The 139504-nt window shown below is 38.2% G+C and overlaps 15 protein-coding genes, 1 long non-coding RNA gene, 1 other non-coding gene and 1 pseudogene across 33 annotated transcripts; 9 read left to right on the forward strand and 9 right to left on the reverse strand.

Annotated features, from left to right (window-relative positions):
- Positions 1 to 22098: 22098 nt before the first annotated feature.
- On the reverse strand, positions 22099 to 46356 carry LOC126632561 (peroxidase 18). Of its 2 annotated transcripts, XM_050302986.1 has the most exons (5): positions 45736 to 46356; positions 45288 to 45467; positions 44855 to 45020; positions 44104 to 44481; positions 22099 to 22161 (listed from the first exon to the last, which is right to left on the reverse strand). In XM_050302986.1, the coding sequence occupies exons 1-5, from the start codon at positions 45961 to 45963 to the stop codon at positions 22124 to 22126; spliced, it is 990 nt and encodes a 329-aa protein (XP_050158943.1). In that variant the 5' UTR covers positions 45964 to 46356; the 3' UTR covers positions 22099 to 22123. The 2 variants fall into 2 exon arrangements, with proteins under 2 accessions (XP_050158943.1, XP_050158942.1); XM_050302985.1 differs by lacking the exon at positions 22099 to 22161 and having other exon boundaries at positions 43762 to 44481; positions 45736 to 46351.
- Positions 25252 to 27855, reverse strand: LOC126632556 (aspartyl protease family protein At5g10770-like). The gene is made up of 2 exons (XM_050302980.1): positions 27636 to 27855; positions 25252 to 26888 (listed from the first exon to the last, which is right to left on the reverse strand). Exons 1-2 carry the CDS (start codon positions 27817 to 27819, stop codon positions 25579 to 25581), a joined length of 1494 nt encoding a protein of 497 aa, XP_050158937.1. The 5' UTR covers positions 27820 to 27855; the 3' UTR covers positions 25252 to 25578.
- A 365-nt stretch (positions 46357 to 46721) lies between the features above and the next one.
- LOC126632553 (lariat debranching enzyme-like) lies at positions 46722 to 51434 on the reverse strand (annotated as a pseudogene).
- A 1884-nt stretch (positions 51435 to 53318) lies between these two features.
- LOC126633557 (protein TIC 55, chloroplastic-like) lies at positions 53319 to 55572 on the forward strand. The gene is made up of 3 exons (XM_050304205.1): positions 53319 to 53852; positions 54079 to 54181; positions 54314 to 55572. Exons 1-3 carry the CDS (start codon positions 53410 to 53412, stop codon positions 55430 to 55432), a joined length of 1665 nt encoding a protein of 554 aa, XP_050160162.1. The 5' UTR covers positions 53319 to 53409; the 3' UTR covers positions 55433 to 55572.
- A 675-nt stretch (positions 55573 to 56247) lies between these two features.
- Positions 56248 to 56321, reverse strand: TRNAI-AAU (transfer RNA isoleucine (anticodon AAU)). Its single transcript has one exon. It is a non-coding gene; the product is annotated as a tRNA-Ile (tRNA).
- Positions 56322 to 57169: 848 nt separating this feature from the next.
- On the forward strand, positions 57170 to 60342 carry LOC126632006 (protein TIC 55, chloroplastic-like). The gene is made up of 3 exons (XM_050302221.1): positions 57170 to 57815; positions 58812 to 58914; positions 59080 to 60342. The coding sequence occupies exons 1-3, from the start codon at positions 57319 to 57321 to the stop codon at positions 60199 to 60201; spliced, it is 1722 nt and encodes a 573-aa protein (XP_050158178.1). The 5' UTR covers positions 57170 to 57318; the 3' UTR covers positions 60202 to 60342.
- Positions 60343 to 60346: 4 nt separating this feature from the next.
- Positions 60347 to 68281, reverse strand: LOC126632004 (dynamin-related protein 3A-like). 6 transcript variants are annotated; one of them, XM_050302216.1, is made up of 20 exons: positions 67659 to 68281; positions 67301 to 67583; positions 67198 to 67226; positions 67016 to 67117; positions 66752 to 66820; positions 66598 to 66657; positions 66338 to 66451; positions 65950 to 65998; positions 65091 to 65200; positions 64768 to 64860; positions 64562 to 64654; positions 64321 to 64458; positions 63144 to 63230; positions 62341 to 62574; positions 61817 to 61859; positions 61545 to 61669; positions 61287 to 61430; positions 61140 to 61192; positions 60877 to 60976; positions 60347 to 60771 (listed from the first exon to the last, which is right to left on the reverse strand). In XM_050302216.1, exons 1-20 carry the CDS (start codon positions 68034 to 68036, stop codon positions 60595 to 60597), a joined length of 2481 nt encoding a protein of 826 aa, XP_050158173.1. In that variant the 5' UTR covers positions 68037 to 68281; the 3' UTR covers positions 60347 to 60594. The 6 variants fall into 6 exon arrangements, with proteins under 6 accessions (XP_050158173.1, XP_050158172.1, XP_050158177.1 ...); XM_050302215.1 differs by having other exon boundaries at positions 61775 to 61859; XM_050302220.1 differs by having other exon boundaries at positions 62524 to 62574; positions 67659 to 68280.
- Positions 68282 to 69125: 844 nt separating this feature from the next.
- Positions 69126 to 71777, reverse strand: LOC126633162 (zinc finger CCCH domain-containing protein 22). Its single transcript, XM_050303715.1, has 4 exons — positions 71624 to 71777; positions 70884 to 71201; positions 70563 to 70623; positions 69126 to 70301 (listed from the first exon to the last, which is right to left on the reverse strand). The coding sequence occupies exons 1-4, from the start codon at positions 71747 to 71749 to the stop codon at positions 69292 to 69294; spliced, it is 1515 nt and encodes a 504-aa protein (XP_050159672.1). The 5' UTR covers positions 71750 to 71777; the 3' UTR covers positions 69126 to 69291.
- Positions 71778 to 72734: 957 nt separating this feature from the next.
- LOC126633401 (uncharacterized) lies at positions 72735 to 75099 on the forward strand. Of its 9 annotated transcripts, none has more exons than XR_007627048.1 (6): positions 72735 to 73048; positions 73119 to 73244; positions 73766 to 73805; positions 74134 to 74221; positions 74396 to 74495; positions 74599 to 75099. XR_007627048.1 is itself a non-coding variant. In XM_050303988.1 (5 exons), the coding sequence occupies exons 1-4, from the start codon at positions 72824 to 72826 to the stop codon at positions 74196 to 74198; spliced, it is 456 nt and encodes a 151-aa protein (XP_050159945.1). In that variant the 5' UTR covers positions 72735 to 72823; the 3' UTR covers positions 74199 to 74221; positions 74396 to 75099. The 9 variants fall into 9 exon arrangements, 4 of the variants coding, with proteins under 4 accessions (XP_050159945.1, XP_050159946.1, XP_050159944.1 ...); XR_007627051.1 differs by having other exon boundaries at positions 74631 to 75099; XR_007627052.1 differs by having other exon boundaries at positions 74404 to 74495; positions 74631 to 75099.
- LOC126633400 (uncharacterized) lies at positions 74517 to 76279 on the reverse strand. 2 transcript variants are annotated; one of them, XM_050303986.1, is made up of 3 exons: positions 75976 to 76277; positions 74855 to 75004; positions 74517 to 74730 (listed from the first exon to the last, which is right to left on the reverse strand). In XM_050303986.1, the coding sequence occupies exons 1-3, from the start codon at positions 76201 to 76203 to the stop codon at positions 74653 to 74655; spliced, it is 456 nt and encodes a 151-aa protein (XP_050159943.1). In that variant the 5' UTR covers positions 76204 to 76277; the 3' UTR covers positions 74517 to 74652. The 2 variants fall into 2 exon arrangements, with proteins under 2 accessions (XP_050159943.1, XP_050159942.1); XM_050303985.1 differs by having other exon boundaries at positions 74517 to 75004; positions 75976 to 76279.
- A 2493-nt stretch (positions 76280 to 78772) lies between these two features.
- LOC126631077 (VQ motif-containing protein 11-like) lies at positions 78773 to 79612 on the forward strand. Its single transcript, XM_050301239.1, has one exon. The coding sequence runs from the start codon at positions 78890 to 78892 to the stop codon at positions 79433 to 79435; it is 546 nt and encodes a 181-aa protein (XP_050157196.1). The 5' UTR covers positions 78773 to 78889; the 3' UTR covers positions 79436 to 79612.
- Positions 79613 to 92872: 13260 nt separating this feature from the next.
- Positions 92873 to 96530, forward strand: LOC126632819 (probable monogalactosyldiacylglycerol synthase, chloroplastic). The gene is made up of 8 exons (XM_050303315.1): positions 92873 to 93729; positions 94031 to 94203; positions 94607 to 94768; positions 94853 to 94994; positions 95265 to 95489; positions 95579 to 95641; positions 95723 to 95797; positions 95893 to 96530. Exons 1-8 carry the CDS (start codon positions 93178 to 93180, stop codon positions 96124 to 96126), a joined length of 1626 nt encoding a protein of 541 aa, XP_050159272.1. The 5' UTR covers positions 92873 to 93177; the 3' UTR covers positions 96127 to 96530.
- Positions 96531 to 98520: 1990 nt separating this feature from the next.
- LOC126632255 (thiamine-repressible mitochondrial transport protein THI74-like) lies at positions 98521 to 101904 on the forward strand. Its single transcript, XM_050302574.1, has 8 exons — positions 98521 to 98892; positions 99362 to 99754; positions 99962 to 100176; positions 100278 to 100348; positions 100465 to 100572; positions 100956 to 101073; positions 101358 to 101493; positions 101703 to 101904. The coding sequence occupies exons 1-8, from the start codon at positions 98812 to 98814 to the stop codon at positions 101766 to 101768; spliced, it is 1188 nt and encodes a 395-aa protein (XP_050158531.1). The 5' UTR covers positions 98521 to 98811; the 3' UTR covers positions 101769 to 101904.
- A 729-nt stretch (positions 101905 to 102633) lies between these two features.
- Positions 102634 to 105272, forward strand: LOC126632256 (uncharacterized). Its single transcript, XM_050302575.1, has 6 exons — positions 102634 to 103001; positions 103109 to 103165; positions 103451 to 103604; positions 104000 to 104097; positions 104188 to 104253; positions 104992 to 105272. The coding sequence occupies exons 1-6, from the start codon at positions 102873 to 102875 to the stop codon at positions 105028 to 105030; spliced, it is 543 nt and encodes a 180-aa protein (XP_050158532.1). The 5' UTR covers positions 102634 to 102872; the 3' UTR covers positions 105031 to 105272.
- A 166-nt stretch (positions 105273 to 105438) lies between these two features.
- Positions 105439 to 106764, reverse strand: LOC126632257 (uncharacterized). The gene is made up of 2 exons (XR_007626643.1): positions 106370 to 106764; positions 105439 to 106277 (listed from the first exon to the last, which is right to left on the reverse strand). It is a non-coding gene; the product is annotated as an uncharacterized LOC126632257 (long non-coding RNA).
- Positions 106765 to 115850: 9086 nt separating this feature from the next.
- LOC126632938 (ubiquitin C-terminal hydrolase 22-like) lies at positions 115851 to 118765 on the forward strand. The gene is made up of 3 exons (XM_050303476.1): positions 115851 to 116885; positions 117300 to 117418; positions 117546 to 118765. The coding sequence occupies exons 1-3, from the start codon at positions 116119 to 116121 to the stop codon at positions 118322 to 118324; spliced, it is 1665 nt and encodes a 554-aa protein (XP_050159433.1). The 5' UTR covers positions 115851 to 116118; the 3' UTR covers positions 118325 to 118765.
- Positions 118766 to 121120: 2355 nt separating this feature from the next.
- On the forward strand, positions 121121 to 127134 carry LOC126632571 (uncharacterized). The gene is made up of 11 exons (XM_050302993.1): positions 121121 to 122075; positions 122448 to 122707; positions 122806 to 122901; positions 122973 to 123143; positions 123226 to 123824; positions 124863 to 124909; positions 124958 to 125332; positions 125661 to 125920; positions 125995 to 126090; positions 126160 to 126330; positions 126415 to 127134. Exons 1-11 carry the CDS (start codon positions 121706 to 121708, stop codon positions 127012 to 127014), a joined length of 3045 nt encoding a protein of 1014 aa, XP_050158950.1. The 5' UTR covers positions 121121 to 121705; the 3' UTR covers positions 127015 to 127134.
- On the reverse strand, positions 127124 to 129554 carry LOC126632301 (L-type lectin-domain containing receptor kinase IX.1-like). Of its 2 annotated transcripts, XM_050302660.1 has the most exons (2): positions 129235 to 129553; positions 127124 to 129116 (listed from the first exon to the last, which is right to left on the reverse strand). In XM_050302660.1, exon 2 carries the CDS (start codon positions 128845 to 128847, stop codon positions 127300 to 127302), a length of 1548 nt encoding a protein of 515 aa, XP_050158617.1. In that variant the 5' UTR covers positions 128848 to 129116; positions 129235 to 129553; the 3' UTR covers positions 127124 to 127299. The 2 variants fall into 2 exon arrangements, with proteins under 2 accessions (XP_050158617.1, XP_050158616.1); XM_050302659.1 differs by having other exon boundaries at positions 127124 to 129554.
- Positions 129555 to 139504: the final 9950 nt, after the last annotated feature.

Raw genomic sequence — 139504 nt, forward strand, 5'->3', positions numbered from 1 at the left:
TTGTTTTACATATGTGAGCAATTGGTAGCCTCGAGTCTTTGGCCGTCACCACCAAGCAGCCTCCTTTGTACTCAGTCAGACTTTGTAACTTTTGCTCATCACCTGTCATATGGTTTGAGCAGCCTGAATCCACGATCTAATCATTCTGGTAGTCAATCGACTCCGGATTTGCTACTGTGAAAGCTGACTCTTGCTTCTCCATAGCAACGAATGCTTCAACGTCCCATTCTTCCTCCAGGGCTAGAGACGCAACGACGTCCTAATCATCTTCAATTTTCTCCTTTGAGCTGGCGACATTACTCTTTACGGACTTTTTGAACCAGCAATCCTTTGCCATGTGACCCTTCTTACCACAATTGTAACATTTTCCCTCAAACCTTTTATTATTCTGGGATTGACCACGATTGTCGTGATACTTTGGAGCTCCTCTTAGTCAAGAACTCCCTTCTCCTTGATAATCTTTTTCCTTGTCACAATTTCTTTTAAATCCACCATCAGCACGCTGCTTAAAGTTGCCTTTACTTTTGGTGTTGAGCGCTTCATCCTCACCTCTTAATGAGACCCCTCCCATTTGCTTTGCCAAAGCTTATTGATCGGCAAGAAAATTCTCAAACTCAACAAGTGATGGTTGGGTTGGCCATCCTTGTACAGCGGCAACGAAGCCTTGATAATTGGGTCTTAATCCATGGATAATTATTCTTTTTATCCTGGATTCTACAATGGCAGCACTAGGATCTAACTCAGAAATTTCACGACAAATAGACTTTACCTTATGGAAATATTCGGCAATCGTCATGTTTCGTTAGGTCACTGATAATAACTCATTCTCAAAAAGTTGCAGCCTTGTGTCATTCTTCTTTGAAAAGAGTGTGGTGAAGGTGTCCCAACTTCTTTTGGTGTCTTGGCCTTCCGTATGTGCTCCAACATGTCATCTTTAACTGTGGTTTTTAAGGCAAACATAGCCTTACCTGCCTTGATCTTCCACTTCCTCAAAGTGCAGCTGGTGTCTTTTTCCGGCTATGTAACTTCATTACCGCCAACAACATCTCAAAGATCTTGGCCTTGTAGGTAAGACTCCATACACGTCGCCCATGTGTTGTAATTTTTGTTGTTCAACTTCTTGGTTGCTCCAACAACTTGAAGATCTCCCATCATGTCGGCATAGCTTCGATAAGCCGAACAAGATTAACTAATAATCTTGCAAAGTCCTAAACTTCTCACGATTCTAAAAAACTTCACTAGAGACGGTCCCTGATCGTACTGTTCAGATACCAATTGTTGAGGAAAAACTTAGAGTACACAACTCTAACACATGTGTTGGAGAGGCAACACAAGTAAACAAATTACTTGTATTACACACACAAAATATTACAACACACAAACTCTTAAGGACACTCTTTAGAAGCTATGACACTCACTCACTTTCTAGAGACAAACTCTAGATCACTCACACTCCTCACAAGACTACTCTTACTTCTCACTCTCACTTGATTGCCTACCTCTTCTTGGTTGGTTCTTTCTTACTTGATTACATTACAACACACATACATACATATTTATGGCATGTTTGCCGACTTCACTAGCACTTTCTAGTGCATGTTACTGCACCCACATATGGCTTTGCATAATAGCCTTGCCGACTTAAATGAGGCTAGAATTTTCTAGCATATTATGCATGTCCACCGACTTAACATGCAAATTTGAACTAGAATGGTCTAGTTCATTTGCAACTGGACAAAGTCCTCTAGAAGCTTAAGCCTTCCAAGTTTGCTGCTTGTATTTGCTAGACTTTTCTAGAATCCAAATACCAATTGGGCTGGTGTTGATCTTCAACATATATACGGCGTATATGTATGTACATATTTAGACTGCGTGGCTTCTTCTTCACGTTCTTTGCTGAATTAAGTCCACCTATCCCGAATCACATACACAGATATTGACATACGTAGCACGCTTAAAAGTGAGTGGCAAATACTATAGCCTATACGTGAGGCAATCTTCTCACCGTTTTGTTCATATAGTATAGAGACAGCATCGGCCTTAGCTAAAAAGTGAGACCTTAGGCAACCACCTTATTTACCTCCCCCTTCGTCATTTTACCTAAAATTTCATCACGTGATTAGTAAGCTTGATGAGAGATAAACAATATTTATGAACAGAACTTCTCTGAATTACTACACTACCTACACACATACACAACTTGTGAATAATATTGACATGGTGTGTATTTAGGTCTAATATATTGCTCGACCTGTAATGACATATAACTGGATGATATATTGAATATCATGTCTATGCATTCGACTCGTTTGGGGTTAGCTTTGTTTGTAATTGTACATAGTTGTTGGTCATATAAAAGTAGTCTTCATTATATGACTGGTTAACGTAACGAAGGAGATAAATACATATGAGCTAGTGTATTTATGATTGTATGTGACTTGTGCTATAGAGGTATTTCTCCCTATTCTATAGCGTAGAAAACATCGACTAGCACAACATGTTAGTTGATTTATATCATTTCCGTGGATCTAATTACCTACTAGTAGCTAGGGAAGGCACCTAAATTATCATCCACTACTAGTTTGTACTATACCTTAGTATATTATTGCATGAACATGGTTTTCTTGTTAATTATAGGCAAATTAGCAACTTCATTAATTCTTGCATTCATTTCAGCCGTCCAGAAGAAATATATATATTTTCACCATTTGTACAAACCGAATTGACTTGGGTCAACGTTGTCAATTTCCAAGCCAATTGGAATATATTAGGGTTTTTCACTCGCACTTTGAAAACGATATATGGGAAGCCAATCAATTATTATCCACTTCATTTTTCAGTAGTGGAGACATGCTGGAATGGCAGCCCAATCATCACGTTTTCTATGATTTTACTCCTCCAAAACAAATATATATGATTAGCGGATCCTTATGAAGGTGATAAATCAATCTATTGATTTGTTAATGGATACTCGTTAAGACTCGTTTAATTTTGATATCACCATAATATAGAGGTGTGAATGGTAGCAGTGATGATGTTGTTAGGTGAAGTCAAACTACATAAGTCTTAATGGGTACTCATTAACAATCCAATGGTTGGTTTGCCACCTCTAGATCCATACACGATTGTTAGACAATTTTTTTAAGGCCCACTCCAACTACTTTTAGGTCTTCCTTGAAAAATCATGTTTATAAAAAAATTACCAAATATAAAACCATGTAATGGTTGGAATACGGTTGGAATAAGACTTGAGGGCCGTATTTGGTAATTTCTTTTTTCACTACAAATGAATATATATTAATAGTTTTAAATTTATTTAATATTTTATAAAAATGATCAATGAATGATGTTCTAAATTGATCATATACATTTATGGAATAGGCCCTATAAAAACTTTTGCAAAATGGTGAAGTAAAAAAAAATGATACGGATCCGTCCCATATAAATTAAATTATTAATTTACTACGTGGTAACCCACCCACCCCAAAATCCACACCATCCCACTATAACGTACTCCACAAGTTATATAGAAGTCCGCAATCTAATATTGATGCATTCATTTCCTTATCCCATGTAAATCTTTGGCATGCTATTGCTTATTATTGTTTCCAATTCTAACGTTGAAATAGCAAAATACGTCTCATCGATTGTTCATATTAAAAATTCGACAACATACTATGATTAAATACAAGACTATCAATATTAAAACGAAGACTTGTATGATAGGATATTATTTTTTTGGCGTAATCGTACAACATGAACAATAAATTTATGAGTTTATTTGGTGCATAATTTTGGCACACTTGCACCCAACAAATAATTGAGTCCACGAAGACCACACCCAGCACCAAATTAAAATGATTGGATGAAAATTAACACCCACCAAGGTTTATTCAATTCAATACTACATATAAATACTACTTCTTTATAAATCTATTATGTACTTGACTATCCTCACTAATAAAGCAATATTAGCACAATAATAAATAGAAATTTTCTTTTGCTTATGTTGATGCACAAAATCAGTGAGGACTTTGGTACAACAGAAAGTGTTAAGTTTGTGACATTCGCTAGATTGCTCCGGTCACTAGTGTGGATAAGTATGTAAATGGATAGAGACAGGGAAGCAAACACAAGATGTACGTGGTTCACTCAGATTGGCTACGTTCACAGAGTAGACGAGTTCTCATTAAAACAAGTACATATGTTCAAGCTCTCCTTTAGTGAGTACAAGTGAATGATTTAGTACAAATGAATGATTTAGTACAAATGAATGATTTAGTACAAATGACATTAGGAAATATTGTGAGAGAATGATCTCTATTTATAGAAGAGAGTTTCTAGTTTCATTCTGACATTGACACGTGTCGTGTTGTGATTGGCTTCTGATGTTGACACGTGTCGCACTATGATTGACTTCTGATGTCGACACGTGTCGCGCTGTGATTGGCCTCCTGATTGAAGGGAAACTCTTTTGGGTCATTGACGGTATAACGTTGACCGGTGCTCAGTAGTTTCGAAATTGGTCAAGTATGGTACAAACAGTGCTCCCTTAAGTTCTCGAGTGAGGGAAGCTCCTCGGTTGAGGATTTGCAAGATCCAAGCCATTGAGTAATCACGAAACTTCTAAGTACCGAAGTGTAATATCATTTTCACTTGCCTTATCTGTCTCATATGTAGATGTGAGATCTTCTTTGGAAGTACTTTTCCTCCATCTAGGGGTGGTATCTTTAACCGATGAAGATGCACAAGGTAATGTATCAATTTCACTTGAAGCTTACTTGTACTTTCGGGCTTGGTCAAGTGCGATACAAACCCTATAGTAGGAGTCCCCCAAGTCGCCGAGCTAGGAGATTTGCCAAAGGAGGTAACATACAAGGTAAGCAATCAGACTTCCAAGCAAGCAACCTGGATCGGAGGTTCAACTTTGGCTTCTGGTTGATTGTTCTCATTCTCCTTATGTTGTAAACGGCAACAAGGATAAGGAAAAGCAAATGGAGAAGAGATGATATGAGATACTTTTGCTTTTGAAGAAGTAACTTTCCACAGGCTTATTCTTGAACTGGGCTGGTGGGTTTTCTGGTTTCCTCCAGAGTATAAAGCCGACTCAAGAATTTGAGGGTCAAAACAAATCCATCAAATCTAGAGTACGTTCGACCCTGATGATATTTGATACTTTTGCTGTTGACAAAGTAGTGGATGTATCAGCACATGTTCTGTTACGCTTGTCTCCATATGCTTCATTGTATCCTTCTCACTTGCCCTATTTGTTCCTCAGACAGATGTGGTATCTTCTCTGGAAGCATAAGATGTTGAAGATGAGTACTCGAGAGCAATGCCAGGTAAGTAATCAGGCAAGGGGTTCCATGCAGTCAGTTCCTGACTGGAAACTTGATTCCAAGTGCTGACTGATTGCTCCCTTTCTCCTTGTCTTGCAGGTAAGAACAAGGCCAAAGGAAAAGACAGGGAAAAAGCATGATATGGGATACTCTTGCTTTTAACCCTGATGATATGAGATACTCTTTCTCTGGTGTGGCTTGTTTGCAGAGGTATTATCGGGAGGAAAAGAAGCTGAGTATTTCAAGAGACTCTGCTGAGAGTGCTCTCTCGGATGTGAAGAAAAGTTGAGCATTTTTTTTATTTGCAGGTCTGCCTGGTTGTGAAGGATGAAGGTCGACATATATAGGAGTCTCCCTAACAACAAGTAGTAGTGCTATTCCTTTACCCTTCTTGGTCATAGCAATGTAGTGGAAGCTACAAGCTTCACGTGTTTTAACTTTGTCAGAGAACTTTGAAAAAATGGTCTGTGGTATCTGGAAAACTGATGTTGCGTGTGAAGATTGCAGACAAGCTTTATCCAAGAAAATCTGGCTCTCGAAGTTCGGAGAGCGGTACCTCTTCGGTTTTCAAACAAGCAATCTTGTCGGGGATCTTGCTCTCGAGATTTAGAGAACGGTGCCTTTTCAATTTTTGAGAAAGCAATCTTGTTGGGAGTCGGACTCTTGAGATTCGGAGAGCAGTGTCTCTTTGATTTTTAAGAAAGTAATCATGTTGGGAGTCTGGCTCTCTAGATTCGGAGGGCAGTGCCTCTTCGATTTTTCAGCACATAATCCTGTTGTGAGTCTGGCTCTCGAGATTTGGAGAGCGGTGCTTCTTCGATTTTTGAGAAAGTAATCCTGTTGGGAGTCTAACTCTTGAGATTCAGAGAGCAGTGTCTCTTCGATTTTTGAAAAAGTAATCCTGTTGGGAGTCTGGCTCTCGAGATTCAGAGGGCGGTGCCTCTTCAATTTTTGAGCACATAATCCTGTTGGGAGTCTGGCTCTCGAGATTCGAAGAGCGGTGCCTCTTCGATTTTTGAGCAAGCAATCTTGTTGGGGGTGTTTTCTCGAATGTGAGTAAAGGTTGGGGATTTTTGCCAGTCTGTCTTGCCACGGAGCACGAACGTTGACACACATTGGGGCTTTCTAGTTAACAAGCAGTGGTGTTGTTCCTTTACCCTTGTGGGTAATAGTAGGGTAGCTGGACCTTCGAAATTTATGTGTCTAACCTTTGTCAGAGATCTTTGGCAAAGTTATCTATGGTAGCCAAGGAGCTGATGTTGCGTGTGGAAAGTTATGCCTCTTCGGAATCTAGAGAGTGGTGCCTCTTCAATTTTTGAACCAACGACCATGTTGCCCTTTCTTTTATAAGGGCACCAATTGTGTGCAAGAAGTACATTCAAAGAATTATTACTTGTAGGAATTTTCCCCTTACTTCAGAGATTTATTGCACCTCATTTCTCCTTCATCATTTCTGAGAATGTCTGGCCCATCCGACCGTTGTTTTGAATTGAACTTTGGTGAAGAGGCAGCCATGCCTTCTCAAGACAACATATGGCGCCCATCCTTCTTATCCCCTACTGGTCCTCTTACCGTTAGGGACTCTGTGATGAAGAATGATATGACCACTGCGGTGGTGGCCAATAACCTTCTCACTCCCAAAGATAACAGACTACTTTCCAAACGATCTGACGAGTTGGTTGTTAAGGATTCTCTGGCTCTCAGTGTTCAGTGTGCAGGTTATGTGTCTAATATGGCACAACGCCTATTTGCTCGAACCTGCCAAGTTGAATCATTGGCGGCTGAAGTGATAAGTCGCAAACAAGATATCAGATGGCTCAAGCATGAGAATAAACAGTTGCACAGGCTCGCACATGACTATGCTACAAACATGAAGAGGAAGCTCGACCAGCTGCAGGAATCTGATGGTCAAATTTTACATGATCATCAAAGGTTTGTGGGTTTGTTCCAAAGGCATTTATTGCCTTCATTTTCTAGGGCTATACCGTGTAATGAAACTCCAAATGATCAACCTTCGATGCCTCCTTCTTCTAGGGTTCTGCCTAGTACTAAAGCTCCAAATAATCACCCTCTGGTGCCTCCTCTTTCTGGGGCTCTGCTGACTGCTGAGACTTCTCCTGAGCAACCTTTGTGAATGATCCCTCTTGTTTGTTTATTTTGATTCATGTATATGTACATATTTGTAACTTATCGGAGATATCAATAAACAAGTTTTGCTTCATTTGAATGTATTGTGTTAAATACACCAAGGCATTCTTCACTAAGTTCTTTGAATTTTTCCTTTTGTTGAAGCTTGTATGTTGAAGTTTTGTGAGTGAAGCATGTAGGTTGAGGTAGTGCTCCCTTAATTTCCCGAGTGAGGAAAACTTCTCTTTTGGAGACTTGAAAAATCCAAGTCACTAAGTGGTCGTGAGACTTCCGAGTATCAAGGTGCAGTAGCATATGGTAGAAGTCCCCCAAGTCTCCGATCGAGGGAGTTGACGAATGAGGCATTTCCTTTCTAAGTGGTAGCCCAAAACTCCTTCTTCATATATATTTGTTATGAAAGTTGTTAGGCTCAAAGAAGAGGAGGCCTAGGCAATTTTTGTTTTTCAAATTTTCGAATTTTTTAATTTTCGAATTTCCGAAAAAAAAATTATATATCTATTTTAAAGCTTTGTAGGTAAAGCTTTGAGGTTGAAGCTTTATTGGGTACCATGAATTGATTTTGCTTCACACTATCTTGATCAAGATAGTGTGAAGCTTTTGTGTTGAAGCTTTGTAGGTGAAGCTTTTGTAGGTGAAGCTTTTGTGGTGGGTGAAGCCTTTGTTGGTGAAGCTTTTGTGGGTGAAGCTTTTGTGGTGGGTGAAGCCTTTGTTGGTGAAGCTTTTGTGGTGGGGGGGAAGCATTTGTGGGTGAAGCTTTTGTTGGTGAAGCTTTTATGGTGGGGGAAGCTTTTGTGGTGGGGAAGCTTTTGTGGGTGAAACTTTTGAGGTGGGGAAGCTTTTGTGGGTGAAACTTTTGTGGTGGGGGAAGCTTTTATGGGTGAAGCTTTTGTTGGTGAAGCTTTTATAGGTGAAGCTTTTGTGGTAGGTGAAGCTTTTATGGGTGAAGCTTTTGTTGGTGAAGCTTTTATGGGTGAAGCTTTTGTAGGTGAAGCTATTGTGGGTGAAGCTTTTGTAGGTGAAGCTTTGGAGTTGAAGTTTTGTAGGTGAAGCTTTGGAGTTGAAGCTTTTGTTGGGTACCATGAATTGATTTTGCTTCACACTATCTTGATCAAGATAGTGTGAAGCTTTTAAGAATTTGTAGTTATCCTCCATTGATGAAGCTTTTGTTGGTGAAGCTTTAGAGTTGAAGCTTTTGTTGGGTACCATGAATTGATTTTGCTTCACACTATCTTGATCAAGATAGTGTGAAGCTTTTGAGAATTTGTAGTTGTCTTCCATTGATAAAGCTTTTGTTGGTGAAGCTTTGGAGTTGAAGCTTTTGTTGGGTAAAATGAATTGATTTTGCTTCACACTATCTTGATCAAGATAGTGTGAAGCTTTTGAGAATTTGTAGTTGTCCTCTATTGACGAAGCTTTGTTGGTGAAGTTTTTGTGGTGAAGCTTTGTTGGTGAAGCTTTTGTGGTGAAGCTTTGTTGGTGAAGCTTTGTTGGTGAAGCTTTTGTGGTGAAGCTTTGTTGGGTACCACGAATTGATTTTGCTTCACACTGTCTTGATCAAGATAGTGTGAAGCTTTTGAGAATTTGTAGTTGTCCTCCATTGATGAAGCTTTGTTGAATTTCCCAATTTTTTTTTTGGGAAACTAGAAATTTGAAAATGTGGGAGAGTCAACATATACAAATTTTTCTTCCACACTGTTGAGCAAGAGATTGTGATGCAAGTCACATCTTGTAGTAGTCGAAGGTTTGGATGAACCATATAAATTGAATTTGCTTCGAACAATCTTGAATTTGTTTCGAAGGTTTGAGAATTGTAGTTACCCTCCATTGATGAGGCTTTTGTTGGCACCACAAATTGGTTTTGCTTCACACTATCTTGATGAAGAGTGTGTGAAGCTTTTGAGAATTGTGGTTGAACTCCTTTGATGAACCTTTTATTGGCACTATAAATTGGTTTTGCTTCACGCTGTCTTGATTAATAGTATGTGAAGCTTTTGAGAACTATGGTTGCCCTCTATTGATGAAGCTCTTGTTGGCACCATAAATTGGTTTTGCTTCACATTGTCTTGATCAAAAGTGTGTGAAGCTTTCGAGAATTGTGGTTAAACTCATTTGATGAAGCTCTTGTTGGCACCATAAATTGGTTTTGCTTCACATTGTCTTGATCAAGAGTGTGTGAAACTTTTGAGAATTGTGGTTGCCCTCCATTGATGAAGCTCTTGTTGGCACCATAAATTGGTTTTGCTTCGCACTGTCTTGATCAAGAGTGTGTGAAGCTTTTGAGAATTGTGGTTGCCCTCCATTGATGAAACTCTTGTTGGCACTATAAATTGGTTTTGCTTCACACTGTCTTGATCAAGAGTGTGTGAAGCTTTTGAGAATTGTGGTTGAACTCCTTTGATGAAGCTCTTGTTGGCACCATAAATTGGTTTTGCTTCACACTGTCTTGATCAAGAATGTGAAACTTTCTACGAGTTGTAGTGTTTGCATTGTTACAGAGGGGAAATGTCTGAAGCAGATGCAAGAGGGCTGAATAGCTTGATCTTTGTATGCCATGCACTGAAGTTGTTGTTGGCTTGTAATAAAACTTTGTTGGTGACTATAACTCTTGTTGGGCATAAGTGTTCCCCTAGTTGAGTTGTCAAGCTTAAGGGTTTTTGATTATTTGTGAATTCTAGGAGTTCACATGTACAAGTTGTACCATTCGTTTTTTGGTAGGTGGAATGAATGGTGAGTTGCTTTCATCACTTGGTTAGTGGTACGAATGTGAGTTCCTTCATCATCTTTCATCACATTTCATCACCTGGTTGGTGGCACGAGAATGAGTTCCTTCTTCACCTGGTTGGTGGCATGAATGGCAAGTTGCCAAATGATATTAAAGTACGGGTTGTACATTTCATCACCTGGTTGGTGGCATGAATGAGTGTACATGTTGTACATTTCATCACCTGGTTGGTGGCATGAAGATGAGTTTCTTCTTCACCTGGTTGGTGGCATGAGTGGCAAGTTGCCAAATGATATTAGAGTACTGGTTGTACATTTCATCACCTGGTTGGTGGCATGAAGGAGAGTACAAGTTGTACATTTCATCACCTAGTTTGTGGCATGAAGATGAGTTCCTTCTTCACCTGGTTGGTGGCATGAGTGGCAAGTTGCCAAATGATATTAGAGTACGGGTTGTACATTTCATCACCTGGTTGGTGGCATGAATGAGAGTACGGGTTGTACATTTCATCACTTGGTTGGTGGCATGAAGATGAGTTCTTTCTTCATCTTTCATCACCTGGTTGGTGAGAATAAGGGCAAGGTGTCAAGGTACATTGTAGCAAGTGTCAAAGACACAAAGTATGTTGAACCATTTCGAAGCACAGTTGGCTTATGTATGGATGTGTTGGAATGTATGATGTTTATGTATGAATGTGTTGGAATGTATAATCTTTATGTATAAATGTGTTGGAATGTATAATGTTTATGTTGATTGATATGAGTGATGCTTATGAATGTTTTGTTATGCATGAAAGGATCCATGCTTTTGATATGTGAACCATGTTGGTTGTAACACTTAGTATCACATACTTTGTGTCAAAGTATGCATGTTGAAGCTCTGAGTTGGAGTATAAAGGTAGGTCAGCGTAGACCAAGTGTTCCAGTGCTAGGAACGCAAAAAACTCAGAAGAAGTTGTCTGAATTCCCTCTTCTTTAAATATTTGCCGAATGGCTTATGTATGCCTTCTTATAATAGCATTTCCTTCAGTACCTAGTCCACCACTTTGAAAGAGTAAGGCTTGGCCCCATAATCATAATAGTCGATGGTACGTTCACCCCTGGTTGTCTTGATACGAACTTTTATCCCTCTTGTTGTAATGGGCTTCCTGAGAGTAAAAATCATTCATCTTACCAAGAGACAGATACGTTTGGTGACTTAGTGAGTAACTAAATGAGGTAGGAGATGATGCAATGGGTGTCTGAATGACCAATATCTCCTCACTTGGTAGAACTTGACTTCCACTTCCCATTTGTTGATAGAGGTTAACCATATGAGGGTTCTCTTGGTATGTCCTTGCTTCGGCGGATGCGTGGTTGTAAGCATGTGCCATCACCTCAGAGTAAGTCTTCCAAGTGTTGGCACTGATCATGTACTTGAAGAAACAATCACGTAGGCCTACCGTGAAGGCCTTGAGGGTGGTCTTGTCATCTGCCTCGGCGTAGTGAGAATACTCATGGCTGAAGCGACCGGCATACTCTCGTAGTGACTCATCCGACTTCTGGTGAATAGTGTACAAGTCATCAGTTTAGAGCTTCGCTCTTCGTCGGTGTGCATCCGATATGCCATGGTGGACTCAAAGAGGTTAAGGTGTTCTCCATTGATGAAGCTTTTGTTTTGTCTTCGCTTGAAGGGGCCATCGAGGATTCTTCTTGTGAGAAGGCTAGGCTTGGGTTGGTTCTAGTCAGGTATCTCGACCTGACGTTCGGCCTTCAACTTGTTTCCTTCCTCAATGAGTTATAGGACAAGGGGTCATAAATGGAGTTATGTACCACTGGAATTTTCTTTCATAAGTCTCCATCGTCTTTTGGAAGTTTGAAAGTTTAAGCATGGGCGTGTGGTTTTTTCTTGGACTCGCCGTACTGACTTCTAGGGTGAGTCTATCGGAATACATTAGAGTCTCAAAGAGCTTCTCATACTGCTCCTAGAGGACCTCATTCTTCATTGCTATCTTGTTGTTCTGAGCTTCTAGCTCATTGACTTTAGCTTGAAGAGCAACACTCTTTCCTTCCTTCTTTCGTTGCTTTGCACTAAGTGCAAGAGGGGTGTCATTCTGTGTAATGTGGCTTCCTTCGCTCCCCATGTTGGAAAGGAATGTCTAGTCAAAAGAGAGTGTACGAATGGTGGAAACCAGCTTGGCAAAGCTGAAGGGAGTGGGAATAAGTTTCGTTCCCATAGATGGCGCCAAATGTTGATGCACAAAATCAGTAAGGACTTTGGTACAACAGAAAGTGTTAAGTTTGTGACCTTCGCTAGATTGCTCCGGTCACTAGTGTGGATAAGTATGTAAATGGATAAAGACAGGGAAGCAAACACAAGATGTACGTGGTTCACCCAGATTGGCTACGTCCACGGAGTAGAGGAGTTCTCATTAAAACAAGTACATAGGTTCAAGCTCTCCTTTAGTGAGTACAAGTGAATGATTTAGTACAAATGACATTAGGAAATATTGTGAGAGAATGATCTCTATTTATAGAAGAGAGTTTCTAGTTTCATTCTAACATTGACACGTGCCGTGTTGTGATTGGCTTCTGATGTTGACACGTGTCGCACTATGATTGGCTTCCGATGTCGACACGTGTCGCGCTGTGATTGGCCTCCTGGTTGGAGGAAACTCTTCTGGGTCCTTGACGGTATAACGTTGACCGGTGCTCAGTAGTTTCGGGATTGGTCAAGTATGGTACAAACAGCTTATAAATTCAATCAAAAGAAAAACAAATTTCCAATTAATATGTGCCAACAATTAAGTTAATTTGTCAATTTTTTTTCTTTATATGTACAATGAAATACCTCAAAGAAGACAATGTTTTTGTAGTTAGTTGTGTTATTCCATCCCATGAAGACATATTCATGAATCCGTTTCAATCTAGACTTGAATTATCGTTCATGAATTTATGACTTTTGACATCAGAATATTGTTTTCATAACGATGTGATGGCCTTGGTTAACAAAATTAAGTAGAATGGGTGGCCAATATTCTAATGGATAAGGTGTTGGGTTTCCACTCATGCATCTCAGGTTCGAAACTCCTTCTTCTCCTAAATTATTGTAATAGTTTTGAATCCTTATCTCTTCCCTTAAAAATAATAATTAAAAAAATAATCCTTATTCCTGCATAGTTCTCTTCTTCTTGTTTGATTGTTAATTGCACACCAACAGTTCTGGTGATTAATCATGAAAGAAAAATAGTGGGAATCTTTAATCGGATAGGGAAAAATGATTGATATGTTGGAACTTGTTAGGGTGTGGGGTAGACAGAAGTTGTAGTGGATGGCGGAGAAAAGCTGGAATCTGTCCCAAAAATGAGAGAGTGAGAGATACGGATGGAGATTTTGATGGCTTGACTTCCGATCTTGTAGTTTTCAGCACCATGCAACATTTTATTTTATTTTATTTTTTTTGTATAAGAGTTCGTACTTTCTAATTGGCATGGCTTAATTATTATTATTTTAATTTTTCATCCATATGCCTAATTTCCCCACTTTGATAGTGCACCATTGAAAAAGATGAAAAGGGTGGTTAAAAGCATCAGTTCACATCATCATCTGAAGTTTCTAATCTGAATCTATGGCAAAAATCTTAGCGACCCATTACACCAATATTTTATCTCTAGGAATTCATGTGGATTATGCGCAACCGTCCTTTGTTAAATAACAAAATTTGCACTGATATAGTGTTGACTATTGATAATAACATGTTGACAATTTATATATTAATATTATATGTTATTTATCTACAACTTATCTTTTAATAAAGAACGAACATCTTGTCTAGAGAAAAACTGACTATATGCATGTCATTATATATATATATATATATATATATATATATATATATATATATATATATATATATATATAATAAAGTTACTTGTATAGTTTCTAAGATGATTCCAAACCCTAGAATATATGTGTGTGTATATATATACATATAATTCATGTGAATGTAATGTAGTTGGAACGGAGTCAATGTTTGGTTATATTTTCCTAATGTTATGTAATAAAGAACGAACATCTTGTCTAGTGCTTAGATGATTAATCATCGAGGAACTATCCAAACAACTACATAAGGATGAATTTTTCTTTGAATTCACACTCTTGGGTAGTCTTCATGTGCTTATTTTCTGGTTGCACATGGATGTCACCTTTGCAAATCACCACCCCTTTTTAATGCAACATGGTACACTAAGAAGGACACTACTCTAAAAACGCATTTTAGAACCATTTCGTGTTTAGAGTTAATTAACTTTATTTTTAGCATAGTTTAGTAGTTATCTCTTTGATTAAGATGGATTATTGCTCACTGTGTTTCATATATATAGATAACTATTTGAAAACATATTGAACTTACCTTTGAAATATGAGAAGAATTTTCATGCAACTAGGATGTTGTGGGAACATAAATGTCAACTAATAGGAACACATGCACCACGCATACAACTTATCAAATATGACTACTCTACCCTTGACGGAATACACAAACCATTAGTCAAATCCTAACGGGCTAATGGGCCACATACTCTAGGAAGGTCCTAGAAGCCCACAATCAACATGCCTCCAGACCCAATTCATTACAAACAGTCCAAGTCGATCGCCACTGAACCTACTCATATCACCTTGATATGTAATGGGCTTGCTTATCAGTCTCTTAGAATGGCAACACTCTCCAAAGAATATTTAGGGATCTTATAAAAATATTTCTCCATCAATGTGCATACTAAATAACTTTCTGCTAACAAGTTCAATGAACCTGGACGCTAGGGTTAACTTTCAATTTTCTATAAATACCTTAGATCAACCACTTGATTCCAATATAAAAAATCTCACCACACTCTTATTACTTTCTATAGTCTTTCTGATTTAGGAAACGGAGATCCTTTGGCTAACATCGGTGTTAGTCTAACTCTATTTATCCCTTTTCTTGTGTGTAGGTTTCGTCAATTAAATCTGAGGTGGAAATTTGCTCCCATATATACAACAATAGAAATATCCTTTAACTAATCATGCAATGGCATGTGAATTTTGTACAATGCGTGATTGCCTTATGGTAACTTCACAGTATCATCAGGATGTAGATAAGTTCCCTCCTATACCTTGATTTCCTCCATTGTGAGGAGTTCCTTTGAAGCCTCTCCACTTTTCCTAGTTCTCAATAAATCAGAAATTGTTTTCATATACACACAACTGCCTTTTTGCAACAAGTTCACATTAGTAGACAAGGCAAGTTGGTGATTCCTTGGAACAAAGCCTATGTTCATTCTGAATCAGAGTTTTGGTTTGATCAATTTACAAACTTCGAACATTCCAACTCTTTTATTAATTTCTAAACTTATTGAAACAAGAATTTGAATCGTTACAAGAAATAGTGCATACAATAGTATACAAATGTGAAACCAATTTGGTATTTTGAGCAAAGATGGTGAGCCAGCTTATGCAGCCAACAAAATCGTATCATGATTTTGGATAGGAGCATCATCACAGCAGTCGCCGATATAATCGAAATCATGCATCAAAACCATTAGATTAGCAATTGTGGAGCCAAAAATAATTACAAGGCGACACATGGATTTTTGGTAAAAAAGACAAAGTTACCCCTGAGACACACCGGTTGTCCTACGCACGAGCAGTATACAATCATTCTTTAATCAAACCAAGAGTGTCCAAAAAAGGTAACCAATTCTAAATTATCTCATCCATCCTCATCTTAGGTAATTACTTCATAACCTACAAATTATTTCATATAAATGGAGATTAATTGGCTAATTAATGGATTAATTCCTAATTAATCCATTAATCACCAATTAAATCACAAATTTTCACACAAAAAACCCTCTAAGGGCCGGCCACCTCCATTCCCTATATATATCACCCTATTTTTTCTAAAAAAAAGAGGTCCACACTCTTGCAAAACTCCAAAAAAATTCTCCAAATACTTTTCTCTCTAAATTCTAACTTTGGCATCGGAGGTTCTTCGGCCAAAGCCCCCCCATTCATCGTGGGCGCGTGAGGCTCTTGGCCTTGACCTAAGGTGTTAATTGTTTTATAGGTGCAATTTTGTCCAAGAAGAAGAAGGCGAAAATTTGCATCCACAAATTGGTGCTTTCATTGAGAGTTGAGTCTCACACTTGTAGAAGACTCTCGCATCCAAGGTTTTCTATTTTCTTGTCCATTGTAGATTTTTCGTACGTTCTTATTATTAGAATTTTTTTATTTGCAAAAATTCTTTGATAAAACGTAAAAGAGAAGTACAATGGTTAGAAATTTAGAAAATTCAACAAATGAAAATTTTAACATTCAAGATATGGGACCATGACGATCCACGAGACTAAATGCGATCTTTAGGGGGAACGGCACGACCACCACAAGGTTCCACCACGGGAACCACCGCGATGGCTACTACGATAGCCACATGTGGCGAGGTCCATGGTGTCACCACTACCACGACCTGAGCTGTGCCACCAAACCAAGTCCAACGCGAGCCCAATGCGTTGCCAAGCCGACCCCAAACCTCACACTCTCGTGCATCATGCACCGAGCAGCCCACTCTTGCGGCCCAGCCAGCTCCCACCGAGCAACCCACTCCCGTGGCCTAGCCTACTCCCGCAAACCAACCTGCTCCCACTAAGTAACCCACTCCCGTGGCCCAACTTACTCCCATGGACCAACCTGCTCCCATTGAATAGCCCACTCTCGTGGCCCAGCCTGGTCCCACAGCCCAGTCTGCTCCCGCAGCTCAGCCCACTCCCATGGCCGAACCTACTCTCGCGGCCCAGCCTGCTCCCGCTGAGTAGCCCACTCTTGTGGCCCAGTCTGCTCTCGCGGCTCAGCCTATTCCCGTGGCCCAGCCTGCTCCTGTGGCATTCCAAGCAACCCAAATCGGCTCAAGACTATCTCAACCATCCGAACCAACCATCAAGCCGGGGGTATTTTTACCATATTTCTCCACAGATTTGACATTTCTCAACTCAAATCTTATGCCTGGAGTCTACCATACTTCCACTGCTCAAGGAGGCACATTTTTTCCAAAGCTTTTCCAATCTAAATGGTGAACAACACTTGTCTCGACAAGTTATAGAGTTGGCGAGCGCCCTTGCACAACAGACGACCTTGGTGAATCAACTTTTGCAACGCACCGAGATCCAACATGCCTCATTCAGGGTTTTGGGTTCCTGCAGCCCAGTCTACTCCCGTAGCCCAGCCTGCTCCCGCTAAGTAGCTTACTCTTGTGGCCTAGCCTACTCTCGTGGCCCAGCTTGCTTCTGCGGCATTCCAAGCAGCCCAAACCGACCCAAAACTATCTCAACCATCCAAACCAACCATCGAGCTGGGGGCATTTTTACCATATTTCTCCACAGATTTGACATTTCTCAACTCAAATCTCATGCCTGGAGTCTACCATACTTCCACTGCTCAATGAGGCACATTCCTTCCAAAGCTCTTCCAATCTAAACGGCGAATAACACTTGTCTCGACAAGTCATAGAGTTGACGAGCGTCCTTGCACAACAGAAGACCTTGGTGAATCAACTTTTGCAACGCACCGAGATCCAACGTGCTTCGGACAAGGTATCCTGAAGTAAGACAAGGGCAGACGAAACTTTCCAGCAGTGTCCCGGTAAGCAGCCACTCGACTAGCCACTAGCCAAATGTTCGGGTAGTGTACATTCCCGATTAGGCCCCCGAGATAGCATATACTCCCGTCTTAGATCGCAAGGGAGTGTGCATTCTCGACTAGGGTCAAGGATAAGTATACGCTCACGGTTAGGGCCACATTCTGATAATTAACATAAGCAACCTTCCAGGCAAAAATGTTCATTCCCGATAAGGCCCGCAAGGAGTATCATCCACCTCACATCGGAGTAGGCAGCACAACAAACAAAGATAAGTAGTCATTCAATCCGGCTCAAGTTCAACCAGCAGCCTGCGAGTTACTCGCTCTCTTGCTAGCACCGATCTCAGTTGAGGCATAGACGAGCCGAACATATGGAATACCAGCCTAGACTAGTAGGTCACGACCAGAGGCAGCCGAAGGCTCTGCCACCCCCCAACAAAGGCAAATTCAGGAAGAAGTAGAAATACTCTTGAACAAGCGATTGCGCGATTTCCCGCACAACGAAGTTATTTACAAGGCCCTTCGATGAGACATGACCAACATAAGCGAGTCATCTTTCAATGACAAGATCGAGCAGACATGACTACCCCACATAAATTACCGGATATAAAGACTTCTTATGTTCTGACAAAACCCAGCAGCTCAGCCTAATGGCACGCCGGGGGCAAACGAGTACCAGAAGGACACGTCAACCCAACTACCAAGAACTGGGGGCAGGCCTTATTCTCAACACTCCAGACAATTCCTCTTAATGCGCACAACCTGGCCCAAGCCAGCCCCATCTCTGCTTTCACAACCATGCTTGCCTACTCCACGGCTCCCGGCAACCATTGATCTTGCACCATGGCTTACAGCCATGCCGACCTTGCCATGTGGCTCGTGCCAACCAAGCCTCAAAAAGGCACACGACGAAACACCTAATGATGGCACAATAATTATGGGAGCAGCTCACTACGCTTGCACCCTTATGCGAGGTCCACAAGCAGTTCGAATTCTCAAGCAGATCGCCAAACATGACCTCGCAGGCTAAGGATTATTTCGGTTGTCCCAACAGTCTAGCTTTCCTCAGCTGCACTCACGACAATGACTTCCGTGCTTTCCAGTGCGAGAAGATAAATTAATTGCTCTCCAGTGAAAGAGGGTAAACTAATTCCCCGACACCCAAAAGGGTCTGCTTTCCAGTGTAAGAGGATAAAACAATTGCTCTTTAGTGTGATAGGGTAAACCAATTCCTCAACACCCATATGAGTTTGCTCTCCAGTGCGAGAGGATAAACTAATTGTTTTCCAGTGCGAGAGGGGAAACCAATTCCTCGACACCCATATAGGTTTGCTCTCCAGTGCAAGAGGATAAACTAATTGCTCTCTAGTGCAAGATGGTAAACCAATTCCTTGACACCTATATGGGTTTGCTCTCCAGTGCGAGAGGATAAACTAATTCCCCGACACCCAAAAGGGTCTGTTCTTCAATGCGAGAGGATAAACTAATTGCTCTTCAGTGCAAGAGGGTAAACCAATTCCCTGACACCCATATGGGTTTGCTCTCTAGTGCGAGAGAATAAACTAATTGCTCTCCAGTGTAAGAGGGTAAACTAATTACTCTTCAGTGCGATATAGTAAACTAAATCCCTGACACCCATCTGGGTAAGCTCTCCAGTGCGAGAAGACCACATAGCTTAAAAGATCGAATGTTTGAAGATCAATTAGGCAGCAAATGGTCATGGGGCATCAGCCACTTTTGCACTTAACAATTCACTCATCCGACACTTCATCTTTAGCAGCTCCGATCTTGGCAACTTTATCATTGACTGCTCCATCTACGACAACTGAGAAATCAAACTCAAGCAGTTTTCTTATTTTCGGCAAGCAGCCCAGACATGGCAGCACAAACCGTTGCCCATACCATGCCACTTCCTCGGCCCATGTCGAGTTAATCCTTGGCTTCAATCAAGCCGAGCAGCACAAGCAATAGCCCCTGCCACACCACCTCATTAGCCCATGACAAGCCGACTCCTAGCCCCTGCCAACCGACGTGCCGTACCACCTCGATGGATGTCCCGTGGCAGCACCTCCCAAGAAGAAGACAAAGATAATTAAGTTTTTCTTACATCGGTGCGACGCAAAGAAGACAAAGAAATCAACGGAAGACGGTTCTTTGCACGGGCAAACAAAGAAGAGTGCTACAGGAGGGGGAACAAATATCTTCTAACTTTCTCTCTTTCTTGTAGGGATAAATAATTTCCCTCCGAAGTTGATTTAAACCCCTACTTAAGGCATGCTTAAATAGGCTTTGGAGGAGAATTATTTCCCTTTCCTAGAAGAATCTAATTCCAAGTTCAAGAGAGAATCTGCATCAAAGTTGGAAGTCTCTACATTTGCTGCCTTTTCCTGCGAGCAACCCAGCATGTGTGGGGGCATTTGTGGAGCCAAATATAATCACAAGGTGACACATGGATTTTTGGTGAAAAGGACAAAGTTATCTTTGAGACACACCGGTTGTCCTACGCTCGATCAGTAGACAATCATTCTTTAATCAAGCCAAGAGTGTCCAAAAAAGGTAATTAATTCCAAATTATTTCATCCATCCTCATCTTAGGTAATTACTTCATAACCTACAAATTATTCCATATAAATGGAGATTAATTGGCTAATTAATACATTAATTCCTAATTAATAAATCATCCATTTTCACACAAAAAACCTCTAAGGGCCGGCCACCTCCATTCCCTATATATATGACCCTATTTTTTCTAGAAAATGAGGTCCACATTCTTGCAAAACTCCCAAAAAACTCTCAAAATAGTTTTCTCTCTAAATTCTAACTTTAGCATCGAAGGTTCTTCGGCCAAAGCCCCTCCCCATTCATTGTGGGCGCGTGAGGCTCTTGGCCTTGACCTAACGTGTTAATTGTTTTGTAGGTGCAATTTTGTCCAAGAAGAAGAAGGCGGAAATTTGCATCCACAGCAACAACATCCATCTTTCTTATTTCCTCCATCAAAACTACCAATACGTAATATATCTCCGTGTAGTGGGGATGTGAGAGATCTTCGGCTTTGAAAGAAAACACCTCATTCTTTATTTATATCCAACCCCAACTGGGGACTCTTCTCACACCCTTTTTCCTCAAGCTTCTTTACGCTAGCTTTCTCACCCCAACTTTTGAGATGCCCATACATGTTAGAGAAAATAACGTAAGTGCAGTGCTCTTCCGGTTCTAGGTCTAGTATATGGCTTGCAATTTGAATAGCTAATTCAATATTCCCACAAGCCCTACAGGCACCAAGTAATGTCTTCAAAATCATTGTGTCGGGTTTAAATGGTATTGCCTTCAATCAGGTCTTTTGCCTCTTCTAGACGCCCAGCTCACCCGTATAGATTTACTGCACACGCATAATGCTCCATTCGCAGGGTTATTCCATAATCAGATTCCTTAGATTTTAGGAATTTGCTGCCTTGTTCTACCAAACCCATGTGGATACAAGCAGTTAGTACTGCAACAAAGGTTATATGATCTAGTTTCACCTTTTCCTTCTTCATTTGGAAGAAGAGGTCGAGTGGAACATATCCCTACCCATGCTGTGCATATCAGAAAATGATTGAGTTCCAAATGATTCAGATGTATCTCAATGATCCCACACTTTGTGTACATAAATATCAAAGAACTAGCGACAAATTCATTGGACTCGAGCCCTGATTTATCTGCCAATGCATGAACCTGTTGACCCAGTTGGAGGGTTGCCAAATCCTAACATGACCTGAGGACAGCTAAGAGAGCATAATGATCAATCTCTACCTCTGAATATCTCATATCCCCAAAGAGTTTCAAGGCATCTTCATTTAAACCAATTTGTGAGAATCCAGTCAAATTCCCTCTCTGTTCCACCAATGCAGGACAAACTCAGAACATATGATTGACTAATTGACCAAATATATTGTATTGATCGACCAGCTACTCACATCTCGTAACTATCCACCGATTCGTATCTAGCAACTATGATCTTATTTAAAAATGAAAGAGAATAACATAAACTCAAGATAACAGCCATTTCAATTTCCTCTCTGCACTCTGATCACTTAAAACAACATGTATTGGTCTTCTACGTTAATTGACAGCACAAACAATATAAGGTTTTACAAATGTATGTCAAAAACAAGTTTAGACATTGAGCAACGCTTCCAAAGTAGTACCATTTGGCTATAATTGCCATTCAATTTTTCTCCTCCAACCAACAAAACTGTCACCAGATTGCAAGTGTTCTCATTCCTTCATGCATTAGTCGTCGGACAAGAGGCTCGAATTTCGCCTTCATCACCTGTGTTCACGCCGATGCTAGTAAGTTTCAAGAACTACTCAGTCCAGATCCGATTGAAATAGCCCTTTGTGTGCTAAAAGATTATGGTAGTACTAATTATTGAAGGCAAACGATGTTTTAGGCTCGGGTGTTAACACAGCCACCTCCCATGAATTTGTCCTCGGTGGCTTTGTTATGTGACCTTCTTATTGGTGGGTCATCTTTCACTAGCTTTTTGTGATTTGTGGTTGTTGTTCCGATCTATGTAGTGCTTTGTGGAGGTTGTGGAGTTGTTACTTCCATCATTTTAGTGTATTTGGTTGATTGTTTGGATTTCTCGGCGAAGCTTTGCTTCTGCGGCATCAGTTCAAGTAGGATTGTAAGGTCTTTGTTTGGTTTTTCTATTTCTGGGCTCAAAACTTTTTTGGGCTTTTTAATCGAAAGACCAATAGTTATGGATTTTTTATCGAGAGATTATTGCTCTAATTAAATTAAAATTAAGAGACCATTACTATAATTTTCTCTGCAATTAATGTATGGTAGTCTTTTGCAAACAGAGACAGACTTGGAGAAGATATTCATGGGATTTGGATCCTCTCCGGATCCACTTGATCTGAGCCTACGGATCAAGTGATCCAGGCCATCGAAATTTTGATCCAACGACTACAAACAAGGAGCCCTTCTAAAGTTATAATAATTATAGCTGTTAAATCAAATTTGGACGGCCAAATCACTTGATTTGCAGGCTCAAATCCTTTGGATCTGGAGAGGACCCAAATCCATATTCATGGCCAAGGGAAAGCAATTCCTGACAAATATCATTGACCAAGTTTTTCAATCTAGAAACTACAGAGTACGCAGCTACGCAATGCTAAATTTCTTGGGGCTACGCTTATTTCCTGGTTGCACATATAGAAGTCAATACTAATTAAGTCTGCTGCTAGTACTACGGTCTAGTGATATTCATTTTCACTTGTAAATGAACGGTATTAGCTTCAATTTTAGCAAAAGGCGATTTAAACCACCTTATTGCTAACATATTGTGAAGCGTAGCCTATTCCCTCACTACCTTAGTGTAAATAATATCGTTCGTTTAAAAAAATGCAAATTAACTCATCACCTCAATTTCAAAATCAATAATATTTATGGCAACGACTTGTACTATAAACATCTTACTAGTAAACACTTGAACCCCATGATATACACCATATGTATTCTATGTCGCATAATTGGTATTAAAATGTTAAGATATAGTTGTCGCAAGTAGGCCAAAAGGAGAGACTGTTTAGTGTGTTTGGAACACGATATTAAACATCATATATCATAGATAATTGGAGAGACAATTGAAAAAAATAATAATAATCTTCATTTGTATAATAACATGTGGCGTATCACTTCATGTTCAAATACACTGAAAAATCTCTTGACGAAAACATTGCTTCGTGTCGAATGCTAAGACTTGTGCGTTTATTGCACCTGACTAGCTCAGACTAAACTAGACTAGCTTGGCTTGGACTAAGCAATACTAAAATTGTGAAGCGTTTAGTGCAGTATTAGATTAAGTCTAAATTTATTTTTAAATTAATTATAAAGACTAAATTTATTTTTAAATTAATTATAAAAACTAAATTTCACATTCTGATCTGAATAATTAAATTTAGACCTCCTCCAAATTCTTTTTTCTTTTATTTTTTTAATTGATGAAGTTCAATATAATCATGGTAATTCTAATATATTACAAATAATAATAATAATAATTAAGTTCATCAATTTCCCTTCTTCATGCCTCTCCATCTCTGTTCATCTGCCATAGCCTTGCTAATCCCATCATCATCCTAATTATGAAAACAAATAGTTGCAGACCTGTTTTCTCCCAACAGTCTGCAGATCTTAAGCAAAACACGACGCCTACCCAATTCCCATATCAATCCAAGAGGGAGGGAGGGAGAGAGAGAGAGAGAGAGAGAGAGAGAGAGAGAGAGAGAGAGAGAGAGAGAGGATACTTGTTAGTGAGAGAAGGCAGCATAGTTTCGCGTGGGACTAATTTAGACGATTTGGTGAGGCCCGAAGTCCACACGAGTTCGGGCTAATCTCATTTGACTTAGTCCATAGTCATACCAAATATGGTATATTAGTACTAGCTAATTCAATCCTAGCTAAGGATGTAAAACGAACAAGGTCGTAATGGACATGAATGTAGTGGATGAAAATTCTGATTCATTTGTGGTATTGAATTATCGATTTCAGTTATGTGCGGGGTTCTAACAGTTTAAAAATCGAAGACAAGTTTTTAATTTTCAATCCAAAAACTTCCGGAACCATACTTTCTTTTCAATTTTTTGATACTTTTAGAATACGTATTATCTCGAAATATCTTAGAAAATAATTTAGGTTCCTACATTTTACAAGTTTGACTCAGTCTATGTAGTATGTTTATAACAAGGAAGAAAATAGAATTTCTGCATTTAACAAATTTGACTCAGTCTAATAGGCAAATTTAAAGATACTTGAATTGGTTCGGCATCAACTGTCGCAAGCGTGAAGTTTGGTTTCTCGCTTATGTGCTATATGGATATGATCATGGGATTGCATGTCTTGTCACTGTTTCAATATAGATGGATCCAAAAATGGTTCACTGAATGAGAGCTTATTAATCAAGAACACATTAATAGAGTATTCATGTATTTTTCATTCCTAACTTGCACTACAAGAAACTGCTTTTTAATGACAAAATTTATGGCATTTAAAACAAAAATGTCATTAAAAGATCTTACCCATGATGGTTTTTTTTTTTTCAAATGATCTCACTCTCTCTCATGACATGTATTTTAAAAAGCGTCAAGGGTAAGATCCTTTAATGATGTTTTTTTTCCTAAACGACAGAAGTTTTACGTTATTAAAAGGCAATTTTCTTGTAGTGTAAGTGAGAGCACCTTTAAGAATTTAACCCCATTTTCATGAAAAATCAAGCTAATTTTGTCTTTTTCTCTATTTTTTTCTTTACTTGTTGCATTGATAATTTAATACTCATTCATGTTAACAATAATATGCAACTCAATATGATTTTAAACATGAGATCGGAAGTGAGTAAACAAAGAAGGGGGAGGAAAACTTAATAACTCAACTAGAATTTGTAAATATTTCACAAGATTAATATATACACTAAATTTTCAACTTGGAAAAGAGTGAGAGAGGGTATGTGCCCTCCCTCTCCTGACTTATACTTTCTCAAGCTCTAAACACTTGACCATATTCTGAGTACACCTCAAAATTATTCTTGACATACATACTCAATTACTTAATATCTTTTTTTGGTTGGGAAACCAATGTTTTATTTTTAATTTACTAGCTGTATTACTAACACATAACCTATCCACTTTGTTTAGTTGTATCAGTATTACATTTGTATCTATTGGTTCACCTAATGAATCATTGGCAACCAGCGGGGGCAAATCCAACCTTTCCACCAGCAACGTCATACACTACCTGCAACCTCTTCTGTTGAACGTTCCCAATAATCCCAACACTCCTATCATCTTTGTTTCCGGCAAACGCCAAGCAAAACTGCGAAGCACTCTGCTGAACTAATATTCCTGTTGCGTCCACGTCTACCGTAACCCCATTGCCAAACACAAACCCTATCTTTGGAAAGGTTATCGTTTTGAATCCATTGAAATCGTAACACGTGTCCAGCAGGGAAGAAATCGACCTAGCAGTTGGGTACCTCTTCATCGCTTCTCGAAATGCGTCCCGCAGCGCTGTGTACGCAGTGGCTGGGAGGCGCGTGATCACCGTCCCCGAGTCGATAATTGTTCCCGAAGTCGAAAATACCGAAGCCGAAATTGGCAGTTGACTCCCACCGATGTTGATACCGACCAGTCCGAGGCCGTAATACGACTCGCCTTGAGATAATGTGGTGAGCGGCACGAACTTGACGGCGTTATAACCTGAACGTCCGTTGTCGGAGTGGCCTAAGCTGAGGTAACCGGTGGAGCTTGAAGTGGAAGGGAGGCAGTAGGAGAAGAATCTCTTGTACTTCTGAGCGGTTTGTTCAACAAGGGAGATCTTGCTTCGACCGAGACCGAGCAAACCGGCGATGCCCCTAAATAAGCCTTGGTTATTCTGGCCGCAGCCGAAGACGAAACCAGTAAAAACATCTGTTGAAGTCAAAGTTAACTTCTCGCTGGCAAAGAAGCCGATTGTGAAGGAGCGGTCTCCATACTGTTGGCCGTAAACACAGGTGGAGGCGGAACAACCGCTAGCGACACCGGAGGCTGCAAGTTGAGAACACGCGGGGGAGTTGCAGGAGATGTTGGAGTAAGAGGTAGAGAGAGAAGGGTCGAAGATGGGATCTTTCTGTTGGTAACAAGATACAGAACATGGTCGGCACTGTGTCCAAGTGAGACTGCTGCCGGTGTCGAATACAAGCGAGAGTTGCTTCTGGGGAGAGCCCAAGCCGACACTGACGATGTAGTTTCCAGAACCAAGTACGCTGCCGGACTGGGCGGGAATCACTGTGGCGTCAGAATGTGCAAGTAGGTCGGGGATCCTGTACTTTTTGTTTGGGTAGTTGAAATGGGAGTGGATTGAGTTGACTCGGGCTTCGTCTTGGTTAAGGATTTGTGTGAGATATTCATCTTGATCGGCAGGGTTACTGTTTGATTTGGATTGGTGGACTTGGTTGCATGGGCCATGCTTGTGGACCACTTTCAGTACGGATGGCGCCTTATTGTCATGACCTGAATTGAAAAAATGTATAGGTGTGTCATTACATACATACTTAATAGTCACAATATATACATACATATATATACATACATACATATATATATATATATATATATATATATATATATATCTGTGTGTGTGTGTGTGTGGGAACAAAATGTTGGCACCGCTTTTTTTTACACTCATTTTTATATGAAGCTTACTTCGTAATGTATTTCAATGATCCAAGTCATCTATTTTTTAGATCTTCTTCAAAAGATTGTGTCTACCAAAAATCATCTAAATTTGAAATCATATGACCTTTGGATTAACGATTTAGGATTTTTTTTTTTTTTTTGTAGAACCATATACGTCTATTTTCTTCTTTAAAAGATGGACGGTTTTGATGGTTAAAATACACAACGGAGTGGGTACATTTTAGCCATAAATATAAACATGCCAAAGGTGACGTTTTTAACATTAAGTGGATTTATTAGGAAAATTAAATTAAAATATGTTGACATGTAAATAATTATTAAAATACTGGCGTAGATAAGAATCAAAGGACCATGATAAAAAATTTCAATCGATGGAATTGAAAATGAGGGATTTAATCCTAAATTTTCTATAAAATATTTCCATGTACTTGCACTCATTCAACACCATGCATGCAATAATCTGTATATAAAGCAAGTAGAGTACGCTCCATTGAGAGATTAAAAAGACAACATCTGCGTGCATGGATAGAGGAGCTAGCTAGAGAGAAATATGGGATTAACCTTTGGTGGAGGGGCTGCAGGTGTTTGCTGGTAGAAGATAGTTGACTTCAACAGTATGAGTACGTGAAAGGAGGTGGGTTTTTGTATCTCTTACTGCCAAAGAGCAGAGAATTAGGCATAGAAATGCTGATAAACCAATGGAAAATCTAAGGAATGAGGAGGAGCTAGAAATGGGAGTTGCCATGGATAGCAAATTAGCAAGTCTTCTTGCTATTTCCTCTAGATTATGTTGTTCCTGTAACCATACGCTCTCAACCTTATATGCTAATTGGAAATTTGGAAGACATGCAGGGATGGCAACTGTGTGTTGTCGGGTTTAATTATTTTTCCGTTGAAAAGTACATAGTTTGATCAATTGGTAGGAAAGGGATCCTCCTTCCAACAAATTCATCAAGTTCGGGGATCCGGACCATTGAAATTTGATCTAACGGCTACAAACAGAGACCCGCTTTAAAAGTTATAATAACTTTAGCCGTTCGATTAAATTTTAATGGTCCAGATCGTCGGATTTGGTGAATTTGGTGGAAGATATCTGGAGATGATCCCTTTCCAAATTGGTAATCATAGTTTAAATATGATGGAAAATTTAATATTATTATATTAAATTTATTAATTGAGTGGAAATTAGAAGTAATGTCTTAGTAGCGGCATCTCAAATTCTATAAATAGGGAAGCCTCCTATAGTTATTGAACAATTTTTCATCATCTATATATTCATACATATACTGCACTAAAAGTTAGAGAGTCTCTTTTAAGTCCATATGAGAGAGTTTTCTATACAATCGTGGTTCAGTCAAGCATTGTGATATGGAGTGCTACTATTACAAAGACTTGGTCGTTGTATCTTGGGAGACAAGCGTTGGTCAACCATGAGCACCATAGTAGGGCGTAAACTTGTCTTAAGGGCAGAGTGTCCTTGCCTCGACCATATTTTAAAGTTTTTCTAATCCATTATATCATGTTCATTTAACATTGGTTACTCATGTGCATGCATTACTTTGATATATAATTGCATGAATTATTTCTTGATTTTCTATGTGATTATATAGCAATTAGCCCATATTTTTCTAACAATCTTAAGACATTTATTGGTTTGATTACTATGTTTGTTTGAGAATTAAATTATCCGTGATATAATAATACTTGGTCTTATGGGCATGATCTTTCTTTCAGACTTATTTCTATCATGTTTTGTCTCTATAGATTAATTTTTGTGGTAGAATTAATGGTCTGGTAAGTAATTTTCATGAGGTTGTGGCTTTGATTCCAAACAGTCTCGTCAATTTAAAGAAAACCATTTATTTTCTTAATTACAATTTAAATACATATCATATCTGATTAAAACTATCACATAATATGTCTGATGTGTCATTTAGTCCTCTATAGGTACAGAATTAACAAATATTGTAAGAATCTTAGGGGGTTTATTAAGATTTATATGGACTCCTGTTGAGTTTTAAAAGTGATGAACTTCCACGGATTTGGTAGAATTTGATTAACTATTTAAAACTCCATAAAGTTTCTTTGACTTTTAATGTACTTTTGTGGAAAATAATAAAGAGTTAAGTGATGGACTTTTGCAAAATTTTAGAGAGTACTCAATGCTAGAATATTTTAGGATTACATGATTTATCATGAATTTTTTTAATGACCAATTAATGAGGAAAAGGATCCTTGCCGGATCCATTTATAAGGAATTCCGTGATCGTAACTGTTCATCGTATATCGTGCGGTCAATTTTCATTATGTACTATTTATATAATTAATTTTAAATTTTAAATTTTGAAATGGTTTCTGATCATACGATGTACGATGAACAATCACGATCACGAGATTCCTAGGAAAATGATCTGTTGTCAGATCCTTTTCCAATTAATAAAAAGCATTATTATGTTTTAGTTTTTATTATTAAAATGGTGATCATGCTTATGAGGTGGTAGTAACAACGATGGTGGTGGAAAGTGTCACGTAGTACTTGTCGACAAGATGATAGTAGTAAAGTTGGTGTTTTTGGTGACTATGATAATAGCAGGGGTGGTGATTGTGGTGGTAGGTGGTGTTCAGGTGGTGGAGAAGCAAGGATGGCCCGGTGGTGATGATGGTCGTAAAGGTGGCAATTACGACCATGGTGATGCTAGTATAGGTGGTCATCATGGGCGTGGCGATGATGCTCATGGCAATGAGGGTTGCGGCGATGATGGATATGGTAAGGTGGTGGTGCCGACATGGTGGTGAACGTGGTGATAATGATAGTCATTGCATTATAGTGGATGGTGAAGTATATCCTCAAAAAATTGAGAAAAATGAATTATCAAAGTCTTTGGGGGAGAGGTTAAATTTTTCATGACAAAAAAATTACCATAAAAGAGGAAAGTCCATTAAAATCCATAACTTTTACAAGTCCTTTAAAATAAATGAAATTGAATACACCTAAACTCTGGCAAACTCACAAAAAGTTATAATTGAATACCATAAGATTTTCATAGACTTTTTAAAAGTTATAAAGGCTTTATCCAATACATGGGGACTTTCGTTGACTTCTTTAAAGTCTATATATATTTCTATTCATCAAACCTTAATAGTATTTATTGAATACCCTTTGGATTTACGAGTCAAGCAAAGTTCATCAACCTTCATATACAATACATCCCTTTATTGTACAAAACCGTCAATTTGTTTGAAACATATAAATTATTAAAAGATATTCTAATTTAATATATATTTTACAGAGATAATTTTTATATTGTAATTTAATAAATAAAATGTTCTAAATACATGTATATATATGAATATGATAAGAGTTAGTCACAAGGGCAATGGACAAGCCAGTGTACGCAGTAGTAGTGCACTAATTATCTCAGTGCACTTGGAAGTATTGCATACAACCAAAGTCAATGTCAAATTTTCAAAAGTACATTGATCACATGTATGAATTTTCATTGGGATATCCTCACGCGTAGTTCCAACTTCCACATACATGGATGCCCTTTCTAAGTCACGAGTCGTCCACTTATCTCTACCAAGATTAAGATTTCTTACAATTGTTCAATGTAACAAGAAAAGTCTGAACTTAATTACGAAATATATTGCTCACTTTGGGACTATTTTCAGAAATCAAGTGTCATCCATATCTACACACAGAAGTATTTCACGTAAACAATTGACGTCATTCTTGTGTATGACCCAAAAATTTGTATGTTTAATTATTATTTTCCAGTGTTTGATTAATATGTGTTAATTTTGGATTGATATGCCATTAATGTGATCAACATTTCTTTTTAAATTCACTTAGTACTACGGTCTGATGGTATTCCTCTTCACTTGTAAATGAGAGGTCTTAGGTTCAATTCTCACCAAAGACGAATTTGAACCACATTATTGCTAGCTTATTGTGAGGCTAAGCCTACTCTCTTCCCTTAGTGTAGATAATATCATTTATTAAAAAAATATTTCTTTTTAAAAAATACGGAGACATAAATCTTATCCTAATAATAAAATATGAAAGAATATAGGGCAAGATATAAATCTCATCCTCATCAAAACAAAAATAAATATACAAGAAAAATAAAAAGAGAGACATAAACTTGAGCCCTCTTGAAAACAAAAGAAAAACGAAAAGAAAAGAGGGAGATGAGCTTTTACTCTCATCAATTTCCAAAATTAATAGAAGTTAACAAATGTTTTGGATTTGACTCGGGAGTGGATCGAGTTGCCTCGACCTCGGTCTTGATTCAGGATTTGAACATGAGAGTCTTGGTTTTTTGTTGGTTGAGTTGAGAACATGGCCCATGCTTGTGTACCACTATCTACGCTGATGCCCTGTCTTCAATTGAAAAATATATTCATACATCTAAAAAACATAAAAGTTTAGATCGTTGAAGTTCGATGTATAATAAGCTCCATAATTAGTCTTCTTTCCACCAAAAAGTGGGGACCCTTTTGGATAAAGGCTGTTGAAACATGTATTATTACATTTAAATTCACATTTATATCCATGTTGTGAGTATTTTGAGTAAGATTTTGGTGTATTTGGAACCCTATTATGTGGTGTTACCATACCACTTAAATTTCTCCATAAGTGAAAAATGCCAATTATGTCGTCCACCATAACACATAAAAAGTAACACCACATGGCACGTATTTCAATTACACAAAATCATGCCTTACTGCAAGCCCTAGAAAATGATGGACCCAAAAACAATTTCACCAAAAAAAATCTTTCTAGCATTTAAAAAGCAATTTAAAACGAGCTCTAAGTTAATTCGTCGCTATTTTTCTTCATATGTACAATGAAATACCTCGGAGAAGGTGTTTTAGTATTACTGTTACCAATGTGGTTTACTTCAATTTTCGTCAAATTATTTTTCATCAATCTTTATAACTTGGCCTCTACATGTATGTCACTTTCTATCATAGTTTTCTTGTTATGTTCAAATTTCACTTTTCTTTGTTTGGATGAAGAAAATAAATTTAAAATAAAAGTCAAAATTCATATATTAGCATGCACCAATTTTCTTGTTTGGATTCATAAACATAAAAAAAATTACCATGAAAGAGCAAAGTCCATTAAAATCCATAACTTTTAAAAATCTTGTAAAATAAATGAAATTGAATACACTTAAACTTTTGCAAACTCATAAAAAGTTATAATTGAATACAATAAGATTTTCATAGACTTTTTAAAAATTATAAAATGGCTTTATCCAATACATTGTGACTTTTATTGACTCTTTTAAAGTATATTTATATTTTTTTCGTCAAACCTTAAAAGTATATATTATTGAATACCCTTGGATTTAATAGTCAAGCAAAGTCCATCAACTTCCATATACAATACACCCCTTTATTGTACAAAACCGTCAATTTGTTTGAAACATATAAATTATTAAAAAATATTCTAATTTAATAGATATTATACAGAGATAATTTTTATATTGTAATTTAATAAATAAAATGTTCTAACCACATATATATATATATATATATATATATATATATATATGAATATGATGAGAGTTAGTCACAAGGGCAATGGACACGCCAAGTCAATGTACTTGGAAATATTGCATACAACCAAAGTCAATGTCAATTTCCAAAAGTGCATTGATCACATATGAATTTTCATTGGGATATCCTCATGCGTAGTTCCAACTTCCACGTATATGGATACCCTTTCTAAGTCATGAGCCGTCCACTTATCTCTACCATGATTAAGATTTCTTACAATTGTTCAATGGAACAAGAAAAGTCTGAACTTAATTACGAAATATATTGCTTACTTTGGAATTACTTTAAGAACGTGTCATCCACATAAACACACGTAATTACGAAATATATATATATATATATGAATATGATAAGAGTTAATCACAAGGGCAATGGATAAGCCAGTGTACACAGTAGTAGTGGACTAATTATCTCAGTGCACTTGGAAATTGCATATAACAAAAGCCAATGTCAAATTTCCAAAGTGCATTGATCACATATATGAATTTTCATTGGGATATCCTCAGGCGTAGTTCCAACTTCCACATATATGGATGCCCTTTCCAAGTCATGAGTCGTCCACTTATCTCTACCAAGATTAAGATTTCTTACAATTGTTTAATGCAACAAGAAAAGTCTGAACTTGCCCCTTAATACTACGGTCTAGTAGTATTCATCTTCACTTGTAAGTAAGAGGTCTTAGGTTTGATTCTCGTCGAATGTGAATTTGAACCTCATTATTGCTAGCTCATTATGAAGTTAAACCCACCCTCTCATCTTAGTGTAAATAATATCGCTTGTTCAAAGAAAAAAAAAGTCTAAACTTAATTATGAAATATATTGCTCACTTTGGGACTACTTTAAGAAAGTGTCATCCACATCAGCACACAGAAGTATTTACACGTAAACAATCTACGTTATTTTTGTATATGACACCAAAATTTCTATGTTTAATGATTATTTTTCAGTATTTAATTGATATGTTGTTAATTTTGGATCGATATGCTGTTAATGTGATCAATATTTCTTTTTAAAGAAATACGAGTACATAAACCTTACTCTAATAATAAAATATAAAGAATAGAGGGCGAGACTTAAATCTGACCCTCATGAAGGCAAAAACATAAATACAAGAAAAATAGGAGGGAAGTCATAAACTTGATCCCTCTTGAAAACAAAAGAAAACAAGAAAAAGAAAAGAGGGGTATGAGCTTTTTATCTAATCAATTTCCAAAATTAAATAGACGCTAACAAAGGTTTTGGATTTGACTTGAGAGTGGATCGAGTTGACTCGGTCTTGGTATTGATATAGGATTTGAACGTGAGAGTCTTGGCTTTTTGTTGGTTGAGTTGAGAACATGGCCCATGCCTATGTACTACTTTCTACGCTGATGCCCTGTTATCGAAACGACCTCATTGAAAAATATACTCATGCGTCTAAAAAAATATAAATATTGTGGATCGTTAAAGTTTGATGTATAATGAACTTCATAACTTGTCTTCTTTTTTACCAAAAGGTGGGGACCCTTTTTGGATAAAGGCTCTGTTGAAACATGTATTATTACATTTAGAGTAATGCTAGGGAGACTAAATTTGTAAATAAATTTTACAAACTATATGATATGTCACCGATAGCAATGAGAACATTTATTAACGCGTAAGTTATAATCCAATAATCAACTTCCATGTCATGTAGTTTATAAAAAAAATTCTACAAATTTAATCTCCTTAATATTACCCCCACATTTAACTTCACATTTATATTCATGTTGCGAGTATTTTGAGAAAGTTTTTGGTGTATTTGGAACCCTATTATGTGTTGCTACAATATCACTTAAATTTCTCTATAAGTGGAAAATATCAATTATGTTGTCCACCATAACACATGAAAAGTTACGCCACAGGACAAATATTTCAATTACACAAAAATCATGATTTTCTGCTGCCTTGAAAAATCATGGACCCAAAAACAATTTCACCAAAAAAACTTTCTATCATTTTAAAAGTACTTTCAACGGCTCGGATTATTTGATCTTTAGGCTCAATTTTTTTAGATTTGGAGAGGATCTATACTCTTTTCGCCAAACTGTTTTTCATCAATTTTTCTAACTTGGCCTCTACATGTAGGTCATGTGCTATCATAGCTTTCTTTTTATGTCCAAATTCTACTCTCTTTTTTTGTTTGGATGAGGAAAATAAATTTGAAATTGAAATTTAGACAAAAATCATAATTTATGTATTAACATGCATTAATTTTCTTGTTTAGATTCATAAACATAAAATTTTATAATTTCCAAGTGAAAAGAAAATCTCGAAATTTAGGACTTCAAATTCTCAAGTTTAAATTCTATGTAATAGTTGTCATTTCTAAATTTTCATTAGTGTAAGTTTTAAAAACTAAAAATAAAAATAAATAAAACTAAACTATTAGCGACCATCATTGTCAGTCCCATCACCATTGTCGTCGCCGCCACCACCATTAATTACCAGCATCATCATTGCCACAATCTCCACCTACCATCAACATCGTTGTTGGCACCACCACTTGCCATCACCACCATTCCCACCATTGCTACCCACCATCACCACCACCGATCATTGTCATCGCCGCCGCCACCACCATCATGACCAATTATCATCACCGTTGTTACAAACACTCACCCACCATCGTCATCGCCATCACCGTCGACGTTGCCACCATAACCCACCACCTCTGTTAGTACATTTCCTAACTATTATCTCTCGTATATACACATTAAATTTTGTACTTGAATTCTCATGTCCATTTAACGCCATAGAAGAAAATTCACAAATTCTAAAAAATAATTTTAAAATTTCTTGAAAATTAATTTCTCATCCAAACTTATTAGAATTGTGGTAATCTTTATTAATTAATAAAACACTCATTGTCAACCAAAACCCTATGAAATTACCAGTTTAACCTTCTAATTAAAACATAACATAAATAAGAAATATGATGCAAAAATGTAATTTCACACAACCAAATTTTACTGTTTTTTTTTCTTTTCAAAACCTCACCTACATGTAATCCTAACATATTTCTAATTATAAAAATAAAATAAAATAAAAAAACTTCTCACTCCCACATTCTCGATCACTCTCTTCCTCTCTCCTTCTATTTCAAAAACAAAAATAAAAAAATTTCTCACACACTTTGTGTGTGCCCATATGCTAGTATCAACTAAGTGAACCCAAATTTTTATTGATGAAAGTGTTGGAAATTTTGAGTAGAAATTTCTTGGTACCACACCCAAAAGATTTCCTCACTTTATAAGGTTTTGTCCCTTATAGAAAGTAATTGGAGTAATAAGCCTTGAAGAATAAAATTGGGCTCACCCTTGGGGTTGAGCTTTGGGGTGTACTAATTAATTGGTAATTAATATATATAATCAATTATCAAAAGATGGGCTTTGGGGTGTACTAATTAATTGAAAATTAATTGTTTTTAATTAATTTTGAATTTAATTAAATTATTTTTTATTTAAACATACTCATCTTTTCAGATGAAGTCTGAAGGTAATGAAAAAATGCAGAGAACATAGCACTCAATCTGAAGAGATGTCTCCTAACAGTCATATCTCATTCTCATACATGTTGCAAACAAGTATAATCCCACTATATATACATCCATCTGCATGGCATTTAAGACACAGAAAATCAACATTCTTCTTCAACAATCACATATATCCTTTCTGAGAGAACCACATAGAAATTCGTCAAAAGTCAAGTTTTCTGGTGCTGGAATTCTGACTTGATCGTTGAATTCTGGTGAAGCAGACATCCGTAGAACTACAAGCACTGAGTAGGGGCGAAATTTCTGTTTCAAGGACATTGCGGTATGCAAGCCTCGATCTTCAATATTTATGTTTAATATTATTTCATTGTTCATACACTGTTTATTTATTAGCATTTATAAATTTATCACAGATTGTTTACATATCTCTAACAGCAAGTCCCCTACTTTTCACACAAAAAATAATTATTATTGTCTAGCTTGATTTTGCATTATTCCGACTTATTGGGTGAGACTGAATACAGAAGAATTATAGTATCGCAACGACCGAAAGCACTTTTATTTCTTATTTTTGTACAAGTTGCTACTTGCATACTTGAATTCTTTTTTACCTATTATACACACAAACCAATTGTCACTATATATAGTTTGTGCCAATTCGTCTATGTGTAATTATGTATTACTGTTACATTTTTTGTTATAAAATTTGCCCTATGTTGCTGCTGCTGCTGGTGGTTTAGACCTAGTTTGGGAGTAAGGTGCTTAAAAAAAAAGCACCCATGAAAAAAAGTTGTGAGGGTTTTAGGTGTTTGGTAAACTGAAAAAAAATGGCTTATTTTAGAAGCTGCTGTGAGAATAAGCTGAAATCAAAGGAAAAAGCTGAAGCTGCTATTTGTAGCTTTGGAAAACTGGCTTTTTTTCAAAGCACACGAAGCTACAGTACTTCTTTAATGAAAAGACCCACTATCAGACTGCTTTTTTTTCCAAAAGCACTTTTACAAAAAAGTTTACCAAACACTTAGCTGATTTATTTCACAGCCGCTTATTCTCACAGCACAGCCGCTTATTCTCACAGCAGCTTTTTTTCAAAGCACATCAATACCAAACCAGCCTAAGCAACTAATCACATAAGCCCTCAGGCTCAGGGCATCCTGCAGGGGAAAATCCGATTTTTCGACCAAGATAACAGCCATTTTAATTTCCTCTCTTTACTCTGATCACTTGAAACAAAATGTATTGATCTTCTGCGTTAATTGACAGCACAAACAATATAAGGTTTTACAAATTTATGTTAAGAAAAAAAGGCTTTCATCCCTCATTTTCATATTGCATTGATTGAAATTTTATTGTTTTTCTATTTTTGATCAAGATCCTTTGAATTTGTCCACATCGTCATTTCATAATTTGAAAAATTACACGTCAACACTTTGCTAATTATTTATAATTTTTTTGTTAAAGTATTAGCCCTTTTTTTTTGTTGTAATTAATATTAATTGCTTTGTCCAGATTTTTAGTTGATAATTGAAATCGACAATACTTGTGTACTGACAAGTCAGTACCTAATTTTACTCATTAACTTACATGGCCCAATAAAAACTAGACAAGTGTTAAATGTTTAAGTTTTATAACCAAGTAACCAAACACCGTTTCTCTTATTAAACCCTTAGCCAAACATACCACTTGGTCTTTCTCCTCCAAGTTTGCGAATCTTACAAGCCATGGCCGGCATGGTTTCTCTTCTCCGGCGACCCTAACAGGCCACCCCACCACCAATCCTTCTTTTCTCCAGCGACCCACCTCCAATCCCTCTCTTCTGCAGTAACTATAACTAGTCGTCCTCCGTCGTGGACGACGGCCATTGTCAAGGACGGTCTCCCGCAGTGGATCGACGTCGTCGTTCGAAAAGAGTATTGCACCGCGATTGCTAAAGTTTACAGCTTGTATCTTGCAAACGATGGCGGCGGAGTCGACGATGTAGCCGTGGTCGCGGACTTGTTGTGGAGGACGGAAGATAGGTTGGACGAGGGGATGGAGGTGGGGTTGACGGAGGAGAGATGAATTGGTTGGTGAGATCTGCCATGGAAGAAGTGAGGGGAAGAAGATGCTGCTGTTTAGTTAGGGACATAAGGTGACAGTTGGGTGTTTGGGTATTACGATAGCAATTGTTGGGATAGGTTTCAAATGACAAATGTTTAAATTCAATTGATCCACGTAGTGATCGGTAATATTGGTGTGCTGACTGTTCAGCATCCAAGTATTGTCCAATTGAAGTCTCATCCCTTCCTACATTTAGAGCAAGTCCACCCCTAAGGACTTTGCGCCAGCACCCAGCGCATTTATCCACTCAAGTGAACAGTAATAGACTGGAGTGAACAGTAATAGGCCAAGGCATCTCCATCCCTAAAAAAATGCGCTGGCACCCAGCGCATTTATTTGGTGTGGTTTTTTTTTTTAAGTTTATTTCGGATAAGATTTTTAACCAATTTCGGATAAAATTTCAAATAAACTTAAAAAAAATACACACTAAAATAAAATTACATATTCATCAAATAAACTTAAAAAAAAACACACTAAAATAAAATTACATAAACTCATCAAATAAACTATAAAAAAAAACACACTAAAATGAAATTACATAAACTCATCAAATACACTTTATTCTTCAACCACAAACTTTATTATTTATAGAAAAAAAATAACATTTTTAAAAATTTTCTGTTTTTTTTTTTAATTTTCTGTATTTTTTAATAATTTTTCTGTATTTTTTTATAATTTTTAATAATTTTTAATATAGTTAATTAATCTGGACCGTTGGATTTGAAAAATATTCAAATCCAAGAGCCAGGGAGTTGCCACGTGGCCACTTGCCCAGCTTCTTGGTCAGTCAGTTTTGAGCTGGCCCAGAGACCAGCATGGGCTGGGCCCCAGGCTGTTGCACGGGTTGGAGGTAATGGACAGGGTGCTGGGCTGTTTTTTGGACTGTGTGCTGGGCAATGTCCACTCCGGTGGACTTGCTCTTAAGTCAAAGAAACAGCCTTTTAGCGGGCGTTTGTTTGTCCTTATTAAGTAGGACTAGACTAGACTGGATTAGGTATTAATATAGTCCCATTTTTGTTAGAGGAAGGGACTAGTTTAATGGGATTAAACCTCACTCGCCTCGACTACGGAGCTCGCTAGATAGTCTTAGCGAGACCCCCCAAATACCACCAGATTGCTAAGACCCTTCTTTTCTCTCGCATTGTCCCGCTTGACTCCTCGCTCTGCTCAACTCCTTATCTTGCTCAACAACCTCGCCGGACCATCCCAGGAACACCGCCACGTCCTTGTAAATCAATGCTTCCTCTGCCACTTTCTCTTCTTAGTTTTCTTCAATTTTGTTTTGAAGATTCGTGAAATTATTACTGGGTTTTGATAGATTTCTGGTTTTGATCGATTTGTGGGTTTGATTGATTTCTGGGATTTGATTGGTTTATTGGTTTTGATTACTACCCATTTGTTTTCAATTTATCTTCTATTTTTCCTTTTATGAATTGATTGATAAGTTTTTGTAAATTGAAGTGATTTTTTTCTTCATTCCCTGCTTTCGTTTTGCTAGAAATTTGATGTTATCATATTTTGGTTTAATCTTGATCCAAAACTCCCCGATTTTCTTACTTTAAAATACCCATTTTATGGCTTTTCAACAAGCTTCTGAGCATACAGAAAGCACACTTTTCTGATCCCATAACCCAGATAACCTTTTTTACATCGTACTGGGCTTCCTAATTCAACAAGTTCCTAACTCTTTCTAATTTCTGCTTGTTTTCTTAAAAGACCATTCAAGAGAAGTCCTTTTCTACGGCCGCATGATGCTAGAAAACTCTTTTGGCCAAGGCCATTGCAAATGAACATCAAGCTTAGTTCATCAGTGTCAAAGGCCCTAAATTGCTCACCATGTGGTTTGGTGAAGGTGAAACCAATGTTCAATAAATCTTATACAAGGCTCGTTCATCTTCTAAACTGTAAATTTGGCTTTTTTGTATAATATTGGTTTAATTCTTGTTAATCGTACAGTATTAGTTCGTGGTTGAAAGAAATTAAAATTGAACAATAATTTGCAAACACCAAACTGTGGATAGTACTATTTTCACTATCCTGTTTCTTAGTCTGACACTGCACCAAACGCTTCACTAAATCTGTAACAACCCGTCTCCGAATTTTACAGTTTTTATAATTTTAATACGCGGATTTACGAAAATGCCCTTCAAGGTAAAATGTTGATTTTTATTAACCACCTTGTCGTGTCACGTAAGATCCGTTTTCTTGGCATATCCTCGTAGTATTCGTCGCTACGAACACATGGGCGCAAACAGAACGTAATTTGGAGGTATAACAAATGAGTTATTAACGAACGAAGTTGAGGGTAAAATGGTCATTGACCATAAATCTTGGAAGGCTCCAGATTTTATTGGAGCAGTGAGATGATGCCACGTGTGTGGCTGGGATGGAAAGGAATGAGAGAAATGAGAGAGATGGATGGATGAGAGAGAAGAAAAATGAGAGAGATGAGAGGGTGTTGCCCAATCATGAAGGAGGAGAGGAGAAAGTGAAACAATCAGAAAATGGAGAAAGGAAAGCAAGGAGAGAGTTGGGAGAGTAGCCAACTAGACCCTTTCCCCTTGACCCGTTACATAGCGACCCGACCTGAGTTCTAGCAACTTTTCCCAATGGTTCTCCGTCTATTTTTTCGATGATTTACAGCCTTCCTTATTCCATTTCCACCCAAAACCTAGTTCCTTTAACCCCCAATTTGAGGAAAACGTAACTCGTGGGTTCCGAAGGGGTCACGGCGCGAATCGCCAATCCTGCGGGTTCCGACCACCACTACCACCACCAAACCACTCCTCCAAAGGCCAAGAACAAACCCTAAACAACCTTGGAGGCGGTGGAGCATCGGAGAAGTTAAATCGAAGCATACTCATTTTTAGGGTTTCTGACGGTCCAAGGGTGATTTCAGGCATTTCCCAGCCAATTGGACTTCGGCCCAGGTATGAAAATTACTCCCCTCATTAAGATCTACTTGCCTGTAAAATTTGGGAATTTTTAGAGTTGTTGTATTTTTCGGCGAGTCAAGACTGTCAGCCGTCGCGTGCGGTGGCTCATGGGGGGAAACCTAGGTCCCTCCTTAGATTTTTCGACGTGCCGGATCCGAATTCACAATCCGTTTTCCCAAATTCTATCGTTTGGATATAGTTTTACTAAATGGTCCCTAATTGTGTTTAGGCGCGTTGGTGGGAAGCGACGTCATCCTTGCTAGCTCGAGCAGTTCCAGGGCAACGAAATATCTGTAAGTGGACATCTTCTAAACTTACATATTTTTATAAATATTAGCCTAGCATGCATTTCACACTTCATGATTTGAATATGTTTTATATATTGTTTTTCCAGATTTCTATATTTATGGTTTACGAGATAGTTATGATTTATCACACTTACGTTTTATGAAAGGTATTGAATCATTAGATTTTCATATATGAAACTCTATGGATTATGAATATGATTTATTTTACCGTTTCCGAATATGAGTTATGAATTGTGGGATTTTCATATATGGAATTCTATGGATTTATAAATGTGAATTATGATGGATTTATGTGTTGACGCTTGGAGCTTTTGAGCTCTGGATTTTGATATGAGATTTTTTAGATATGTTTTCGGTACATATTTAGTGGGTTATCATACAGCACATCCACACAACACGGGTATTATGATGTCTATGGCCATAGGACATAGTTGATGAGGAGTGAGATGAGATATTATGATATACGCCCAGCTTCACTGCTGAAAGCAGTGTCGGACAGATTCACTAGCCACGACTAGTGTCGGTGTGTGATGTATATATTTTCTTCTCCAACGTAACCCGGAGTCGTACAGTTTCACCTTCGAATGATGGGGCCTACCATATTTCTTCACTGGCGTAACCCAATGTCGTACAACTTCACCTTTGGTGATGGACAGGTACTGCCTTCGGGCGACTATGATACCCCTAGATAGTACAGTATGATGAGATTTACGGATTTTCCTTCAGGCGGCCATAGCACATTTATTGAGCATTGTTTTACACGTACATATTTTATGAACGTTTTCATGGCATGCTAGAGTTTTCTGAAAACCTACTAAGTAGTACTATATATATGTTTTCAAAACAGGGGGTTAGTATGTTCATAAAGAAAATGGTTTTCTTATTATTAGTATTATTATTATAAACTTTAGTCCACTCACCTTTTTTGTTTTTGCGTCCTCTCAGGAGTTAGGATCGCACATGATCTCGGTGTCAGGGTGCTTCGGCTTAGTTATCCTCGAGTCTTCTCAGTATAGGTATCATTTCCACGTTCGTATCTTTTCTGAGTAACTCTTTCATATTATTCTTAGTTAGTTGTATGCTCTGAGCACGTTCCTGCTTTGGTATAATCGTTCTAATTGCATATATTTTAGTTATATGCGCGTTTAAAATGGCTTTGTCACCCTTGGGTGTCGGCCAGCACGTGCCCATCCTGGTATTTGGGGAATATCGGGGTTGGGGTGTGTCAAATCAGTCCAACTTAGTCTAGTCTAAGGTAGTCCAGTCCGAAATAGTCTAGTGCAACAAACGCACCCTTAAACTCCTCCATTATTTTTCATCCCTCACTCACATCACATCCAAACTCAATCCATCATGCTTGTTCATCGTCCATACACCAAACCTACCCAGACCATTATATTTATGTAGTCAACTTCTTTTCTTCTTTTTATTTTTTATTTTCCTTTTATTATTGAATATTAATCCTTTTTTTTAAAGAATATTGAATATTAATCTTGATTGTTCAATTTCAATATATGGTTGGCTATACTTTTGTATTTCATGGGTACAATTTTATTCTACATGTTATTTCATTCTAATATATATATTGGTACAATATATTTTGTGAGTACTTTCGTTATACATTTATATATGTAGATATTGATATGGGTACAATTTTTTTGGAGAAAATTAGGTAAAATGGTTGTGGTTGCTGCATTTTTTTATGTAACATACGTATGCTTACTAAACAATGTGGTACATTCTTTTCTTTGAGTTGTTTACATGTACCCATGAGTTTTTTCTTTTATATTTATTTGGGTACAACGTTAATTATAATTTTCTTTTTTGTAAATTTAGTATATATACCCATTTGGCATTTTTTGTCAAGTTCATGGGTACATTGTTTTTGTATATTTAATGGGGTACATTATTTCCCTTAATACTACTTGATTGGCAAGTGGTCATTTACCACAGTGGTGGAAAGAAGTATTGTCCTTGCACCAAGACATGGGTTTGTACGCCGTCGACTTCCTAGTCTAACAAATCTATCTTTTAACAACAACAAAAATTTTTTTTTTTTTTTTTTGGAGTTCGGAAGCCACACAATAGGCAATCTAATTTGGTATCGAATTCACTATTTACGAGATTCAAACATAAGATCTCTCATTTATAAATAAAGAGGAATATCACTAGACTATAATACTGAGTGACAATTATTTGATTCAAATCCCTTAAATGTTGCTAATTAGAGCCATTTTCAAATATAAAAAAACAAGAAGACGAAGTGTTTTGAAGTTTGCCTCAATCAACCATTTTTAGTTTAAAATACAAAAAAATGACATGTAAATATAATAAATACTAAAATGCTGAGGTGTACAAATTCAAATGACTTTGATCGAAAATTAAAAAACTATAAGGTTTCAATCTAACAATTGAGATGATCAAGGACCGCAACTAAAATGACCCTAAAAACAAGTTTATAGACATTCAGCAACGCTTCCAAAGTAGTACCATTTGGCCAAAATTGCCTTTCAATTTTTCTCCTCCAACCTACAAAACCATCACCAGATTGCAAGTGTTTTCATTCCTTCAGGCATTAGTCGTCGGACAAGAGGCTCGAATTTCACCTTCATCACCTGTCTTCACGCCGATGCTAGCAAGTTTCAAGAATGACTCAGTCCAGCTCTGGAAAAAACTAACTTGGTCCTGTGCAAATATCTCCACTTGTTTTCTTGTTCTGCCATCGGTTAGCAAGACGGAATCCGATTGAAACAGCCCTCTGTGTGCTAAGAGATTTTGGTAGTACTGATTATCGAACGCAAACGATGTTTTAGGATCATTTTTTACCGTTGTAGACTGATTTGCGCCTGCAGGGCACTGCTCCATGAGCTCCTCTGCATAAACATTGTCTAAGGATGTGTCAATGAGTGTGAATTTTCCTTTCGGGTCCTGCTTGAACCGATCTCTGAATGCACTGCAGTGAGCTGATCCGATAGTGTGTGCTCCTGAAATGTCGAAGCGATCAGTAGTTGCTACAAAGGCTGAGTGGTTACAGCTAACAGTCGATATACATTGCGATTAAATGGCAGCATGTCCACTCAAGACACACACAAGGGGACTCGCATTCAAGTCCATCAAAATAGTCCCACATGGAACCCGAATGCAAGGGTCTCATTTGTGCGTGTCTTGGGCGGACGAGTGATACGGCTACATAAAGAGGGTGTTTTAATAAAACACTCACGCTACTATTCACTTTTAACGAAAAATCATATTTTTTACATTTTCCTGATACTATTCACTGCACATTTATTTGTCATTTTTCATTAAAACTAATTTCTTTTTACATTTTTCGTTAGTTTTCCTACCTAAATAAGGTACCTGATAGGGTGGCTAGGTCAACCAAAGACAACCCTTTGGAAGAGAAGAGCTTAATCATCTCATCCATTGTAAAACTTGTATCTACAATATTAGGCCTGACATTTGAAGCTGCAGAAACTTTCCCATCTCTCCTACCTGTTGGAATCTGAGCCACAGGTCCCCCAGCCTGTTTTGTACTCACCACATTAAATATACCCAACCAAAATATACAAACAGATAAAAAATAGGGTAGTGTTATCCACACATCCATTTTTACTTCTCACACATCCCTCTCAATTTTCGGTCGTCGGATCGAATGAGTTAAAGAAGATCAATGGCAAAAAATTAACAAGGGTGTGTGAGAAGGAAAAAATGGTGTGTGAATAGCATTATCCTAAAAAATAATGAATAATTAAAAAAAAAGAGTTGAGGGAGATGGAGATGGAGATCTGACAAATTCAACAGCATCTCTAGCAGCCAGAGCAACAATGTCAGCGCAAGAAACAGTTCCGGGACAGAAGACTTCAAGCAGTCTCTTGGCCGAATCGATCACTGCAAACCCTCCCAGAGATGTGTTTGCCGGATCACTTCTCTCAGTCCCAGTTCCTTGTAGAAGCACAGATGCATCACAACCCTGTGTAATTCATTTGGTTAGTATCAAGTCGATACTGTCAAATTAAAGGCCAAAAATCACGAGTGTCTCGTGACCGGGGTTTTGGAGCGTGACAGAAAGAATGCGTAGGTTTGAAGGACTTCTAGTTCTAAAAAGGCCGAGATTTTGGGGCGCGACAGAAAAGAGTACTTTGTTATATAAGTTGGTTTTAGGACTTGGAGCAGTAAAGGGGTGCAATTCATCTAAGAGAGCAAGAGAAATATACCAAAGCAGGGTTTGTTTACTTTACCTCCACAAAGCAATCATGGAAGAGCAGACGGAGGAGCTTCCCGGGGACGGTAGGGTCCAAGTCGGAGGCCGATCTCACAGTGTTTCGGACAATAAACTCGGCAGAAGGGCATGAAGCTGCGTAGAAATTCAGTGCCAGGTCTGCAGTGGAAGCAGAAGCAGCAAGAAAGAACCAAATTAAGAAAACACAACAATGTGTGCAAGAGAAGGCTGCCGATGTCTTCTCCATCTAGGGATATTTTCATGTACCTACACATAGAAATGCTCAAGACATTGACTTCTTCTACAATGTATAACATTCAAAGTCCCCAACTTTTTAGAGAGAGAGAGAGAGAGGGAGAGAGAGAAATAGTTGGCCATGTGTAAACAAAAGGAGCCACGGAGGTGTATTTAAAGCTGCATTCAAGTTGATTTGGTGATGGCAGGAGGTAGATGGGATCACATTACTCATCATAACAAGAAAAAGGAAAAGGGTGGAATAGGGTTTTGATTAGCTCCTCAATCAAATTCTCTGGATAATCTCGAGGAACAGTGACAGTTCAAACTAGTATGGCAATGAGTATGATGGATTAAATGGAGGATTATGCAAGACCTCGTTGAGTAGGGCCGGCCCTAATGCAGTGCGAGTGGAGCGACCACATAGTATGCCATAAGTAAGAAGTTTCCTATCTTGAGATAGATGTAAGTGGAGCGACCGCACAGGGACTCACATCTAGAGGGCACTCGAGAAAGTATTATATGACTTGTAGCCTTATAGCTACCACACTGGATCACCAACTTGGACAGACATGTGTTACCTTGGCATCTAACCCATTCCCTCCTCTCTATGTTAATCACAGGATGTGTGCGATAGACACATGGTGATATATCACCTGTCACGCCCAAGATTTTTCCCATAGGGGAATATCAAAGTGCGCCGAAAAGAAATGAACCCGAAAAGCTAATTAACAAGAACAATGCCACAAACATTTTAAAATACACAAAATCTTGTCTAACAAGTCGGTCTATCCACTTTCAGATCGAAAACAAAAGTCAGTACATACATCTCTTGTACTCATGGGTCAATATAGCATATGATTTGCTCCCTCTTACAAAAATCAGACACTGAATAAATTATATTCACAACAGGCCTTAAAAAAGGAAGAAAAGAGACCAGACCTACTTCCATCCAAGCATATAGATGAAATTCGATTAAACAAACTTCGACTGAGAGACCCTAACGGCATTGATCAGCCCAAATATTTTGGAACGGACACATGATGGATGCCCGAAGAGGTATATAACTATAGGAGTTTTCACGAATTTTCATTTTCGCTATCCACGGCATCTTCTTCCAAATCATCCACATCATCAATGGGAATGTCTTCACTATTCTCTTCAACAGAACCTGCAGAAAGCTTTGCAGTTAGTTTTAGTGAAGCTTGAAAGAGGAAAAGGTTAGGTCGTACCCAATACACAAGGCTCCCGCTTTACGCAGGGTCTGGGAGAGGTGAATGTCGGCTAGCCTTACCCCCATTTATGGAGAGGCTGCTCCCAAGTCTCGAACCCGAGACCCACCGCTCATGGGCAAAGGCACTTGCCATCGCACCAAGCTTGAAAGAGGAAAAGGTTCGTAACACAAATTGCAGGAGGGACCCATAAATAGTTTGTAAAAAAACATCTGCAAAGTTTACCAAGCAATTGACATAATAAACCCTCACTTTATGAGCAGATTTTTACCTCTATGTGTTATCAAGAAGGTAAGGAAGTTCCAGAAACTGCAACAGGGATTCTGTCTGAGGATTCCGAACGTGTGCTGCGAAAAAGAATATTTACATAAAATGTTCTTGTTTAACAGCATTCAGAATGACATGATGATCCTTACCACGAAAAGAACCATAAGAGACAGATTGAGAGGGATTGTAGGGTGGAACCGTCTGGGCGAATTCAAACGGTCTGGCCCCTCTTGCTTGCAACTTGCTCCTGACCCATTGATGACCACCATGTTTGTCAAGATGTACATTCCTACAATATAACACACGCACACTTAGTAGATACTTTACAAGAGAAAAAACATTAAAAGGGTAAAGACCACAGAGGGAATATAAAGTTTAAAGGTCTAATCATTGGCAGCATGCTCAATACATTTCGAAAAATGTACACACCGAAGATTTGCACTTCTGGTCATGAGAGGGAAAACAGAGTTAAATCGCCGAGTTATTTCTAGCCATTCTTCATCGTACTGAATCTCATAAGGGCCAGGCTCCGATTCAATTTCAATAACCTAAAATGCCAGAAAATGTCACACGTAGAACCCATTAGCTACCAGCAATGACTGCGGGGAACATCCTATACAGTACTTTCAGAATCTCATCAAATACCTGAAGAAATTTGCGTCCTGGTAGGCACTTATCAAGGGCAAGAAAGTTTGTCACTGAACCATCTTCCCCATGTTGAACACAAGCAGCAAATATGGAGTGTAAATGAGCTGAAAACCAATAAGGTGGTTTCAGTTCTAGCAATTGAGCAGCTGGTTTACTTCCAAGACTTCTTTCTTGAACCTAATGACATTTTAAACGAGATAAGTGGTTCGAAAACATACCAATCAGAGCTTATTAACTCATTTTTCCGTTCTTGCAATTACCTCCTGCTTAAAATCAGGTTTTTCCCGAACAAGCTCCTTCCAGTCCCCACAATCAGTGATGCCAACAGGCCAATCATGTGAAAGGAAAATATCGATTGGTTCCTCAACTTGAATCAGTTTGTGGAAATCATACTCACGAACATGATACACGGACCTGATAGACCAATATAAGGAGGCCTCTCAAAGTGTCCTGCTCAAGAGGAAAAAAAATGAACCGCCTTCAAGCCCAGTTAACACCATATGTCAAAATAGCACATACCATAATAGCAAAACATAAACAGCTATTGTTTTACCAACAAAAGATAAGCAATGAAGTAAACACCTGTAATGGTACACAAAACTAAAGCAAACAAACCTTTAAGAAAATCGGGCTGTATGCAAATTCCAGAGAGTCCACCAATTCGAAGATTTCCAAACTTGACTACACCAGCAAACCCCAAGAAGTATATATTAGGTGCTGCCCATCCTCCATAGTACCTATACAAACAGCAAAAACAAGTAAAAAACCCGCAACAATCATTCATCCAAAGCGAAAAAAACGACACGAAAAACAATTCGAAGAGAATGCCATAGATTGTAGTTAAAGAAGGGGCTCACAGTTCCCACAAGTAATTAGAAGCATCGTGATTGCCGCCGATGAATATGATCGGGTACGGAGCCACTGCCTCACCGGAATAGTATTTCCAGAATGTGTTCATGCTCCGGAATTTACGAGGCACGTTTAAGCTATCCAAGTCCCTCTCATTCCTCACAGCCTAATTTCACTAACACAATAGTTTTCCCTCATTATTAATCAAATTCTCTAATTTCATTAACAACTAGATCACCCCGAACAAAAAGATTGAAACTTTAGGGCAAATTAGCAAGAACGTGTTGTTGGATAGTGGCCAAATTAGTGGTCAAGTGGCCAAAAGCATATAATAAAAAATGAAAGACATAATGATGTAGGAACATCATTATGAGGAGACCAATGATGATGTTTGTTGAAAAGAAAAAGAAAGGTCATAATGATGTCTGTAAAGGAATGATTATTCCTTTACTTTGGATTTTTTATTGGATGCTTTTGTATGGATAAATGTTGCATCCGAATGTGGGAGATGTGGGAGGAGTGGAGCGGCAGATGAGAGAAACCAGGGAGAGCATTCGGCTCTCCCATTTGAATATGAGCTGCTCCTTCCCACCATTTGTAATAATCCCATTTTGTTAGTAATCACTCAATCAAAGATGTTGGTGCTACTTGTGTAGCTTTTGGGAGAGAAGGATTTTGATATGTGTTTCTTCTTCTCCATTTGTATCTTAGTTTGAGTGAGAGCTATTGATTGTATGTGGGATTTGGGTTTGAGAGTTAAAACTCTATTTGTAATCTCCTTTTGATATTAGTGGAATTTCCTCGCCGTCTCGGAACTGGACGTAGGCTTACGCCGAACCAGTATAAATCCTTGTGTCATTTGGATTATTTGTCTTATCATATTTTACCGTTGTTGCTTATTGGTTTCATATTTGACGCTTCCGCACAACACGTGTTAAGTACTCAAGCCCAAGGAAGAGCTCAATCCAAAAGACTAGTCCAATAGGTGGGAGGACTCTAAGGACTTAAGAACCCCTACACTCCCATAAATGTAATCGATGTGGGATCATAACATTACACCACCCTTCGGAAGACCCGACGCCCACGACGGTAATCACGTCGCCCAGTCCCTCGTCACCAAGTCCCTTGGAGCCCATACTCCCAAGGCGGTAATCACGAGGCAGCACGTCACGTCACCAAGACCCACAGCGTTGGGCACCTAGGCTCTAATACCAATGTTAGGTACTCAAGCCCAAGGGAAGAGCCCAACCCAAAAGACTAGTCCAATAGGTGGGAGGACTCTAAGGACTTAAGAACCCCTACACTCCCATAAGTGTAGTCGATGTGGGATCATAACATTACACCACCCTTCGGAAGACCCGACGCCCACGGCGGTAATCACGTCGCCCAGTCCCTTGTCACCAAGTCCCTTAGAGCCCATACCCCCAAGGCGGTAATCACGAGGCGGCACGTCACGTCACCAAGACCTGCAGCGTCAGGCACCTAGGCTCTGATACCAATGTTAGGTACTCAAGCCCAAGGGAAGAGCCCAACCCAAAAGACTAGTCCAATAGGTGGGAGGACCCAAGGACTTAAGAACCCCTACCCTCCCATAAGTGTAGTCGATGTGGGATCATAACATTACACCACCCTTTGGAAGACCCGACGCCTACGGCGGTAATCACGAGGCGGCACGTCACGTCACCAAGACCCACCCACCCATTGGACTCTTCCCTTGGGCTTGAGTACCTAACATTGGTATCATAGCCTAGGTGCCCGACGCTGCGGGTCTTGGTGACGTGACGTGCCGCCTCGTGATTACCGCCGTGGGCGTTGGGTCTTCCGAAGGGTGGTGTAATGTTATGATCCCACATCGACTACACTTATAGGAGTGTAGGGGTTCTTAAGTCCTTGGGGTCCTCCCACCTATTGAACTAGTCTTTTGGGTTGGGCTCTTCCCTTGGACTTGAGTACCTAACATTGGTATCAGAGCCTAGGTGCCCGACGCTGCAGGTCTTGGTGACGTGACGTGCCGCCTCGTGATTACCACTTTGGGAGTATGGGCTCCAAGGGACTTGGTGACGAGGGACTGGGCGATGTGATTACCGTCGTGGGTGTCGGGTCTTCCAAAGGGTGGTGTAATGTTATGATCCCACATCAACTACACTTATGGGAGTGTAGGGGTTCTTAAGTCCTTGGGGTCTTCCCACCTATTGGACTAGTCTTTTGGGTTGAGCTCTTCCCTTGGGCTTAAGTACCTAACAGAACGAAACTGCAAATGCCGAAATTTGGAAAATTGAACAATTAAATTCAACGAAAAATCGGTACTTTCGGAGACAATTGAGTACAAAAAAAAAAAAAACTCAAAAATTTAGGGCAAGTAAGCAAGAATGAAGGGGCGATATGGGGAATTCAGGAAAGTGGGCGGCAGTACCTGAAAGTCGCCGCAGCAGAGGAGGAGGTCGATGGTGGTGTTGTGGAGCTTTTCGTAGCGTTGGAGGCAGGGACGGAGTCAGAAATTTCTTCTAGTGGGGGCAACCAAAAACAACTAAGAAAATCTTATTATAGCATGGTTATACGCAATATGATATTAAGGATGGTTTCAAATGATGATATATCACAATTCCAATGTTACAAAAATTTCAATATAGTAGGGAAAAGTGGCAAAGTGATGAGAAAAATATATGTACATGATAGGTGGGAGAAGGTTTTTTCGGTTTGAATGACAGAACAAGAGTACTATTGTTCATATAATATTTGATATGGAGTCTAAGTAAAATGAATGTATGTTGGATATTAGATACATATATTTTTTTCAAAGATAACCTGTGTATATTATATAATTGTAGTCTGCAACTAAACAAACGAACGACTTGAGTGGGGTCATCTGCCCCCAATGAGCCTTCGGTAGACGTTGTCGAGGTCGCCATGCATACCACCTTATACAGCAATCTTCATTCCGATTCCGAAGATGCTGGAATGGGAGTCCGGAGCAGGAATGGAGGGAAACTCGAACACTACAGTGGCGGTTTAAAGCAGAAGATCGTATTGTTCCGCCGATTTCTTTTATTTTCGTCTTTCCCAGCCCAAAAAATTCAATTAAAAGTTGCTCTTAAAATTTTGAAGGTGTATATATTTTGTTTAATAAAGTTCTAATTAGATTAGGAACATGATCCTGAAATCTTAGGAAATCCTTATAGAATTCTATCGTATTTTATTTTTTACATAAGTATCATGTTTGTAATACTTATCAGGTAAGAATTTTATGTTTTCTACTACTATAAATATCTTGAAATAATACACACCTCATAATTAAATCAGACTCTTTTGCCGCACCCCTCTATTTCTCTCACTATAATCACCTATATTCGTTGGTTAAACATGCCCTACAACATTTAAATATTTATTAAATTGATGACATGATGAGCATGAAATCTGTAATTATGATTATGTGTAAGCCACATTTGCATCACATCGACTAAATACCTTATCAATTTATGGATATATAGATGTTCAAATATCTAAAAGGTGTAAATTAATACAATTTCAAAACTTTAGGAATAATGTGAAAAATATGAAACCTCACCGCACATTTTAAAAGTACCTCTAGTATCTAAGAGCAACTCCAGCCTTGCTGGTTGCTCGGGCGTCAGGCGAGGAGAAAGGGCCCTCGGGCCGGTGGGAGCAAATCCAGCGGGGAAGGGCCCGAGTGAGGGTGGGAGGTCGAGCGAAGGGGGGGTGGGGAGTCGACGGGCCTGTGGCCCGAGGGTTTTGTAATTTTTTATTTTTTTTGTGTCAGAGAGAGAGAGAGATAGTTTTGTAATTTTTTATTATTTAAACAAACATAAAAAACTATTATTTTTATTGCTTATTGTCAGGGGGAAGGGTTCCAAGGGTGGAGATGTAAATGACAATTACTGTTCATTAATGTTAATTACTATTCATTTAAGGCAGTTACTGTTCAATAGGGTGGATTGAATAGTGGATTGCCAGGGAGGAGGGCTCCATGGGTGGAGTTGCTCTAAAAAGATATCACTCTCATCTCGAATGAAAGAGTTTTCTTCCCAGTCTTATGCAAGTTTAGGTAGGCCTGTATTTCTTGGTTTCAATAGTACTCCTTACGAGCGTTGTTTTTAAAGTAGTGGTAGGTTCGAGTTTTCTTGTTTTGTCCTTTAGGTTACAACTTTATATACTCAAACGTTAAATCTCATATTTGAAAACACACTTTAAAAGAGAAATATTATAATAAAAGCGTAAATTTGAGTTTTAACAACTTAATTACGTGCACACTTGTTTGATAAGGATAACAAACAAATGAGGCGCGACACATAAATTGATAAAATGACGGAGAGGTGGGACACATGTGTCGTTTTAAGGCAACAAGGTTAGGACAATTATTGGACCAACAAAGTTGGAACATGAAACCTCCATTAGTCTAAGTTTCCAAAGATTTCAAGCAATCTCTCCTCATCTCCTCATCAAAAATGGCTCTCCTTCACCCTTTAGTCTCACACATCTTCCCCTCTTCCACTCCCAAACCATCAACACCAAAACTAAAATCAAACCCTACACCTCTTCAACCATCCACATTAGTACTAACAAATAATAAGAGTCGCGATAACATCTCGGGTGTAGGTAAGTTTCTCTCCAGAGCCGTAGTTGCATCTCCACTCGATCATGACGATGATTTGAAGGAAGATGAACAAGAGGATCACAAGGTTTTGGTGACTCCTTCCAAAGAAGAAGAGCATGGAGAAGAAAGCGTCGCAACCGGATACAATTGGACGGAAGAATGGTACCCTCTTTACCTCACCCAGGACCTGCCTGAAGATGCACCTTTAGGCCTTACCGTCTTCAATAAGCAGCTCGTCTTGTATCGTGATGGCTCGGGCGAGCTTCGCTGTTACGAAGATCGTTGCCCACATAGGTAACAATTATTCTTATCCATCTCATGATTCATCACCTTTTTTTAATTCACGAAATCTAAAGTAGTTATATATGTAGTATATAGCTTAATTTGTTTTGTATCCTCTGTTTTTCCCCTGTTTAGGTCCTCTGTTCTTCCCCTGTTTTTGTTTACTCTGCTTTGTTGCCTCTTGAATACAAACTTCATTACTAACAAAAAGTGAAGCTCTTGGTGTTTATTTTCTTAGGCTGGCAAAACTATCCGAAGGCCATTTGATCGACGGAAGGCTAGAGTGTTTGTACCATGGTTGGCAATTCGAACGCCAAGGAAAATGTGTAAAGATTCCACAGGTATGTTTGAATTATTAGTATTCTAGTTAATAAAAAACATTTCTGTTTCATATTATATGAATCCCCCTCTTAATTAATTTCATGATCTACACTAATTATAAAACTTAATTGATCTCTGTTTTATCTAAACAGCTTCCATCTGATGCTAAAATTCCGAGAGCAGCTTGTGTTAAATCATACGAAGTGAGGGATTCTCAAGGCGTTGTTTGGGTGTGGATGTCTCACAAGACACCACCAAACACCAAAAAACTACCTTGGTTCGAAAACTTTGATAAACCCGGCTTTGATTATTCTTCGACAATCCACGAGCTCCCCTACGATCACTCCATTCTTCTGGAGAACCTCATGGATCCAGCCCACATTCCAATCTCACACGACAGGACAGGTTTCTCAGCGAAAAGAGAAAACGTGCAGCCACTGAGATTTGAGGTGATTGAAAGGAGTGACAGAGGTTTTGCAGGGCATTATGGTGAGGCAAAAGACCAGCACTTGCCTTTTTTCTTAAGGTTTAAGGCACCCGGCGTTATCGAAAACACGAGGGAAATTGTAGACAAGAACGGTGAGAAGCACTACTCTGTCGGGCTCTTCCTCTGTAGACCAACGGGGCAGGGAAAATCCGTGGCTATTATGAGGTTCGGAGCCACGAAACTCTCCCCGTTGGCAAAACTGTTTCCGACTTGGTACTTCCACCACATTTATTGTACAGTTTTCGAGCAAGACATGGGATTTCTCTCGTCTCAGAACGAAATACTTTCGAGAGAAAAACGTCCCACGAAAGAGTTGTACCTTAATTTAAAATCATCTGATGTTTGGGTGGCAGAGTACAGAAAATGGGTTGACAAAGTTAGCATTGGCATGCCTTACCATGTAGGTCACAGCACTATATCGTTGCCCGAAGAGGCGGCCGTGGTGGAACATGCACCGGCAGGGCTTGTTGCCAGTGTTTCAGCGTCTCAGCCGGCTAAGGGAGGCGTTGGAACGATGCATGTTCCGAATTGGAGCAACCGATATTTTAGGCATGTGATTCATTGCAAAGGGTGTAGAAATGTTGTGAAGAGTTTTCGGGTTTTGAAAACCGGACTTTCGGGAGTTGCTGCTGTGATGGTTTTGGTTGCGATTTTGGTGTCCGGGAGGCAGTGGAAGGCGGTTTTTTTGGTGGCGGCTGCTGTGTTTTCGGCTGGGGCTTATGGTTGCTCAGCCGCTGTTGCATTGAGTACTACTAACTTCATAAGGTTGCACAAGAGGTTGTGATTTATGAGGTGATCAAAGATTCATATGTTAAATTATGAAATATTAAGAAAGATGTTTAAAGTGGACAATAGGGTACATGATTGACATTGTGGTTATTGAGTACCTCATGTGTTATATTCAAGTTTCCATATTTTAGAATATCCGAAAGCGAGTAAAAATATTTTTTAAACCAATCTTTAGTAAAAATTTAACTGGATTTTGAAAAAGTACTTTCAAACGAGCTAATTATTTGAGCTTTGTCTTGCAAGTTCAATTATAACATATGATATAGTCATACACTTTTTTTGTTTTGTTTTGCACTCTCATGTTTACTTTTGTCAACTAATTTTTTTTTTAATTTATTCAATCGAAAAATTAGAAATAACATAAGTCTGCAAGAGACGAATATGAGTGCGAAAAATCACTTCTCCAATTATGTCAGTTTTTGTTTGCTTTAAAATACATAAGTTTACATTTGAAAATTTGTTATTAAAATTTTAAAAATGTTATATCGCACTCTTTATTTATGAAAACATATAAATGATACAATGTTTATGATAATTTTGAAATACTAAATAAAAAATATATTAATATACATCAAATCTGAATTGAGCATAACCAAGATGGATGGAGTAATATGCTTCTACATTTTCCCTTTAGATTAAAATTCTCTCTCTCTAATGAGATTCAAGATCCATGATCTGGCAGCTTTGAACTTTGAAGACATTTGAAGTGGGACTTTCACCAAATTCAACAAATTGGGAAGAAAAAGCTCCTCCTAGTGGATCCCACCAAGCGAGAAAGGAGATCGAAGCAGGAAAAAACAAAAAAAGAAATGGCCCATACAGGTCTCGAACCTGTGACCTTCGCGTTATTAGCACGACGCTCTAACCAGCTGAGCTAATAGGCCATTTGGCAATACTGTCAACTTCTACATACTTCACGTATATTGGTTACTCTAGATGAAATTGACTTCTAAACTACTTTTTAGTAAACTACTCCTTGAACTATTTGAAACTAGCCAATTAACTCTTTACCATGAGATTCGATAAAATTCATCTACTTTGTCATCAAATATTAGCTCATGACCAGTATGTGATTCACTCTTGAGGGTAAAGTCTTGTCAGTATTTGACAGTGAAGTGTATGAAATTTCATTAAAATCTTATGGTAAGGGGGATAATTGACTGATTTCAAAATATTTCAGTGGCTTAATTTGTTAAAAAAATAGTTTAGAGAATCAATTTTAACTAGGGTAATAGTTTAGGGCGTCAAACGGCAATTTTTTTTTTCTTTATGATTATAAATTTACAATGAGTTACTTTTACATCCGTGTGATTTGAAATTACAAAGTAATGGTACTCGACCATGTCAAGAAGAAAAGTAGCCTTTGAAAGTATATTAGTCGCAATGTTCGGTTTTATGTTTCTCACACAAGGAGAAAAATCAACAATATTCACAAAAGCATGAGACTCATGTATTGGGGTCTCATTGATTTCAAGTAATTCACTCTCATTGTGAAAGCTGCATGAAACTCCCTACAATTTTGTCTCATTCAACATCAACTAGTCTCACTCAATGCGAAAGCTGCCTTAAACTCGATAAGTCATACCTATTATCTTCATGAGAAGTTGGGTTTGTTTGTACTATTGCAATGAATGTTGAGTACCAAAAAGAGTACATATGTAAGAGAAACACATAAGCTAGCTAGCACTATTTCTTGTTGATTGACCACACTTCAAAGATTGTGTGGCTAACATAAGTGCAACAAGCAAATAAGCAACCCCCAACCCGATTTCACTCTCTCGCTCCTCCCTTCTCTCTCTCTCTCTCTCTCTCTCTCTCTCTAGAGTCACATATTTACATGGCTTTATTTCCTCCTTAGATTTCCCTCTTCCTTTTCTTTCAATGTCATCATCTTCCTCCTCCTTTGCTTCCTCCCCAATTCAATCAAACATGGCTTTATTTCACCCCTTTTTCTCCCATTCCACCTCCCTCCACCTCCACCAAACCCCCAAGCAATCACAGCCGCTCAAACTCCTCTTATCTGTCTCCCCACCAACCCATCTCAGACCCTTCATTCCTTCCAGAAAGATTAGCCTGAGCAGCATCAAGTGTGGTGCAGTTGCAGACACCAAACCTCCTCCCCTGCCACTTGATGGAGATCAGGCGCCCGCAGCGGAGGAGGATCACAAGGTCATGGTGGGTCCAACCAGCGAGGCGGAGAGGAGGGGAGAGAGGGTCGTGGCGGATTACGATTGGACGGAGGAATGGTACCCGCTGTACCTCACACAGGACATTCCAAACGATGCTCCTCTGGGTCTCACAGTGTTTGATAGGCAGCTCGTCCTGTACAGGGACGGCAATGGAGAGCTCCAGTGCTACCAGGATCGTTGCCCCCACAGGTAACATTGTCTGTTGATTCTAGATTCTTATATATAAGCATGCAAATTAATTTTAGGGGTTTTTTTTTTTAACTTCAATCCTTAAAAAAGATTGAAATTTAAAATAAATCTCGTGATAGATTATATATTGATTATAATTCATTGATGTGTTCTGAATTCAAAATAATTAATGTACATTTTATTTAATGTCTCCCATTAAATATTTAAATTTGTTAATATACAAATTTTAATTTATTAATTTTATCTAACATTCTTTAAACTTGAAAGACTCAATTAATGTACCAAAATGTTAGTATTGAAATGTATTATATTGAACTAATGTATTTAAATGTTAGTACCGAAATGTATGTACTGAAATATCTGCACCGAAATATATTATATTAAATTAATGTACCTAAATGTGTATACCGAAATGTATTATATTGAATTAATGTACCTAAATGTTTATATCAAAATGTATGTAACGAAATGTGTGTAGCTGAATATATGCACCGAAATCTATTATAATGAATTTAATGTACCCAAATGAAGAAGACAAACTACATCACAATATATTGTATAACAAAAATTAATTTATAAATGTTTACAATAAAATATATTAGGATAAATGAAATGAAAATGAAAATGAAATAAAATTAATACATTAAAAATTAGGAAGAAAAAGAGAAATAATTCAAAATTCAAAATATAATTAATAAATGAGGTTATTAATGTATCAAGAGACTAAAATTAGATTTTGATCTTACTCATGGTTTTAATATAAAAGTCATCGTTGCCAAGGATTAAAATGAAGTTTGTTGTTTGAGTCTTAAGTGACTAATTTAGAGTCGAAAATAGTCGTTAGTGTTGCATTAACTTACTAATTGGTTGGCGCTCATAGATTGTGCATGTTTATTTCGTAACCTTTTTTTTCTTAGTGTATGAAAGCTGTTAGCGTCGTATTAACTTGCTAACTAGTCATGACTCGTGACTCATGACAATTCTTTCTTTAGCTAGGTTGGCGAAACTATCGGAAGGGCAGCTGATTGATGGAAGGTTGGAATGTTTGTATCATGGTTGGCAATTCGAAGGCCAAGGAAAATGCGTAAAGATTCCTCAGGTTTGCGACTGTCTCTCAAGCTCATTACGCATTGTTAAGTGAGAAATTCAAAATGCATGACAATTCATGATTGATTTGGAATACCGTCACAGGCATACAGTGACATACTCTTTAATCAATGTCCGTTTATGATGTCGAGAGTGTGTTTATGTTTTTGTATTACAGCTTCCGGCTGATGCCAAAATTCCGAAATCAGCTTGTGTGAAAACATACGAGGTGAAGGACTCACAGGGGGTTGTGTGGGTTTGGATGTCTCACAAGACACCACCAAACCCGGCCAAGATTCCGTGGTTTGAGAACTTCGCCCGGCCAGGGTTTCAAGACACGTCGACGACTCATGAGCTCCCTTACGATCACTCCATACTTTTGGAGAATCTCATGGATCCTGCCCATGTTCCGATCTCACACGACAGGACGGATTGGAGTGCGAAAAGGGAAGATGCTCAACCACTGTTCTTTGAGGTCACTGAACGAACTGATCGAGGATTCGCAGGCTGGTGGGGTAAGACAACTGATCCGTCGGGGAAAAGCTTCTTGAGGTTTGAGGCACCATGTTCTCTCCAAAACAACAGAGAAATTGTTGATGAAAAAACTGGGGAAAAACACTACTTTTCGGGTCTATTTCTCTGTAGACCAACTGGACAAGGGAAGTCTATGCTCATTGTGAGGTTTGGTGGAACGAAAAGGTCCCCAATCGCGAAATTGTTTCCAAAATGGTACTTTCATCAGAATGCCGGCAAGGTTTTCGAGCAAGATATGGGATTTCTATCGTCGCAGAACGAGATACTCATGAAAGAAAAAGTACCAACCAAAGAGCTGTACCTGAACCTGAAATCTTCAGACACTTGGGTTGCTGAGTACAGGAAATGGATGGACAAAGTAGGGCATGGAATGCCTTACCATTTCGGACACAGCACAATCTCGTTGCCCAAAGAGCCTGCTGTGGTGGAACACGCACCTGCCGGACTTGTAGCCGGTGTTTCTGCATCTCTGCCGGCAAAGGGGGGCATCGGATCGATGCACGCTCCAAACTTGGCCAACAGGTATTTCCGGCATGTGGTTCACTGCAAAATCTGCAGAGATGTTGTCAAAGCTTTCCAAGCATGGCAAAAGGCACTCACTGCTGTTGCTGTTGCATTCGCTGCATTGGCAATTCTCGTCTCCGGAAGGCAGTGGAAGGCCATTCTATTAGTCTCGGCAGCGATCAGCTCAGCTGGGGTTTATGCGTGCTCGTACGCTGTGGCATTGAACACGACAAACTTCATAAGGACGCATAGGAGATTGTGAGCCATGGATTCCATGCCAAGAAGACGATTTGAAATTATAAATCTGTACTTTTTATACGTTTGGGTTCTCTTTGGTAAGCTTAAGATCCCGCATTTGTTGTGGCTTTCTCAAAAAATTATTATGGCCGAGTGGCCTAACTCACATCTGCGTTATCAGATAGTTTCATTATCCTGTGTACCTCGCTTGCAAACGAAACTCTCGCAGCAGCGACCGTTATAGATGGTACAATTGAAGGTTAGGGAAATACATCAAAACTCCCTACACACTCTTTAATCATCTTACATATGCCAAAAAAAGGATACAGGAGAAGGACGCTGTAGGTAAGCGCCAAATGAACCGGTATATGATATGAAGCCATGCAGACAATGCATGCTTTTCCCATCGAAATGATCTTCAAGCTGTGGTGTCAGTCGTGTATGGCATGGAAAACGAATGGTGCGTAAACTGGATTATCTCAGATGTTTTGTGCAGATCGGGCAAAGTACTCGGAATCCTTGGCAGTCCAACAGAAAAATCAGTGCCCAAACTTGAAGTTTGGGATGAAACATCAAATTCGACCTTCTCGAGTGTCTGGAAGAAACAAACAATTCAAGTTTACTCATTGGACAAGAAAACCAACAGGACCTTCTAAATAATGACATTTAGAAGTTTAAACCGTCAAAAGTTTAAAACTACCTGAAGAGACTGCTTGAAAACCTCGAACAACTTTTCGTTACGTTTTCTTTTTGAAACAAGTTCATCGTGCTCCTTCAACAGTTCATCAAACATGTTCTCTCTGCATAATTAGTGGAAGAAAATCACCCTCGAAGTTTTCAATCAACAATATGCAGCAAAACCAACAGAAACACAATCATGCGGGAGATAGAGTAATTCACAGAAGTCCTGCCAGTAATGGCCGGAATAAGGACCGTAAATTCCTCCTTTTCAACAAGACAGACCTGTACAGTTTTTGAATAAATGCTGTCTGAAGGTTCTGTTTTGTAGAATTGACCTATGCCACAGTAAGAATGAAACATATCAATGTATTTCAACAGTAACCGTAATATAAATATTAACACAGTGAAAAAGGAGGAAAATAGGCATACCAGAAAGTGCATTATAGCTTTTGGAACTAGGTCTTGCATGTTCTTTCTGACAATGTCATAATAGGATTGCAAGAGTAATTTGGTTATAATAATTTCCGCTGCCTCATTGTCTGTCGTTTCAGTTGGCCTTAAGATGGACGGTGGCTGAAATCAGCAGGGACAAAGGGAAAAGCAAAGGGATCACATTTAAATCCTCAAATGAAAAAGCAGATAATAAATTAGAATGAAGAAATAAAATTCTGTAAACTACAGATTTACCTCTCTCAAATTGATTGTAGAGGGCATTGACTCCGAATGACTTTGTTCACCAAAACGTCCACCAGACCGTACAGCTGATGTCCTACTCCCAAATATAGACGGAATACCCCAAGTCCTTGTAGATCCTGTTAACAAAATTCATTGGTCTTAGCAATGGCAGATTAATAGATAGATGTGCCATCATATATGCACAAGAAACATGTTAACAGAATAAAGCAGTTTCAATATACCAAAGGCAGCAGTATGCTTGGAAATAGTAGACATGAGTTTACCAGAAGATACTGGATTCTCGTTATTCAGCTGAGGACGACTTCCCTGCCAAACACCAAGACTATGTTAGATTGAAGGCATCTATGGAAGAAGAAAGATAAGCCAAAAGCAGCAAGGCCCTCCAAACTAGTTAATCCACAAATCTAATTTTACCCCATTTACTTGGATTCACAAAAGTGTTTTTAGGCTTTTAGCCAACTAGAAAGCTGATTTAAAAGGAAAACAGTGCTCCGAATTACAGTTTTCTTCACAAACAATCCAAATCTGATATTTCAGGTAGAGAATGAACTAGTTAGAGCCTATTTTTCATGCTAAAAAAAAAAAAGACGAGCAGATTTTGTTCTTCATTCTAGCACTACGGGTGGCTCCAGCGTTTGTCTCTACAAGGTTCAACAACCCCGGTCTTCCACTATCACGCTTCTACCATTAGCTAGGTTAATGGAACCCCATAAAAAGAAGAAATAGCTAGGCTAATGGAAGATCATAACAATTCAGGTGATATGGGTCCCAAAGAGTAAGCAAGGACCTCCAATTTCTTAAAGGCCTTTCTTCTATGGTTCTGGGGGGTTGTTCTCCCCTTTCTGTTTTCAACTCTGCCATCCTTTTGTCTTTCCTTTCTCTTTTTGTTTGGACTACCCAGTTTCCGTCTTGTAATATTGTCAACTAAAAATGAAAGGCATACTTGGTAAGGTAAAATTCCATTCATAACTGTCTTAGCCTGAACAGTTCGAGATGTCTGGCCTTCAACATCCGTAACACCCTGAAACATATAAGAACAACTTTGAGGTATAACCGATAATTGACAAACCCTTTTACATGAGATCTAATGATGATTGGGTCGAATAATAGTGCAAAGATAATAAGGAATAAAATACGTTACCCTAAAAAAAAAGGAATATAGCATGCAACCACTCTAAATTTATTGATATGAACTTGATGATAGAGATCAAACAAAAAGTTCTCTTGATGAGAATGAAGAGCCAAATCTCAATAACTTTTTCCTTTCTCAAAATAAGAAAGAAAAACACACTAAACAGAGATCTCTGTACACTATCAATAAAAAATAAAGCCACCACTGTATAGTTTGCCTTTCTGATCTTTCAGATCATATCAAAACTGAGATTTCATATTAATATGACAGGACTTTTGTTATAAATATAAAACATAGGACTGTTAGACTAAAGAAACTAAAAGTTCATGACAACATATTTGTTATGAATCCAACACACAATCAGGACTGCTTCATCGTGTCTAATAGTAAAGCAGTAACTGTTTAAGCTTTTTTATTTACATTATTATCATCAATTTCACCAATGTTGTAGAAGATACCTTTTGTGCTTTCAACTGCTGCATAGCAAGCTCAGAAGCTTTCTTCCCACCTATAAAACGTGGATGCGAAGTGTTTATATAATCCACCTGAATGGAAGAAAGTTGGGCAATCAGCATTTGAGTAAATGTGAAAGAAATAAAACCATAGCATGTAATTCTGAGCAATCTCTTAAAAGAAAACATATATTGTCAGTGAAGAGATCAGTGCCGAGCACAATTTTGTGTGACATGACCAACAGATCTAAGAATTGATCACTTTTGTGGAGCCAAAAATAATCGAGAAAAATATGGAGGTGACACGTGGATTCTAGGGTGAAAATGACAAAATTACCCTCGAGGAATACCGGAACTCCTACGCACGAGCAGTGGACAATCATGACTCAATCAAGGTCAAAAGTGCTCAAAATAGGTAATTATTCAAAACCTATCTCATCCATCCTCATCAAATCTTCTCCACAAGGTAACCCCCAAATCATTCCTTTCAAATTATATTAATTAGCTAATTAATTGATTTATTACTCAATTAATTTATTCATTGGCTAACAAATTATGATGCACACCCAAAAAACCATCCAAGTGGCCGGTCCCCATCCTCCCAAAGGGGCCAGCCATACCCCTATATATTCTACCTCATTTTCTCCAAAACTCAATTCCAACTCTCTTGCAAAACTCTCTAAATTCTCCAAACACTTTTCCCTCAAAATTCTAGCTTTGGCATCGGAGGTTCTTCGGCCAAAGCCCCCCCCCCCCCCCGCCTTCATCGTGGGCGAGTGAGGCTCTTGGCCTTGACCTAAGGTGTTATTTGTTTTGTAGGTGCAATTTTGTCCAAGAAGAAGAAGACGGAAATTTGCATCCACAACTTTCATTTCAAGAGTGTCAACAAACCATTGGTAGTAAGAGCCACCCAAAAACTAAATAAAGGGTTGGCAAGAAATATAGGATATCATACACTACTGAGTTGAAAATTTACTGTATTACCAAAATGTTAAAATCACCTTTTTTTTTTAAAGGGTTGAGTGTTTTACCAGTTACTATTGTCAACTCAGTGTGATTAGATTTTATATTCCGCTATTTTAACATTATTTTGAGAGTGCATGAAATCATTTTAACAAATGCTGTACATAATTTTTAGTGAATAAACTTTAGTCTTAATTTTTCTAGGTTGACAAAGAGCTACCTCCATCTCAATAAGATTTTCTATCATTCTCAGAGCAGGCTTTGCCCCTTCCCGCAAAAAGTTTACCACGACTTCATCCAGACACTTTCTCAATACTGGAAACCTTTGCAACTCAATTACCTCGCAAGCACGGCTTATCTGCAGGGAAAATTTTATCTTACTGATTATATTTACACCTCAGGATTCATGGACACGCTATAAGAATTCCATAAGCACCACAGGTGCATAAATCATATCTCACCTTCACAAGTTCATCATAAACAAAATGAAGACACTGACAGCTTGGGTCTAGCAACCGAGCAATTTGTCTTCTTACTAAAAATTCAAATGGGACCTAAAGATAATTCAAAAACATATCAGGCACTGTGTAGAACCAAAGGCATGGGCGTCTACCTTTATGCTAGGGAAAAATGCAAAACTACAGCATGTAATCATCATTAAACTCACCTCAGGCACAAATAAAGCATTTTTTGCACCAGAAGCGTTTTGAATAGCCGTTCGAATATCATCATCAGTTAGATCGTCGCAGGGATCCACACCCTACAATTCGTGAGAGTTAGTAACCAATCTGATGGTACATGTCTCACAGTGGAACATTAGTTCTACAACTCGGTGCCTTGATTACATATATAACACTACATAGTTTTCTTCAAGACAACCTTCAAGGTATGCTGACATCAAACAAATAAGCAGAAGACAGCAACTGACAACGTAGTAGTCTATGGCTTTAGATTAAAACTTACAAAAAGAAAGAAAGCAAGAATTTGTACCTCCAAGCTTTTTACAAAAATTGACTGGAGAATGTAGTGGATCCTAGCACCTCCTGATAATTCTTTGGTTGACATCTCCTGACTTTTTCCCTCCAACATGGCAGCAAAAGCTGTCCAAACAGAGAGAGAAGAAACATTAACATCATCAGTGAAAACAGCTAAAACGAAAATAACAACAAACAAGGTAGTACTTGAACAGCATGCTCTATTAGCATAAATGCCCTAAAAACAAGTTGCTTAAAATCATAAAAAACCATGATTACACAAATTAAAGAAGACTAGAAGACTTTAGAGAAAGGCTTTCACTTTACGTTAATTTCAGTTGAGCCACATGGTTAAGTCCATGTGACATCATTGGTATTCTCCACAAACGCATAGTTTCTCGGGTCCAGTAAAGTTCATATGATAAGGTATGTGTACTAACTTAGTCTGTGAGAAAAAATTAGAGAAATTAAATTTACAGTATTACTATATCTCACTTGTGCAAATTGTTGTGCATAACTCGTGCTGATCCTCAGCGCCTCTTAATAAAACAAAAAGAAAAGATGGGGTGGATTTCCTTCCAGCTCTACTGCACCCTAATCCCATTGCAGGAATTTCTTTTCACTATCACATGCTTCACCACCAGTCACAGAAACACCTCATAGCCTTCACTACTAAATCCTCTCCGAGAGGTTGGCTAAGGTAATACAGTACTCTCTCCCTATGACAAATATAGATCCAATTCTTGGGAAAAAAATGCTAACAGAATCAAGAAAGATATATTAAGTGATACTTTGAGGTATATCATCCATGATTCCAAGGCATGCAGGCAAGTGAAAGATTGACATTTAACAAATAACAGAAATAGAAATCTCACCTTCGCAATATTTTGTTAAAATGTTCAACAAAACCACTCCCTGCGCCATCTGGTTCAGGACAAGTGACAAAAAATTGTTACAAACAGCTAAAAAGTGAAGAGTGTACCATCTATGCCAATAACAAGAGAATAGTTTTTGAATGTGAATGCATGTGTCTATGCACTTCGCTATGTGTTCCATCAATACTAGCAAAATATCTGTATAGACTGGTCATGAATATAAATAAAAAAGGAAGAGGACAAGGGGACAAGGGGACTGGACTTGGACCTAGTGTTTGGATGTGAATGCAACACTTCAACCATTTAGGAATCAGTAGTTTTCTAACTCTCTGCATGCATTAAATGCAGTAGATAATACCAGCCGCTGATAAGTTGTTTTGCAACTTACTTTAGATTCTAAAGGTTGCCCATATGCCTGCAGTTCTTTGGAAACAGAAACCATTTGAGAATTCAACCGAGCCTTCAAATCAGGGAGAACCCTTTTGATATGCTGCTCCAGAATCTAACACAGAAAACCAACCATGACAACAGTGCAAAAACAAAGAGAGTACAAAATAATATAAAACAAAAACAATACATAAGCACCTAAGAATTTCATTTCCCTTTAGTATAACTTTGTTATGACTTTGGTTCATAGTTCATACTGACCTGATTCAGGTTCCTTGCTAACTGGGGCATGCCGCAACGATCCGAGAGGTTACTATACACCTTTAACATGTGTGGCATACAATAAATGTTAAGTGCCAAGACAAACAATTATCATTATTTTCGCAATATAATATACAAAGAAAGCAAACAGTACAGGGTGCTCATTGAAGAATTTCTCCTCGTATGCAAGTGCAGCAGCAATCCCACGGTTTTTATTGATGTCCTGTGACACAAGAATAACACTTAAGTAATAGAGCTTGAACCTTGCACCTGCATTTTCTTCTATAACAATAACATTTTAGCAATGTACTAAATAAAACAAACGTATGCTACAATACACACACACACACACAACACACACACACACACATATATATATAGATACATGTATATATAACTTTAGCGGAACAATTCATACCTCCTGGCTACGATTCACAACACCAACATAACCAAGCTTTAGCGGAATAACTTTCCCAAGCAAAAAGTTACAGGCATCGGTGCCCCTGTCCATTATATCAAGCTACAGATAGAACAACATTGTCATATTGTACAACAACTGAGGCGTTTAATAAACCGGAGTCTAACACGTGAACCACAAACCTTGGTGATCACACCGATTGTGCGGAAACCTGTTAATAAATTTATGTCAGTACATTATGCATTGGATGTAAAAGTCGAATTCAGAAGTAAAATGTGCAGGTACCATTCGGGTCGGCTTCTCTAGCCATCTGAAGCGCATCGGAGGTTGCCAAATCGGAATTCGCAGGACTAACAGCCAAAATAATACAGTTTTGCTGTGTAATATAGTCCATAATCATCTTCCTAATCATTGCTTCTATGTCTCTCGGTTGATCTCCCACCGGAACTTTCGTGATTCCGGGCAAATCAACCAGTGTCATATTAAGCACATTTGGAGAGGTAATCTTCAGCCGGATTTGCTTATCCGAAACCCCTTTGTTCAATCCAGCCTCCCTATCCGTCTCGGCCTGCGCCGACAAAACAATTATCAAAAAACAGTATAACTACTAGCAGCAATGCTGAAGAAGAAGCTCAATCCGTACCTGAATTTCGCGGCGGATTGCGGAGAAGTCGTAGAAGCGTTTTCCGGGCAAGTGGCGGAACTCTCCCCACTCGGTGTGCTCATCGCCGGGTTCTTCCTCGCGATACTCGAGCATCAGCACGAGCGGGCGGCGAGTGCAGATGTCGCGGCCGCGGGGGAGGAAGTCCCGGCCGACCAGGGCTTCGAGGACGCTCGACTTCCCGCTGCTCTGGCTTCCCACGACCGCCACCTGAGGCAGCGAAATCTGCGGCTTGTCGCTGACCACCGGCGCGAGAATATCCTGGAGCTTGTTGATCATCGAAATTAGCGACGAGCCGATCGTCACTGAAGGTCTCGGACTGGTTGCCGAGGAGCCGACTTCCCTAGCTTCTTCTCCCATGGTGCGGTTTTAGAGAGAGAAAACTTACACTCTGATTACAGAGAGTGTAGTAGAGAGAGAAAGCAGAGTTACAGAGAGTAAGGTAGAGAGAGAAAGAAGAGAGAAGGTGGGGAGGGGGGGGTTGAAGATGGAGGTTTAAAGCGTGTACGACAGTTTAGCTGGTGGTTCTTGGAGGAGAAGGAAGCAGACCGGAGGTGTACTGATACTGTTTCTCAAAGAAAATGGTGGGACGCTTTTCTGTGTATTTTGGGTTTAGATGAGGGATGCGAGCCGTTGGATCTTAAGGTACACTGAGTCACGAGTTACCAATCCCACAGGATCCTCTTACATTTTGAAAACTTTAACTAAAAATCTCTAGTACGGTTCATTTTAACGAAAAACCACATTTATACGTTAAAAAGTCAAGCTTAGTTTTTCTTTTTATTTTACTCTGGTTTGAAATGAAGTCCAAGGAAGGGAACCGGATCCTTTCCTCCTAATCCATTAAGATCGGGAATCCGGACCATTGAAATTTGATCCAACGACTACAAATAAGAGCCCACTTTAAAAGTTATAATAATTTTTATCGTTTGATCAAATTTCAATGGTCCAAATCCCCAAACTTAATGGATTAGGAGGCAGGGGTACATCCCTTTCCGAAGTTCAAGGGCAACCTAAGTGTTCTTTTTTGGTTTTTTACAAGTGATATAAAACGCTACTTGTGAAAAGTGTTTTCATATAACCAAAAGTTTTTTTTTTTTTTTTTACTGATGTGTGTAAAATAATTAAAAGCACTTTGAAATTTTTTTTTTTTTTATGCTGAAACACACTGATGAAAAGCTTTTCGAATGACCTGATAAACGACTTTTAAAATGATTGAAGGAGTTTTCGGATGGTCAAAGCACTTAGGTAATATTTGTCATAAAAGGTTAAAAACTTAAGTCATTTTAGGAAAGCCAATAGCATGTGCTTTTTTGAAAGTCCATGATACAAGTACTCACTTGCATAAGTGCCTTATAGAGAAACATTTTCTAAAAACCGGACTCGTTTGAGAAGTGCTTTTAAAATTGTTGAAAGCGCTTTCCATTTGACAAAACAAAACTAATAGCATTGAGATTTTAATAACAACATAGTTAATCTGGGGGGGAAAGGAGATCAATGTATGTACAACAATCCAAGGGGTCAAAACGCATCCTACACCTATGAAATTTTCGAAGTAAAATAAAGTTTAGCATACATTATACGCTTACAAATGATGCACAAGATAATAAAAAGGCTAAAATTTAAGCCATCTCTTCTCTTTTTCCTTACTGACAACCGCATTCGACGCAGACGCTTGAGCGGCCTCTGCCTGTGCCAAAGCGTTGCGAGTCTCCGTCAATTTCCTCATCGCAGCATCATAAACCACCTTCTCATTTTTGTTTCTAATTGCCATTTCTTCAAGCTTCCCAACTCGCGCCTTCAAGTCCTTCACTTCATCATCGTAAGCAACCAAAGCCCGCCTATCAACTTTCTTTCCCTCCCCTGATCCATTGCTCTGCTGCTTCTTCGCTGATTTACCATTCAAAGCTTCACCGTGCTTTGCAAGTTGGCTATTAATAAGACTAAAGACATCTGGTGTTGATTCCTCTTCTTCTTTTGCTGCTCTTGCCAGTGCTGCAAACTTCTTTTCACGCTTCCTCTTACCACCCCTGCTACGCTTCTTTCCTTGATTCTCTTTGCTTTCTTTACTCTCTTTACTCTCTTTGCCTTCACGGGTTTTGACAGCATGATCAAGAGATTGCTTTGGCGGAAGGACCTTCACGGAGATGGGATCTATAATTCCCTGGCCAGATGCACCTAGACCAGTTCCTTCAAGGTAACCCATGTTGGCCATCATCCTGGACGCTATGCCACGGGTGTGGTTCTCCCACTTTGCAAATATGGCAGTTTCTGTCTGAATACCCCTCTGGAGGATTGTGCTTTCAAGAAATCCTAAACCCTGCGGGGTTTCATCTTCATAGTCACTGGAATTAGATTGGTCAGAACTTGAATCACTTTCTTCTTCATCACTCATCTGAGCATGCTCGGACAATGTTATAGCATCCTCCCCAAGATCTGCAGAGCTTCCATCATCTCGGAATACAACTTTTCCAACCCCAAGTGCACCGTCCCATGATTCAAGTTCAGCTTCCCTCCACACACCAGTTTTACTATCTGATACTGCCCAAATATTAGACCCGACCAGTGACTGCTCCCATATTGTCGGGATATACTTTCTCAGTGAGGAAAGTGGGACATCAACTCCTGCATGCATAGGAAATGGGTGAGCATGGAGATTCTGAACTCGTTCCGAAAAGCATAAGCAGTTCTATGAAGCATAAAGGAAAAGGGTGCTTTAACTTCTGAAGCCCAGCTAGGTACGGCTACCAATCTAAAATATAGCCTGGCTATGAGCCTATGACCACCAATATCTCATACCACGCATTGTTCCAGAGGCTAATAACAATGCAAACATGGCATCAGTGGGACCATAGACAAGCTATCTGTCAATAGATAACAACATACCATGTGATAAGCGGCAGTTGGTACCAAATCGACATCGTTGTTGAAGAAAGAACTTGCAAATCTGCATTTTGATGGTTCAGCATTAGTATTTTTAAGTGGTTATATAGCCTTGGCTTATTGACTTTGAAGTGACACACCATCTCCACCAGGTTCAACCTTAAATCAAATGTGGGGCTTTATATTTGTAACCTTGTTGCTTTGGTTAAAATTAAAGTTTATACTCACGGTAGCATGTCCTCTCCAAAATCATTAAGAAAAAAGCTATAGAAACGAAAAGGAAAAGTTCACGAGATAAAAAGGGGACCAGCAAAATGTACGCACCATCATATTCTCAGATGTAGGAGTGAGGAAAGAAATCTTTGCAGAATCCGAACCCTCCAATCCAATAACCTGACCATTATACCAACGTCCATCAGTGTGACGGAACCTACATTTCGACCCAACAGGGTAACTCGGGTCCTCCAGCGGCTCCGGCTCAACATCTGTTTCTGTTAGATCAATAGTCTCCACCTTAACACCCTCATCAACATGAGCAGAACCATCTAGCACTAAATCAGCTTCTCGTAATAACCGTGCCCGTTTCAGGTTCAGCAGCCCTTCCTCGGCATCTTTAATCGCCTGAACAATCTCCTCGTGAAGCTGCGAAAACATAACCCCCAATATATGGTTTTCAAAAACCAACCTAGATTTCGATTTCGATTAAATCACCTAAAAACTTATCTTCCTAGTACATTATTAACTTGCAGAGCTAAGAGCACGATCATTCACATTTCAAAATTCATATCAATTAAGCTAATTTCAACTACAAAATCCTATCAATCTGATCCATATCAATTACAAGATAATTAACATAATAATTATTAACGGAATTTAGACAAATTTGGCAATAATATTGTACAAATTGAAGGCTTTACACGTTTATCACCAGCGCTCAGCTGGATTTTATCACAAAATCGTACTCCACCAAATGAATCGTAAAACCTAGCATTATCAACACTTTCTTTCGTGGATTTTCTCGGTAACCAAACAGAAAGTTGACTGTAAAGTAAGAGATGAGGTACCGCGAGAAGCTCGGTATTGCTGGGCTCAGAGGCTAGAGCGTCGTTAATGGTAGAGAGAGATTCTCTTTGCTCTTGCAATTGAAGCTCCAGTAGGTTCTCCAGAACCCTCTCTTCCTCGTCTGCCATGGCTGTTGTTCCGCACGCGCTAACTCTTTCTCCAACGGTGAAACCCGTGTCGGTATATAAACTGAAAAAGAACTCGGACTCCTCCAATGGGCCAACTGTACATATATTTGGAATTAAGCCCAAGTAGAGTATTTTTGCACCCCTTGGGGCCCATTGAGCCCAACTATCTCGGACGCGTTCGACAACTCACAAGAGACGCGAGAGAGGTTCTCGAGTAGGAAACCAGATTGGGGTTGATGAGAGGGAAGACGAGGTCAAAGTGGGGGTGGAGAGATTTTTCGGTGTGCGGGGAATACCGCCTACTACACTAATTGTAATAATAAAAATGGTTAAAATATTTACAAAGAAATTCTCAACCAATTGTATTATAACACTTAGTGTACATGGCTAAAATTTCTCCTAAGGGTGGTGTATGTGATGTTTTTGTGTATGGAGTCCGCACAAACACCGAACTTCAGAATTTCTCTTAATACAAGTAGGGCTCGTTTGGATGTATTTTTAAAATGTCTGAAAGCGCTTTTAGATAAAATGTTTTTGAGTTCCAAAAGCACTTTAAGTGTTTTTTGCAAGAAGCACAAGTTATGTGTTTTTTCCATGAAACACTTTAAGTGCTTTTCCAGGATTTACTTGCATTTTTACTAAAGATTGCTTCCAAAAACTTTTTCACCAAAATTGCTTTCAATTATTTTAAAAGCACATCCAAACGAAGTAGTAAGCTCTACAGAAGCCTCTTATATGTGGGTTCCACCTCAATTAGAAAGTCGTCCAACTTCTCCCTAACCTCAAATTCAACACCCCATAAAGTGGTATATGTTTGTAATGAGTTTGATACTTCGTGGCTTAAAACCGTTCATTGTTTGATACAAAAAAAATACTACAAAAGCTAAAATAGGGCCTAATGTACAGTTATTTTGTCATGGGCCATAATGAGGTGAAATTGGGCCCTTTTCTCCGAGAAATTAAAATTCAAACCCGCGAAGCAAGTTCAGAGTCGGTTGGCGCGGGTAAACTGGTTTCCCATTACTGCACAGTGAGCAGAAAACCCTAGGAGAGAGACAGTGAAGCTCTGAGAAAATGGGACACGTAAGCGAGCATCACGAAGCGACGGACGGCTTGGTGAAGCTGCTGACGAAGGCGAACCACGATCTGACGGTGGTTCAGCACCGGCTCGAGAGGGAGTTCCAGCAAATCTACCCGGATAATGCGAACCCGATGAAGCTGGTTTCGAGGATAAAGAAGATTCAAGAAGAATTGTCGACTTTGGAAGATCAGTGCCGCGAACTTCTTTCCGCCAAACAGGTAATTTTCAAATTTCTTTAGATAAAATTGGGAAAATTTAGTTTTTAATTTTGATTTTTGGGTTTTGAAGGATTTGATTGATAAGGCTAGGACGACTCTGGTTGGGAACAGAAACCAATTGCAGCGGATGGAGGCATCGATGGGAGTTTTCGCCGACGCTGATTCGGATGATTCTGCTTTTGCTAACTTCAACCAGGTTAATTTCTTTTGGGTACATTTCATTTTCATAAATGAAAATATTGGAGCTAGCACATATAGATTGATAGTTAGAGTGGATCGAAATTTCGTGAATCGGTCATTACACTTTACGTGATTTCTATGCCGGAATGCTGGTGAATGCTGTGTTTAATTTCCAAGAAATCGAAGCTGAGGATACGGTTTTTTTCCCTTTGCAATGGTAATAGAATTGTGGATTGTTGTAATCTGTGATTACGTATTTGTGTTGTTTGCTGTTGTTGGAAATACCTACGTGAACGGTTGTCTAGTTTTCCAGATGGTGTTTTGAGTGTCTGCACCATTTTCCAGCAAGCAACCAACATTAAAATCTATGGCTCGGCAATGTTTCTAATTATATGCCCGTGCAAAGATATTCTGCAGGTAGCTTTGTAGCGGAACTATGCCTTGCTATATTCAGGATCCAGTCACTTCACCTTTCTTACATTTTTTTGGTCTCATACTTAAAACATAAATTTATGACCATATTGATCTCTTATGCAGGTCATTGATGAGTGGACGGTTCAAGTCAGATCAAAAACGGGTAACCTCTTACTATTAACGCTGTAATTACTGGTGGGAGGAAATTGATGATGCCGCTGGGTGTAAATATCAGTACTTAGTCAGTAATTAGGGACGGGGTATCAAAATTGGTCCTATTTGTTTCTGTAGAATAAGGAACAGAAGGAATTCTCCACAGCGTGTTCAACTTTTTCATTAACTATGGATTTGTCAATGTTGGTAGTTGCCTAGCTCTTGCAGTGAAACATTGTTTTTGGAGAGATGCAAAAACTCGAGAAATGAATGCCTTTAGTTGATATAGAGTTGTATAGAGTTTTAGAACGGATCTTGATAAAGCGTTGTTGGTGCAGGGGATGAGAACCGGGATTCTGATTCAGAGGATATCAACCAGTTTCTCTTTTCGGCTATAGTCTAAGGCAACTGCTCTTCTTCCATGAGGTTATTTGTTCATGTCTATATCCGATTACATTTGCATTGAACATACATTTTATTGGAAGTATAGAAAAGAACGTGTTTTCATTTCTTTTGAAAATACCATCTCGAAATCAATCTGTTCCGGATGTGTTCTCTTGTACATGAGAAGATTTTGCGTTAATACCTGATGTTGCGTAGGTGATCAGTATTATACACAGAATCGATGAGGACATGCAAAACTTCGTGCAACTGATGGAGGCAATGACAATTTTACATTCTGGAAACTAAGATGAACAAGGTAAACTGGTAAAGGGTGATGTTTAAAAGAATATGTAACTTTCATAACTTGAATGAAGAAGAATTGTTACAACATGAATAAGATGTTACTACAATTTGTATAGCGGCTTTGACGGTTGAAGCTTTCCAAGAGCAGGGATCTCTTTCAAGCAAAGCTGCTACTTGGAAACAGGAGGCTGTCCTAACCACTTGGCACGAAAGCCTGTTCCTTTACAGTCGGAACATCGCATTGATCCCTGGAGAAACACGAGATAGCCGGGTTTTTGTTATACACTATTTATAGCAGAAAATGCAAATGCAGATCGGAAATTGAAGACGATAGCAAGAATCACCAACAGGCTCCGTGAAGATTTTACTCACCTTACCGGTACAAATAACACAACTTGTACTTTTCGAAGAGACCTGGCAGAGCATGTTATCGCCGAGAATAAAGAAGCCTGTTCCGGCACACCATTTGCATTCGATATGACCATTTGAGTTGCAAGAAGAACAAGCAATAGGCCTTGGTTGCTGCAAGTAGCGAAAACATCGAAGATTTAGACAACAATCAATGGATTTGACATTGTGTGGGTGACTTTGAATGTTCCAAGGATGTCGAACTCTAATCTGCGCGCGTCAACCCTTCACAGTGCAATCTTCAAAATTCATTAACCACATAATACCTCTAATTGGATTAGTACTCCTGTCACCTGTGGTGATAAGGTAATCGAAAGATGGCCAATTAGGATTGGTGAAGTTTGCTAGCATTTAAGCTGAAAATAGGTAGTTGGAAGATAGCCAATTATGATTTAAACTCGTGGTGAAGTCTGCTAGAATTTAAGCTGAAAATTGAAAGTTCCATCAATTTGTTGTTAATTTTTAGCGCATGAGTCTTACATGTAAGGCTAAAAAGATGAAGTTAGCCTCATGTGATAACAATTAACTGGATAGGTCACGTGGTAACAATTAACGGAGAGTTGATGGAACTTTTAATTTTGGATCTAAATCTTAACGGACTTCTCCACAAAGGTATACAAATGTTTTTACCATAGGAATTATCTTTCGACTACTTTATGACCACGAGAACTAATAATCCACTTAGGCCTACCAGATAAACATCCATCTTTCCATACAGTCCCATGCAGGCAACAAGTATTTCGGTTATAATTTGCGACAGTACCTTCTCGTAAACTAAACCAAATTCTACCCATAGATTATCCATCCATTGCACCAAAAACAGCTAAAATTCAACTTAAATGATCTCCGCACTCGTTTTTTTTCTCTCTTTTTTCCTAGTCGTTGAATTGAGTAAATCAAACGAGAATTGAACTATAAAACAAATGAAAAAGTGCATAACCTACATTTCATCAAGATTCAATCCAAAATTTTCACTCCGTTAGGGTTTTGGGTGAGACCATAAAATATCATATTCTAAACAAAAACCAAAGACAATCAATCAGATTCGAAGTACCATAGAGATTAACTCGGTTAATAAGAATTACCTTAGAGATTAACCATGCTTTTTCCATGCGATTAGCGAAATTAGACGAACCTTCATACGAATCCACAGCTGAAGCTCGCACGCCGCAAACCCTTCGGAGGGCCCTCGTGCTTGTACCGTAAAGTACAACAGCCCCGGCACGATTTAGAGCTCCCGATGACGATAGAAAACCGTCGTTTGGAATCGGTCTGGCCACAATCGACGGCCTGCAGGACACAGAGCTCGCCATTTTACACGTCTTCTTCTTCAAAAGTTCGGGAATCTAGAGAGAGAGAATTTTGATTTTGTTTTTGTTTACGTGGAGGTGTTTTTAATCGTTTTCTTGTGGACCAAAACCAACCAAAATTTTCCCTCCTTTTTTTGATGAAAACAAGGTGTCCAGCCCACTTTCTTGAATTGGTCTGTGGACTTTGAACCCGGATTTAAAATGGGTCGTAATCAAATTTACGATTTCGAGCTTGATTCGATTACGGCACATGTATTTACTTAATATATAAATTATTTAACAATATATATTCAACAAATATATGTATCGTAGTCAGTCTCATGTATATTTTTTTTTCTTTTTTCAAATCGTGCTGCGATTATTTGTTTTCAGGATCAAATATTATCGATATATTAATTAATGTGTTTTTATTGTTTATATCGGAGATAATTGTACTGTGAAACTGTCATAATCTTAACTCATTAACATGTTATCTTTTCAATTGTTATATCAATAGTTTCTTTATTAATCTCAATCTTCTTCTTTCTGATAGTAATTATATTAATTATCTAATTACAAAGTGATTAAGAGCGTTTGCTATTGCGTCGAATATCATTTGTATGAAAGGATCAATAACACTTGTATGAAAGGAATGAGGGTTTTCTTGAATAAATATTTAAACTTGGATTATATTTTTCCATTTTTTTTCTTGTGGCTTCAAAGTTGTTGCCTAATACTAGCCAATAAACAAAACAAATTAATTATGTGTGTATCTGCAAACACAATAATATGTTTTACTTATTTTCTGTGCCGTTTTTTGGGAACTATTTCATGCGTACGTTGAGAAGGAATATGATTCGCGTTCCCTTGTCTAATCAAACAAAATTATCAATATAATTTGGAATCAAACCTTACGAATTGTGTTGTTGGCCTAATTTAAAACTTTAGACGACACATATTGGTATCTATCTCTCTTTGTGATGTCATTGACATTGAAGATTAAGATGGAGAAGTACCAAGAAAATGCTTATAATGTGCATCCTGTGTAAGAGGATATGCTAAAAGTCCTTAAATGCTATGTGTGTATATATATATGGATGGATATGTGACACCATTTGTCTACACAATTTTTAATGCACGTCTTTTGTTGGACCCGTTTTGTAATGTATTTCAACTATCAGAACGGTCTATCTTTTAGGTATTTTCTAAAAAATTATGTCTACCAAAAATCACCAAATCTGAAACCATACAACTGTTGGATTAGTAAGGGTTGATGGTTTCCTTGTAGAGCCGTATTCGTCCATTTCTTCACTAGTAATGAATGTTTTTATGGTTTTGGATTTGTCTAATTTTACAAGGATGATGTATGAATGATGTTCTAAAATATAGACGATTCAAATAATTAAAATATTTTACAAAGTAGGCTCAACATAAACATGCGTCAAAAGTTGTGTAAAACAAGTCATCCCACCTACTGAAATTACAAAGACCACATCCTTTGTAAAGCTAATTGATATTTAGGATGCAAATGGTGGTAAGCAATTTTCAAGACTTTGACATCAATGTAGTTTCATTGTCATAGCAAGAGATAAGTCTAACCTACTGTGTCTACTTTCCTCCTTGGCTCCAACCTCCCTTTTATTTATTTCCTTTATTTTGTGCGTATGCGTGTTTGATTGAATATTCCAAACCAGCGGTCCGAACATAAGGCAATCCAGGCAAAACTCATAATTTAGTAACCTAAAGTTTCACAACACCCATGACTCAGCCAATGAATCCTGTGTCAATATTGCAAAAAGCACCAAGTCAATTTACTTTTTCTTTATGGTAATATTAGGGAGATCAAATTTCTAAACTAAATCTTTGTAAACCAAATGATGTAGATGTTGATGATTTGATTATTACTTAAGTGTTGATTAATGTGCTTATTTTCTATTGATGACACATCATTTAGTTTGCAAATTTGATTTAAAAATTTAATCTTCCCAACATTATCCTTTTTTTCGTTCCTAGCTCCTTGGTCTCACACAGTACATTATGCTTGAGGTAAGAATTAGAGGGTTTAGAACACGTTGCAGACAAGTTTTTCCTTCAAATGATGATCCGATCCGATGCATTATCATTCAAACAAATGTGAGAGGTAAAAAGATAGTACAAATAACAAGGTCTAGGGTTTTCACAATTTTTTTTATAGGAAGTCGCTTTTGCACATCTTTTTTCTCCGCAATATTTTTTCGGTTTTTCGTTTTTTTTTCTTTTTTCTTTTTGTCAAATGATAGATTTTGTTAGATTAAATGTTAGATTAGTCATCGAAGGAGTTTGAACCCACGCCGTCATGTAAAAACTTGACTCATTTCCACCACTGTAGTAAAAGCCGCTTGCCAATTTTTCGTATTTGGATTGAATAGTAAATGAGAAAAGAGTGCGAAAATTATAATATAAAATAATATGTATGAAATGGTTAAACTATCCCCATAATTAACGACATTCACCCAATAGGCCAATAGTAGTATGAAAAGTCCCCTACACCCCAAACCCAAAGTCACCATTATAAAGATCCTACTCTTTTAAACCCTACTCTCTCCATCCATATCACACACGCTCCCCTCTCTCCCAAACTCCCAACAAAGCAAAGCCCATGAATTACATTACTTATCTTTACTAATCTCTCTCTCTCTCTCTCTCTCTCTCTCTCTCTCTCTCTCTAAAAATGGAAAGACATCATCACTCACAACAAAGCAACAGCAACCTCTGCTCGCCAACATCGCCACCCACGACCTTTGTTCAGGCAGACACAAACAACTTCAGAGACCTCGTCCAGAAGCTGACAGGCTTATCCGGGGACTCGGAAAAACTCCCCATCACACACCCAGCAAGGCACTACCCTAAAGCACCCACAAGTCCCGGTGACCCCACCGGCCCTCGCCGGTCACCGTTCAAGCTGCAAGAGCGAAGACACACCATGAGAAAACTCGAGATTAAGCTTAGTCTCGCAACCCTACACGGCTCTCAGCCGTTTCCGAGTCCCGTCACCCCACTCGGGTTCGAGTCTTTTTCATTCCCGAGTTCTGGTTCCGAGTCGCCGTCGTCTCCAGCAGCGGTGGCCGAGGAGGAGAAGGCAATTGCGGAGAAGGGGTTTTATTTGCACCCTTCGCCGCTCAGTACTCCCAGAGGGGCCGAGCCGCCGGAGTTGCTACCCCTGTTTCCGCTGAGTTCACCCAGTAATAGTGATCACAAGTCTCTGCAGTCACCCTAAATATTAAATAATTAAGCTTACATATCAAAATTCTGTTGACCAAAATATATATGTATTTCCTTCCGCCGCTTGATTTTTTGGGAATTTTGTAAATACCAATATATTATCATATATGTGTGTGAGACTTTTCTGTTCGTCGTGCATGCGAGGTTGAATGAAGTTTTTGGCTTTGAATCATTTTTTGTTTAATATATAGACGAGCTGTGACTATCAACTGAAATTATGACAAATTATATATCGATTTTATTTACTAAGTCATCAGTTATTATTAGGAAATAATTTATGTTAGTCATTTTTTTTCCCACACATGTTAATTTTTGTTCTTTGATTCTACTTTATTTTTTCACTCGTTACTAATCTACTACAAGACCGGTGCAACGAAATATGCTACTCGGTAAATATTATAAACTGATCAATCACATAATCTGTAAAAAAATTGCAATGATGCAGACCCATTTTATTTTTATAATAGTTTATAAAAACGAATTTTATTTTTATAATATTTTATAAAAACGAAATCCAACCCTAATCATTGCCACTTAACTAAGCAAAACTTCGAGCTTTAGTAGTCATGGCCGTCCGATGCCTGGGAACGGGATACTCAACGGTGGTGATCATTTCCCGCCGGGGGCTAGTTTGGTAGATTTACGGTATGAAACCGACCAATGCATGGTTTCTTCAGTTCACATGAACACGTCTCTTTTGGTGTACTTATGGACCGCGATTAAGACCAACACCGCTCAATCATTGTTTCTGGTTGCTTTAATTTTGCTAGAATTTCGTTTTATGAAAAGTAGAAGTAAATTGACCAATAAAAAAGTAGAAGTAAATGAAAGTTGAGTTGAAAAAAATGCTCAAGAAAGGCACATAATTATTACTTAAATCGTGGAGCAAAACAGAATTTCGTGACAGTTTTTAACACAAGCATATTAAACTATAAGAATAATTGATCTATATATACACACACACGAGATTCTACATTAAATTCATTTAAAATATTGAGAAAAAAAATTCGAACTTAAGTTCAGAGTAAAAACTATTGCTCTAACCAACTTATCTAAGTTTATATCAACTACAATTTACACGTTTAATCTACAACTTTTCGGAGGTTTTTGTCAAATTAAACGCGGTATTAGACTAGAATATGTAGTAGTGATATTGATATTGAATTTTGTCAAGGTCTAAAATGATTGGGAGATTTCACACTCTTGTCTGCTCAGTGCTTCTTCTTACCTATTTCTCTGTCTCACATAATCTTTCATGCTTGTACGTTTTTGCCATTTTGATTGGGTTTTTGACAGTTTCTGTTTCCTTTCACATGCATTTTTCTAAGAGAACTTTCTTGTTGATGATTAGATTCTCTCTCACAAATCATAAACCAAGTGGTCAATGAATCATTGTCCTCTTTCTTTTCTCATGAAATTAGGTCGTTTCTTTTGCTCAATTGTCAATGAATTCATAATAAACCTGTCTAACTTTCTATAAATCCTCATATGATTAGCAAAAGTAATGTAAGGTAGATCAACTTTTTAGACCATATTAACATAGGGTCCTTTTGACCTCGATAGGCCTAAAGGAACACAAATCCAAAGGAAAGTCAAGGCCCAATGAGCATGAAAATGTGAAGCCAAGCACTTCAAGGAACCCATTGCCTCTGAGTGTCTTGTTAGCAATCAAGCCGAACACTTCTCCGTAAAGTGCTTTTCGAGCACTAGATGGTAAGGTGGCTTCTGACAACTTTTAGAAATTGGGTCCTAGGAGCAGAAGGGGCAGGCCTACTCAGCCATCAACTCTAAACCATGTGGCGGCTATACGAGGTAACAAAGGCTTACGAATGGACGTAAAGGCTAACAAGTAGGGTGCTCAGGTACGAACTCCCACGAACCCCAAGGCTGAGCAAGGCGCTTATCAGCATCATCCCAAGAAAGAACACAAGTGTACTTCCGCGAATGTTGCCTCATTGCCATGTGTCGGCCAAAGAGATAAGAGACAGTTAGCAGGTCTAATATGTGCATTTCAATGCATTAAATGCAAAGGAAGTGATAGGTTCAAGCAAAAGGATTGAAGACTCAAAAAATGGCCTATATAAGGAACACTACAAGAAAATATGGCTTAGGTGGCGACAAACATGAAAAATCATCACATTTGATTATATGTGACGAAAATCCAGCGTCATTGTGTTCGTCACCTATACAGCGTCACCCATAGTCCATGTGACGAATTTTACATTCGCCACATATTTTTAGTATTTGTGATGCCAAATTCGTCACTTAATAACTTTAACTATGACAAAATAAGCGTCACAAAATACAAAAGTCAGTGACCTATAAGTTCGTTACATAACAAATGTATAAGTGAGGAATTTATCATCACCCAATTTGATCCTAGAATGCTATGGCTGAGGATAAGTGAGACTGAAAGCGTCACATATTCCTTTGACATGTGGCGCAATTTGTGTCACATCACTACTACAAAAGGGCCTTATAGTGTCAGTTGTTGCGTCGGTTTAATATAATATAGTGGCGCACAAGAGAGTTGCGACACCCACTAAATATAACGTCGGATTTACAAAGCCTGCTTCACTTTTAAACCGACGTAAACATTTAATGTCGCTTATAACATTTTAATAATTTTAAATACCGGCGTCGCTTTAAATAAAACAATGTCGCTTTTAAGCGACATAAAGTATGGGTGTCGCATATAGAAGCGACAATAATTGTTGTTTTTATATATTTTAAATCCTGCGTCGATTTTGAGCGACATATATTTTATTTTTTAAAATATTTTGAAACCCGGTGTCGGTTATAAGCGACAGAATGATGGTCTTTATATACCCTCCCCGTGTTTTCTTCTTCTTCTCTTGCATTTATCTCATTCTCAAGATTTACAAAGCCTTCTAGTTCTCTCTTTCACCATTATTATTTCTTCTTCTCTTTCACCTTCCCGAGTTCTTGCAAGTTCATTCTTCACAACGGTAAGTTTTTCTTACTTGTAATATTTTTATTTTCTCCTCTTATGTTTAATTTTTAGATACAATTTATTTTTGTAGGGAATTTATTTGAGCTAGTTGAGTACATAAAGAATTGATCGACGACAGAATTCTTCTATAATTCAGGTTTCTATCACTAAATTCTTTAATTTTTAAATTGTATAATACACAAGTTTATTTATTTAAAAATTGTAATTTACGTAGTTAGATAAATTTCTACTATAATGTCAGAGGATACGGTCATGGGGGTGACTCTTGATATGGTGTCCTATGCGTCTTCTTCATCTTCTACATCAATTTCCTCCAAGAGGTCATCTAACAATGCAATGGCATTGTTGATGACTCAAAATAATGAGTTGAAATTGAGGGACGAAAATAACAATAAACGGATTTCGGACCTATAGAACAAGCAAAGTCAGATGTTTGCGTGGCTTTTCCAAAGATTTCAGCCACAACCATAACCATAACCACCGTATAGCCCGGGAACCCAACAGTCAGGCCAGAGTCAGCCTCCTCTTCCTTAACAGTCGGGTCAAAGTCAACCACACCCTGCATATCCGTATGCTGGCCATAATCAGCAACCTCCGTATCCTATGTATCTGATGCCTATGCAGTCCACGACATACATGCAACAGTTGCCTATGCCATACATGCAGCAGCCTCCCATGCCTTACATGCAGCAGCCTCCCTATCAAGTGCCAGTATATTGACCCGAGATGGCTGCTCCTTGTCCTGAATTTCCAGCTGGGGGGTTTGCTGAAATGCTTGCGGGTGTTGGATCTGATGTGGACTTGTTGATGATGTTGGCATCAGATATAGGACCTCAAGGACGAGAAGGATCTGTGCCACATTCAGGCACAAATTCGGTTTAGTAGTTTATTTGGTTCGCTTTCTTGTCGGCTAAATATGACACTTTAATCGTTCTATCTTTTTTGTTTTTTTTATGTTATGTTTGTAATGTCGGATTTAGTAGTTGTTATGACAGATGCATTTTTGTATATTAAGTGGAACGTTAGATGTACAATATTTGTGTATTTTGGCACTATTTTTCTTGTTAATTATTTTCATTAATGTTTATTTTGGCCTTGGAATTTATTATTATAATTATATAAAAAAAATTTGTTACAATTAATTGAAGACGAATGCAGTTTGTCGGTTTTTTTAATTATTATTAACAAAGGTGGTGTCGATTAAGACCGTTATTAGTTTGCATATTTTATTTATTTAATTGTTATTTGACGTCGGTTTATGGGATATTAAATTGATTTAATTTTATTTCGGTGTCGTTTAAAAGCGACAGTAGGATGGATATTTTACAATTAAATTGCTAATGAACGTCGGTTTAAAGCGACGTAACGTGTACGTATACGTCGCTTTAAACCGACGTGAATTTTAGTGTCACTTTAAAGCGACACTGTTTAGTGGCGGTTTAAGCCAAGAAACTGACGCTAAAGCCCTTTCGTGACGCTAACAATAGTGTCGCTTTGAAAATGCGACATTACATTGTTTTATGTTGGATTTTTGCCAAATTTTAGATAGAAATCGAATTTCTCGTCGGTTTTTGCTCCGACGATGATAGCATATATTGTAGTAGTGCATGTGTCAAAATCATAAACCTATTAGGAACAATTCGTGACAAACCAATTACCACATATTCCTTGCTTCGTCATCTAGAATTAGAATTCATAACAAATATGAGGCAATACTTTAGTTAATCACATTTCATTGATCAATAAGTTAGATTACATCCAATGCATACACCAAGTGTCTCAAAAGCTAACATAAGCATCCTAACACCTATAAACATATTGAGATGCTAACAAGATTCTAAGTCATTGAGTCGGTAACAAAACAGGTATACCGTGTGCATATTTGAAACTAACAACAAAATACATAATATAAGTCATCGGCCATGTCATGGTCTTTAGTTCAGTACAGGTATCATTGTCATTTGAAAGATCACCATCACTACCTCAAGTGCTTCTTGAATACTTTCTCCTTAAACTCCATCCTTCTTTTTCTTCATCTTATCCTTACATAATAAAAGAGAAGAAAATAAACATTGGTGTCTAGAGAATAGCAGGTGCATTGAGAATTTGAATAACAAAAGAGAAGAAAATAAGAATTGAAGGAATAATTAACAGTAAGAAGAACGAAACATAACAGACGAGCCTATCTAAATTACACAATGAGTTTTATATGTACTTTAATTTCATTACCTTGCGAGCCTTCCTTGCATATGATTGATGTTGCATACCTTGCATATTGATCCTGCATATGACTGATGCTGATCTGGGGTGACTGATGCTGCATAGGACTGATATGCAGCATCAGTCACCCCAGATCAGCATCAGTCCTATACAGCATCAGTCACCATATATCGTCTAATAAACGTGAATAACATATTAGTTTTCCAAATTCAATATCCTTCAAAAGGTGAGTTATGGAAGTTGTGGCTATCACAAGTTACCAAGTATGTGGATAAAGTGAGATTAAGATGAAAATATTGAAAGCAGAAACAACCCAAAAACTTGTAGAGTATAAAACCTATACTGACAACATCTTGGTTTAAAAACACAAGCAAGAGAACTACCCTTATCAAAAACCATGACCAACTTGCAAACACCACAATCACAACAACAAATTACTTTGGAAACAAAAACATTAGTGTGCTTAATACAAAAAATAGGCAAAAGAGGCATAAAGAAGATCTAAATCAGTCTTCCATTTTCGCATGCAAATTAAGTTTTCAATAATTAAAATTTTACTCTGCACTGGATCTCATACAACAAAAATGAAACCAACTTTGGTATTACAAAGATGGCTGTGCTCTTACTAAACAACCCAATTGATATATTCACCTGAGGTAATGGCTTCTAGCCAATAGAAGAATAGAAAAAACACATTGGATGAATTTTGAGCAAGTCATATGGTCACTAGTTGGAAGAATTACTTAAAGATCAATGCAAAGTCATAATAATCAAACTATGACATAAGCTTTCAACTATTTTGTATCTAACTTAAAAGGAAGTAAAAGCCAATGCTTAAACAGAACTGAGCAGCTGAAAATATAGGAGAAATATATGTGTTTCTTAAATCCTTCTTTACATAGTTTTTCATGGTTTTCTAAGACTCCAAATAATAACACCAATAAACAGAAAAGACATTGCCACTAATAATTAGAAGAAAGAAAATCATCTATGATGGGGGAAATCATTCTGCTTGCCCAAGAGACCATTTTCAATCTTTTTCAAATGCAGAGCACTTAAAAGAATTATGGTTCAAATTTCTGTGCAATTCAAAGACAAATCAAACAACTTTCCTTTTCAATAAATCGTATCACCAACTCAAAAATTTTTACCTTCAATCACCATGTAAAACCAATAAGCCCAGAAAAAAATATCAACCTGCAAGTTCATAACAAACAAAAAACTGAAATAGAAAGACCAAATAAAACAACTTATTAAAGCCTCCATATGTGCAAATAAATCATTTGAATAATCCCCAACGATTATGCAAGTTCCAAAAACAAATAGAAAAAGCCAGGGATATTATATTATTTATATATAAATCTAAAAATTAAAACCAAATTTTACCCAATTAGAGTCCTTGAAAGATGGATGAAGAGGTCGAGGGCTGCTAGCGTGCTCAATTTGGTGGCAATTACCTGCAAATCCAAAACCCTAAGTTAAAAAGAATGATAAAAATTGAATTCGTTAACCATTTGGCCACATAGGAGTCTCGTAGGCGTGGAGAAATTTTATGTAGTTGGTGGAAAGGGTTTCTATGGTTCTTGGGTTTTCGGTGGTGGCGCAAGAAACTGCAAGAAGGTTGAGACGCGACAGGGTATGGATTTGGCTTGTTGGTTGAATTGGTCTCTAGGGTTTTTGGTTGTGGAGTGTGATAGACAACGAATAAATGAGAGAGGGTTTGAGCGTTTGACTTTGAAGATCCTGGTAATGTCGCGGTAGAGAGAGAAGAAGATTAGGAGATGCGTCGGTTGGCTTGGGTCACAACGATGAAAGACTCGAGAAGTTTGAGAGACAAAGAAAGTGAAAGTGAAAGAGAACGGTTTAGAATTTAGATGGGCTTTCTCAAATTTGTTTAATACTTTACTATGTTTTTTTTTTTTTAACTGTTGGAAGAGTGATGAATCACTTTCGTCACCGACAATACACTATGTGACCCTTTTGCAATTCCCCACATATCATACTTCGTTAGGGCGCCATTGTTCCCCGCCATAGATTTTAGTAAGGACTTCAAAAAATTTGTGTCACCACTATTTCATCTTAAAAGATATAAAATAATTTTAAGCGACACTTATGATTTTCGTCACTCCATTCTAGAATATGTGATGTATTTATCGTGACCTAAGTGTTCTCAAATTTCATACCTAAAAAACTAGTCATGCGTGACGCTCTGAACAATTCGTCACATATAGAAAAAACATGTGATGAATTTTTGGGCGCCACATAAAATTTGGTCACCTATTCCATGTTTTCTTGTAGTCGAAAACGATAACCCTTTAGAAGGGGTTGGACGATTTGAGAGAGAAATTGTACTATTCTAGCCGACTGTTCCTTGTAACCTTGTTCTCAATTTATATCAGAAACTCAGTAGATGTGGTCAGTTTTGAGGTGTAAACCACTTAAATCGTGTGTCTATTATCATTTGTTTGCAAAGTCCATGTCCATCAAGGACAAACACTTGACCCATTCAACCTTTGTTAGCCTCATCAGTTTTAAGCGTAAACAGACCAAATTTGCAAATCATTTGATGTGTCACCAATAAAAAATAACATGTTAACCAACACTTAAGTGATAATCCAATAATTAACAACCACGTAATATAATTTACAAAATATATAATTTAAATAAAGGATCTCCTTAGCATTACCCGATTAAAAAATGGAATTACATTTTCTTATGCTACTATAACTAAGCTGCATTGGAACTAGTTAATGGAACACGTATGCATAACATAATTACTTATTTGAAACTTGAAACGAGAGGAATTATGTTAATTGGTGAAGTGAAGAACATGAAAGGACATCAACTACTGGATCTCCTAATCAATTTACTTCATGATTTTTCAAATATTAGAACTACACTTCCACAAGTGTATTTTTCTTTCTAATTATAGAAAGTTTTGAGTGTCAAATGAGATTTTTGGAGTGTCTATGTGTTAATCACCGCAAAAAAATAAATAAATAAATCCAAAATGCGTTTCAAGTAAGTATACATGTTATTAGTGTAAATAAAAAAAATTAAAAAAAAACTAAGGGCTCATTAGGAAGCTTTTTTGGTGAAAATGTGTTTAATACCAATCTTTAGCAAAAATGCAAGTGAATCTTGAAAAAAACACTTAAAGTGTTTTATGCAAGAAGCATATAACTGATGCTTATTGCAAGAAGCACCTCAAGTACTTTTGGAACCCAAAAACATTTCTCTAAAAGCATTTTTAGTTATCTTAAAAACACTTCCAAACTAACTCTAAGATTAATAATTTGGATATGGGGTTGAAAATAGACAAGAGTGAGTGTAGTAAGTCATGTGTGTGGGATGGAGATATGAGCAACGTTAGATTGTCAATATCACACTTATCCCTTCATGTCTAAAAGTTAAAGCTTTTTAATCCAGCAAAGATGGAAATCAAGGATTAATTTGGTACCTTTCAATTGCTACCGGTTGCTCTCTCAATTTACCATTGGTTGCTAAATGATAAGAGGGGGAGAGTTGCCATGAACATTGAACCCTATGCTTATACATCAATTTGAACAGAGTAAACTTTCTTTTCATTTTTCCTTAAGCCTAAACACAATTATGTCATTTCTTACCAAACTTGTTGCCACTTTGATCATTGGGGAAGCATAATATTGTGGAACTTGGATCATCCAAAGTGATTTGTCCTTGGTTATTCTTCTATAGAAACTAATAATTTAGCCAACAAGGGTTGGCTTAGTTCGTAAGGTCCCTGCTTTATGTGTCACTCCACAAAAGTTTGAGTCCTCCCGCCAACAGTCCTCATTAGTGCACGATCTATAAATTCAAACGTAAATCCATACTGGTGCCAGTTGGCAGTTAAGTGCCACGTGTGAGTTCTTTTGGCTAGAGGTTGTGGGTTAGTATGTGTTGGCACTGGTGGTAAGAGTAACCAATCTTCCCCTAAACTTTTTAAAACCACAAAAACTAATAATTTATAAAATTTGACATCTTCAAAAAAGAAGTCAAATTTTAAATTTGACATCATATGTGGCACTTTGACATCCTTCAAAAAAAATTTCCACCTGATATGTAAAATTAAACTATTATTTTATTACATTAAACTATAATAATAAATGTTTTAAAACAAAAAATAATAATCAAATTAATCAAATGCATTTAATAATCAATTTAAAAAAAAATTGAAGCGATCGTCAATTTTGGCAGCAAGGGTGAGGGTTGTTGATTCATGTCATGCCACATTAGATTTGGCTTTTCGATTGAAAAACATTGTTGTTGTCTTTTTTTACTAGTAGTGATGATTTGGACATTTTGACATCTTCTTTGGAAAATATCTAATTTAGTCGAGTTGCACTGTATAGCATTCTTAGTTGAAGTGCATAATGAACTAGAAGTATAAAATCTAATTAATCTCAAACTTTCAAATTATCATGAAGGTACTTAGTCACAAACTTCATGTTGATAATTTGAGATTAAGGCTTTCTTACCAAATTTATTTTGAAATAAGGCAAGCCATCTCAATTAGCATGCCTAAGTACAAAGTTGATCTCTCAATCAACTAATTAGGTAATGTGTTACACTAGGAAGGCTGGTGTGATCTCTTATCAGTCTAATCCCTCAGAGCCTTGCATGCTTGTTGAGGATAGATTTCAATCCCTAAATTCTGATTTAGAAACTTATAATTCGTCACCTGCATTAATCTATATCCTATGGTAATTTGGTTAAATGGATTCAGTCTCTATTTAAGGAGGTCCCAAGTTTAAATTTTGTAGATATACGACAATTATCAAGGGTATGATATACTCTATGAAATCTTGGTCCATTTATGCTTTTAACGTTAAGTTTGCTTATTAACCATTACGTTTTCAGTTTTTAGTTTTTTTTTTTTTTTTTGGAGATATATATATATATATATATATATATATATATATATATATAATTTATGAAAGAATGCAGAGATGAAAAAAGGTCAAAGAGGGGAAGAATTTAAAAAAAAAAATATATATATATATATATGAACGAAATCAAACTATAGAAAGTGAAAGAATAGTTTTAAATTTAGTTTATAGTTTTATATTCCTTTTCTTATACATTCTTCAACATCTCCCTCAGGTCTCATCATCTCTCATCAACTCTTATATCCCTCATTTCCCTCATGTATTTCCTTTACGATTCTAAGAACAAGTCCACCCTACTAAGGCTGAAAAAAGTGAGTATGATATCAATATATTGAACTCATATAAGAATTGAACTCTTTTAGTAGGCCGAAAAACTAAACGTGATACCAATATATTGAACTTACACTAATGTAGCAGTAGTGTTATAGATATTACACTCATGTTGCGTGATTTTTATATACAAGTATCACACCCACTCAAACTAAAAGGCCTAAAAAAAAAAAAACAAAAACTACACACTGAAAATAAAATGATTAACAACGTTATAAAACCTTCATACCTCGGACATGAAATATCCTCTTAACATATGCCCTATGAACTAATCTCTCCATGTACCGGAAAGCTTTTACTTTAAGACAAATAAAGTCAAGCAATTCTCAAACCCTGCCACATGAGCTAAAAAAAACAGCCATGATTGTGAGAGTTGAAATCTCACTTTCTCAGTGGTTAGGGTTTGCAACTTTGCACATATTCTCTGATATAATAAAGCTTTTGAAATTTGTTAGTGGATTTGAGCATATGGGAATGGGGATGGATGAGAAGTAGTGTGATTAGATCAGAGCATATACTGCAAAAAGCAATAAGCAATAAGCACTTCTTGACTTGCATCTGCTTCCACTTTTTGTGATAAGAAAAATTCTAAATCCCTTGCAGAAAAAGGTAACGCCGTTGCCCCCATAAAATCATTGCTAATGCAAGAAAGAATTGAACCACTATTAAATTAAAAATATTCATTTATGCTCCATTTTCTGGAGTTGAGATCCTTGTCGGATGTCTATGTTCAGAATTGACAGATCAGGAAATTCAAACCGTTTAAGAAAAATAGAGAAAGAGAGAGAGACCTGAGCCGTTCAAAGGCTTGATTTGTGTGAAGTGAATCAATGAGATGAGCTAATGATGGCCACATGATTTAATTTGAGTGATCTGAATTTCTGCGTCTGTCAGTTCCGGACACATAGATCGAGAGAGGATGTCAATTCCATTTTCTGCACAATTTGTTGCCTCTTGACATGTCAAAGGGCATTATGTGATGTCATGACCAATTTGGGGTACATAGAATAGACTTGTCTGCCGTCTATCCGTTAAACATGATTTTTGTCAAACATATATATGCTTTAATGATGCCTCTATAGAATTTCACAAGCCTTGTACTCTTTTACTTATTTTTATTCTCTTTCCAACATGAGAGATGTTTGATTTTGTTTGAAGTGTCAACATATATGATACTTTAATCAAATATAAAGTACGGAAATAGAGATTCAAACTTGAGTGCAGAAAGAAGAACATCTGCTCTAGGTAATATGATTATGCCTGCATTTGCATTTTTTGAATTTGTGAAGAGGAACATTTTGTACAATCCGCAGGGATGGTTCAATAACGAAACACATGTTGCGTAAGCTCGGTTGCCCTAAATTCGAATGGTAATAGATGAACAACTTCTCAAGTTCAACCGGTGTCCTTGTAACTAGTTGGTTATGTTACATCCCAAGTTCAACATGTCTTGGTTTCGATGAACCTCAGTTGACCAAAAAAACACTAGAACTAAAGATATTAGTATTTACTTGACACGTGAAATTTGGAGAGGAAGATGAAGCTATTCTATCTTGGGTTGGTTCGGGCATTACTGGTTTGGGCTTTCTTTCCTGGAATGGGCCTGCCGGCCTTTGATAATTGTCTTCCGGCCCAACTTGATCCTACAACTTTGGTCACTTTGAGCCCAATTTCAGCAGTACCAACAAAAGTTGGTCGGTGAATAAGAAACCCAAAAGGCCGGTGCTTCTGGACGGTCCACTTGAGTCAAATGGCATATAAATCACATGGGCTGCTGATAATTTAATTCTTTTAATATATTTAGAGTTTTCAATCAGAATTTTAAACGCTTTTCTGAAATTTAAAGAGTATTCAGTAAATAGTTTATTAAAATTCTTAAAAATCTGAGCTTATTCAATTTGGATTTAAAAAATTTATAATATTCAAGTTAAAACAGTTGAGGAATTGAAGAGATTTTGTAGCGTATTTTAAGTATTCACAAATCTCACATCTCTACTCAAATTTTTAGGGACTTGAATCAAATTTTACGTGAAATTTTTACAAATCAATAAAATTCCATCGAATGTATGAATCTATAAATACATTAAAATCTCTCAAAATCTCAATGGAATACACCAATTTCAATGTGAATCGCATGGTGGTTTTATTTTCCCCTTTTTCTCCAACAAAAGGAGAAAAAGTCTAAAATAAACAAGCGTTGCACATAATTTAATCTCCTATAGCTTTCGTGCGGTGTAGGCAAACGTGTTGATTGATTTGTTTTGGCTTTCACATCTTCTTAATTTATATTTACAAAATGACACAAAGATAGTTGACTATTTAATGGAGCGACTATTGACTAAATTTGGATGTCAACACTTATTTTGGTCATTCGTTATGTTCCAACCTTAAGTGGATTCTCATGTACGATGAACTTTTTGAAAGTGACATCATGCAATTTTAGGTTGTTGACCTAATACGAATAGGGTTGTGTTAAGATCAATCGTTATGTACAATTATTGATGCATTGTGATTAGACCGTATGAACTCTGGCAGTTTGGGAGCATTAATGCCATGTGTACTCACAAAGCATCGATGGGAAACTAACTTATTGATGCGTTTTTGGCCTGCTACGTGGGGGTTATTAGAGGTAGACAACACAGGGCAATGAGAAGAGATTTGAGTGACTTATTAAAGTTGTCGAACGACAAATAATCATGTCATCTCAAACTTCGCATGTTAAAGGTTAACTGTAGCATTCTACAATATCGAAAAAGCTCATGCAAAAGACTCAATACACCTTGTTGGGGACTTTTCTGATTTGAACTCATCACACCTCAATCATTTGGTTTGGTAGTAGATGTCAATTAAACCAGTTAATTAGGACAATGTATTCGTTTTCTTATAAAACTTTAGAGAGACCGTAGAGCAGCTTGGGTTGAGGTAAACCAAACCAAACCCAGCCCAGTCGAGTTAAAAGACAACCCTTCCTCTTATCAATTTTGTGTCCAATATACCAAAAGAATCTCCTCCTCCTCCTCCTCTCTCTCTCTCTCTCTCTCTCTCTCTCTCTCTCTCTGCCACGCGCGCGCACATGTACACACCAAAATCCTCTCTGTGTGGCCACAAAACCCCCGTCTAGATTTCCACTTCGTTAACTTCACTCTTTCGAAAACCCCCCACGTTCCCTTCCCCCTCTCTCTTCCTTCCAAGCTTTTACTAACCTTGTTCTCTTCTGGCGTTTCATTTTCCAGACGTTCTGCTCAAAACCCAATTCAATATTTGACCGCCATGTTTTAATCTCTCGAACCCGGAAATCCCACCATGCATAACCCTTCAGTCGCAACCCAGGAACCCAGTCCGGTCTACGACCTCGTTTCGCAATTGGGTCGGTTCGCCTTCAGCTCAGGGCCTCATAGCAGCTCCGGTTCTGATGGTCACTCCTCGTTTTTGTCCAATTTCTTGTATTTCGACGCCTTTGGGGGTGCTTCAGTTGCCGGGAAGAAGCCCAAGGTCGGCGTTTCAGCTTCACTGAGCTTGAGCAGTCGCGGCGGTTTGGGAATTTGGAGGAGTGTGACGGAGTTTAATCGGGCTATACGGTTCCACTGTGACAAATTCCCGATTGGGTTTGCTTCTGTTCGCGTCGGGTCTGGGGACGGAAATGGAAATGGGTCGGATAACGGCGTTGGAGACAATAACAATGTGTTGGTAGAAGATGGAGGCGGAGTTAACGATAATGGGATTGCGTTGAATGGTGTGAAGGTGGAGAGACCCAAGAAAGTTTTGATTTTGATGAGTGACACCGGCGGCGGCCACCGTGCTTCTGCGGAGGCGATTAAGGCGGCGTTTAATGAGGAATTTGGTGATGAATATCAGGTCAGTTCTTTTGAATTTGGTTAGAAAGTTTCAACTTTGTTATGAAACTTGTATTTGATTGTTTGACTTATGTAGTGAGAAATCGGAATTACATGAAAAATTTGTAATGTTGGTTGAACTGGTAGTTCTGCAGCAATGTAATAACATAACGCCGTAAGAAATTAGATCTCAAAATGTATAATTTTTTATCTGTTCCCACGCAATTTCAGAAGTTAAATTGAATACTTGAAGGAGAAAGCAAATGGATGTGTGAGTGTGCATATTTGTTGATCATATTTTCGGTTAAGAGTGCATATCGCAGGTGTTTGTTACTGACTTATGGTCGGATCATACGCCTTGGCCATTTAATCAACTTCCCAGGAGCTATAATTTCTTGGTGAAACACGGGCCGTTATGGAAAATGACATATTATGGGACTGCTCCGCGGCTGGTGCATCAATCTAATTTTGCAGCAACTTCTACGTTTATAGCTCGGTAAGAATTTTTTCGCTAAAGGTTACTGCTTATAATTCATTTAGTCTGTTTTCCTAAGGTAGTTGTACATTCTTTTGCTTCATGTAAAAGTTGACCACATGTATTAAATTAACTCATAACATGCCTTTCAAATTTCGAATGGTTATTTATTGCAGCAGCCGTTGACTATAAGTTTTAGTGATTAAAATAAGTACATAAATTTAGATAGAAATGCCATTTTCAAGGAAATAATTAATATTGTTTTGGCAGATCTTAAACCCTGTGAGGAAAACACCAGATAGGATTACAAACGCAGAAATGAGCAAATTTGTCTAATGTTCACGAGTTTTTTTATAAGTTCTGTCAAATTATGGTTCAGCAGTACATCGTTGTTGATATCCTCTAATTCTGTTTCATTTTGCAGGGAGGTTGCAAAAGGACTGATGAAATACCAGCCGGATATTATCATCAGTGTGCATCCGCTGATGCAACATGTACCACTTCGTGTCTTGAGGGGAAGGGGTCTATTGAAGAAGATAGTCTTTACCACAGTTGTCACGGATTTAAGTACTTGTCATCCTACATGGTTAGTTTTGCACAAAGCTTCCATTAGGAAAATATAGCCTATTTTTCCAAGCATACCTTTGATATTTTATGTCTTCATTTCCAGGTTTCATAAGCTTGTAACGAGATGCTATTGCCCAACAAATGAGGTCGCAAAGAGGGCATTGAAAGCTGGACTCCAGCCTTCCCAAATCAAGGTTTATGGCCTCCCTGTGCGGCCTAGCTTTGTCAAGCCTGTGCGACCAAAGGTTGGTTACTGATCAACTAAAACTTTTTAACCTTGATGTAATTGGTTGTACGACCACAAGAAACCAGCAAGTGGTGTGATATTAAAAGGATTGGAAATTTGAAATATGTGGTTGTAAGCTGCCAAATGGATTATGATGATTTACAGATAATACTCTCCCGTATAAGTTATGGTGAAAGCATTTATCACAGTGGTTTTAGATTGCACATTCCATGATTGTAGACGGTGGTTTTGAATAAATGCTTGTCATGTTTTATTTATTTCACTGCAGGCTGAACTTCGGAGAGAACTAGGAATGGAGGAGGATCTTCCCGCTGTGTTGCTCATGGGAGGAGGAGAAGGAATGGGTCCTATCGAAGCTACAGCTCAGGAACTTGGGGATGCATTATATGACGAGAATCTTGGGGAGCCTGTAGGTCAGGTCCTTGTCATATGTGGTCGCAACAAAAAGCTTGCAAACAAGTTGCTTTCTATCAACTGGAAGATCCCGGTCCAGGTAGTTTTATACTTCTGAAGGGAAAGTCGGAGTCACAGCATTAATACTTATAAACAGAAGTTAGTAGCTAACATTGATCGACATTGTAGGTGAAGGGGTTTGTTACTAAAATGGAAGAATGCATGGGAGCTTGCGATTGCATTATTACGAAGGTAAGTTTGTCAACAGTCATAAAAACCATGACAGTCTTGTATATTTTGTTATCAACCAATTAGTGTACTTCTTTTGAATAGGCCGGTCCGGGGACCATTGCAGAAGCCATGATAAGAGGCCTCCCGATTATTCTGAACGATTACATTGCCGGACAGGTAACGGTGATTTAATCTACTTTTCCTTATGCTGCTCTGTTTTGAGAATCCCCTCACTGGAAAATGTAGCTACTGACTGTTTCTTCTGGTTGCAGGAAGTTGGGAATGTACCATATGTCGTTGAAAACGGGTGCGGAAAATATTCTAAATCTCCGAAAGAGATAGCAAGGATCGTCGCTGATTGGTTTGGTCCGAAAGCAGATGAGCTAAAGGCCATGTCGGAAAATGCACTGAAGCTGGCAAAGCCTGATTCCGTGTTCAAGATTGTTCATGATCTTCACGAGCTCGTTAGACAACGAAGCCTTGTACCGCAATTATGTACAACCTAACCCTATTTTCCCCAACCAATTTTGAATTCGTTTGGATGTGCTTTTAAAATGACTGAAAGCGCTTTTGGTGAAAATATTTTTGGAAACAATCCTTAGTTAAAATGCTTGTAAATCCTAGAAAAGCATTTAAAGTACTTCCTTGAAAAAGCACATAACTGGTGCTTCTTGTAGAAAGCATCTCAAGTGCTTTTGAACCCAAAAGCATTTTATCTAAAAGTGTTTTAAGTCATTTTAAAAGCACATTCAAACAAGCATTTTGTTTACCAGTCCTGTAATCGATCGAAACTACGCTCTTCTCCCCTTCTCATTTCACTCCCTTGTTATATTGTTTATGTTAAAAAATAACAATAATATTATAATTTTCATATTAATATAACGTATCAGGCTATCAGCGTGATTGTGAACTCTTAATGTACAATTTAGAAGATGGTGTTGCCTTGGACGGCAAGTCTTTTTATTCATCCTCCATGGCTTTTCACTGCTTCAATGGCGCAAGAAGAGTATCCCAGGCTCCCAGCAAGTGGAAGATCAAGAAGGAGCCGTCGAGGCCGGAGGATGTTGCCTCTATTTAGACATGAACGACGTCGAGACGCGACCAAAACAAAATCAGAAGAGTAAACACAGATGCCACACCTATCCGGGTTAAGAAGGTTCACCAAAATCGACCTCGTACTACATCATCGTATTTACCGGGAAAGGCGGCCGGTGTTTAGGGATGGACAATGGGTGCACCCACCATCATCATCACCATCACCATCACCGGCACCACTATCACCGCCACCAGAGGGATTCCTATTAGGCCCAAACGGATACCCATTGTTCAGCCCTATTGGTTGTCTTTGGAGGCTACTGGCGTCTTAATTTTATTGAAGCGTAGATCACTTGGTCCTGTCAATCGAATTGAGATACATTACGACAAAAATATTCATACGAATTATGTTTTAGCATCTTGAGTCAGAGAGATAATTACAAAGGACTCGCTTAAACACACCCACCCATACACCCCAATGTCATGAACTCAATTCCTCCACCCCATCAAATGTATCGATTAACAAAAAAGAAAACGAGATCTCAAGAAAAAGAAAGGGAAAGGAAAGGAGAGCTAGTTAAACTCGAACATGTTGGATTATATGATTTGGTCTATATATGCTCCAATTTGCTTAGTGATGCTGTATTTGTTTATACATACATACAATCCTTCTCACATGACATTTTATGTGAATCGTGACATTTTATATCTATCACAAATCTTAAAAAACATTTCACACTTTTAAAATCATGATTCTCTTCGTCTTATTCTGTGATAATGTGAGAGACACTTTCTATGAAGTTAGCACACTTAAAACATTAAAAGTAGAACAATAGCTGACTACTCAAATGATGAGTAGGAGTTTCTACTCAAAATTGTTCGCTGTCGATTCATAAAACTTCGTATTTATAATCGGGATCATCATATGATAAGTCACTCCATAAAGAGCGCTTCTTCACAAAAATTAATTCAAACTAAGGTTGTTCAGCTATCGAATTATACAAAATAAGATGAACGAAATTAATAAAAGCATTATGAATCATCTATGTATTTGCTACAATAGATTGACTACACGACATTAGTTTTTATTTTTATTTTTTGTAGAGATGATCTTTATAAAATGATTTATAATATAAACGATTATGATTATAAGCACAAAGATTTCTAATTAGAATCGAAATAGTTTTAAATAAGAATTCCGATTATGATTATAAGCACAAAGATTTCTAATTAGAACCGAAATAGTTTTAAATAAGAATTCATACTCATCTTTCAACAGCTAAGCATTATTTTAAAAGTACCCACAGACTGATGAAATTGAGATTTCACCATAAAACTAATTGGTAATATGAGGAGTAGCCCAAGATCATATAAGCACATAGTTATCTTAAAAGTACCCACAGATTGATGAAATTGAGATTTCACCATAAAACTAATTGGCAATATGAGGAGTAGCCCAAGATATGAAATTGAGATTTCACCAACAACTGGGTGAAATGGAGCGCGTGTGGCCGTTTGACTTCAAAGTGTGGCCAGCTTACATGTGGACAACAACTGGGTGAAATGGAGCGCATGTGGCTGTTTGACTTCAAAGTGTGGCCGTTTGACTTCAAAAGGATATCATGATGTAATTGAGATTCCACCATAAAACTAATTGGCAATATGATGAGTAGTCCAAGATCATATAAGCCCATAACAAACGTTATCCCTCACGACAACTCTCAACACAAGCTATCATATGTGCACTCCGTGCATTTGTACAGATAGCCACCTTGAAGGAAGTTTGGTTGATACGGCACCACCTGTCACTCTCATGGAGTCATTGCTGACACCCCCATCGCTCAGCAACAAAACTGAACACTTCAGTGCAATCAGTGCAAAATCCACTTTCTTTGCCGCCACAAAAAAAAAGTAATAATCTTTCTCCTTTCCCACGATTTCAAACTTCCATCGTCACGTAATTACCCAAAGAATCGATATTTGGTGCCAAAACGAAAACCCCAGAACCCTCGATCAGGGTTCATGATATTGGATTGTCCTGCTGCTTGTGGAGCTTTCCAGAAGATGTTGATTTTTAGCCGAATTTGAGATTAAACCCGGTTCATAATTTTGGGTCGAATTTGCAAATTCTTGGGTTTTTGGTGGTGATTTTGATCATGGGTTGGAAGTACAACGCCGGTTTGGGGTTGATTGGCACAGTTGTGTTCATCTGGGTCGCTTCTGCAGAGGTTACTCAGGTTTGTGTTCATCCAAGCCCTCTTTTTTTCAAGTTTGATTCCTTGTTTGTTTTTCTTGCAACCGAGTATGAATCCCATCTCGGTTTATTAGAGTAGTTTAGAACGTCGCCTTGTAACATCATTGCTAGGTAAAGGAAAGAACTTTACGTACTTGAACATCATTGCTAGTCCTCACTATTCCATTTCTGTATTTCTTTGGTGACACGTGAGATGCCACTGTGACGGTATGATATCTCAAGTCAATCACGCATGCGCGCTATAGCTCTCCCAAGAGGCAGTGTGTGACTGACTGATTGAATTGATATATTGATACAGTGACATCTTCGTGTTCTTTGTCTTTTTTAAATGGATACTTAGTTACATTATCTGAGTATTCTCTCATTTAACCAGATATTTGAAGGATGTGTTATTCTGTTGCTATGATTTGGGATTATTTGAGAATTTAAACTTGTACTGTTTTTTAATGCAGAGAATTTTCAGTGAGTACAAACAGCCGTTCTCGCTCACGTACCTCGGTGTGTCTCTGATGGCGGTCTATCTACCCATATCGGCTTTGAAAGATTGGGTCTACAACTTGCTGCACCCGAATTTGGTTAAGAACTTTTACAATGGCATTATCGCGGGAACTTCTGGAGGGCTTGGTATTCCTCTTAGAATAAATGAAATGCCCCACAGTCCAGAAACACATGTTAGAAGCTGCCTAATTACCGACAAAGATCTTAGTAATACAGAAGAAGGGCGGGCTCTAACGGATAAGAGCGAAGAAGATGAGCCGCGCTTGCTTGAACAGAGTTGTCAACTGAGTCCATGGGAAGTTGCAAAGTTTGGCTTAATTCTTACTCCAGTGTGGTTTATCACAGAGGTAACATGAGTCATTTTGGCACTCCTGTTATTCATATCAACCTTTTGGACTTCTAATCACATTTTAAATTGAGTGAGTAATTGCATTAAAAAAAAAGAAGAGAGAAATCCGCATGGAGGTCTTGGTTCATTTTGATATGCATTGATTCGTTTTATGCCTTAACAAAAGTTCTAAGTGGCATATTGATATATCTTTGTTCTAGTGCAGTATCTGTCAAACTCTGCACTGGCAAATACCAGTGTTGCAAGTACAACTGTCCTAACTTCTACGTCGGGGCTCTTTACACTTTTCTTTGGAGCTCTTCTTCGTCAGGATTCCATAACTGTTACAAAGATGGTTGCTGTTTTTGTCAGCATGGCTGGTGTTGTCATGACCACAGTTGGAAAAACTTGGGCCCCTGATGAACTGCTGAGCATCTCTGAGTAAGTTTCTAGTCGTTTCTTCAGTGGCTCAGCCAGTAGGAATTACCCTTTATTCACGTTTTACCATCGTTTCACTGTGTCTTGTTCTTTGTTGTGTAAAGGATGAGAAAGCACGCTATAATGGGACATATTTTTGGTCTTCTCTCAGCTGCGTCATATGGATTGTTTACAGGTGACATTACGTTTCAGGAATCCGGTGTTACTTGAACTCTTTTACAAACAAGTCATCAAGATCAACTGATATATTTTAGATTTATGATTATTAAAGTTACTGTCTTATTCATGCAGTGTTACTCAAGAAATTTGCTGGATCAGAAAAGAAGGGAGATAAGGCTGATGTGCAGAAGCTTTTCGGATACATTGGTCTCTTCGCTCTGCTTGGTCTGTGGTGGCTCGGTGAGTAGAATAATTATTCCATGATCTATTTATCGTCTTCATCTTCCAAATTCCTGAGGTTAAATTAGATTATATTTGCATACAGTCATGGATTTTAGGCAAAACTTGATAGCTAGACGTTGGTTGCAAAAAAGAGAATATGAGTTGGACTATACCTCAAACCATTTACCGTTGGTTATGACTTTCGCACTGGAATACTATTGGCTTGACTGCACACAATGCTCTTTGATGATAGTTCGGGAAGAAAAGTGAAAATACATGTTAAAGTCTTTTCGTCATTTGTAATGGAGATGTCTCATAATGAAAAGATAGCACATTCCCTCAGGTATATCATTTTGTTTTCTTTTGAGTTGCATCGCTCATAGCAATGTTTACCCATGCAGTGTGGCCGCTCAATGCCATCGGGATTGAACCTTCATTTGAGTTTCCACATTCAAAATCTGTTGCCGAAGCTGTGCTGATAAATGGCTTTGTCGGGAGTGTTCTTTCGGATTATTTTTGGTATGTAAAACTGCTTTCACATACATTGGGGGTCAATTGGGCACCACAAGGACATGTAACGATTACACACTGATTTATGTTCATGTAAAAAAAATTTCTTTTTCTAATCTTTACAAAAGCAGCACGACTGCCTTTTCAGAGATAAATTTATAAGAGGTTGGTTCGAGTCTGTTGTGTGGTGGCCAAATGCACTCTCTACTTACCTATACTTCCTGCTTCTGTTTTTCGTCTACCAACAAGATGCTGATGCCCAATGCTTTTAACACCAAATGAAACTTTGACAGGGCTCTTTCCGTGGTTTGGACATCTCCATTAGTTGCAACGCTGGGCATGTCCTTGACAATTCCACTCGCAATGGTAGCTGACATGGTGATTCACGGCCGCCATTTTTCTGCAGTCTACATCCTTGGTTGCATTCAGGTACGTCGCACTACTGTATGCATACATTCAAGTTTTTAACATCACGTTATATTCATATTGCGACATGAGGCTTGAACTTCCGCCTTCTAACATCTAACCTCGTGTCGGTTGGGGAAGCCTATCAAGTACTGTTGTGACGGAGCTCCTAACTGCATGGCCAGTTTTTCGCGACAGTAAGTAATACGCTAACTGCGTTTCTATGAACTCAGGTTTTTGCAGGATTCGTGATGGCAAACCTTTCGGACAAGTTCTCGAGCAAGCAAGAGTTGCAATAGTGATGCATAGAAATCTCAGTGAAGTTGTAGTTTGTATGTAGAATGAATATGTCTATTACATATGCAGGAAATATCAGCTGCCCCGTACATTGTAATCAACAAACTTGTATTGTATGAATCTCTCTCTCTCTCTCTCTCTCTCTCTCTCTCTTATTTTTTGGTGGATTTTCAATTTCTAATTTGTTTCTGTTAACCAAGAAATTGCTAAATCAAGTTTCATCTGCACCAATGATGAAGTCAAGTCATCACTGATGCTTGATAAACAAATTTCAGCAGATTTTCACAAAGTTTGGTAATTCATTTTTTGTTAACTTGCAAGTTTGGAATGAAAAAAACCTATTTGGCATGTTTTCTAAAAGCGCTTTCAGAAAATAAAAAAATTATTTTGATAATGTTTGGCTGAAAAACTTATGACTTTTTTATTTTTTCTTGAGTTATTAAATTAGTACATAACACTTCATAGGGTTTGTAAGACAACATGTTTGAGAACGTTTTTATAGACAATTCTTTTGCCTAACTGTTTATTCTAAAAGTGCTTTTGTTATAATACGTCAAATTGTTTATAGAAAATAAAAGCGCTTCCAACTAATAAGTGCTTTAACTTAAAAATGATATTTGTATTTAATTTTTATTGGAAGAAACTTGGAATATTAAGCTCATTTATGACGAATTACGTTTATCATAATAATACACACTATTAATAAGATTCGAAATTAGCAAAATTTTGACCTATTTAATGGTGGCCTAACTTTTAAATTAAACAAAATAGTTTATTTTATTCCCCATCCAATCAAAATCAAGATCTTAAGCAAATAAAATTAAGTAAAAAAGGGAACGAAATGATATTTTCTTTTATTTTCCCTGGAAATTACAGAGTCACAAAGCTGACACATGACATCGATCGAAGTTTGAATCCATCTCCGACCATACCTTTTTAGTCGATAAGAAACAGAGTACAAAACCAAACAAGCAGCGGAGAGTGCAGACCCGACGCATTGAGAATTGAGAGCGCAGACTCATACATATTAGTCGGATCAAATCGAAGAGGGGCGCTGCGACTCTGCTGCTGCAACTGCGTCTGAGAAGAAGACGACGACGGCGACGATGGAGAAGGGAAAGGGAGTGATGGGAGCAGGTCGGAGATGGGCCGTTGACTTGACTGACAACTCAACGTCCCCTTCTTCCCGCGACTTCCCCGACCCTCCTGGCTTCTCTCGCGCCTCCCTCGAACAGGTTTTTTACCCCCTTCTCTCTCTTACTTCTTCGTTCGATTTGGATTGGGAGCTTGGGGTTGGGTTTGTTCACAATTAATTGGATTTGGGGTTTTTGTTTTTCTGTAGGATGATTCGACTGTGAGTCGCCAGAAGAAGGATGCTGAATCTACTTGGAAAGCTCAGGCACTAATTCCCCTCCCTAAATTCGAATTTATTTAAGCAATTCGATTTAGGGTTTTTTAGACTTAGGATTTTTGACATTTTGATGGGCGAAAGATTGTTCCTTTACCTATTAACTTGATAGTAATCACTTGATCGCAAATAGGGCATGATTCAAGTTGCTGATGGATTACAATTTTAGCTGTTTTTCTGCTGAATTTTCTTGACCCGTGTTAATATCGATGAGAATGTGGTGAGATTTGATTATTTGGATTTATTTGATCTCATGGTGTCTTTGTGTTTGAGCAGAAAGCTTGGGAAGTTGCACAGGCCCCAGTCAAGAATTTGATGATGATGGGTTTCATGATGTGGATGGCTGGGAGCACGGTGCATTTGTTTAGCATTGGAATTACGTTTTCCGCTCTTTGGCAGCCCATAAGCGCCTTACAGGGTGTAGGGAAGGGTAAGATGACTGTAATACTGTTAGCCAATCTGTAACTCTATATGTGTGGAATAACAATTGAAAGCAATAAAGAACTTGAAATATTCTATACCTGTTTGTCTATGTCGCTGTATAATCGTATGAATGGTTTCCTATAACCATCAGTCATGGCATTTGGGCGGTCAACTTAGTGTTCATTTACTTGCACAAAATTTACCAAACCAATTTGTAAAAATGGTCTTGTTTGGCATGATTCATGCTGTCCAACGCATTTTTCCTATGACTTCTTCTCACCATGTTCACATTTACAAGCAAATTTTTTTCATGACATACTTTACATGTTTGTCTGTTAATTCATGCTTACACTCTATTTCCTTGTCGGTTGCATGATGCTTCCTTTTAATGTGGTTATGCAGTTTTTGAGCCCTACAAGGACGGCAAAGTAGATCTTATTGCCCCAAAGTTGCTCTTCATTGCCCTTAATCTGGGGGGTTTAGCACTGGGTGTTTGGAAGGTGAACTATATTTGTTCTCCTTTAATTGATTTATCCCTTACAGTTATCTTCAAAGAATCCAGTTTATTAAACTTTGATTGTTCTTGGCAGCTTAACACTTTGGGGTTGCTTCCTACACATGCATCTGATTGGGTTTCTTCCTTACCCCCTGCTCAGGTGAAAATCTTCCTTCTAAGGCGATTTAATTTCATTTGGCATGTGGCATTTTCTTAGATTACTTTGAAACATCACATTTGTTCTAGAAATGTCAGAATCGCTTTTTTGTCCCTAGCAGTCGGTATCATGGAACCATTGTTGACTTACACTGCTTCATCCAACTTTGTTTCTGATAATGGAGTTGATTTACAAAGTAGTTCCTTGTGGTGGAGAACTCTCCCTATGCTACTGAGTTAGTTAACATAGCACCTTGGTGGAGGTAGTTAAAGAGGATAGGGTTTAGGGTACCGGAAAAGTCCGAATAGAAGTTTACTCGTGCAAAGTGGAGGTAGTTAAAGAGGGTAGTTGGATCTATTAAGCAAGCGATGAGGTATAATTAACAAAGAATTGTACTGGAAAAGTTCAAATGGGAGTTTACAAGGAAATTCAGTCTTCCAATGGGAAGATTGCTCTTCCATTCTTACTCTGTACGCACGAACCCGTGACCCATTTACAACCATATCATATGAAACACTATAGTACACTTCAGATTACAGTTAGATGCAAAAATCTGTTTATTGCACATTACATACATGTCGACGTGGTAATTGTTATTTTCTTTTCAATCGGTAATTAACTCGTGCACTTCATTTGTCTGTAAGGTCATTAGTGTTATGGATATCATTCTTAGCGGCTTTTCCTAGCTGGTTTCTCTACCTTAAAGCTCTTTATAACTTATTTTTTTCCTCCAAATTTCAGGAGGTTGAGTATTCGGGTGGTGGCATTCTTCGTTATTGACATCAACGTTCAGTTTGAATGGCGGTCAATCTCAAGACAAGGATGAACGGCAACTTGCAGAAGCAGGATGAGAATTTGTTGCTGTTTACTGGCCGATGGCGCATGGCTTAAGCATGGATAATGTGATTTTTCCGACTTCTGAATGATATTACTAAGTTTTGTTGGCGATAGAAACTCAGTTTGTAGTACCTGTTTAAGTGACTCGATGAATTACCATACAATCTATAATTTTAACACTTTCATTGTGCTAGCAGTTTACATGGTGATCTAAATGATCACTGCTACCGCTACTGAGTACTGAGGTGGCATAAAACAAAAAAGTGAGTCAATGAATTTTTTATTTTTTTTAAAAACATTTTCACATTAACCCCCTATTTCGAATAGTAAATATTGTTCTTAGTCATATACTGATTTTTCCCTTCATCGGTGACATAGCATACAAGTTCATATATGTTGTTTTAAAAAAAATACAAATGAATGAGCGGAGACAAATATATAAAATATTCAAAAGACAAGAAGATGCAGAGAAGCTGAGTAAAAAACACAACTGTGCTGCCATATTTGTCAACAAAGCACGACAGTTGGATTAGGGTTTCCAACGGGTTTCACAGAGACAGATTCAGAGTTGAAGAAAATGGAGAGGGACTAGTGATTTATCTTCATTTGAGAGAGAGGGAGAGAGAGAGAGCGCGCGCGCGCGCTGATTTATCTTCATCTGTGCTTCTGAAATATGATTTTAATCACTCGAACCGTACGAACCGTTCTGAGCAGCCGAACCGGGTCAAAGGGCGGGACGAACCGGACGAACCGGACGAACAGGAAGGTCTGACGACCGACCGGATCGGATCGGACCGGACGAACCGGGTCGGACCGACGAACCGGGTCGGACCGACGAACCGGGTCCGACCGGTCGAACCGGGTCCGACCGGTCGAACCGGGTCCGACCGGTCGAACCGGGTCGGACCGAAATGAACCGTCAACCGCCGGTCGGCTGAGCCGTTAAGTTCCGGTGAACCGGTCCGAGCGGCCGAAAAGTCTCGCCGGTTTCTGGAGAAAAACGCCGGCAAATTCAAGGAATTTTGAATTTTGCAGCTTCGATTTAACTCCAATTTCAACCAAAGCTCACAGCCAATGCACTAAACTTGTACCGGAGATGTCAAACAACATATTTGGGCTACTATGGACGGCTGGATAGTCGGGATCCGGCTCCGATATCGGCGGAAATCGGGGAAAACCCCTGTTCGAATCTGCGTTGAATCAACACCAAAACACGTGATTATTACATGAATATAGTCCTGATTAACGAGGTAGAGTCACTGGTGAGGGTTAGAGGTCTTACCGACGCTTCAAGCGGGGAGAAACTCGCCAGAAAATCGCGATCATGTCGGAGGCGTCCGGGACTTGGCTTCGAGTTTTCCAAAAAAAATGGAATCTTTGAACTCATGGCGAGGTGGAGATGGTGATAGCGGCGGTTGATTGTCTTAACTCGCCATGAAACGGCAGGGTTTGCTCCTTTTTTTTTCTGGGTTTATCGACAACGCAAGGGAGAGAGAGCGAGAGTGATTTTTCTGGAGAGAGGAAGAAAAGCACACAGAGAGAGAACGGAAATCCTTGTGGGTCCCAGCGACCCCACCAAGCCAGATTGAATTCTCCATAAATTATGAACTTGCAAAAATAACCGTGCAATTCACTTTCAATATCCACCCTTCATTTTTTGGATGTTGTGTATGTTTAGATGCCATGGATGTGAATAAATAATCAAATATTATGGTTGTGTGAAATTGGATTCATGAATCATAGCCTGTGTGCTTGAATGATTTTTGGATTTTAGGCTGCGAATATATGCAAATTTGTGCAGTTTACTGTATTGTGTTCATCGAAATCTCTATTTCTGGTGTTGTATGGATTATCTGCGTTTTTCCTATATTGGCATTTGGTAGTGAGGGAGGACTTATGACCGCTAAGATTTCATTGATGCTGTATAGGGATAAAAATATTTAAAAATACTTACAAAAGTACAAAATTATCGTAGTATAGCATCTCAAGCAAGATGGTTTTCACAATGATTGATTGAATAATTTGTATTTAAACTAATTCTTAATTAACTATTTAAAACAAAGTTTCGAAAATATTGATTTTATGACCTAGAATATTAAAAACGAATATTAAATTAAAACAATTAAAGAAACCAATTTAAAAGAGAACAATCTTAGAAAATAATGATAAAAAGACACTAGGGTTCCATCATCACTTTAACAATCTTATGTAGTTTTACCAATTACTTATGAATTACACATACAACTTTTAAGGTTAGGTCTTTCTTATGCATATTCTACTTGTGACATTCAAGTTAGAACGTATATCAAACATTCATTACGTCTGTGACATTCAGATCAAATATAAACATGCATGACTCATTACGCTTTGTGAAAACCCTTTGAAAAACCATGCAACCCCTAAGACGTGACATTTGTCCTAGGTGAACTTACAACTATCAATCACAAGAAACAATACTCAATCCTCCAGTGGCATTCCGACTGAATTGCTTTCGATTACTTATCTAAACATCCTAATGGTAGCTAAGTATTAAGATATTGAGCCAGTTTAAACACAATAATTAATAATTTAAAATATGCATGCATAATATCATAAGCAATTAAATAAAAACTACATATTCATGCTAAGGCTCAAGGCATCGTCCTAACAAACGGAAATTAGTTACGAACAATTATAGAACAAAAGGAATTTTATTGAAATAAAAAAATGATAGAAAACACCTTGAAATACAAAACGTCAAAGCCTAACTGAGTTCTCCAAATTGATGCGTTTTTCCCCTAATGGTTAAATATCCTTATTTATATTACTACAAAATAAAATCCTACCTAGAAAAATGTCTTCTAAAAGCTAGGAAACATAATAGAATAAGATAACTAGGAAATAAAATGTTTCCTATTTGAACTGAAATTCGGACTTTTCAAGAAATCAAACTTTTAACCATCAAATCAACTCCGATTTGGTCTCAAAATGTATCTTTTTAAATCTTGAGATGTCCCTAACAAATCCTTAGAAGGAATCTTCCTCAAAATATGTCATCTTGACCTTTAAAATACCCCAAATGTCCGGGAAAAGCTGCACGATGGGCATTCTTTTCATCGCCACAGTCAAACGGCTTGGTCGAAAAATCTAAAATTTTGATATAATCATCTTGAAAGACTCACGAACATCCTCTAATTAGAATCACTCCAAAATTCATCCGTTTGGTCACTTTTTTCTCCAGAGGAAGTCGAATGTCATATATTAAAAATACATAACAAAGTATCAAAATTCTACCAAAATAACCAATAAACTATAACTAAAAATAAGGTTAAATATATGGCATAATACGAACTCATCAAATATCTCAAGTTAATCATGTGCTACCATAATCATATGAGTGTGGAACAAAAAATAATCAAGAAAAATATGGAGGCGACACGTGGATTTTAGGGTGAAAATGACAAAATTACACTCGATGAATACTAGAACTCCTACGCGCGAGCAGTGAACAATCATGACTCAATCAAGGTCAAAAGTGCTCAAAATAGGTAATTATTCAAAACCTATTTCATCTATCCTCATCAAATCTTCTTCATAAGGTAACCCATAAATCATTCATTTGAAATTATATTAATTAGTTAATTAATTGATTTATTACTCAATTAATTTATTAATTAGCTAACAAATTATGAATCACACCCAAAAAAACCATCCAAGTGACCGGTCCCCATCCTCCCAAAGGGGCCGGCTATACCCCTATAAATACTACCTCATTTTCTCCCAAACTCAATTCCAACTCTTTTGGAAAATTCTCTAAATTCTCCAAACATTTTTCCCTCAAAATTCTAACTTTGGCATCGGAGATTCTTTGGCCAAAGTCCCCCCTCCATTCATCATGGGCGCGTGAGGCTTTTGGCCTTAACTTAAGATGTTATTTGTTTTGTAGGTGCAATTTTGTCCAAGAAGAATAATACGGAAATTTGCATCCACAATGAGTAAGTTAAACACATGACAAATTGGCTTGAGATACCACCACATTGGTGTATCGGGTGTAGGTAAGTTTTGTATGATGAGTGTTGGTTTCGATCTAGGTTAATTTATGTTGGTTTCGATTTCTAGGGTAACGATTTTGTTTCTGATTCATACCAAGTATGTTGCCGTAATTCAGCAGCAGCATAAGACTTATTTAGCTAACTCATTGAAAATGTGCACGATTAGAGCTTCAACATGTTGGCAACTACTGGTTTTGGCCATTCAACTTGCCATATCAGTCTATCTTTCTAGGTCATTTTCTTTCGGCCTTCCTCACCAACATCAGTTGAAAAGTATTCTGTTCATAGATTTTAGATGGAATGAAAATCTTACGCAACATCTGGCAACACACAAGTTCTTAGGGTGGAATTGGATCATCTATGCAGAATGCAGTGCTTAGTGCATTCAAGGGTAATTTTACAGAGTTTATGTTTATGATTGCAGTCACTCTACATGTGTTGCGAGGAATGTGCTCAAAATGCCCAGATCGTGGCAAAATCTTGGGCAACCGGGTGTATATTTCCTTGTGCCTATCTGTCGGCATGTGACACGTCACTTGAGGAGAGAAATGTTGGAAGATTAAACCAAATTTAAGTTACAAAGAAAGAGTCATAAATCAGGAAGATAGAAGTTCTAGAGTTGTGATGTTTGGAATTTCTAGAGTTAATTGTGATTTCTCTAGATGTTTCAATTATTAAAAAGCTTATAATTAGCTAAATAAATGATGATGATTGTAATGGCTTTAAAAGCCATGTAGTGTTGTGAGTTTGAGGTGTGAAAAGATAGCAAAAATCAGAAGAGTCTTTTCAAACCTTTCCCCTCTCCTACGTTTCTCTATCGCTCTTTCTCCTACAAATTGGCACCAGAGCCTTGTTGAAGTTTTGTCAATATGGCGAATGCAAATGCAAATGGTCACAACTTGGCTTCACTAATTCCTCGGTTTGGTGGAGATAATTACGACCACTGGAGCAATAATATGAAGGTGTTGTTGAAGGCTTTGGAGCTATGGAATATTGTTGAAGCAGACTATGAAGAGACGGATAACGAAGCTGCGCTAACTCAAGCACAAATGAATACTTTGAAGGAGAATCGAAAGAAGAACAACAAGACATTTTCCCACGTATATCAAACCATTGCGATACAAGTATATGAAAGAGTTGCGAAAGCTGAAAATGCAAAGCAAGCATGAGATATAATCGATAATGCCTACAAAATGCAATGCAGACGAACCTTCTGCAATCTTTAAGGAAAGAATTTGAAAAGTTGGAGATGAAAGAAGATGAGACAATCAAAGACTACTTTATCAGAGTTACCTCTGTTGTTAATCAAATGGCTTCAAATGGGGAGATTCTCGAAGATGCAAGAATTGTTGAGAAAATTCTCTGTAGCTTATCGGCGAAATTCGTTTATGTTGTGGCTGCCATCGAAGAGTCAAATGATATTTCAACTTTTTCTATGGAAGATGTACAAGGAAAATTGGAGGCATATGAGATCAAATTAATTTGAGTAATCTTCCCGCTACTCAACCTGATCAAGCACTCAAGCCTCAAGTTACAACTACGGGAGGCAATGGCAATCAAGCTTCAAAGCCTTAATCAAAGCTTCGGATGTGGAAGAGGTGAAAGAGGCGGATGAGGTAAAGGAAGAAATTTGAATGTCATAGGCACTAATTCTTATGGCAATGAACGAGGCTCATCAAACAATTCTAATAATGAAGGTGAAAGAAATTTCAATTCGTACCGAGGAAGAGGATGTGGCACTCCGGAATGCTACTATTGCAACAAATCTGGGCATAAGATCAGAGAATGTCGTTTCAAAAAGGCTAATGATGAAAAACAATATAGAGAAGGTTATATGCATCAAACCAATTATGGAGATGGTGATTATAAAGAAACTTTATTGCTCACATGTCATGGAGATCAAATGAATGATGTGTGGTATTTGGATAACGGAGCTAGCAAACATATAACAAGTAACAAAAACCTTTTTTCTACCCTCTATAAGTTCGATCGTGATCAAGTAAGAATCGGTGATGATAGAGCCTATAAAATTGAGGGAATTGGTGATGTGTCTTTCAAATCAAAATCTGGAACAATTGAGAAGGTTTCTAAAGTGTATTATGTTCCTAATTTGAAGAGTAATTTATTGAGTATGGGTCATCTGTTGAGGAATGGTTATGATATTTGCCTCCGTGGTGATTTTTGTGTTCTCAAAATGAAGGATAAATTTGTTGCCAAGGTTGGACTTGCTGCAAATAACTTGTTTCCTTTGAAGCTCTAGACAACAAAACTATCTTGTTTTGTGAGTGCTGAAAAAGAAGTATCTAAGTTATGGCATGACAGACATTGCCATTTAAATTATGGAAGTTTGAAGTTGCCGTCAAACAAAAAAATGGTACATGGGCTGCCTCAAATTGATCCGGTAGATGATGTTTGTGAAGATTGTCAATTTGGTAAGCAACATAGAAGTTCATTTCTTTTAGAGTCCTCCTGGCGAGCAAAGAAGCCGTTGGAGCTTATTCATTCTGACTTGTGTGGTCCAATGCCAGTAGCATCTTTTGGAGGTAATCTATATTTCATTACATTTATTGATGATTTCTCAAGAAAAGTTTGGGTCTACTTCCTCAAAGAAAAATATGAAGCATTTCAAGCTTTTAAAGATTTCAAGGCCGAAGTTGAAAAGTTTGTTAGCCTTCCAATCAAAAGTTTAAGGACAGATCATGGTGGAGAGTATCTCTCCAATGAATTTCAAAAATATTGCAAAGATCATGGAATAAAACACCAGTTGACTGCCCGATATATACCGCAACAAAATGATGTGAGCGAAAGAAAGAACGGGACAATCATGGAGATGGTGAGATGCATGCTCAAGAAGAAAAGATTGCAATAAGAATTTTGGACAGAAGCTGTTTCTTGTGATGCATATTTAATCAATAGATCACCAACAAAGAGTTTGAAGGATTGCACACCTCATGAAGCTCGGTATAGAGTGAAGCTGAGAGTGTATCATTTGAAGATTTTCGGCTGTGTTGCCTATTCCCATGTTCCAAAGGAGTTGAGAAACAAGCTCGACCATAAGGCCAAAAAGTGCATTTTCATTGGATATAGTGAAAGGAGTAAGGCCTACAATCTGTACAATTCGAAGACTAAAAAGTTCTTGATCAGCCGTGATGTCCACTTTAATGAAAATGCTTTCTTTGAAGAAGAAAATAGTACATCAAAATTGCCTATTATGCAAGAACAATATGATATTTATCAATCAGAAATTGCTACTTAATCTCCAAGAGCTACATCAAGTGATGACGACTCGCCTCCAAGAAAGTTAAGAAGTATACAAGATCTTTATGACTCATCAGCGCAAGTAGATTGGGAGGATACTACTATATTCTTTGCTTTCTCTGCTGGAGAGGATCCAATTTCATTTAATGAAGCATGTGAAGAGGAAAAAAATGGAAGCAAGCCATGGATGAAGAAATAAAGGCTATTGAGAAGAATATGACTTGGGAGCTCACAAATCTGCTAGCACACAAGAATCTTATTGGTGTTAAATGGGTATATAAGACAAAGAAAAATGCATATGGGTCTATTAACATGTACAAGGCGAGACTCGTTGCAAAGGGTTATAAGCAAAAGGAAGGTGAAGACTATACTGAAGTTTTTGCTCCTGTTTCCAGACTTGACACTATTTGACTGATCATCTTTCTTGTTGCACAAAACAATTGGGAAAATTTTCAAATGGATGTAAAGTCAGCGTTCTTGAATGGTGTCCTTCAAGAAGAAGTTTATTTGGGGTAGCCACATGGATATGCGAATAAATGAGAGGAAAATAAAGTTTACAAGCTTAAGAAGGCATTATATGGGCTCAAGCAATCACCACGTGCATGGTACAACCGTATTAATTCATATTTTGAGAAGCATGGTTTTCAGAAATGCCTGTATGAACATACTCTCTATGTCAAAAGCACCTCACAAGGAAGTTTCATGGTTGTAAGTCTTTATGTGGATGATCTTATCTTTACTGGAAATGATTTGGAGTTATTAAATGGTTTTAAGCTCTTTATGATGAAAGAATTTGAGATGACAAATTTGGGCAAGCTGCATTACTTTCTTGGTATTGAAGTTTCTCAATCTAAGAAAGGCATTTTCATTTCTCTAGAGAGTTATGCAAAAGAAGTTTTGAAGAAATTTAGGATGGAGAATGCAAACCCAGTAGTGACACCATGCATTACAGGCCTAAAGATAAGCAAATATGGTGAAGGGAGACTTATCGATTCCACCAAGTTTCGTAGTTTAGTGGTTAATTTGATGCACTTAACAGCCACAAGACCAGACATCATGTATGCAGTAAGTCTGGTGAGGAGGTTCATGGAAAAGCCACATTCAAATTATTGGGAAGCTGCAATAAGAATTCTACGATACATCAAAGGAACTATCGATTATGGCATTTTTTATGAAGCAAATGTTCCAGTGAAACTTATTGGCTATACTGACAATGATTTAGCTGGAAGTATTGATGATTGCAAAAGCACTTCAGGTTATGTCTTTAGTCTGGGAAGTGGCGTGATTTCATGGAGTTTGAGGAAGCAACCGATTGTTGCTCTCTCTACAACAGAAACAGAGTACATAGCTGCCTATCTTGCAAGATGTCACACAGTTTGGCTACTTGGCATTTTGGAGAGTCTGATGCATAAACAAAAGGGTCCAACCACTTTGTTTTGTGACAATAGCTCAACAGTTTCAGTCTCAAAATATCGTGTTCTACATTAGAGAACAAAGCACATCCGCATCCGCTTTCATATACTTAGGGAGCTTGTTAGTGAGGGAGTTATACAGTTAAAGTATTGCAAAACAGATGAACAGATGGCAGGCGTGTTCACAAAACCACTTGGTGGACAAGTGTTCAAGCGAGATGTTGCAAGACTAGGAATCAAAAGCAAATTTGGTTTAAGGGAGGCAATGTTTGAAGATTAAACCAAATTTAAGTTACAAAGAAAGAGTAATAAATCAGGAAGATCGAAGTTCTAGAGTTGTGATGTTTGGAATTTCTAGAGTTAATCATGATTTCTCTAGATGTTCAATTATTAAGAAGCTTATAATTAGCTAAATAAATGATGATGTATTGTAAATAAATGATGATGTCTATAAAAGCCATGTAGTGTTATGAGTTTGAGGTGTGAAAAGATATCAGAAATCAGAAGTGTCTTTTCAAGTTTAAAAAAAATGAGTTTTAACAAAAAAAAACCTTCGGTACTGTTCACATTAACGAAAAATCACATTTTTATACAAAAAAAGTCAAATCTAGTACTATTTATTTTACTCTTTATTTTGTCCTTATAATTAAAATTCAAAGTTTTCAAACCATTTTCATTAGTTTTTCTTTTAAAAAATGTTTCCCCTCTTCTACGTTTCTCTATCGCTCTTCCTCCTACAAGAAATAAGCTTAACAGATAATCTGGGTTCTCCTTCGCTCTTGATGCACCGAAAGTTTGATGTGCAAACGCGTGTTTCTTTAGCTTTGTCTGAAACAAGTCAATAGTCATCATTCATTGTACTTTGGCACACAACTGACTATAAGTTATAACCTTTCTTTTGTAAAGCTCCGACAGAGAGTTTTTCTTTAAGTAAAGTTCAAGTTCAATGAATTCTACTGCTCCCTTCCATAGAATGGGCCATCATAACATCCACTTCCATTCAAGCATGAAACATATTGGAATCGATTGATATTTCAATATCGATGACCACTTATGAAAATGATAAAAAATATGCTAAAAACCATTGACGGAAATGATAAAATGTGTTGAGCGTTAAAAAGCACGAGAAATCGACTAAAATAATAATTTTCCAATCTTAGTTGCTGAAATGATAAGATTTCGGTATGTCGTAAATATCTGATTATTATGTCGTTGATATGTGATTAATAAGTTGTTGATACTTAATTTTGATTTCTTATTCCAAAAATATTGAAGTTTAGAAACTTAAGAAAAAATTTGTTTGACAAACGATAACGTTAGTAGGTTAAATTGTTAGTTGTTATAAGTTCGAACTCGCACTATATTACATAAACATTGCTTGCTCCTACTACGATAAAGCGTCATTGCAAAATTATTATGATATTCTCATTCATTATTGTTTTTTGTCAATACGAAATTCCCATTCTAGTAAGACCTAGATCAGGCCAAAAACCGTACTTAAATGGTAACGGGACCCGATCACTTTCTGATCAAGTTTTAACGGTTTTGATCTCTCTTCATTATTTTTGGTGTTAAAATTTTTTGCCGTGCCCCCATAAGCTTTTAGCCTTTTAGTTAAATTTGTCAATTATTCTATTAAATTAAAATTATTTTCGTCTGTCTGTTTTGTACAATATTAACTTTAGATGTGTAAGTGTCTAGTATTTTTCGAGGTTTCCAAGTATTTTCTTGTGAACATGTACTTTTTTCCGTGTGATGTTTGCACGAATTCATAACTTCAAGAGCTCAAAATCAAATTGAAAATTAAGAGGACAAAGTGAAACTTGGTCGAAAATATAAGGAGCATTCCTAAAGTCCTTCCTATATCATTTTAACATTTTTTTTAATTATTATCTTTTTCAAATTTTAAGTTTGATTAAGCTACATGAGCAACCTAAATTGATATTAAAATCGCCGGATTTGAATCGTAATACTGAACGACTACATTCTAAATTAAATTCATACTATACAGTATACAGTAATAGACTCCATGAGTCGGTCTACAAAGTCATATATAACCAAAAAGCATCTTCTTCATCCTTCGTCTGCCTTCAAGTCATCCCCCAAACGGAGCGCAGAAAAGTCCTTGCCTCTGTCTCTCTCTCTCTCTCATCTAATCCAAATTCCTTCTCCATCTCTTCACTGCAATATTGGATCTGCTTTCCCAAGTTTAATTTATGATTGGGTTTATTAATCTATTAATTTTACCATTTTTTTTCTTAATAAAGTTTTAATCTTTCTGCGATTTCTAACAAATTCGACCTTCCCTTTCCCAAAGTCTCCATCAAAACATGTCGACAAGGAAGCCATCATACGCAAACCCAAAACCCTGCAACCACCTCTCAGCTTACAAGCTCAAACATGGCTCCAGCGGCTACAAATCCCTCCAAAAATCCCTCAAATCTGCCCCCAACGGAAGAACAAGCGTTCGGATTCAGGAAACTAAGGTACCCAGATGCAGTGTCTGTAATGGGTTCGAAGGTAGACTCTATATTTGCTTGATTTGCTCTTCGGTTTCGTGTTCGAATCACGCAGTTCTGCATACCCAGTTGGAAATCGGCCACGATTTGGCCGTCGATGTCCAAAGGGCCGAGCTTTTTTGCTGTGCGTGCTCCGATCAGGTCTACGATCCTGATTTCGATAAGTGCGTGATGGCTAAGCACATGCTGGACTTGCAGTGCAGCACAAATAGTGCGGATAGTATTGGGGAGAGACTGTGTGAGAGGAAGAGGCTGGGGGGTTCGGGTGTCGAATTATCGGAGTTTAAAAAGCCCGAATTATCGGGTTTGGTGAGGGATCACAGGGCGAAATCGTGTTATCCGTTGGGTTTGAGGGGGTTGAATAATTTGGGGAGTACTTGTTTTATGAACTCTGTGTTGCAAGCGCTGCTACATGCGCCTCCATTGAGGAATTACTTCTTGAGTGATCGGCATAGCCGCAGAACATGCCGGAAAAGGACGGCAAACCGGCTGTGTTTGCCTTGTGAGCTTCACGGTGTTTATTCGGCTGTGTATTCCGGCGATTGGACTCCTTATAGCCCGGCTCAATTGCTTTACAGGTCTGCATTGCTCTGTGTGTGTGATCTTTGGTTACAGCATATCTTGCCGAGTTTATAATGCTTAAGCTTTTGGTTTGTGGATTGATTTATATTTGATAAACACTGTTTCGGGATAGTCGCTTTTTGTCTTTGTGTCTGTAATCTGTTGCTTCTAAAGATCCTTTGATAAGTTCAACAAGTATCATAGTGCTATGTTAGCCAGTGTAGATGAAGTTTAATAACCCATAATGACTTTCCTGCAAAAGCATAATGTTTATGTCTAATTAGAATTCGCATGGATTTGCTGGAAATGACGGCACCATTTTTGCAATGCGGGATCAAATTCCTTATGTGTGATTTGTCACTAGATTCGTTGTTAGTTCTTCTATGCTGGAGCTTGCTTTTGGACTGATTAAAATTTTCTCTACTTTCAAGTTGGTGGCAGCATTCGGAGAATCTGGCAAGTTACGAGCAGCAGGACGCTCATGAGTTCTTCATTTCAGTGTTAGATGGGATCCATGAGAAAGAAACCAAAGCAAGGAACCATACTAAAGGTAATCATAGGTTGTCAGATGAGTTTTAGATTGTACATTTTAGAAGTAATGGATGTATGTGGAATTGTTTGTTTTTGCGGTGGTCAATAGTTCTCTTTTACTTATGAAGTTATCCTTTGTTTAACAGATAGTGGAGACTGCCAGTGTATTGCGCATAGGGTATTCTCAGGACTGTTGAGGTCGGATGTCACTTGTATGACTTGTGGATTCACCTCGACAACTTATGACCCGTGTTTGGACATATCACTCAACTTAGACACAAGCCGCTGTTCTTGGTCAGATGCATCTAACAAGCCTGCCAAAGCGAATGGCAGCAGCTGTTCATCCACTCTTTTGGGTTGTTTAGACTTGTTTACAAAACCAGAAAAGTTGGGGTCAGACCAGAAACTGTACTGTCAGAACTGTCAAGAACTCCGAGACTCTTCAAAGCAAATGTCCATCAGAAAGCTTCCAATGGTGTTGTGTTTGCATATAAAACGGTTTGAGCATTCCCTGGTCAGAAAGATGATGAGGAAAATCGACAGCTATTTGCATTTTCCCTTCTCGCTAGACATGACTCCCTATCTGTCTTCTTCGATCGTCAGAAACAGATTTGGAAATAGAATCTTTGCTTTCGAGGGGGATGAATCTGAGATGTCTACCGAGTTTGAGATTTTTGCAGTAGTTACTCATTCCGGGACACTAGATTCCGGCCATTATGTGACGTATTTACGCATACAAGACCAGTGGTACAAATGTGACAATGCTTGGATTAATGAGGTCGACGAGGGGATTGTAAGAGCTTCACAGTGTTATATGATGTTCTACATGCACAAGACGCTGTACCATAAAGCAAACGTAGATTTGCGTCACTTGCCGGTTTCCACACAGAAGGAGGCATTTCAGAGGATGGCTGGTTGCTGCTAGAGGAAATGTTTCGAATGACTATGGTGTCTACAGTTCTCCGAACAAGAAATGGGCTTTCGATATGCGTTCGAGGCAGGTTATGAACCGATTGAGACGGAGACTGCCTCTGCCGAAGCAACCTCTTCAAGAATCAGATCCCTTTGGCCCAAGGAGATCACATCGGAAAGGCATCATCAAATTGCAGATCTCTGAAGATGATCATGATTGGAAGCAGAGATACATAAATGTATGCAAACTCCATATCTACTGCTGGTGATATGTTACTGGGTATTTTATGAGGGGATTTTGGGAAAACTGATGGGACTAATTTGAAAAAACTTGTTCATGTTGGGGTTTATTTTACAAGATTTCTTGCTCAGCATTCTTTTGACTGCAAGGTCAGTCATGTACATAACTAAACTGATATTTGGAACTAATATTTATCTTTTGGGGTTCCACTAATTATTGCTCTTCCACTTTCTAAATGTTAATAGGATTTGTTAGGATATAAGCAGTCTTCATTAAACCACATTTTGTTTTATGTGCAGAAGGGGTGGATAAACTTTTTTATGTATTTCGAACACGGTCACATGGTTTTATCATTCGCAGTTGTAATATGAGCGACTAGAGAGCTGATAGGTCCCACTGGTATATAAGTAAAAATAAAAGAATATACATATTATAATTTGAATGAATAGCAATATTAGGTTATGATGTTTCAAGTATGCCGAAAATTACTCATACATAAAATAATGGATAGACGAAATGGGATAAGATTAAACACCAAGTAATAAGATGTTTCAAGTACGTCGAAAATTACTCATGAATAAAATAATGGATAGACGAAATGGGATAAAATGGGATAAGATTAAACACTAAGTAATAATAAGCAAGACGAAGACAATGAAGTTCAAATCTTTTCATTCCTCACGTGTTCATAATCACAAAGTCAATCTCACTCCAACCTTGCTATTATGAGAAGAGACGATGATTAAATCTCACTCCAGCATTACTATCATGGAAAAAGACGATGAGGTAAATTTATTGAAAGAAAAGGAAAGTACATATGATGTTAGGTTCCATGTTCACATTTGACAAGTTGAAAGAGGGCCAGGAAGGATCTAGTGCACAGGTCCAAGCAATGAGAGTCAGCAGAGAAATGCTTTCAAGGAATCACTTTCCAATCAAGTTCTCATGGTAATAGTGAAGATGATCACAATTTCAGTTGAAAATCTATTCATATGATAAGTATATAAATAATAAATGTACTATAGATACTTAAGGATTAAGTACTTAAAATTCTCTGATCTTTTATTATCATTTCAAATTGATCTCAAATTTTTTAAACATTTAAAAAAAGTACCAAATTTATCGAAATGTCACATTCGTTAAGCCTCAGTTAAATTTCTGTTAAATTAGCTAGAGTTTACTTCGTTTCCAAAATTAATAGAATGTCATAAAAGCATGACCTCCACCAACTAATGATCGTCACCACCCCATGAGGCTATCACCTCCAAACCCCGACACACAACTACCAACTTCACCCTACAACTCAAGGTCACTCCAACACACGAGCAAAACAAATATAGTATAGCGGATTGGAGTGGCCAATAAAGGTATCTACTTCACATCATCACCCACGTGGAACTTCAACATGTTATCAAATAGGGAAATCTGGTGGATGCACTAACTAACTCAGGGCTTACAATAAGTTTCACATACTGGAAATAGAACCACATTCAAACTTGTAGGTTGTGGCCGCTAATCAATCGGGTTGTTCTTTCTCCCTTATTATCAAGATTATAATGGTGATACATCAATATTAGCCTAAGTTCTTTCTCTCCTCCTCTGAGTCTTTCTCCCTAATCACCTTATCAAATTTAACTCACCTAGGACTTAATATTTTCCAACCACCAAGTAGGCCAATCAAAACTTAATCCAATACTTAAATATGGTAAGTTTTAGATATAGAAATTTGAATTTGTTAGAATTCCTTTGTCCCACATAGGCCAGAAGACTTGATAACAAACCATTTATATAGAATTATCCCACTCTAACTAACATTAAGACCTTTTGTATTAAAACCCTACACCTGAAGGATTGAGCATGTGGCAAAGTGGGGACAGTATCGGTGTTGTTGGAGTGGGCCCACGACCCGTCTACCTGAAATTTAAGATGGTATCAGAACCAGGGGACGTGTCCGTACATCCACACAGTATCAGTGTTGTTGGAGTGGGTTCATGGCCCGTGTACTTGAAATTTAAGAGAATTAGATTTTGAAAACTATTCAGGTTAAAATCTAAAAAATGTTGTTGGAGTGGGCCCACGACCCGTCTACCTGAAATTTAAGATGGTATCAGAACCAGGGGACGGGTCCGTACATCCACACAGTATCAGTGTTGTTGGAGTGGGTTCATGGCCCGTGTACTTGAAATTTAAGAGAATTAGATTTTGAAAACTATTCAGGTTAAAATCTAAAAAAAATTCTATTTAAGTCAAAAAATCTAAAAGTTCATTGTTCATTAGCTCAGTATAAATGTGACAAGAAAATTTTCAGTGTGCTTGAAGCACATGATGACACATCACATATCATTTTATAATTAGAGAGTTTTTTAAGGAATTGTTATTGGCACTCCAAAAATCTCATTTTTCACTTCAAGCTTTCTACAATTAAAAAAAAATACATTGGTAAAAAATGTAGAATAAAATTTTTGTAATGTTAATAACATTTTATTTATTTATATTCTGTTCAATAATATAATAATAACATATGTCGTATTAGTGGGCAGCCGCTGTGAAAAATCTCTCATCACGGCGAGCAGGTGACTTCTTTCTCTTGTTTTCTTCTCACTGGGTCCAAATGATTTTGCTGCCAGAAAATTCCACACGTTATACAGTACCCGATAGTAACACTGTAAAAACTGAAAACCAAGATCGGATTTTGATAAACGAAATGGAGTAAAACTGTGAACCTTTTACTTTGGTTAAAGTCAACGTCGGGGAGGGTAAGAGATACCCTTCTTCTCTGTTCTTCTGCTACCTTGAATCTATATCTACCAGGAGCCCTTTGATCCACGGTCCACCTTACTCAGATCCATCACTGTGAATTAATTTCGAAAGCTGCTGCTTCTGTGCTTGCTTTTTCGTTTTCTGGTTTTCTGTTGTGGTTGTTGGCGCTTTTTGATTAAGCAGAAGCCAAAATCAAGATCAGAAATTTGAAGCTTCTCTGAGAAGAATCCATCATTTGGAAGAAACCCAGTTCGAGAAAAGCTGAATCTTGAACTGGGTTTTTCAATTTGAGGCAGAAAGTTCTGGAATCAGATTCCAATTTTTCAGGAAACAACACCGATCTGCTTTCTGGGTTGTAGTCATTTTCTGCAAATTTTTATTGGGAAGTGAGTAATGGTGGAGGAAGAGGAGGAGGTTCTGAATCCCTCCGGCGATATTGCAGAGGAAAAAGAGCCGGAAAAAGGGTGTTGTGGAGCTCTCTGCACTCCAATCCAATGGTTCAGAATGCTATGCGTGGAACTGCATTGGAGTTTTGTATTGGGGGTGGTGGTTGTTTATGGAGTAAGTCAAGGACTCGGCGGAGCTCTTTATCGCGTCGGCACGGAGTATTACATGAAGGATGTGCAGAAGGTGCAGCCTTCTGAAGCTCAATTTTATCAGGGAGTCACCAATATTCCTTGGCTTGTCAAGCCTCTCTGGGGCCTCCTCACTGATGTTCTTCCCATTTTTGGGTATCGAAGACGGCCTTATTTCATTATAGCAGGTAAACGATGCAGCTTTAGTTTCATGTTAATTCAAATTTAAAAGTTTTTTTTTGTGTGTGTTTTGATGTTCAATCGATGTGCTCACATTTGGCTTTAAATTCCACAAACTATGCATCGATACTATGTTGGTACGTTTTCTCGGACGTATTGGCAGTCTGTCTTTATTAAGGAACGGATGTCCATTCCATAGCCGGACTATTCTAATAGATGAGAATATCAGTTGAACTTTTGCTTTTTTTTTGTAACTTTTGCTTTTTTTTACGAAAAAAAGAAAATTCGAACATTCCGCATGGATTTATGAGGTGACATGTGTAGGAGTTTCTAGCTGACATGGTGTCCTGATTAGCTCATCAATGCCATGTTTTTATTAGGTTCTGTTGGTGCGATGGCAATGCTCGTTTTATCGTTCCATGCAAAGTTGCACATTGCACTTGCCCTCTTGGCATTAACAACCGGAAGTGGTGGAGTGGCTGTCGCAGATGTGACCATCGATGCGTGTGTGGCACATAACAGTATTAACCATCCTAGTCTCGCAGCCGATATCCAGAGCCTGTGTGCCCTGAGTTCCTCCATAGGAGCACTACTGGGGTTCTCTGTTAGCGGTATCTTCGTTCATCTTCTAGGCCCTAAGGTCAGTTTATTTTCACTTGTATCTGTTCAAGTTTTTAAAACTTCTTAGAAAAAATGGCATTTTTAACATTAGAGTTTCTTTCTCCTCTTCCTTGGTAGGGGGTGTACGGCTTGTTGGCAATCCCATTTGGACTTGTGTTCTTAATCGGAACTTTAATCAAGGAACCTCATTCACCAAACTTCGCTTACACACAGGTAGTCCTTTGCTCGATTCTTGGGTTTTCTCTCTTTCATGATCACGATCTAATGTTGCATGTTGGGCACAGGTGAATCAGAAGCTTGTCGATGCTGGCAAATCCATGTGGACAACATTGAAATGCCCTGATGTATGGAGACCATGCGTATACATGTACTTTTCCCTTGCATTGAGCTTGAATATCCTCGACGGACTGTTCTTCTGGTATACAGACTCGAAAGATGGTCCACATTTCTCTCAGGTATTCGACAATTACTAATTAGAGTGGATTTTATGACCTCAGTAATCGCTATATGAATTTAATCAGTCACATCTTTATGCAGGAGAATGTTGGATACATATTCTCAATAGGTTCAGTTGGTTCCCTTTTGGGGGCAGTACTCTATCAAAGTGTTCTAAAGGATCATCCTTTCCGGGACTTGCTCTTCTGGACTCAGTTGATTTACGGGGTGTCAGGAACATTAGACTTGATGCTCGTTTTGCGATTGAATCTGAAGTTTGGCATACCCGATTATTTCTTCGTTGTGATTGATGAAAGTGTATCTCAAATGACCGGAAGGCTCAAGTGGATGCCTCTTCTTGTACTCAGCTCAAAGCTTTGTCCCCCTGGAATCGAAGGAACTTTCTTCGCTCTGCTCATGTCGATTGATAACGTTGGACTTGTCTCGGCAACATGGGGAGGAGGCATTTTACTGCACGTATTGAAGGTTACACGGACGCAATTTGATAATCTCTGGCTAGCCATTCTGATTAGGAACCTTTTGAGATTAGCTCCTCTTTGTCTGCTGTTTTTGGTGCCTAGAGCTGATCCGAACTCTTCGATTCTTCCGACCGAAATCGCAAACACGAAAGAGGATATCGAAACTCTGGAAACAAAGAACGTTGAGTTAGTCTCCCTTGTAAACAGAGCAGACGATCGATAGCCGGACTACGAAAAATTTACACCAAAATCGTTTTTGGTTTCAAAAGCATACTTGAAGACCAAGCTAGAGTTGGAAATGTGCTACTATCACACACATTTTTTTTATTATTTCCCGCATTTTGTTTAATATTGAGAAATATATTTCAAGGTAGTCCAACTATATATGGTGAGATGCATTAAGAAAATTGTTTGGATGAATTAAAATTATATCCGTTTTTCTTGTATCGCACTTTCAGATATAATACTGATCTATACCAACTGTTCTAACTTACATTTGTTCACTTAGCTGAATTTGAAGACAAAATTTTTGGGTCGTTGAAGGATGAAGAAGATAGTTTGTTACTTGAGGGGAGGGAGAGTACCCGAAATAACAATAGTAACCAAATTTTTGAGCCTAGAGAATATAGAGACAAAAATAAGGCGAAGAGTGAAGGAAAAAAAAACAATTAGGAGAGTGAAAATCACAGTCCAAACTAAAACCCAATAACTAGTAAATAAGACTAGGGTGTACATAGATTCGGTTGATTAAACCACTTATTACTATTATAACCTAGTAATATCTCTCAACTTATAAATGAAAATTTTGATGTGCGAATTTCGAGAATGTCAAATTTGATATCAATTTAGACACATTGTGCGAGTGCGACCCAGCCCAAATCCGGCACTCCACAGTTAATTACATCGTCGTATGTTCAAAAGAAAAAAAAAAAGGAAGATTTCGTTGGGAAAAGTCAACTTGGCGCCCTTCTCAGCTCTGCTAACTTGGAGGCTTGCAGCTAGCTATGAGGTTTTTTTTAATCCATCTCGATCTTGAAGTTAGCTGGTTTTTCATTTTCTGAGATCCATAACTAATCAGAAAAGAATGAAGTACGCCATCATTGCAAAATTATTCAAGAAAGCTGCTGTCTCTGTGTTTTTCGTTTTGTCTCGAAGAAACTCAGTTCAAGCTTCCTTCAGGAGTTTCCAATAGTTTCGAAGAAACCCAGATCGAAAAAACCGAAAACTCGAACTGGGTTTTGAAGGGTTTTCAATTTCAAGCATTGTTCAGGAAACACAGATTCCCAGAGTTCAGGAAACTCTGATCTGTTTGCTGAGTTGTTGTTGTTTCCTGCAAATCTGTATAGGGAAGTGAGTGATGGTGAAAGAGGAGGAGGAGGAGGTTCTCGATCCCTCTGGCGATACTACATACGAAAGTGAACCGAAAAAAGGGTGCTGTGGTGCTCTCTGTACTCCAATACAATGGTTCAAAATGCTGTGTGTGGAATTGCATTGGAGTTTTGTATGGGGGGTAGTTGTTGTTTATGGAATAAGTCAGGGAATGGGTGACGCTCTTTCTCGCATCGGTACGGAGTACTACATGAAGGATGTGCAGAAGGTGCAGCCTTCTGAAGCCCAATTTTACCGAGGAATTATCTATATTCCTTGGATTGTCAAGCCTATCTGGGGTCTCCTCACTGATGTTCTCCCCATTTTCGGGTATCGAAGACGGCCTTATTTCATTTTTGCTGGTAAGTGATGCAGTTTTAGTTTCTTGTTAACCAAAAAATCAATAGTTCTAGTTGGTTTTTATGTCCAAGGTTAAATATAAACTTGAGGATATATTTCATGTTTTAAAATGCAGTTTGGGCATTATGTTCGGGGTTTGTATAGGGAATGAGTAGGCATTTAATTTCAAATGTTGTTGATTTTAGACGTGTTGCTTTCCCTTCGGTGTTCGAAATCTACATGTTTTAGATCAACAAACCATTCCCTATACGAACCACGAGCAGGAAGGACTGATTGTTCATGGGATGAAGGGTCTCATTATTAGCTGGTTCATGTTTTATTTGATGTTAGGTTCTATTGGTGTGATCTCGATGCTCCTAATATCGTTCCACGAAAAGCTGCATCTCGCACTTGCCATCTTGGTATTAACAGGTGGAAGTGCTGGAGTTGCTATAGCAGATGTCACCATAGATGCCTGTGCAGCAAAGAACAGTATCCTTCACCCTTCACTTGCATCAGATATCCAAAGTCTGTGTGCCTTAACTGAGTCCATTGGGGCACTTGTCGGATTCTCCATTAGTGGTATCTTTGTTCATCTTATAGGCCCTAAGGTCAGCTTCTTTAAAACTTCTGCTCTCATATTTCAATTGAAAATATCATGATTCTATCTCCTCTTCTGTGGCAGGGAGTTTTCGGCCTGTTGGCAATCCCATCAGGACTTGTAGTTGTAGTTGGAACTCTGCTTGATGAACCTCGCTCACCCAAATTTTCTTTCACATCGGTAGTTTTATACTCCTGCTGATTCTTGCTTCTTTTCAAGCTAATTGCCTAATATTCCATGCTGGCGCAGGTCGGTCAGAAGTTTATTGATGCTGGAAAAGCCATGTGGACAACATTGAAATGCCCTGAGGTATGGAGACCTTGCTTGTACATGTACTTATCCATTGCATTGAGCTTGACCATCCTCGACGGAATGTTCTACTGGTATACAGACGCGAAGGATGGCCCGTCTCTCTCTGAGGTATTCGATTATCATTTACGAGACTGAGTTTTAGAAACTAAGATGAATATATTTTTAAAGTTAATCATTCACATCTTTATGCAGGAGAATGTCGGATATATATTCGCGATAGGTTCAGTTGGTTCACTATTGGGGGCAGTACTCTATCAAAATGTTCTGAAGGATCATCCCTTCCGGGACTTGCTCTTCTGGACTCAGTTGATATACGGGTTGTCAGGAACATTAGATTTGATGCTCGTTTTGCGATTGAATTTGAAGTTTGGCATACCTGATTATTTCTTCGTTGTGATTGATGAAAGTGTATCTCAAATGATAGGAAGGCTCAAATGGATGCCTCTCCTTGTGCTCAGCTCAAGGCTTTGTCCCTCTGGAATTGAAGGAACTTTTTTCGCTCTGCTCATGTCAATCGAAAATGTTGGAGTTATGTCAGCATCGTGGGGAGGAGGCGTCTTACTGCATGCATTGAAGGTTACAAGGACAAAATTTGATAATCTCTGGCTTGCCATTCTGATTAGGAACTTGTTGAGATTAACTCCTCTCTTTCTGCTGTTTTTGGTACCCAAATCTGATGCGAGATCCGCCATTCTTCCAACAGAAATTTTGAACACGAAGGGAGATATTGAAACTACAGAAACAGAGAACATTGAATTGGTCTCCCTTGTAAAGAGAGTTGATGGTAGATAGCTCAACAAAAATGAAAAAAACATTTCATCTCCAAATCATTTTTTGTTTTGTTTTCAGAAACACATTCAGCTTGCAGATTGAATTTCGATATTTGAGATGGACGTAAGTATTGTCCTTAAATTGCTGATGCAATTTGTTATTTCGCTAACAGATTACATGGTCCCCTTATGCGAAAGCATGTCGAACTAACAAGAAGGATTAACTAGCAACAAGAAATAAAGATACTAAATCAGATTTTATATCTGAAATCATACAATCTTGTAGCATGAGTAAGGCAGTACTACTTCAACGACCATCCAAGCTAGAAGTTAAAGATATGTGAGAGGCTGAATCGGCTTCTTGTTGAGGTTGAGGCAGTGGATAATGGTCATGCATGTCTGGTGGAAGTTCTGGCAGCGGCGCTTCGAGCTGAAGAACCTTTATCACCTGCCCTGCTTTTGGTCTTTCCGTTTTCCTGGGGTGGGTGCACCATAACCCCACAAATAGCAAACATTCCATTTCATTTCTATCAAAGTTCAAATTTAATCTCTCATCGGCTACGTGGAGAAGATTTCCGGCAAGGTAGAGCTGCCAAACCCACCGGAAAAGTGGCACATGATACTCTCCATCTTGGTAAGTCCTCCTTCCACATGCAATTTCCAAGGCTACAACTCCTAAACTGTAAATGTCTGATTCTTTGCTGGCCCTCCCTCCACTTTCATATTCTGGGGCCATGTATCCGAAAGTCCCTACTACCCCTGTTGTCTGACTCCTGAATCGCGGATCCACGAGCTTCGCAATACCAAAATCACCAAGCTTAGTGCTGAAATTATTGTCCAACAGTACGTTAGCTGATTTGATATCCCTGTGAAGGACACATTGCTCTGCTTCTTCGTGTAGGTAATGAAGTGCCGAGGCCAACCCTAAAGCTATCTTGTACCGGGATTCCCATTGCAGAGTTACTCGAGAACCAAACAGGTGCGTGTCAAGGCTGCCGTTGGACATGTATGCATAAACAAGCAAGCATTCTCCATTCTTGTGACACCATCCAATGAACTGGACCAGATTTCGATGAAATAAGTGGCTTATTATCTTCACTTCATTGATGAAGATTTTCTCATAGCGCTCGGATTCTGTCAAGATTCTCTTAACAGCAACTAGGCTGCCAAGATCTTGTAAGATCCCTTTATAAACTTGTCCTGACCCTCCCTGGCCTAGCCTTCTTTCTTTCGCGAAGTCATTAGTGGCCGCGACTAATTCTTGGTAAGAAAACCTTTTTGGGACAGCTAGTCTCTCAAGCTTCGCACTTATAGAGTGCAATCCATTGGAGCTGTGATTTCTGTTCGCAAACGATCCAATCCTTTTAACCAAACAACATAAGGCCACGCCAATCGCCACAATCAAGAAGGAAGCCGCAACGACCACTGTCAACCATTTCTCGTTTCCTTTCCACTTGTGTTTCCTGTTTTTCTCATGCGTAGGATCCAAACTTGAATTGAAATCCCATGAGTATATCGTGTGCCGCTCGGGGTATTGTCCGCTAGCAGCTGAAAAACCAATTGTAACCAAATCGGGAAGGCACTCGCGTAAGTCAACAACGTAAGAAAGAGAAGAATTGCCTACGAAAACAGGGTTTTCCTTGTTTGTCCAGAACACACTGAGGTTTTTAGTGGTAGCATTGTAAGTTATCCACACATTCACATTCTTCTTATTATAATCGCTGCTAAAGTTCCAACTAGCATGAACAGCAGAAGCGATTTTATCGATATTGATCCCAACATGCGGTCCGGCTGGATCCCAGTAACTGTTTGAGAAGGTATCGAACTCGACGGAAGCAATTTTGTTGTGTGACATGGTGGTGCTGTTGAATAATCCGAGATAACCCCCACCCGAGTTAGTCGGAATTGGGACACCAACAGGAGCAAGGAAAAACGCAAACCCGTCACTATGGTTTTGGCCAGCAGCGTTGATATTGAAAGTGAAATGAGTAGTGAAGTCTGCAAGTGACCCGGAGTTGGAGTCCCATAAGTGCAAAGGGTCTGCATATGTAGCCCGCCCAACGGTCCACGTCCATGTAGACTCTGCGTTGAGTTCAATCCCTCCTAGTACAGGCGCTGCGTCACCTTCGTAGACAATGTTCGTTGTACCATGATAAAATTGTGTAATATTGAAGGAAAGTGGCTGAGCAAAGTGAGGGAAGCAGGTGATCAAAATGAAGAAGTATTGAAGACGAAAACTTACCTCTCTGCTGCTTGTGTTGTTTAGCGACATTGCATTCGAACGCAACTGCGCTTCTCACACAACTTCTCACAATTCTAATTAACCCAAGTTTAACAGAATAGGAGAGATTGAAACCAAACTAATAGCCACAAATAAACTGCTGATATAATCTAAAAATAAATGCAATTGTTCGCCTCTTTACCTTGTCCACCCTTTCATACCGGATAGGATTCAATTATTTCCATTGCAAGACGAAGACAGATCGGGGACTACTAGGTCACTGCAGAAAAGGATAGTGCTAAGAATGGCTACCAGTCTCTGATCTGTCTTCTTCATCTGTACAAGAAAATATTCAAACCTACATGCTAGTAAGTAGTGCCACTCAAAAACAAAGATGTACTGATTCAGACTTTATAAATTTGAGTTCATATACAAGCAAGCTTCTAAAAGGAGCTAGGCGCAAGCCGAATGATGGGGCCTATGCAGTTTTGTTAAATTTAACTATATATAACATATAAATAAATATCTACTTATACTTCATAACAATATCGATATAAATAAATTGCAAAATAGAATGACATATAGATTATAAAACAATAGGACATATTGAAAACGAGGGGAACAATCATATAATGAGTGTTCATCCAAGTATTCAATAAGTCTCTTATAATTTATTGAAAAAATAAAAGAGAACATTCATGAAAATGGCTTGGGCTAAATTTATTTTAATAAAAAACCATGCTATAACTTTATTTAATGAAAAATACTTAAATTTTAATGAAAAATCCTTAAATTTTAATAAAAAGGACAAAATAACTTAAATTTTAATGAAAAAGACATAATTTTAATATTAAAAAAAATTAAAAAAAAATCTGACGTGCGGACTCGTGCGTCTTCACACAAACTGTTTATGAAACTTAACGGTACTACACTGTTTATGAAACTTACGACACTGTTTATGAAACTTTACGACACTGTTTATGAAACTTCTGTTTATGAAACTTACTACACTGTTTACGAAACTTACTACATTGTTTATGAAATTTAACGGTGCTACACTGTTTATAAAACCTAACGATACTACACTGTTTATGAAACTTACTACACTTCTTATGAAACTTAACGGTATTACATTCTTCTCTCTTATCTTCTTGAATTTTCTTGACACATTCTCACTTTCCAAACACATTTTCTTCTTCTAATTTTCTTTGATACTCATCAAATTTTCTCTGTATCTCTTCAATTTCTTAACTTTCTACACCATTTACTTAATGTTCTTCTATTGTCCATCCATCTGCGGCTTCCTCTTCTCTTCCACCTACAATCTTAACTTTCTACATCACGTGTTATTATGTAAGTAGTGGAAAATTTTATTTTTTAACACAAGAATTTGACCACTTGTATTGAGACGTGGTGTATCATCCCGTGTTCCGGGCACATTGAAAAATCTCTCATCATCTTGATTACTATTGGAAAATAACACCACAAAAATAAAACTGAAAAATGTAATTCAATTTGAAGTATTTCTCTTATTCTAAGAAAATAAAAATAATGTCTTAATGATAGCTGACAATGGAGAGAAAAAAAAGTGGAAAGGGGGGTGGGGTGGGGTGCACGCCAGCTCATGTGGTTTTTTATGTTTTTTTTTTTATAATTATTTTGTCCTTATCATTAAATAAAAGTTAGTAGATGATTTTTTATTTATTTATTAAAATGCAAAGATTTGAAGTCATTTTTATTAGTTTTCTTAAAATAGAATGCAAAGTGAAAGTTATCTATTTTTTGTCTAAATGAGAGCGCGACCTAGGAGGGTGCTTAGGCGGGCGTCTAGTCAGGTCTAGACGACCTTTATTAACTTTCAAACGCCTAAGGATTAATCGAGGCAGTGACCAGCCGCCTAGTGCCTAGGCTCGGCGCGACCTAGGAGGGTGCTTAGGCGGGCGTCTAGTCCGGTCTAGACGACCTTTATTAACTTTCAAACGGCTAAGGATTAATCGAGGCAGTGACCAGCCGTCTAGTGCCTAGGCGCGGCCTAGACGGAGCTAGAAGATGATTTTTAAACAGTGTATACAAGAAATATAGCTTCTTGATGGCAACCAATTTGGCTTTAATGAGACAAATTGTTCATGCTGGAGCTGAAAGCCTAGATGTGACGAGCGGACGGAACAAATTCGTTTTTTCTTGAGGGGGAACTGATAATCAGATTCACTTCTAAGAATTATATTTTTCTTCAGGCACCCCAGATGTATTCAATGGTTTTCTAGTGAAAACTTGGATGCTAAAGTGAAAATGAATGTAGTATTCGGCTGCTGCTAAATTTTTCTGTTCGAAATTCAGACTGTTCATTGAAGTTTATTCTTGCGTATGTAGCTGCCGCAGTTTGTCATTTCGCAAGAAAATTAAACTGCCCCATGTGCTAAAGCATGACGAACAAACAAACATTTAACAGATATACCAATTCAGATGTTTCATATATGAAATCATACAGCCATGTAGCAAGATAAAGGTAGTAGTTTAAAAAGAAGGAAACACAGAGAATCTGATGTAGCTCGGTTTCTACAGACCTACATGTTCAGAGGTATCAGTTATGGATCCGTGGGAGGAGCAATCTTGTTGTGGAGGTTGAGGCAGTAGATATTCTGCGTGTTGAGCTCTCTTGTGAAGGACAGAGAGGCATCGCCCGCGTAGAGTATTTTATTTGAGCCGAGGTCGAATTGTGGGAAGCTGAAGGAAAGTGGATTGGCAAAGGGAGCGAAAAGATGGATGGAAAGGAAGAAGATACTAAAAATTTAGCACTTGTTTAAGTTGTGAAAGATCATTGTCTGATAATTAGGATGAAATTTGTGCAAGTTTTAGTAAAAAGGAAAGAAAAATCTGCAGAGAAATTGCATAATGTTTTGATTTCTCAAGGAAAAAGGCCTAACAATTTCGAAACAGCAAGGAAATATGCCACGCCCCGATCTCGGTGTCCGAAGGACAACATGATTGTCACGTGCTGGCCGATACTCGAGGATGACCCAAGTCATTTCATGAATGCATATGCCATGAAACATGCATATAAATTTTGCGCATAACTACGCAATGTAATATTCAAATACAACCTTAACAAAATAATATCATAAGTTCAACTGTCAACATAATAAAAGTGATAATGCATGACATGTTCAGAGCATACTAATAGTTCAAAATACAAGCGGAAGGTGTAACAGAAAGTGCTATTACAAGTGATGTCAAAAGCAAAGAGGATGACATGATATCACTGGTAGGGGAATGCCTCGTAAGCTCAGATTGTATGCCTCGTTCCTAGGTCCTGAGGGGACGCAAAACAAACATGAGTGGACCAAGTTGATATATAAGTAGTACTAACATAGTTATTCAACAACGTACTAACCCCACAAAGTTTATGAAAACTCATATAGCATAATAAGTAATAGGTTTTCCGAAAACCCTAGCATGCCATAAAACCTTCAATAAAACATATATCGTATATAGTGTGCTAAATAGTGGTATTAGTATTGCCCGAAGGCAGGTCATTTGCCCATAGGCAGATCATTCGTCCGTAGGCAGGACATTCGCCCGTAGGCAGGATATTCGTCCGTAGGCAGGACATTCGCTCGCTTGCAGATCATTCGCCTATAGGCAGGACATTCGAGTAACCACTAAGTAAGCACAAAAATCATTGAACATAATCTTTCCAAAGTATAAGTATATATATCTCAACAGAGCTCAGTAGCTCAAACATCATATCATAAATCATGTTCATAGTATATAGTCATCAATCATATATACCACGAAGAATGTAAAATCGATAAAGCATGATAATTCATAAAGCGTGAAACCAATTTACTCATAAACGTTTCATAAAACGTATCCATAAAATCATGCTTTTCATGTATTTAATAATAAATCATGCATTTTAGAAAGGGTCCACTCATAGATACTCCGTCGTCGAAGAGCCGTGTGAAATAGGAAGGACGGAAATGCCGCTAATAAACGCACCTAAGCACATAAAGGGTCCAATTAATAAAACTCTACCATAACGATTGAATTTCGAAAAACAGACGTCATAAATGGATTCAGGATGTCTAAAAACATAAGGGGGACCTCGGGGCGGCGGCCCAGACGGCCACGTGCCGAGTTGGGTTGCTGGAAAGTTTGCCGAAAAAGTCATTGCCGTGGACGGTAGTGGAGCACAGTACCTCCGGTGGAGGCGCATGTGCTCCACACGCCGGCCAAGACAGACGCCCACGTGCAAGCCCACCCGCCGACTGGGATCTGGGCTCCGACTGGGTTTAGGCCTGGGCATCTAGGCTTGGGCCTATTGGGATGTGTAACATCCCACATCGCCCATGGGAGTGATCCTTAAATGTATATTCCCATCCCTACCTAGCACGAGGCCTTTTGGGAGCTCACTGGCTTCGGGTTCCGTAGGAATTCCGAAGTTAAGCGAGAAGGGGGCTAGAGCACTCCCAGGATGGGTGACCCACTGGGAAGTTGCTCGTGAGTTCCCAGAAACAAAACCGTGAGGGCGAAGTCGGGGCCCAAAACGGATAATATCGTGCTACGGTGGTGGAGCAGGCTCGAGAAGTAATCCACCCCGGGCTGGGATGTGACAAATGGTATCAGAGCCAATCCCTGGCCGGAAGTGTGCCGACGAGGGGAGTGATCCTTAAATGTATATTCCCATCCCTATCTAGCACGAAGCTTTTTGGGAGCTCATTGGCTTCGGGTTCCGTAAGAATTCCGAAGTTAAGCGAGAAGGGGGCTAGAGCAATCCCAAGATGGGTGACCCACTGGGAAGTTGCTCGTGAGTTCCCAGAAACAAAACCGTGAGGGCTAGAGTACTGCAATCACCCTGATGACGCTTACCACAACACGCACAAGTCGTAACCGTTGGATTAAAATGACTGAAAGATCGCCTCGCCATCTTACTGCCGAGCCCTCACTGGATGATCCCGAACCCTGACCCTATCGCTTGAACGACTGAGAGTGTCTAAGGCCGAAAGAATCATAAGAAGTAGAAGGCTCCCTCATGCTCCGGGATCAGAATCCACGACCCCACTGATTCTGGTTTCTAGGTTGGTTCTAGTTCCGTGGCCGATTCTGGTTAAGTCTGCTCCACCTCGTCTGTTCGACCCTCAAAGCTGCTTCAATCATCGTATGATGCATACCTATATGGTGCCAGAAGCTCACAGATGTCATCGTTCATAGCAATCCCCAGCTGCACCATCATCATCTCTTGAGGGTTCTCATAGGTTTCGCGGTGATGTCTCGACAATCGTCGAAATGTACTATCAAACTCTGTAATACTCAGATTGCCCTGGAAAAATTTTAGGAATTCCTGTCTCTTCCTCAGCTGATATCGGGGCTAAAAAAGGTTTGATGAAAAGTCTCCTGAACGTAGCCCAAGTCATTATAGAGTTACGTGGGCGATAGCCCATCACCGACTTCCACCAATATCTCGTGTTACTCTAAAGGAAGTAACCAGCAGTATTCGCCCATTCAGACGCTAGGCATTTCATACTCTCTAAAGTGTCCTCCATCTTTTCTAGCTAATCCTCAGCATCCTTACAGGCTCAAACTACATACAGCTTAGTAATGTCGTGACTCCGAGCAATCTCCATATAAGTACGACTCAGCATGCTACTCCCACGAAAAACATTTCGTAGAGCGGAGGTCAATTGCTGAATCCCACCCATTAAACCATAACGAGGTCGTCGAGGTACATTCCCACCAGGAGGATCCATGATTCTGATAAGAGGCAAACAAGATTTAGAAGGATGAAAGATTATGGCTACAAGAGAGATTATGATTACCAAATGGAAGAACAAAGTCCTAAGTATACTCTGATACCAATCTGACACGCCCCAATCCCGGTGTCTGAAGGACAACGGGATGGCCACGTGCTGGCCGACACCCGAGGGTGACTCAAGCCATTTCATGGATGCATATGCCGAGAACATGTGAAACATGCATATAAATTTCACGCATAACTACACAATGTAATATTCAAATACAACCTTAATAAAATAATATAATAAGTTTGATGAGGTGATGTTATACCATATATTTTACCCTAATCTTAGTATTAATTTATTGGTTATTTTGGTAGAATTTTGATACTTTGTTATATATTTCCAATGTAGGACATTCGACTTCCTCTGGAGTAAAAAGTAATCAAACGGATGAATTTTGGAGTGATTCCAATTGGAGGATGTTTGTGTGCCTTTCAAGATGATGGTGTCAAAATTCCAGATTTTTCTACCAATTTGTTTGACCATGGTGATGAAATAAAGACCCAGCGCACTTCTTTCCCAGATTGACGTTTTTGGACATTTTGGGTATTTTGAAGGTCAAGATGGCATATTTTGAGGAAGATTCGTATGAGGATTTGTAGGGAACGTCTTTAGCTTTCAAAAGAGACCTTTTGGGACCAAATCGGAGTTGATTTGGTCGGTCAAAAGTCCGATTTTCTGAGAAGTCCGAATTTCAGTTCAAATAGGAAACCTTTTATTTTCTGTTTTATTATTTTATTATGTTTCCTAGTTTTATTCTAAGACCCTTTAAGATTTTATTTTGTAGTAGTATAAATAAGGCTTTTTAGCCATAAGGGGGAAAGAAGAGAACACACGCACACTTTAGAGAGCTTTTGGATTCAAGTTTATTTTCAAGGTGTTTTCTATCCTTGTTTTTAATAATATTTCATTGTATGATTGTTAGTAACTAATTTCCGTTTGCTAGGGCGAGGCCACGAGCCTTAGCAAAAATATGTAGTTTCTTTTCAATTTGCTTATGATATTATGCATGCAAGTTTTGAATTATTAATCACCGGTTTAAACTATCTAATTGTCTTAATGCTTAGCTACCATTATGATCTTTAGAAAAGTAATTTGATGCAATTTTGGTCGGAGGTCGGTCCCTAAAATTGACGAAGGCTTCTTGTGATTAATATGTGCAAATCCACTTAGGATGCAATTTTGCACCTGTGGATCGAAATAAAAAATGCGAGCTGATCACTCAGCTCAAATAGGCAAATGCTAGGGTACTTGACACGTGAAGGCTGCACGTGTGGCTTCGTGTGTGCGTCCAAGGAGAGCTTCTTCAATGCTTCCAGGTCTCGAGCTCGACTCCAGGTCAGCTCGTTCTTTTTCTTGTTTTTATATGTTATTTGTTTTATTATATTTTCTGCTGTTTCTTTGCCTATTTTATGTTTTAGTTCATTTTAGTTTTCTTTTATTTGTCTAGATTCATTTATTTTTGTGTCTTAGGAATTTCTCGTCGTAAGTAGTCATTTTTTATTTTGGGTAAATTACATTTTCATACCTCAGGTTTGGGGTATATTTCAATTCCTTACAACATCTTCAAAACATTTCACTTTCATACCTTAAGTACTATTTTATTTCAAAATAATACCTCTGTTACATTTTCCATCCATGAATACGTTAAGTGCTAACGTGGTTGCCAAATGTGTGCCACGTGGCAAAAAAATAATTTTTAAATTAAAAAAAAAACTTGAATAAATAAATTAAAAAAAAAAACCTGCAACAAGAACAAGAAGAAGAAGAAGAAGAAGAGGGAGAAAAAAAAAAAAACCAAACCCAGTTCGACCTGCAACCTAGAAGAGGAAGAAGAAGAAGAAGAGGGGAAAAAAGAAAAGCCCACCCCGCACCGCAACACACCCCACCCTCCCCCCCCCCCCCACACGACCTAGCGACCAATGACCTCACCCTCCCCCCCCCCCCCGGACCTCACCTTCCTCCCCCCCTGCGTGACCCACCTTGCCTAGAACCCACCTCGCCCAGAACCTGACCCCTACCCTCGTTATCCCTTCTTTCATGCCCTGCTCGTCGGCAAGTCGGTCGGCTCCGACAACAAGGTATGCATTTAATTTTGTCTTTCAAATTTTGAATTTTTTTGGTAGTCTAGATGGAGTTAGGTTTGCTAAGGGTGGGTGAGGTTGCAGATGAGAAAATGGAGGGTGAAGGTGAAGAGGAGAAAGGGCTCGGGGAAGGTGGGGGCGGGGTGAGGGTTTGCTGGGTTTCTTGATGGGAGGGGATGTGAAGAGAGTGGAGGAGAAGGAGGTGGGTCGGGGGGAGGAGGGGGTTTAAGGTTTATGGGTTTGTTTGCTAGGGTGAGGGGTTGCGGATTTCAGTTTTTTTTTAATTAAAAAATTATTTTTTTGCCATGTGGTGTGCCACGTTGGCAGTCACGTCAGCACTTAACGGATTCATGGATGGAAAATGTAACGGAGGTATTATTTTGAAATAAAATAGTACTTAAGGTATGAAAGTGAAATGTTTTAAAGATGTTGTAAGGAATTGAAATAGACCCTAAACCTGAGGTATGAAAATGTAATTTACCCTTTTATTTTTTATTTTTATTTCCACACCTTGAGGACAAAGTGTGATATAAGTTTGGGGGTGGGAAATAAATTTTTAGGATTTTTAATTTTTGAGTCAAGTTAAAAATTTTCATTTTTTAAAAAGTTAATATCCATAAATTATTTTAAACGTTAGAACAAATGGACATGGTGAAGATTAATCTCATAGTAGAGTCTTTTCTATTTATTGTTGCTTAGACACTAATTCATGAGTTATACTTTGAAAGTTGCACATTCACACCAACATGGTTTGTGGGGAGTGAGATTGAAACACTTACTTTTCGTCTAAGTAATTTTTAATTTTTGTTCTAAGTAAAGTAAAGTTTAGTTGTTATAAAGAAAGTAATAATTGTTCCACCCGAGACTTTGCCTATTAACTGGGCCAGTCCTGTCTGATCAACAGTGATTTTCACGTCAAACGGTTCAATCTTGGAATGGGGCAGAGTGGTTTGTTGGTTTCATAGCCTTTTCAGCTCGAGTTAATAAGTCCTTAGGGGTGTTCTACACCTAGTGCCCTAAAGCCTTTGTGGTTTGGGAGTCATTAACCTAAAGCTCGTTACATGGGTTGGATCGAAAGCTTAAGGGAATTAACATTGCACGACCACTACTGTTACTGAAACAAAAAAATGTTTGGAAAAAAAAATTGAGAAAAATCGGAAAGAAGAAAAAAATAATTAATAGTTATGTTTGGAAGTTAGTATGTGTGGAATAAAAAGGACAAGAAGTAAGAGTTTTAGTCGAGTTTCTTTAACCATTTTGGTTCACTTTACACCAAAGGAAGTTCATGAATTCTTTTATAATTGATTCTAAATGGCTTAGAATCTGTGGTGGGATTATTTGGAACTTTTGGAAAGATGTTTTGATTTTTAACATTTTCTATGGATTGTAACTTGAAGATAAAAATTTTGTCTTAGTTGAATTTTAATAAAGTTTTTAGGTTTGTTAGTTTTTGTATTTGAGGTTTGTTAGTTTTTGTATTTGTTTTGCTTGAGGACAAGCAAAAAGCTAAGTTTGGGGGTATTTGATGAGGCGATATTATACCATATATTTTACCCTAATCTTAGTATTAATTTATTGGTTATTTTGGTAGAATTTTGATACTTTGTTATATATTTCCAATGTAGGACATTCGACTTCCTCTGGAGTAAAAAGTGATCAAACGGATGAATTTTGGAGTGATTCCAATTGGAGGATGTTCGTGTGCCTTTCAAGATGATGGTGTCAAAATTCCAGATTTTTCTACCAATCCGTTTGACCATGAAATAAAGACCCAGCGCGCAGCTTTCCTAGATTGACGTTTCTGGAAATTTTGGGTATTTTGAAGGTCAAGATTGCATATTTTGAGGAAGATTCCTTATGAGGATTTATAGGGAACGTCTTTAGCTTTCAAAAGAGACCTTTTGGGACCAAATCGGAGTTGATTTGGTTGGTCAAAAGTCCGATTTTCTGAAAAGTCCGAATTTCAGTTCAAATAGGAAACCTTTTATTTTCTGTTTTATTATTTTATTATGTTTCCTATTTTTATTCTAAGACCCTTTAGGGTTTTATTTTGTAGTAGTATAAATAAGGCTTTTTAGCCATGAGGGGAAAGAAGAGAGCGCACGCACACTTTAGAGAGCTTTTGGATTCAAGTTTATTTTCAAGGTGTTTCTATCCTTGTTTTTAATAATATTTCGTTGTATGATTGTTAGTAACTAATTTCCGTTTGCTAGGGCAAGACCACGAGCCTTAGCAAGAATATGTAGTTTCTTTTCAATTTGCTTATGATATTATGCATGCAAGTTCTGAATTATTAATCACCGGTTTAAACTATCTAATTGTCTTAATGCTTAGATACCATTAGGATCTTTAGAAAAGTAATTTGATGCAATTTTGGTCGGAGGTCGGTCCTTGAAATTGACAATGGCTTCT

Source organism: Malus sylvestris, chromosome 8 (assembly GCF_916048215.2).
Source record: "Malus sylvestris chromosome 8, drMalSylv7.2, whole genome shotgun sequence".
In the NCBI taxonomy this organism is placed as follows: Eukaryota; Viridiplantae; Streptophyta; class Magnoliopsida; order Rosales; family Rosaceae; genus Malus; species Malus sylvestris.

Excerpts from the sequence above, each read along its gene's own strand:
- LOC126632556 (XM_050302980.1), bottom strand. The coding sequence starts at position 27,819 with ATGGCAACTCCCATTTCTAGCTCCTCCTCATTCCTTAGATTTTCCATT. Across the intron at positions 26,889-27,635 it reads CTGCAGCCCCTCCACCAAAG|GTCATGACAATAAGGCGCCA; the intron begins GTTAATCCCATA and ends TTTTCAATTCAG.
- LOC126632561 (XM_050302986.1), bottom strand. The coding sequence starts at position 45,963 with ATGGAGAAGACATCGGCAGCCTTCTCTTGCACACATTGTTGTGTTTTC. Across the intron at positions 45,468-45,735 it reads TCCATGATTGCTTTGTGGAG|GGTTGTGATGCATCTGTGCT; the intron begins GTAAAGTAAACA and ends TGAATTACACAG. Across the intron at positions 22,162-44,103 it reads CGTGAAGACAGGTGATGAAG|GCGAAATTCGAGCCTCTTGT; the intron begins GTGAAATTCGAG and ends CAGGTGATGAAG.
- LOC126633557 (XM_050304205.1), top strand. The coding sequence starts at position 53,410 with ATGGCTCTCCTTCACCCTTTAGTCTCACACATCTTCCCCTCTTCCACT. Across the intron at positions 53,853-54,078 it reads GAAGATCGTTGCCCACATAG|GCTGGCAAAACTATCCGAAG; the intron begins GTAACAATTATT and ends TTATTTTCTTAG. Across the intron at positions 54,182-54,313 it reads AATGTGTAAAGATTCCACAG|CTTCCATCTGATGCTAAAAT; the intron begins GTATGTTTGAAT and ends TTATCTAAACAG.
- LOC126632006 (XM_050302221.1), top strand. The coding sequence starts at position 57,319 with ATGTCATCATCTTCCTCCTCCTTTGCTTCCTCCCCAATTCAATCAAAC. Across the intron at positions 57,816-58,811 it reads CAGGATCGTTGCCCCCACAG|GTTGGCGAAACTATCGGAAG; the intron begins GTAACATTGTCT and ends TTCTTTAGCTAG. Across the intron at positions 58,915-59,079 it reads AATGCGTAAAGATTCCTCAG|CTTCCGGCTGATGCCAAAAT; the intron begins GTTTGCGACTGT and ends TTTGTATTACAG.
- LOC126632004 (XM_050302215.1), bottom strand. The coding sequence starts at position 68,036 with ATGGGAGAAGAAGCTAGGGAAGTCGGCTCCTCGGCAACCAGTCCGAGA. Across the intron at positions 61,860-62,340 it reads AGGCCTTTAAGAAATTGGAG|GGAAGTCGTCCTCAGCTGAA; the intron begins GTCCTTGCTTAC and ends GGTGTTTGGCAG. Across the intron at positions 61,431-61,544 it reads CTACAATCAATTTGAGAGAG|CCACCGTCCATCTTAAGGCC; the intron begins GTAAATCTGTAG and ends TGCTGATTTCAG.
- LOC126633162 (XM_050303715.1), bottom strand. The coding sequence starts at position 71,749 with ATGGCAGACGAGGAAGAGAGGGTTCTGGAGAACCTACTGGAGCTTCAA. Across the intron at positions 71,202-71,623 it reads GCAATACCGAGCTTCTCGCG|CTTCACGAGGAGATTGTTCA; the intron begins GTACCTCATCTC and ends ATGTTTTCGCAG. Across the intron at positions 70,624-70,883 it reads CTACATCTGAGAATATGATG|ATTTGCAAGTTCTTTCTTCA; the intron begins GTGCGTACATTT and ends ATCAAAATGCAG.
- LOC126633401 (XM_050303987.1), top strand. The coding sequence starts at position 72,824 with ATGGGACACGTAAGCGAGCATCACGAAGCGACGGACGGCTTGGTGAAG. Across the intron at positions 73,049-73,118 it reads AACTTCTTTCCGCCAAACAG|GATTTGATTGATAAGGCTAG; the intron begins GTAATTTTCAAA and ends TGGGTTTTGAAG. Across the intron at positions 73,245-73,765 it reads CTTTTGCTAACTTCAACCAG|GTCATTGATGAGTGGACGGT; the intron begins GTTAATTTCTTT and ends TCTCTTATGCAG.
- LOC126633400 (XM_050303985.1), bottom strand. The coding sequence starts at position 76,203 with ATGGCGAGCTCTGTGTCCTGCAGGCCGTCGATTGTGGCCAGACCGATT. Across the intron at positions 75,005-75,975 it reads AAGCATGGTTAATCTCTAAG|CAACCAAGGCCTATTGCTTG; the intron begins GTAATTCTTATT and ends CGCTACTTGCAG.
- LOC126631077 (XM_050301239.1), top strand. The coding sequence starts at position 78,890 with ATGGAAAGACATCATCACTCACAACAAAGCAACAGCAACCTCTGCTCG.
- LOC126632819 (XM_050303315.1), top strand. The coding sequence starts at position 93,178 with ATGCATAACCCTTCAGTCGCAACCCAGGAACCCAGTCCGGTCTACGAC. Across the intron at positions 93,730-94,030 it reads AATTTGGTGATGAATATCAG|GTGTTTGTTACTGACTTATG; the intron begins GTCAGTTCTTTT and ends TGCATATCGCAG. Across the intron at positions 95,798-95,892 it reads ACGATTACATTGCCGGACAG|GAAGTTGGGAATGTACCATA; the intron begins GTAACGGTGATT and ends TTCTGGTTGCAG.
- LOC126632255 (XM_050302574.1), top strand. The coding sequence starts at position 98,812 with ATGGGTTGGAAGTACAACGCCGGTTTGGGGTTGATTGGCACAGTTGTG. Across the intron at positions 98,893-99,361 it reads CTTCTGCAGAGGTTACTCAG|AGAATTTTCAGTGAGTACAA; the intron begins GTTTGTGTTCAT and ends TTTTTAATGCAG. Across the intron at positions 99,755-99,961 it reads CAGTGTGGTTTATCACAGAG|TATCTGTCAAACTCTGCACT; the intron begins GTAACATGAGTC and ends GTTCTAGTGCAG.
- LOC126632256 (XM_050302575.1), top strand. The coding sequence starts at position 102,873 with ATGGAGAAGGGAAAGGGAGTGATGGGAGCAGGTCGGAGATGGGCCGTT. Across the intron at positions 103,166-103,450 it reads AATCTACTTGGAAAGCTCAG|AAAGCTTGGGAAGTTGCACA; the intron begins GCACTAATTCCC and ends GTGTTTGAGCAG. Across the intron at positions 104,254-104,991 it reads CTTCCTTACCCCCTGCTCAG|GAGGTTGAGTATTCGGGTGG; the intron begins GTGAAAATCTTC and ends TCCAAATTTCAG.
- LOC126632938 (XM_050303476.1), top strand. The coding sequence starts at position 116,119 with ATGTCGACAAGGAAGCCATCATACGCAAACCCAAAACCCTGCAACCAC. Across the intron at positions 116,886-117,299 it reads CCGGCTCAATTGCTTTACAG|TTGGTGGCAGCATTCGGAGA; the intron begins GTCTGCATTGCT and ends TCTACTTTCAAG. Across the intron at positions 117,419-117,545 it reads AGCAAGGAACCATACTAAAG|ATAGTGGAGACTGCCAGTGT; the intron begins GTAATCATAGGT and ends TTTGTTTAACAG.
- LOC126632571 (XM_050302993.1), top strand. The coding sequence starts at position 121,706 with ATGGTGGAGGAAGAGGAGGAGGTTCTGAATCCCTCCGGCGATATTGCA. Across the intron at positions 125,921-125,994 it reads TTCATCTTATAGGCCCTAAG|GGAGTTTTCGGCCTGTTGGC; the intron begins GTCAGCTTCTTT and ends CTTCTGTGGCAG. Across the intron at positions 126,331-126,414 it reads ATGGCCCGTCTCTCTCTGAG|GAGAATGTCGGATATATATT; the intron begins GTATTCGATTAT and ends ATCTTTATGCAG.
- LOC126632301 (XM_050302659.1), bottom strand. The coding sequence starts at position 129,264 with ATGTCGCTAAACAACACAAGCAGCAGAGAGGTAAGTTTTCGTCTTCAA.